The sequence below is a fragment of the Haematobia irritans genome, chromosome 3 (genome assembly GCF_050003625.1).
Source record: "Haematobia irritans isolate KBUSLIRL chromosome 3, ASM5000362v1, whole genome shotgun sequence".
NCBI lineage: Eukaryota > Metazoa > Arthropoda > Insecta > Diptera > Muscidae > Haematobia > Haematobia irritans.
In genome coordinates, this window is record NC_134399.1 from 230867592 (window position 1) to 230995099 (window position 127508).

General features: G+C 34.2%; 11 protein-coding genes and 4 long non-coding RNA genes across 27 annotated transcripts; 8 read left to right on the top strand and 7 right to left on the bottom strand.

Annotated features, from left to right (window-relative positions):
• Positions 1 to 7529: 7529 nt before the first annotated feature.
• Positions 7530 to 23385, top strand: Atx-1 (Ataxin 1). 5 transcript variants are annotated; one of them, XM_075298430.1, is made up of 4 exons: positions 7530 to 7686; positions 19235 to 20121; positions 21785 to 22001; positions 22062 to 23385. In XM_075298430.1, exons 2-4 carry the CDS (start codon positions 19373 to 19375, stop codon positions 22815 to 22817), a joined length of 1722 nt encoding a protein of 573 aa, XP_075154545.1. In that variant the 5' UTR covers positions 7530 to 7686; positions 19235 to 19372; the 3' UTR covers positions 22818 to 23385. The 5 variants fall into 5 exon arrangements, with proteins under 5 accessions (XP_075154545.1, XP_075154547.1, XP_075154546.1 ...); XM_075298432.1 differs by having other exon boundaries at positions 7603 to 7728; XM_075298431.1 differs by lacking the exon at positions 7530 to 7686 and adding an exon at positions 7702 to 7821.
• A 7661-nt stretch (positions 23386 to 31046) lies between these two features.
• nonC (serine/threonine-protein kinase Smg1) lies at positions 31047 to 48779 on the top strand. Its single transcript, XM_075298436.1, has 13 exons — positions 31047 to 31135; positions 31299 to 31557; positions 31612 to 32011; positions 32063 to 34325; positions 35268 to 37127; positions 37609 to 39228; positions 44753 to 45063; positions 45122 to 45875; positions 45936 to 46457; positions 46516 to 47523; positions 47582 to 47936; positions 48012 to 48364; positions 48426 to 48779. The coding sequence occupies exons 2-12, from the start codon at positions 31389 to 31391 to the stop codon at positions 48218 to 48220; spliced, it is 9471 nt and encodes a 3156-aa protein (XP_075154551.1). The 5' UTR covers positions 31047 to 31135; positions 31299 to 31388; the 3' UTR covers positions 48221 to 48364; positions 48426 to 48779.
• Positions 39214 to 68766, bottom strand: mAChR-C (muscarinic Acetylcholine Receptor, C-type). Of its 2 annotated transcripts, none has more exons than XM_075298437.1 (3): positions 68112 to 68766; positions 39698 to 40001; positions 39214 to 39636 (listed from the first exon to the last, which is right to left on the bottom strand). In XM_075298437.1, the coding sequence occupies exons 1-3, from the start codon at positions 68708 to 68710 to the stop codon at positions 39253 to 39255; spliced, it is 1287 nt and encodes a 428-aa protein (XP_075154552.1). In that variant the 5' UTR covers positions 68711 to 68766; the 3' UTR covers positions 39214 to 39252. The 2 variants fall into 2 exon arrangements, with proteins under 2 accessions (XP_075154552.1, XP_075154553.1); XM_075298438.1 differs by lacking the exon at positions 68112 to 68766 and adding an exon at positions 42815 to 43736.
• LOC142230378 (uncharacterized) lies at positions 53061 to 54262 on the bottom strand. The gene is made up of 3 exons (XR_012720670.1): positions 54054 to 54262; positions 53625 to 53988; positions 53061 to 53560 (listed from the first exon to the last, which is right to left on the bottom strand). It is a non-coding gene; the product is annotated as an uncharacterized LOC142230378 (long non-coding RNA).
• LOC142230380 (uncharacterized) lies at positions 57033 to 57446 on the top strand. The gene is made up of 2 exons (XR_012720671.1): positions 57033 to 57175; positions 57233 to 57446. It is a non-coding gene; the product is annotated as an uncharacterized LOC142230380 (long non-coding RNA).
• On the bottom strand, positions 61552 to 64169 carry LOC142230381 (uncharacterized). The gene is made up of 3 exons (XM_075301028.1): positions 62496 to 64169; positions 62326 to 62431; positions 61552 to 62260 (listed from the first exon to the last, which is right to left on the bottom strand). Exon 1 carries the CDS (start codon positions 63303 to 63305, stop codon positions 62952 to 62954), a length of 354 nt encoding a protein of 117 aa, XP_075157143.1. The 5' UTR covers positions 63306 to 64169; the 3' UTR covers positions 61552 to 62260; positions 62326 to 62431; positions 62496 to 62951.
• Positions 68767 to 70695: 1929 nt separating the features above from the next.
• On the top strand, positions 70696 to 74643 carry Tmf (TATA element modulatory factor). The gene is made up of 6 exons (XM_075298441.1): positions 70696 to 70736; positions 70804 to 71240; positions 71787 to 73392; positions 73695 to 73965; positions 74034 to 74255; positions 74306 to 74643. The coding sequence occupies exons 2-6, from the start codon at positions 70853 to 70855 to the stop codon at positions 74495 to 74497; spliced, it is 2679 nt and encodes an 892-aa protein (XP_075154556.1). The 5' UTR covers positions 70696 to 70736; positions 70804 to 70852; the 3' UTR covers positions 74498 to 74643.
• On the bottom strand, positions 74644 to 76583 carry LOC142228120 (putative Golgi apparatus membrane protein-like protein CG5021). 2 transcript variants are annotated; one of them, XM_075298443.1, is made up of 4 exons: positions 76434 to 76583; positions 76213 to 76295; positions 75085 to 75319; positions 74644 to 75034 (listed from the first exon to the last, which is right to left on the bottom strand). In XM_075298443.1, exons 1-4 carry the CDS (start codon positions 76446 to 76448, stop codon positions 74726 to 74728), a joined length of 642 nt encoding a protein of 213 aa, XP_075154558.1. In that variant the 5' UTR covers positions 76449 to 76583; the 3' UTR covers positions 74644 to 74725. The 2 variants fall into 2 exon arrangements, with proteins under 2 accessions (XP_075154558.1, XP_075154557.1); XM_075298442.1 differs by having other exon boundaries at positions 76425 to 76577.
• A 3038-nt stretch (positions 76584 to 79621) lies between these two features.
• On the top strand, positions 79622 to 80767 carry LOC142228122 (protein FAM32A). 2 transcript variants are annotated; one of them, XR_012720072.1, is made up of 3 exons: positions 79622 to 79989; positions 80055 to 80309; positions 80502 to 80767. XR_012720072.1 is itself a non-coding variant. In XM_075298447.1 (2 exons), exons 1-2 carry the CDS (start codon positions 79789 to 79791, stop codon positions 80175 to 80177), a joined length of 324 nt encoding a protein of 107 aa, XP_075154562.1. In that variant the 5' UTR covers positions 79622 to 79788; the 3' UTR covers positions 80178 to 80767. The 2 variants fall into 2 exon arrangements, 1 of the variants encoding a protein (XP_075154562.1); XM_075298447.1 differs by having other exon boundaries at positions 80055 to 80767.
• Positions 80768 to 81225: 458 nt separating this feature from the next.
• Positions 81226 to 84358, bottom strand: Cht11 (chitinase-3-like protein). 2 transcript variants are annotated; one of them, XM_075298445.1, is made up of 4 exons: positions 84076 to 84358; positions 83188 to 84020; positions 82971 to 83118; positions 81226 to 82905 (listed from the first exon to the last, which is right to left on the bottom strand). In XM_075298445.1, the coding sequence occupies exons 1-4, from the start codon at positions 84114 to 84116 to the stop codon at positions 82560 to 82562; spliced, it is 1368 nt and encodes a 455-aa protein (XP_075154560.1). In that variant the 5' UTR covers positions 84117 to 84358; the 3' UTR covers positions 81226 to 82559. The 2 variants fall into 2 exon arrangements, with proteins under 2 accessions (XP_075154560.1, XP_075154559.1); XM_075298444.1 differs by having other exon boundaries at positions 83173 to 84020; positions 84076 to 84352.
• Positions 84359 to 88081: 3723 nt separating this feature from the next.
• Positions 88082 to 103691, bottom strand: egh (beta-1,4-mannosyltransferase egh). The gene is made up of 3 exons (XM_075298450.1): positions 103275 to 103691; positions 89952 to 90895; positions 88082 to 89883 (listed from the first exon to the last, which is right to left on the bottom strand). The coding sequence occupies exons 2-3, from the start codon at positions 90750 to 90752 to the stop codon at positions 89302 to 89304; spliced, it is 1383 nt and encodes a 460-aa protein (XP_075154565.1). The 5' UTR covers positions 90753 to 90895; positions 103275 to 103691; the 3' UTR covers positions 88082 to 89301.
• Positions 103692 to 105611: 1920 nt separating this feature from the next.
• On the bottom strand, positions 105612 to 106116 carry LOC142228126 (uncharacterized). The gene is made up of 2 exons (XR_012720073.1): positions 105883 to 106116; positions 105612 to 105825 (listed from the first exon to the last, which is right to left on the bottom strand). It is a non-coding gene; the product is annotated as an uncharacterized LOC142228126 (long non-coding RNA).
• A 1202-nt stretch (positions 106117 to 107318) lies between these two features.
• Positions 107319 to 110326, top strand: LOC142228127 (uncharacterized protein CG5902). Of its 2 annotated transcripts, none has more exons than XM_075298451.1 (4): positions 107319 to 107572; positions 108415 to 108832; positions 108895 to 109211; positions 109275 to 110326. In XM_075298451.1, the coding sequence occupies exons 2-4, from the start codon at positions 108561 to 108563 to the stop codon at positions 109460 to 109462; spliced, it is 777 nt and encodes a 258-aa protein (XP_075154566.1). In that variant the 5' UTR covers positions 107319 to 107572; positions 108415 to 108560; the 3' UTR covers positions 109463 to 110326. The 2 variants fall into 2 exon arrangements, with proteins under 2 accessions (XP_075154566.1, XP_075154567.1); XM_075298452.1 differs by having other exon boundaries at positions 108464 to 108832.
• An 8703-nt stretch (positions 110327 to 119029) lies between these two features.
• LOC142231660 (uncharacterized) lies at positions 119030 to 119611 on the top strand. The gene is made up of 2 exons (XR_012720851.1): positions 119030 to 119340; positions 119398 to 119611. It is a non-coding gene; the product is annotated as an uncharacterized LOC142231660 (long non-coding RNA).
• A 1485-nt stretch (positions 119612 to 121096) lies between these two features.
• LOC142228129 (uncharacterized) lies at positions 121097 to 125985 on the top strand. 4 transcript variants are annotated; one of them, XM_075298454.1, is made up of 6 exons: positions 121097 to 122056; positions 122122 to 122257; positions 124381 to 124476; positions 124542 to 124647; positions 124703 to 124774; positions 124856 to 125985. In XM_075298454.1, exons 1-5 carry the CDS (start codon positions 121763 to 121765, stop codon positions 124758 to 124760), a joined length of 690 nt encoding a protein of 229 aa, XP_075154569.1. In that variant the 5' UTR covers positions 121097 to 121762; the 3' UTR covers positions 124761 to 124774; positions 124856 to 125985. The 4 variants fall into 4 exon arrangements, 3 of the variants coding, with proteins under 3 accessions (XP_075154569.1, XP_075154570.1, XP_075154568.1); XM_075298455.1 differs by having other exon boundaries at positions 125208 to 125985; XR_012720074.1 differs by having other exon boundaries at positions 121099 to 122056; positions 124703 to 125133; positions 125208 to 125985.
• Positions 125986 to 127508: the final 1523 nt, after the last annotated feature.

The window sequence follows — 127508 nt, forward strand, 5'->3', positions numbered from 1 at the left end:
TTGATTGGTTGAAATCGGTTCAGATTTAGATATATCTCCCATATATAGCTTTCGCCCGATTTACACTCATATGACCACAGAGGCCAATTTTTAACTCCGATTTAGTTGAAATTTTGCACAGGGAGTAGAATTAGCATTGTTGCTATACGTGCCAAATTTGGTTTACATCGGTTCAGATTTAGATTTAGCTCCCATATATATGTTTTTCTGATTTCGACCAACATTTTCCTTGTAAAATCGCCACTGCTTAGTCGAAAAGTTGTAAAAATTACTCTAATTTTCCTAAACTTCTAATACATATATATCGGGCGATAAATCATGAATAAACTTTTGCGAAGTTTCCTTAAATTTGCTTCAGATTTAAATGTTTCCCATATTTTTTTACTAAAATTGTGTTCCACCTTAGTGCATTAGCCAACTTAAATTTTGTAGAAGTCTATCAAATTCTGTCCAAATCGAGTGATATTTAAATGTATGTATTTGGGACAAACCTTTATATATAGCCCCCAACACATTTGACGGATGTGATATGGTATCGAAAATTTAGATCTACAAAGCGGTGCAAGGTATAATATAGTCGGCCCCGCCCGACTTTAGACTTTCCTTACTAGTTTTAACTGAATTAGTCTTCCGAATTTGATTAAAAAGTTAATTGTATCAATTAATTTTTTAATTAAAAATTTTAAAATTTTCTATCATTGACTTAATTAACTTAATGTTTCTATCATGATTAAAAAGTTAATTGTATCAATTAATTTATTAATTGAAAAAAATTTCAACTTCAATTAACTTTTTAATTGGAAATATTTTGGTGACATTTTTTTCTGTGGTTTCACAGAAATTGCTCTCTTTTCATTCTCTCGCTGTGTTATGTTGATATCTTTCGTCAACCCTCCCAGTTTCCATCTCTATCAGTGCTGCCGCTAGTGAAAAATTGAGTGAAGTAGATTTTGGAAAAAAGTGGAGTAGATTGAATAAAATTGAAGTAGCATACATTTTTGAAAACAAAACAATAGAATTCATTTTATTATACCTTCCATATATTAACTTTGTCATTCCGTTTGTAACACATCGAAATATTGCTCTAAGACACCATAAAGTATATATATTCTGGGTCGTGGTGAAATTCTGAGTCGATCTGCACATGTCCGTCCGTCTGTTGAAATCACGCAAACTTCCGAACGAAAGAAGCTATCGACTTGAAACTTGGCACACGTAGTTGTTATTGATGTAGATCGAATGGTATTGCAAATGGGCCATATCGGTCCACTTTTACGTATAGCCCCCATATAAACGGACTCTAAGAGAAGCAAATTTCATTCGATCCAGCTGAAATTTGGTACATGGTTTCAGCATATGATCTCTAACAACCATGCAAAAATTGGTCCACATCGGTCCATAATTATATATAGCCCCCATATAAACTGATCCCCCGATTTGGCTTGCAGAGCCTCTAAGAGAACCAAATTTCATCCGATCCGGCTGAAATTTGGTACATAGTGTAAGTATATGGTCTCTAACAACTATGCAAAAATTGGTCCACATCGGTTAATAATTCAATGATTAAAATCGCTATGTTCATCGTAATTAAAGGAATAGGAAAAACAATTAGGTAATATGGGGAAAATTTTAAAAAATTGAAGCAGAACAAAAAGTGAAGCAGATTTTTGGAAGAAGGAGTGACGAAGAAAATGTTGTGAAAATGAAGCAAAATACTTCGATTGAAGTAGTAGCGGCAGCACTGATCTCTATATCTTTCTCTATACTCTCTCTCTCTCTCTCTCTGTTGCTCTCTGAATAAAATATCACAACATAACATATATATGTTTACTCGAAATTTTTAAATTTATATATGTTTACATTCACATATATCATTTTTATGAAACATTCATGCCCCAAACATAATATATTCTAACATATTAACATATGTGTCCCAAACATATAGTGTTAGTTTAGGAACATTACATGTTTGCACTTAAATATATTGTGTTTAAAAATTGTGCCCGAAACACATTTTTTTTATATCGGAACATATGAAAAACATATTTTTCTAACAGAGATGGGAGAAGTTCAACACTGTGGTATCACAATGGACTGAATAGTCTAAGTGAGCCTGATACATCGGGCTGCCACATAACCTAACCTAACCTAACAGTGTTAATAATTTAAAAATCGATTCATAATTCACACCATACCACATCTCCAAGCACTGCTTCATTTATATGTATCACCAAATTTTCTTCTTCGTCTCTATAGGGGAATTTTATTTTGAGAAGTTTTTAACACATTGAACAACAATCAGTCATTGCATATAACCCTTAAATGCGCACTGTGTCTTTAAAGATCTAACCAGAAAAAAATCGTACGTCTTAAAATTTTGACTGAATCCTACGAAATCAAGTCTGTTGCATTCAAATCATCATAACGCAGTTTCAAAAAATATGTTTCTTTTGGAAAAGGTATAGTACCTCTGTGTACACCGAAAACAAAATTGAATGAAAATTCAAATAAAATTTTGCCCGAAAATTCAAAAACCTACAAATTTTTACCAGATATAAAAGGAATGTTGGTAAAACATTTTGTAGTGTAAAAATATCTCTATTCTCTATGCTATACTACAATCAAATTGTTTATTTGTAAACAAAAATTTAGTTTAATGCGCACCGTATCTTTTAAGATACAGTTACCATTTTTGCCAAAAAAATGCACATAATTAAAAAAAGATGTGCTATGCAGATTTTCTTTTTTACCATTTTGCATATTATATTTTTTGTAGGAATCGGTGTTCTTGTGCATTTAAAGGTTAAAGGGAAATGTGTGGGAAATGCCTTCTAGAAAAGCGTTTTTGAAGCTTCTTAACATAATTCGATAAAATCATAATAAGAGTCCCAAGTAACAGAACCATATGCCAAATGAGATCATACGACAATTTAAAATATTCGTTTCAAAAATCGAAATAAGAAATTCGCCTCCGAGCCAATGAAATCAATGTGGGATTGAAATGTCAGAACGCCACTCACACCCAAATCAATCACCATCATTTGTTCTTTTGGAAAAAAAACAAAACGAAATGTGCGAAAATCTATCTTTGAAACTCACATCATTTCTTTGCTGAGACAAACGTATTATCTCTGTATGTTAGTTGATCGTCTATGGTCTACCGATTACTGAATTGAGCTTTTTTATAGCACATCCAAGGTTTTTGTCACGGCTCAGTCAACAGCTTTCAGGTAGCCTTAAGAAAAGCTTAACGCTAACGCTGTGATTACAGTGACAAATAAAAGTATTGACACATTGAAGAACTATTGCGTCCTAAACACAGCTAAACATAGAGGTTTGGATTATACGAGTATGACCCAAACTACAAGTGGATAGTGATTAACCAAACTAATACCACGAAAACTCGCTGCAGAGCCATCGAAGGGTATCGAGTCTCAATGCACATGTTCTCATTCGATGCCAAGGTAGAAACCATAGCCATGGCGCTTCTTAGTCTGGCATGGATTTTATGACCGATCAGTTTCATTGTTTAGTTTCACTTTAAATGCGCCGAGCGCATTGCTTTTCGTTCATTGTTTAAAGTGCTGTATTTCCCTGGCCAAGAATGATGGATAGGATCGAGGGACCATTTCACGGAGGACCATCCGTGAAATGTGTGCAAGTGTTTGTGAGTGTGTATTCTCTGATCTTTTGATAGGGCAAGTGTTCTTCTGGATTTAGTCTTGGCACTATCAGACCAATTTACCTGGCTAAATGGTCCCCCCATAACTGTTGTTGCTATTATCATTGGCCAGCATAGAACGTTTATCTTAAGGACTTTACAACCTATTCAGGCTTACAGAAACATTGAAAACACTCACAGGTAGACAATCATTCATTCCTATTCGAGTCCTTGGAATTTTCACAGAAACTTCGCACCTAGGTCATTGTTTGGCCAAGCGGCAGTGCTGTATTCTGTTCATCAATTACTTCTCTTCCCGCAGCGATTTCGAGTGTTGTTTATTGTTCGACGTCATAGAGATTTTTACGCCTTCAAGAATTGGTGCCGTCATAAAAATTTCAAGTGGTTATTAAGTAAAATCCATTGTAAGCCAGGTTCAACGATGATTCTTGTGTGCCTGCATTTGGGTTTTGTTGTTGTCCTCCTAACAACCATCCGTTCGTACATCAGTCCATCCGTCCGTCCATTCTCTTGCGCTTGCATGGACAATGGCCATATAACCATTTTATTATGTTGTCGCCCTGAATCTTTTGTCTTCTCAAGTGGTTCTTTATATCGCCTCCCATCCCAGACTCTAAGTTAGATTTGAATTGCTGCTGCTTACGATTGCACCTCACCGTAGCCAATGCCAGGCAGAAAACAATAGAAGGATCGTAAAACAATAGCACATTGCTGAGGATTCCGGTGTAGTTGTTGTTGCCTGACAGTTTTATTGGAATGGTGTTATACCTAGAAATCTAGAATCAACACCAGATTGTGAGTGTAAGATGCTGTGTGTGCTGGGATGCACGATCATTTGTAACCACTTGAGATTTTGCGTGTCACTCACAGCATGAAGAGGTGTGCAAATTGAGCGCAAAGGTGGGAATTCTAACTATTTTGGAAATCCTTGATTTTGCATTAATGAAAACCGAACATCATTGATATCCAATTGAAAATATCCACTTATGAAATATCTTCCCAAAGGAAGTCAAGTGGCAACCTATCGGAATTCCCCATATACAAGAATGTCTCGTGGGCATTTTGGATTTTCCATTCCGCCTTACCGCCGCTATCCAAAAGTGACAAACGTGTTTACACACAAACCAATGGAAGTCCCTAGTATTAGTGGTTAGATAGTGGAAGTACTATAAAATAAGCGCCTAAAGCGGCGCTTGGAAATATCCACTAAATCCTCAATGTCCTAAATAAAATACTCTTTGTATGAGGTATAACCTACCTATGTAAATTGTTTTGATTATTTATTAATATAATATTTCGAAAATAGATATAAGTTACAAAAGATGTGTTGATATGGGTGCGGCAATTTTTTTAATAAGAAGAATATATTTTAAATGTGGGGTAAGGGTGTAAATGTGTGGAACTCCTATTTCCAAAATTTGTATGTATGTTACAATTTTCTTAAAAAAATACATTAGTAGATTCTTCACTTCATCAAATTGTGAATAGCCCCAAACTTACGAAACTTTGTATTGGTCTGCATATTGCAAAAAATAATTTCAATTTTGCCTTCACAGAACTGTTAGAGAGAAATAAAAAAAAATAATAAAATAAAAAAAAAAAAAAAACAAAAAAGACATTAAATAATACAAAACAACAAAGTAAGTAAATAGGTTAGGTGGCAGCCCGATGTATCAGGCTCACTTAGACTATTCAGTCCATTGTGATACTACAGTGGTGAACTTCTCTCTTATCACTGAGTGCTGCCCGATTCCATGTTAAGCTCAATGTCAATGGGCCTCTTTTTTTATAGCCAAGTCCGTATAATGAATTTAAATTAAATAAACTAAACTGTACGAATAAATCTTGAGACCGTCGATGTTCTCCTTATATTTTTAATTGAATAAACCATTGAATAAATCTATAAAAATTTATAAATTAAATGGGAACAAGTAAGGAAAGTCTTAAGTCGGGCGGGGCCGACTATATTATACCCTGCACCATATCGATACCATATCACATCCGTCAAATGTGTTGGGGGCTATATATAAAGGTTTGTCCCAAATACATACATTTTAATATCAATCGATCTGGACAGAATTGATAGACTTCTACAAAATCTATAGACTCAAAATTTAAGTCGGCTAATGCACTAGGATGGAACACAATGTTACAAAAAAAATATGGGAAAAATTGAAATCTGAAGCAATTTTAAGGAAACTTCGCAAAAGTTTATTTATGATTTATCGCTCGATATATATGTATTAGAAGTTTAGGAAAATTAGAGTCATTTTTACAACTTTTCGACTAAGCAGTGGCGATTTTACAAGGATGTTGGTACTTTGACCATTTTTGTCGAAATCAGAAAAACATATATATGGGACCTATATCTAAATCTGAACCGATTTCAACCAAATTTGGCACGCATAGCTACAATGCTTATTCTACTCCCTGTGTAAAATTTCAACTAAATCGGAGCAAAAAATTGGCCTCTGTGGTCATATGAGTGTAAATCGGACTAAAGCTATATATGGGAGCTATATCTAAATCTGAACCGATTTCAACCAAATTTGGCACGCATAGCTACAATGCTAATTCTACTCCCTGTGCAAAATTTCAATTAAATCGAAGTAAAATATAGGCCACTGTGGTCATATGAGTGTAAATCGGGCGAACGATATATATGGGAGCTATTATATCTATCCTGTGCAAAATTTCAATTAAATCGAAGTAAACTATTGGCTACTGTGGTCATATGAGTGTAAATCGGGCGAACGATATATATGGGAGCTATGTATATCTAAATCTGAACCGATTTAAATAAAATTTGGCACACTTGACTACACTATTAATTGTACTCCTAGTCCAAAATTTCAACCAAATTGGGGTAAAACTCTGGCTTCTGGGACCGTATTAGTCCATATCGGGCGAAAGATATATATGGGAGCTATATCTAAATCTGAACCGATTTCAATAAAATTTGGCACACTTGACTATAATACAATTGTTCTTCTTGGGCACAATTTTAAGCAAATTAGGGTAAAACTCTCACTTCTGGGGCCATATAAGTCCATACCGGGCGAAATATATATGGTAGCTATATCTAAATCTGAACCGATTTCTTCCAAAATCAATAGGGTTCTATTCTGAGCCAAAACACATACTTGTGCCAATTTGAAGTCGATTGGACTAAAACTGCGACCTAGACTTTGATTACAAAAATTTGTTCACGGTCATGGCTATATCGATTCAGGAGCCCACCCTGAGCATTTTTGCCAAAGACACCATGTGTCTATCTCGTCTCCTTCTGGTTGTTGCAAACATATGCACTAACTTATAATACCCTGTTCCACAGTGTGGCGCAGGGTATAAAAATTAAAACTGATTACAAAATGAAATGATAGAATAGTCATAAATTATGCATATTAATCAGCCAATACTAATTTTTTTTATGTTTTCATTCTTTATCAGGTGTCTTGTTAATTCGAATTAAAGTCTGGGATGGGCCCTTCACACTGGCGCAACACATGTCGACAATGTACTGCTGGAGAGCAATACTGATTTTTCTCTTGCAGTTAGGGAATAACAACACCAACATATTTTTCTCAAAAAGTTACTTGAAAAACACTGGCCACTCTATGTACTGATCAGTGCTCTCCATTCTTTTTTGAGGAGAAGAGATTTTTCAATCTCCCCCAAACACACACACATATGTATGTGGCCCAGACTGGTTGAGATTGCTGATTTCGATTTTTTGTGGGCGACGACGGCAACAGAGCACCTCCATAGCAAACATTTTGTTTTCTATCCCCCCAAAGAGTAAACGGATAAGCCATATTACCAACAGACAGACAGACAGATTGGCTGGTCGTCTCACTGAATTGACCGTAAATAAAAATAGTTCTCGATAAACGAATTCATCTATAGGCTCTCAGTTTGCTCTAAAGCTTCGTAGAATAATGTCGTGACTGATTTTAAATAATTCAACTCGCCCGTCGTTCTTTTCGTTCACAACCGATTTAGTAGTGAGTTTTCAAAAAAGAAGAAGAAAAAACAGAGTAATAAGAGTAATGAGAAAAGAAACCGAATGTAGAATGTAAAAAAAACGCCGCATTAAAGAAAAAACAATCAAAAAATATATGCATTTACATGGCACAAAAGTATAATTTATAAACAAAAAAGAAATAAATAAAGAATATTAAGAATTATGTCCATTACTATATACGCTCGCTATGTGTATGGGTGTCTTTGATATTTGTTGTTGTTTGTGGTCGTATTAAAAGCTTAGCATAAGTAACCAAAGCAGAACCGTCTATGCCTATATATAGGCATATTCCACTATAGTGGAATATTATTCTCAACGATGCATTTTGTAAATCTTGTGTACGACAATAAACATAATCGCTGCAATACGAATACAAATGTATATATTTTTATAAGGGCATACATATTGATTACTTGCATCTATAGCTACGTAAAAAAACTATTAAAAAACGAATCCGAAAAAAAGCAATGTCACTAAAAATGCCCTACTCAGCATTTTGGATGCATAGCCAATAGCAACAGCATGCACATTTATGATATATATATTTACACATTATATATACATACATATATATTTTTTGATATTTCGTAAAAATCATGACATTTCTGTTTATCTTGAATTTCTTACACCGATACAAAACAACTACAAAAGACACGACTCAACAACAACAACAGTTCGACGAATAAAGTGTATGCCGAGCAAAAAACAACAAGCCAAACATATGCGATACGATACTCACTGCTGGAGCTATTGCTCCATGTCGACGAAATCGTATCTTAGCCAGACAGACGAACGGCAATGGCAGACGTTTAAAAAACAACATTCTTTTTACGAACACACACATACTCAAAAAATATCTAAATGCATATTTGTGCACGTGTGTAAGTGCTTTTGGCAGACTACATATTAACACACATGCTCATTAATAACTGATCGCTCATACGTACGTATGTACATGACAATGTTGTATGATACGGATGAAATGGAATTCAAGATTTACTCGCAGATTGTTCCGTAGTGAGCTTTTCCAAGTTGTATTGATTCTTGTTACTATCGAAGTGCTGCCATACTTCTTTAAAAAAGGGGGCTGAGTTGTGTTGCCAGTTGCGCTTAAACAAAAATCGCCAAAAAAAATGGGTTATTATATCGTCAAATAACTATCGAAAATCGTAAAAAACCGTGCATTTTTTTCCGCTCATAAAAAGGTTCAATTGAATAATTGAGCTGGTAAAAAATAAATAATGCGAACAAAACATTTCATTTTTTGGTCAAAATAACAATAATTGGAATACATTGTGACTGAGGTAACCTTATTTTCAACGGTAGCTTTGATTTGATTATATCTAGATCTGCTTTCAACGTTTTAAATCTGTCTGCACTTCCACGCAACTTCCAATCGTACACACAAAAAAATTTCACGAAAATTTTTCCAATTAAAATTTTAATTGAGTTTTAAAAAATATTCAATTAAAAATTTAATTGATTCAACAAATTTTTTAATTGAAACAAAAATCAATCACGAAAATAATAGTATCAATTAATTTTTTAATTGGATCAATTAACTTTTTAATTGCCCTTCAATTAATTTTTTAATTGATACTATCATTTCTGTGATTGAAGACATTTCAATTAAAAATTAATTGGATCAATTAATTTCGTGATTGAATCAGAAAAAATTTTTTTTGTGTGTAGGGATAGTGTTACTATCGAGTCTATAAGACATGCTACTTTGTTTTATAGACAAATCATTTTACATTGAGGATTTCGTATAATTTTCACTTTAAATGAAATCTTTCACATTTCAAATAAAACCTTTTTCGCCCCAAATGAATCCTTTTTCAAATCAAATGAAAATTTTTAAATCAATTGCAAGCTTAAGACCCTAACCGTCAAAGCTTACAATTATATTTATAATTTTATTGTAAATGTAATAAATAAATAGTATAACGGTTAATTCGTTTTTTTCATATTTTAATGGGTAATTTTAACTTATTTTGCTTCAAATAGATTAAAAACAGGATAAGAATTAATAAAATGGAACAAATTATTCAAATTTGGTCGATACAAAGCTAAATCCATTCTATAAAAATTGCGAGTTTTTGAAAATATTTGGGGTCAAACGTTTCAGACGAGCGTTAAAATGCATTAAAAACCAAAAAAAATTATAAAAATTATTTATTTGAAAAAATATCACAAAATTATTCAAACCCCATCCAAAAAACACTGAATTCGGATCACACATTAAGAAGTGATGCAAATTCATTGCAACAGCTGTTGAAATGGTGGACATCCATTCTATGACAAGCCCATGTTGAATTATCGCTTCTGCACCAATTTTGCCCCACTTCCGGATCCAAAGAACATTTTTACTCCTTTTTTGGCGACGCTTTTTTGCTGGGTTGTTCCACTTTCTATGGCAAGCCCAAGTAAAATTCATTGACGATGATCCACCACGTTCTTGGAAACTCTTTTTCTCGGTTTAAATGTATGTAAGAGATTATTATGTTCTTGAGCAGAGAATGAAGCCGCCGAGTCGCGCCGCCGATTTTAGCCGCCGCCGACCAGTTTCTTCCAGCCGAAGCCGCCGCCGAATATATCGACTCATCTCGACTCATAATTAGCCGCCAAGTAATCAAAAATATTGATTTAAATCAGAAAAATTTATTAATAATTGTTGTATTTTTTGTTAAAATGTTTAACTTTCAACCCAAAATCCATCAGTATCATGTTTCTATAATAGCTTTGCAACCATTTAGCTCAGAAAATGTAAATGAAATGAAAATTTGATTGTAAGTTTGGTTGTACAACTAATCTCATTACCATTCGGATTACCTCAAATCGATTTTATAATGGATAATTGTCCGCCGCCGAATAGACGAATTTATATCGGCTTAGCCATCAAGCCGCCGCCGCCGGAGGCAAAAAATTAGTGTCAGCCGCCGCCGGCAAAAATGGGTCGGCTTCATTCTCTGTTCTTGAGTTGGGGTTTCTTCCGAGCACGTGGTCATAATCCAACATCAAAATAATTTTAGCTGACACTGTTTTCCCTCATATTGTCTGTGAAAATACCACCTCTACACATATGGATAAACTGCTTGGCCGTATGTCGTGACTTCTTGTTCAACCGTTGTAGTAGTGTGGCTATGTTTGATGTTTGGCCTTGTCACGATAAATGTAAACATTTAGCGCGATACAATGCTGTCAGAGGAAAGAAGTCAAATGCGGCCAGAGTTAAAAAACAAAAACCAAAACTTGAAGAAAATGATGATGAAGATGAAGAACGACTAACATCACAAAACTTGATGCGTACAACGTTGAATTTTACGATTACCACATCGTTGATGAAAATGGTCGTCGACAAATGGTCACGTTGGATGGAATGGGGCTTGGGTTCATTTTTGTGGTTGAATTCAAATGAAATACAAGCACGTCGTTCATTGCCTATCTTGTAAGTTATGTATCTCTCATCTTGTCCATTGTGTCACATTATTCAGTTTTTAGAGTTAAAACAGAACTAACCGTAAGAACGGTAAAAAACCGGAGAAATTGCTCATAAAAACAAATATCTACCAATTATTGAATATAAATCCCACAAACAAAAAATTAAATAAGGACATGAATCGGGAATGTCATATTAATGTGTACCCCACCCTCAAGGTCGAAAGGAAATAGATCGAGCTTCTATCTTGGGTAGTCTAAAAAATTGTTTCGTTTGATAGAATTCGAATTTGTGAATTTCGCAAATGTGGTGTACCTTTTTCCCCTAAGCTAACGAAGCATCAAAACAATAAATAAATAAATAAAATTTACTATTTTTAAAAATATTATTATTATTTTTTTTTTTTTGTAATACGTCAATTTTGAATTTGTAATAAATATCTCAATATCTAAAAAATTTACCTAATTGTATAGGATTGGTTAAAATAAAGAACAGTAGTAAAATATGATATAACCGGTTAACCGGTTTCAGAAATCTTCAATTCACTTCCATGCGTGCGTGTCAACGAGATGTGCCATGATTTAAAAAGAGTCTGAAATTGACGATGAAGATTGATTCCGCACACATTCATCTTTGTACAATGAATCTTGTTTGAAATTCAGACTCTATTCAAATAAGTATACACATACATACATATTCCCCACAGGGATTTGTTCGAATTCAAATACATTTACATCCACATAAATGACGCACTATCCACAGAATGGATATACGATCGTGGAGATGCTACTTTGAATACGATCGAGACTGGTTGCTAGTGTGGCGTCAAATACTCGTAAACAAAGATGAAATAATGGAGCAATTTAGCTGAATGCGGAGTAAAATAGAATGTCTCGTCTCGTCGATCCGGTCTCTGTCTCAAGTCATATCATTAATCTTAAAATAGCCAGCCACCACATATATTTGGCTGCCAGACATTTCAGCAGACCGGGTCGAAAAGTCTGTAGTATTTTTACGCAAATTCAACGAATGTACATCGTATGGAATGCCATACTATAATTAGTCCTCATTGAAAGCATGTGGACCTACACACCAGACATGAAACCATATGCACTCGAAAAAAAAAGTTTTCTACTATTTTCCCTCACAGTGAGAGAAGTTAATTAAATTTGCCTTCCATCTAATCAACAGTTCTGGGCATTCCCACTAGAAACAAAATTAAAACCAGCTTTTCAAAATGTTTCATCATTAACTTGTTAACATATTTTGAAGTAGATCATTGCGATCATAGTAACGACAAATTAGCAACATGTTCTAATTGTTGGATACAGCCTTGGGAATCAACTCTGACAAAGATCAAAAATCGATTAATTTATTTAATCCTTGGGCAACTTTGAAAATCAACCTAAAAATTTAATGTCATTGCATGACATTAAATCTATAGTAAATCGAACCGAATGGTGTACTTGGAAAGTAAACTTGTTTGTAATAATTTTTTTTCCATTTTGGGATTTTAAATAAGTTCTCAATAAATGAGACAACGCTTTATAAATATTTAAACGAATAGTTCAAATGCGTAGATCATCCATTAAAGGGAACTAATGAGGATGTGGAAATCGGAAACGGTTGTCTTACAAACCACACTGAAAAAAAGCATGCCCTCTTCCAAGAATTTTGTTTTTCACTGATGATTTTAGTATTGATTCCGAACGAAAGAAGCGGAGAATTTAAGTTTTGGGTTATCATAATCCTTTAAAAACGTGTTAATGACAACATAAATTTTCAAATTTAGTCTAGACTCTAAGTAGAAATTACACTATGTTTCAAGTAAAAACTTCCTTAAAAGTAAAGTTTTGAAAAACACGTATAAATTCTAAACGAATTTTGCGTTGTACTCAAGATGCAAAAAGTCAACAAATTTAAAATCTATTTCATTAATTTTAGAGATTTTTTTTTGAATTATTAAAGTCATGTTATCCATAGCAAAACAAAATTTTCTTTCATGTTAAGACACACATATTTATATCGAATCACTAAGCAATAAGGACCAAATTGGAAAGTTTAATAACTTTTGGACAAGGAAAAAAGCTTTAAGTCAGAGAAATGCGTCTTCTGCTCTAAGCAAAATTCGCATTTTAAGGACCTGATATCTTTGGCCTCACGACAATGCTTTTTGGACAACATTATCTTTCCATAATACCATAAAAACATGTAATGGTAGGCTAATAATGAAGCCATTGCACCATTGAATATACTAAACTACTTACACTCCAAAAAAGAGTGTGAGGGCACTTTCTGTTTTAGTTAGTTGCAATTATTTTGTTTTGGTTAATATTACTAAATTCGTGTTTCCGACAATATAATGCAAACCTGGTAAATTTTATCACATGAACTCACCTCTCGGTAGACATTTTTTTCTTCATATTACGAAAAAATTGTTTATGTCTACGAAATTTTGTTAATTTTGTCCAAAAACGTTTACTTATTTTCCTTTTTCGCCTTTTTAGTTTAGTCAAAGTTTTCTAAAATTAAGATCCATTTTATTCATAGTGTGTTTACGGGGTTTTAGTGTACAACATAGTCTTGATCCTATATAGAAAATAAATGCATTAAAAAAAAAAAACTAAAAAATAAAAACAGTTTAAATTACTTTTAAAAATATTCTATTAAAATTGTAATTGATGCGACAAATGAAATCAGCCACAAAAGTGTATTGTCTTTAAATTTTAAATTGAATTAATTAATTTTTAATTGACGTTGGATCGGATCAATAATTCCTTGATTGAAGACTACAACTATTTTTTCTACTATCATTTATAATATACTATAAAACGCATAAGGACAATGAACTTTACATTGGCCTAACATCCCTCTCCTCTCTATTTCCCTCTGTTGCTATGCCAGCCAACTTTTCTATCTCGGGAACAAAAACTGACATTGCAAATCCAGAGCTCTTTACTGGCGATAGAAACCTGCGTGAGAACTTCAATCAATCTCACTCATCACATTTATTGGGCCAATGTTGATAACAAAAACAAATAATCACACCGATCATGATCACCCTCAGAGATGGCATATTATGGTGTGGGTGTATTCGTTCGCATTGTTCATGTTTAGTGGGTATGTGTATGTGTGAGGTTATTAATCTACAGGAGTAGAGAAGCAAGAAAAAACTTCTAAAGCAAATCAATCGTAACGAAATTGGTTTGGACGCGCTATTCTGTTGTAGTACAATATCTAGAAGTGGAATGTTCGTGATTGGGGTATGGTGTCTGCCTTATGGACAATCGGTCGAAACATATATGTGTAGAAACAAAAAAAAAACCTGTATAACAAGAACTGGTACCTGTTTCTGTGGTATGCATGAAAGGTTTATGTAATGCGTGCAGATGATGGTTGTGCCCATCCAGCAACAAGATACTCTGGGATGAATGGACAGACACGGTCGACGTAAAGAGGAATACAAAATAAAAAAAAATATAACATTCCAAACCCACGATGGGTTGGAGTTTGTGGGATTTATTGATTTGTAAAAATGAAAGAAAACAATGTCAAACATCCGTATGTTTTGGATCAAAACTTTAGAACAAAATATTATTGAACATTGTGTAGCCTTAGTAGTAGCAATAAACTGTAATAAGTACATATCTTCAATTATTGTCTCTTTTTCAACAAATACTTCCAACGGAGACGAATAAAACCTATACAGATAAATCACATGTATGAGGAGGGACAGCAGCACCCTTTCCCAACAGAAGTCTTGGCTTTTGTTCTCGAACATGTATGATGGATATTTAGTTTGTGTCCAGTACTAAAGAAAACGCAGCTCTTATTATTAGTTGGTAACGTTTGAATTCAACTCGCATTGGATTCTATAAAATCCAATTGAAATTAAATTTTTCATTTATATCAAGTGTTCCGTCCAATGGAGAATGTATAAGAATACATGTATCCAAGTCCAATTAAAAATTCTGACGCCCGAAAGGAATATATTTATTTTTATTGTATACATGGGAGATCATAAAGATTGCCTAACTGGCAATGTCATGTTATCTTCCATCAAGCCTTATGACATCTAGTCATACCATGTTGTTCTCCTTCGAATATTTGGTTTTGCGCAAAATGTTTCTCCCATATTTAGGATTTAAACATTTATCTGGATGGGTTAACAAGAGTTGAATACCTATTGTTAATGCTGGTCCTCATCTCATACAAGTCGTATACGACAAAACATCATTGGGATGTTGGCAGACAAATTTCATTTGTTTTTTTTATACCCAGCAGGAGAAAAATGGCCAGGGGAATACAACAATATCTTAAGACTTTATTACACTCAAAAAAACATTGAACCCACCAAAGAATATTTTGGTTAATTTTAGAAAAATTAGTTTATTTTACAAAATTTGTAACTAAACTGTATTACAAAGGCAGATGTCACTCTAACACTAAAGCCAATTTAACTTTATTTTAGTTCTTGGAATTATTATGTTTGGAGAAAGTGTTATTTTCTCTAATAATATTTTTGCGTACGTTAGTTAAATGAACTAAAAACGGAATAAATATACACAAATGAAGCATAAACATAATTCGTACTTCTCACAAAGTGGTTCATTACTTCTTTAAATTTGTAAATTTTACTAAAAATGCGCCCATCTTGAACTTCATATGGCGTTAAAGACATTTTTGCAATTTTCTTTAACAAGTGAAAAAATTAAAAATGTCTACTAAATTTTCTTGAATTTCTCGAAAAACATTTACATAATTTTGTGATATCGGCGTGATGTCAGCGTTTGTAATACTGTTTACTTAAAAATTTCTAAAAAATCTAAATATTGTAAAATTAACTAAAATTTTTCTTTCTGGTGGGTTCACTGTTTTTTTCAGTGTCTAATTAAACAGCAATATGAATGGGATATAAAAAATTTAGAAAAAGTATAGAATATATAAATACCAATTAAGTAAGCAAACAATTAGACGTAATTAATTTTTCTCACTTGTTAATGAAAAGTTCGTAGTTTCATAAGAAACAATTGGAGTTCAAAATTTCAACTTTTTGTTAATATTTACAAGTTTTAAGAAACTAATTTGGGGAGACACGAATTTAGAAAATCTTTATTCTTCAGTTGTGTATAATTTTCCCCCTTTTTTATTGCATTTAACCGGCGTATGCAAAAAATTATTAAAGTCAATGAAACTAATAATTCCATAAAATAAAATGGAATTAAATTGGCTTTAGTGCCATATATGGTAAACTTTTTTTTTTGGAGTGTAGCTCTAATTTTTGGAAGTTTTATTTACAATATTTTTTTTATTGGTTTTAAAGGATCATCGTAAATGACAAATTTAAATTATATTAATGCAGCTTTATGCATTTTTGTTCAGTACTCGTTTATCCAGAACATCCCACCACGAATGAAAATGTAGGTTAATATTAGAAAATCATAACAAAAACATATTTTTCGACAAAAATTAGTCGACATAATTATTTTTTTTTTTTTTTTGTTTTCAATTTTTAAAGAAAATTTTGAGTTTTATGGTCATTAGAAAAATTACAAAACTACAAAAATGTAAGAACCCTGCCAACATTTTTTGAATTGGGGGGCACTTCTGAGAATCCCCACTACGTCGAAAACAGTCGTATACGATATCCAAAACTCCTCGGAAAAGCGCCGTCACTATTGAGAAGTTGTACCACGCCAAGTTACTACAAAAAAGTATCGCATGAGTGCAATTATTAGGTGCCCTTCTGGATACATTTAGAAGGACGCCAATAAGAGCCCCTTCAAACAATCAGAGAAAGTGCATTTTAAGATAGTTGTAAAGGAATCATTGTGGTCAAGTAAAACACGAATGTTTAGATGTTTATTAATTTTATTAAACATTTATAAATTCTCATAAATATAACATTTATACGACTACCACATCACATTTAACATATTTTTATGCATTAATAAAAGATTGTTGTTGAGTTACAAGTTGCAAGTTACACGTTGTAGCGTCTATCAGCCAGTGCTTTTATTCCCAATGGAGGCAGCGTGTCTGGAAAAATATTTGAAAAGCTATCACTTTATTCCATTTGGAAAATCAAAAATTGTTTACCAATATACCTTTCACAATTTTAAGTGAAATAACTATGTTTTCAGCACTTCATTATCGTTTTTTGGTGTTTCACAAAATATAAAATGGCTTGGTGTTTCACAAAATATCAAATGGCTCTTGTAACAATAGTGATGGCAAAATACTTTCATGCTAATAGTGATGGCAAAATACTATCACAGTTGGCGATTGTTGCAGTGTCACTTACGAGTCTGTGGTAGCGATGAGGATGAAATGGAACTTTGAAATGCTGGCAGGGAAATTCTGAACTAATTTGACATACAATTCTGTATGCTTCATTCACTAAATTATAACAACTTTCAGGAATTAAAATGGAATTAAATTGACTGTATTGTCCTGGATGTTTTGGTTTGTACAAACAAAAATGATCACTTTGCATTGTTAAAATGTTTGGTTTTATGCTAGGAATTGGGATTTTTATTCTAAATCTCATAAATCATATAGTGAGCGCTGATGAGTTGATTTCAACCGGCAAACTCTTTATAGATTTACTGACAAGTCTGCAAGGCCCTTACATAAATGCGAGGCCCAGTCAGACAATCTAACATATAAAATACAATCTTATATACCATCAGAAGAAAGTCAACGAAGAATTCTATAGCCTAATATTATGTGAGAAAGTTTTCCTTTATAACTTTTTGCTTACACTGAAAAAACAGTGAACCCACCAGGAAGAAAACATTTAGTTAATTTTAGAAAATTGTTAATATTTTTAGAAAATTTAACTAAAGAGTATTACAAACGCTGTTTGTAGTAAAATTTTACAAATTTAAAGAAATAATGAACTATTTGGTGAGAAGTACGAATTTAGTAAATCTTTTTACTTCATTTGTGTATAATTTTTTCCCGTTTTTGAGCTCATTTAACTAACGTACGCAAAAAATTATTAGAGCAAACGAAATTTTCTCCATATATAATAATTCCATGAACTAAAACAAAGTTAAATTGGCTTTAGTGAAATACAGAGTTCACTTTTTTTGAGTGTACACAATATTATATAGTTCGAAAGTCGCACAAAGTTCCTGCTATTCTAAAATGAGTGAATGAAAATTCTTGGTTGATAGCGTTTCAAATAGGATCGATATCTACTAAAAGTCGATTTGAAATCCTTTTTTATAAGGAAAATGACAGTTGAAATCTACTCGTAGTCAAGTGGATTTTATATGTATGTACATTGGTACATTGGTAATAGGTATAAGCATTTTAGAAAGTCCGGTAGGCCTTATCGACATTCTTGTTGTCCTACCGAACTCTCAAATCTGACACTGGAACACTGACACTGTATGTTTAAGTGTGTTTGTTTTATATCTATGTGTGGACTATCGTTACAATGGTTAAGAGATGTGCGGTAGCGGTAGAACAGAACGGTGTGTTGTTGTATAGACTAGATCGACAAGAACATGTGAATGTAGTATAATGAAAGAGAATTCAGTTTGAGTGTGTGTTGTATTCTGGCATACGTGAAGGCCGATCGATTTGCTCACTATCATGTCTGCCGCAAGTCGTCCACTTAGTCTCGTTAGTACGAATTCAATAATCGGAGTGAGAACAAGTCGTTGTCGTAGTTAAAGAGTAGGCAAATAAGTGCGGCACCGATGAGTGAGCGACGGGTTAGACGATGGTGATCACCGATCTAATGAACAACAATAGATGGCCGGTGCACTCTGACGTGCGAGAATATATTTAAAAAAATAATTGATCACAACTATTTTTGGATTGAATACGAATCAAGTGAATAAGTGCTATAATAATAATAACAACAACAACGACAAAGCAGAAAAGTGCCAAACATACACATAGCTTGTATGCTTAAAAATTTAGAAAAATTTAATGCGAAAAAATCTAACCATTCATGATTTTAAAAAATATAAACAATTGACACAAGAACAAAAAAGTGTTAGGAAATAATAAAAAAAAAACACTCTGTTAGTAATAACCACCTTACGATCTATTGTTGATTTTTTCCAAAAAGGAGAGTACAACGACCAAGAATTTAATCAATCATTCGGCAAAAGAAGCTTTTACTCAATACCCAGAATCAAGAGATTACATCCTCAATCCCACAAATTGGATCAATCGGATAGGCGAGTAGGATTGTGGTGACAATAGCATGTCACCAGTAAGCATTCCAGCACATCAACGAAAACTCATACACTCAGATCAACAAGCCATTATCGGATCAACAGTACCATCTCATCATCAACAATTACCGCAAACTCACGCAATGGAATTGACGACGGCCAGTGTGCCTTCGGGATTTCCGCTGAACTACCAGCAATTATATGCAAATAATGCTGCCATCTATGGAACGCCGGTCATGTTTTCGGGGGCTATACATGCGGCCCATGCTTCCTATATGGCTGGATTGCCAATGCATGCAGCCCTTTCGCCCAACGATAATTATTTAAAGGCCATACAAGCTGCTGCATGTGGCATATACAGTCCCACTGCACTAGCCCCGCCCCTTAACCCCGCCAACCTAATGTCCTGCAAAGCTACAAGCATTCACAATTCTACGGGTCCTTTGATGGCGCTGGCGCCTTCAACCCCAATAGCCATTCCGTCTAAGTCACCGCAATATTTACCATCAAACGACATGATTAACAAATCGGAAGTAGAACAAACCGTCCAGGATTATCATGCATCGTCGCCCTTAAATGCTATAGCATCAACAAGATTGAGTCAAGGGGGATCCGGAACCGGAACCTATCTTAATGACAAAGTGAGTGACAACAATAATGATGCATCAAATGATTCTCATTTCAAAGTACCCAATGGCAAAGAAGGGTCCCTGAAACACCGTATACTAAGACCGCCTAGTAGTGACGGTCTTGAAACCAGCAAAACTCCCGTTATGAGGTAAGTGATCTGAAGTTTAATATGTGTCCTAACCTACAGGCAAAATTTTTTTTTTGTTCTGAAATACAAAAATACTTTTAGGCAGTTCATTTATTCAGAAATGAATGAAAATCTCGTAATAATTATTATTTTGAACCATTTTGAAATTCATGCAACTACTTAAAATGCTCACTTATAGCAGACTGCCCTGGAAAAATTGGTTACGTTACTCAGTTAATTTTACGCACAAAAAAAGAAACGGTTTATCCAAAACTAAGTTTTAGCAAAGAAAGTCTCTCCTTGTCTCTACACTCACGAAATTTTAAACACACGGAGATTTCTTTCGACGCCTTAACAATGTTCTATAAAGTATATGAAAAGAGTTAGGGACAATCGTTCCATTGCTAGTCATAAATTTGGGATTATTTGTTCTCGAAGAAAATATTCGTTACGGAGGAAAGTATTTTTCTTTTCCAGAACTACTTAATGAACATTCGATAAATATTTTGTACCAAAATTCGTGAAAGGGCCTACATTTGTACTTCAGGGTCTAGCGAACAAGAAATTGTATGATATTTAGGGTTTAAAATGTAACCTAAACCATTTTGTGTTGTTAAATTGATAAATATTCAGATTTTTTTTTGCTTTTAATGTGTTACGGTAGCCCTTAATTTTTTTTTTTTTTTTCAATTAACATTTACTGTTTCAGCAAACAGTAACTGATTTCCCGCTTTCCAACAGACTTTGCGCTGTTTACCATACTCTTCTATTGTGTCAATAACAACTTTCTTAGGATTCTGAAATACTTACAAATGTCAAGCTTTACTTTCTAGGATGGGAGCCACCGTGGTGCAATGGTGAGCATGCCCGCCTTGCATACACAACGTCGTGGGTTCGATTCCTGCTACGACCAAACACCAAAAAGTTTTTCAGCGGTGGATTATCCCACCTCAGTAATGCTGGTGACATTTCTGAGGGTTTCAAAGCTTCTCTAAGTGGTTTCACTGCAATGTGGAACGCCGTTCGGACTCGGCTATAAAAAGGAGGTCCCTTGTCATTGAGCTTAACATGGAATCGGGCAGCACTCAGTGATAAGAGAGAAGTTCACCACTGTGGTATCACAATGGACTGAATAGTCTAAGTGAGCCTGATACATCGGGCTGCCACATAACCTAACCATAACCTAACCTACTTTCTAGGATTGTTCATCTCCAGTCAACAATTTTTTTTATAGACATGGTCCATATAAAATAACAACAATTAAGCTGAAAACTGTGATACTCTTTTCTGTTGTGGACAATCAAAGGGGTAACAGTTTAATGCTTAAATATGCCATTAATTATAATTCATTAATCAAAAACTGGCAATTATGTAATAGAAGATACCGACGGCTGAGATTCCTAGGAATTGCCCTATGACCAAAAAATTCAAAAAATGCCCAAATATGTATGAGCGTACATCAGCCCATTAATTCAATTTTTATTCATGCAGAATTATGTTTAATTAAATTATGTTTTAAGATATATTTACAATTGTGTTTTGAGTTTAGGGATATTCTTATGCCTATAAAATTTAGTACGTTGTGACAGTTATGCTAGTAAATATGGTCAACTCACTGAATGCCCTAAACTTTTTTATCAAATTTTAATTTCATAAACGTATTTTACATGTTTTTATTTTTCAGGGCTTACACTACAACGTCGAATTTCAAGAAGGGCACTTACATTGAACTTGCAAATGGTTCTCTTCGGCGCGTAGAAGATATGCGTACTGAAGATTTTATCCAGTGTGCAGAGCGAAGTCCACAACATCAGCTTGCAGAGTCCACGGTGGTAAAAATAAATACATCGCAATCCACAATGGCAGTTATTACCTTCAGTTACGATCGCAATCGTTCTAAGGTGAGTAGCATTATTACACAAAGATCCGATCCAAAAACTAATAGATTTCATCTTTCTTAGGTTGATATGGAGGTATCTGTAGACCATCCTTTTTTTGTCTATGGCCAAGGCTGGGCTTCGTGCAATCCGGAAACATCTATGCAAGTTTTTGGTCTCAAGTGTCAACGGCTGCAGGTGGGCGATATATGTATATCACTAACGAAGCGCACATCTAGCAGTATAAGCAATGGCAGCGAAACCACCAACTCACAGCGGAGACATTCCTTGTCGTCTATTACAAGTCAAAGTGCGAATATTAATAGTCCTTCAACCCAGCCAAATGCAATGAACTCAACCGCCGATATCCCTTATCCACATGCATTTGCCATGCCCGTCCATACAAACCTGCCCCATCATCTACCCGCATATGCAGAAATGGCAAAACTCATGTCATCCTATGCTTATGCAAAAGGACTTCCACAAATATCACATGAACAATTAAAAGCGGTTAATGCTGCATTTTATCAAAGTCAAATTTACCAACAACAGCAACAACAACATCACCACCATCAGCAACAAGATCTTCTGAGACGCCATGAGCTCAAATATAATCAGGAGCGAACACCGCCTTTAATATCAAATCCCGGTGTTGATCCTGATCTATTGGCACAAACCTCGCAAACTCATCCTTTAGATGCATCAATATCCCGCAAACGTCGCTGGTCAGCTCCCGAAAATATGTTTGATGATGACGATGCGGATACCCAACCACCTCGCAATCCCCCTATACCCGCATCATCTAAAGCATTATCGCCATCAACCACTGCCCATGTATAATAAATGAAAAAAGCAGATCGAACCCTGTTCTTCACTTCCTCTCAGTGAGCTAATCACATAGCTCCCATTATTGATCTCAAATAAAAACGCGCATGCGATGTAATCAGGCGTATCTAAACATGAGCCAAATTCGACAAAAGCAACCAGGCCATGGAACGAGGTGCAACAAATATTACCAGCATATGTTCAAGCCAAACACAAAAGAGACATAAACGCAACAACGACTTCAAACAGCCATATTTAAAACGCAAACATCGATATTCCTAAGTTTAGTTAGTCTAAAGTAACAACAACTAAGAACTACTTTAACAAATACAAATACAACAACATTTTTAGTCATTTTAGCTATGGAGCAAAGGAAACAAACAACACAAATTTTACTACCATACAACTCTCATAATACCAATACGAAAATCCCATCATGTAGTCAAACATTTTCAAATCAGGGTGCATATGTTAAATACACTATGTAAATATGTAAACATAATTATTTTGTACATATACTAATATTGTTCGCAAATAAACCATAGATGTTAATAATTTTTTATACAAAACAAATTAAAAATAACCTCGCATTATTTTATCTATGATCGGCGTTCAGCACTGTCATCTACAAAATACATACGGTATTACGATATATATCGTATATAATAATACCTAAGCGCTATTAATATTTATACCCTAAAGGTATTAATGTACACTATCAGTGCGGTATTAGTGTCAATACTAGGGATGTCACCCGGGATTTTTTATTTTTAATCCCGGTATTTTTCGGGATCCCGAAAAAACAATTCCAATTTGTTAAAATTGTGGCCTTTTATGATCAGTGTAAACGGCCCTTAGATTTCATACCCGACAAATTGAGTTAATAAACATTTATGGTACACCCTGAGTAAGAATTTATTATACATGAGGTATACTAAACAGCACAATTTCATCAAAAATCGAAGATAACGATAAGATCCTTTGAATAATGAATTCATGTGAAATTGAATTTGTGCCACATAAAATAAAAAGCAATGATAAAAGGTCCGTCGAAAATATAACAAGATCGCGTTTACCTGATAAAATGTTAATGTCTTGATACTTACGTCTTATTTATTTTTGTTTTTCTTTTCTTCACAATGCACAGTGGTCGATCCCATTGGCCAAAAATAAAAAAATCAAACTTAGAAGTTTGTCAAAAAGAATGGCAACATTGTTTCTTATGCAAACACGGTTTTAAAATTTATATTTGTTTTTATTTTATTCCTTCTGTAATCTTTAAGAACGGCTTCAAAAGAGAGAGCACGTAAGCAGTTGAATTTTGCAGTGTTAAAAAGTATAAACTTAGGTGCAACTTAAAATAGATAAATAAACAAAAGAAGAAAAACTTCTATCGAAATAAATCGAAATCAATATGGTGTTAACTATATTTTAAAATAATAACAATGTGTAAAACTTGTTTTAAATTTGTTATAAAATTAATATTTTTCAGTCTCATTGTTACGTGTTCGTTCGTCCATATATGTAAATTTTAACTACACTGTTAGAAAAATATGTTTTTCATATGTTCCGATATGAACAAAATGTGTTTCGGGCACAATTTTAAAACACAATATATTTAAGTGCACACATGTAATGTTCCTAAACTAACACTAAATGTTTGGGACATCTATGTTAATATGTTAGAATATATTATGTTTGGGGCATGAATGTTTCATAAAAATCATATGTGTGAATGTAAACATATATAAATTTACAAATTTCGACTAAACATACATACGTTGTGATATTTTATTCAAAACGACAGAGAGAGTATAGAGAAAGAAATAGAGATGGAAACCGGGAGAGTTGACGAAAGATATCAACATAACACAGCGAATGAATAAAAAGAGAAAAATTTCTGTGAAACCGCTTGTATGTTGTTTCGGAAAACTGTTTTATGATAAGACCAAAAATTTGATATGCTTAAGTCTAAATATTATTTAATTTGAATAAAGTGAATAGACATTCGGAACCAAGAGAATAGACATTTGAAAAACAAACAGGATATGTTTTCGCCTTTAGTGCAGCTTTTTATGTATGTGTGGACGGACATGTGTTTTGTTTATCATTTTGGCATTATGGGCACAAATTTTTTCTTGGTTCGTTAAAAGAAATCAGGGGTCTTCATAAAAGTAACGAAAGGGCACTATACTCTTTTTAGAGTTGGGACAGTAAAATGAAATAAGCAGGAAATAGTGAAAAATTACTCAGTAAAATGTATAAAAACAAAGTTTAGTTCCTCTTTATTAATAGGTAGTCCACGAGGAGTTGACGGACACCTTCAAATATAAAAGCGGGAATTAAGTTCGAGTTTTGCAGCTAAAACAATTTAAAAAGTTTGTTTTCTTTAAAATGAATTATTAAAGAAAAATAAAAGGCATTTTAGAGCGATTGTGTTAAATGCTAGTAAAAAACTGTTCACGCCTAAATAAATTTATGTTTATATTCTAAAATTATTTATGTATGTTTATACTCGACTCCACGTTCTTCTTTTGTTAGAGTTTTTGAATTCCTTCCAAATTTTTGTTGTACCAAACACAGTTTTTTGTTACAAAATTGTTACTTTTGCAGTAAAAAAATAATATTTCATCCAAAAAGCAGTCAATTTCGTTTATATCAAGCACTATTACTGACTATAAATCTTTAATAACCCACATTTCGAAGTTTCATTATAAAAATTTAATATAGTATAAATGTGTAAATTAAAAAATGTGTAAATTAAAAAAATGTCCGGTCGGAGCAGGGATTGAACCCAGACCCTTTGCATGCAAGGCAGACATGCTAACCACTGCTCCACGTGGCAAACAAATGCATGGGCTCGTGGGCGCTGCAAACTATGCTATATAAATGTAACTTATAACGATAATTATCTACTGGTGACTATAACAGCTACGTAGTCCAGCACAAAAAAAAATTCACGAAAATTTTTCCAATTAAAATTTTAATTGAGTTTTAAAAAATATTCAATTAAAAATTTAATTGATTCAACAAATTTTTTAATTGATACTATCATTTCTGTGATTGAAGACATTTCAATTAAAAATTAATTGGATCAATTAATTTCGTGATTGAATCAGAAAAAAAAATTGTGTGAGTGGATAGTGTGTTGGCTTACAAACTGTATGGTCCTCGGTTCGATTCTCCGTGCAGGCGAAAGGTAAAATTTAAAAAAATTATAAAAGTGAATAATTTCTTCAACATTATTTGTATTACAGAAAAAGGTGCCAAGAACTAAAATATTTCGTGGAAGTGAAAATTACGAGTATGGTAGGCAATGAGCACAATCGTCTTTGGGAAAAATTCTTCCAACCATATAATATTTTTGGGCTCAAAATGTTTCCAAATATATAATATGTTCACATATTAACATATTAATGTTTCGGCAGTATCCAATAATATATGTGCTTCCTGCAAAATATGTTTGGAACATATGTTAAAGAAGCGATTTTTTGAGGGTGTAGAGTTTTAGTTGTGTTCCCCCTGATCGCAAATCGCGATGATAAACAAAATACGACGGCCAAAGCGCGATCCCGGAGGCTGTACACGAAGATGCTGACGAAGTTTGACTGCGTGATAATGGACGACGAAACCTACGTCAAAGCCGACTACAAGCAGCTTCCGGGACAGGAGTTTTATACGGCAAAAGGAAGGGGAAAGGTAGCAGATATTTTCAAGCACATAAAACTGTCAAAGTTCGCAAAGAAATATCTGGTTTGGCAAGCCATCTGTACCTGTGGCTTGAAAAGCGGCATTTTCATAGCTTTCGGGACTGTCAACCAAGAAATTTACGTGAAAGAGTGCTTGAATAAACGTCTGCTGCCTTTCCTGAAGAAACACGGTTGTTCCGTACTGTTTTGGCCGGATTTGGCATCTTGCCATTACGGTAAAAAGGCCATGGAGTGGTACGCCGCCAACAACGTGCAGGTGGTTCCCAAGGACAAGAACCCTCCCAACACGCCAGAGCTCCGCCCAATTGAGAAATACTGGGCTATTGTCAAGCGGAACCTAAAGAAGACAAAAAAAAAACTGCTAAGGACGAGCAGCAGTTCAAGGCAAACTGGCTTTCTGCGGCGAAGAAGGTGGACAAGGTGGCTGTACACAATCTGATGGCAGGTGTCAAGCCCGGCAATTCGGATTTGGAAAAGCGAAAGCCTAACTGAATATTTTTCCTGAATTTTATACTAATTTAACTTGAAAAAGAAATTTAATTTGATTTTTTAAATAAACGATTTCACCGATTTACACACGTTTTCCCTTGACCAAATTTTGACCGTATCACCCTTTAGTTTACACTGAAAATGTACATTTGATGACTTTTCTTATGTAATTTGATCTGCTGAATTCGAAAATGAAGGTTAAATTTTTTTTATGGAACCGTATTTGAGATATCCCGTTTTTCTGACTTATTTCATTAAACAAATTATAACTCAAGCTAGAAATGTCCGATTATATCGTTGTTTGTACTTGAATGCAAGGTATTGATATGACGAATAAACGTGTATAATTGGATCTGTGATAAGTTAAGTGGTTCAAAATATATCGATGAAAATCGGATAAAAACTACTGCCCTTGAAGTAAAATCAGGAGATCGGTCTATATGTGGGCTATACCAACACATGGGCTGATTCATCTCATTTCCGTAAACCTATTTGTGATCTTAAAATACTTCTAGATTTTAAATTTTAGGCAAATCGGATAGAAAATACGTTTTCTAGAAGCCCATAAAATAAAATCGGAAGATCGGTCTATATGGGGGCTATACCAACACAAGAACCGATAACCATTATTTTCTTCACACCTATTTGTGGTCCTAAAATACCTCTGTATTTGAAGTTTAAGGCAAATAGGATAGAAAATACGTTTTCTAGAAGCCCACAAAATAAATTCGGGATATCTATATGGGGGCTATATAAATACATGGACCGATAGGCACCATTTTCGGCACTCCTATTTGTGGTCCTAAAATATCTCTAGATTTCCAATTTCAGGGAAATCGGATAGAAACTATGGTTTCTAGAAGCCCAATAAGTAAAATCGGGGGATCTAAATAGTCATCAATCAATTCCATTTTATCATTTAATAGTTCTGAAATAGTTATAAAGCTGTGGCCGAAGTTTCACAATGATACCTATACTGGAAGAATTTTTGGCCGCTAACTCCATACAGCACCGACCACTATGCAATGTTGAGTTGGACTATGTTACGTATGATAGCAATTTAAAATTCCCTTTTAATATACTCTTATTATCTATTTTTCTTATTCTTATCTATTTTTTTGTTTTTTGATAAAATTGAATTAAATTAAACTAATTTTGCATTATAAATTCGCCAAAATCAGTTTAATAAATAAATTATTTCTTAATTCACATTGCAAATGGCACCATGTTATGAAAATACTGACTGATCGATTTACGTCAGTTTTTCAACTCGAAAAAAACAAAGTATCACAAATGGAAAACATTTCGCTAGTTTTTCGCATTTTGTGGTTTTGTATGGAGTTTCAACGCGAAAACCGAACAGAGTACCGGCCTTTAGAAGTTGAAAATTTGAGTTTGCAAATAGTTACTGGATGACGTTCTAGTATTTTTCAGCAATTTTAAGCAAAGAGAGTAAAATACACTCTCACTCTCTTGCTAGTTTCTACTGGATATTTTTTACTGGAAAAGTACGCGAACAGACCTATTGTAGCGACAGTCGGTACCATTGTGAATACCCTGCCAACATTTTTTGAATTTGGGGGCGCTTCTGAGAATCCCCACTACGTCGAAAACAATCATATACGACATCAAAAACTCGTCGGAAAAGCGCCGTCACTATTGAGAAGTTGTACCACGCCAAGTTACTACGAACAAGTTTCTCATCAGTGCAATTATTAGGTGCCTATTTAGATCAATTTCGAAGGACGCCAATAAGAACCCCTGCAAACTATCAGAAAAAGTGCATTTTAAGGTAATTGTAGAAGAATCATTGTGGTCAAGTAAAACACGGTTGTGTAGATGTTTATTGATTTGATTAAACATTTTTAATTTCTTATAAATATAACATTTTTCTGTTTATCTTATCACATTTAACATAATTTTTTGCATTAATAAAAGAATGATGTTGAGTTTTAACCCTGCCAGCATTTCAAAGTTCTATTTCATCCTCATCGCTACCACAGACTCGTAAATGTCACCACAACCATCGCGAACTGTGATGGGGAAGCATATCAAAAAGTGCAAAATGTACATGAAAGTATTTTGCCATCACTACTGTTAGAAGAGCCATTTTATTTTTTGTGAAACGCCAAGCGCAACCAGCTTGTTACATTTTATTTAAATAAAAACGAAAATAAAGTTCTGAAAACATAGATATTACGCTTAAAATTGTGAAAGGTATATGGTGAACAATTTTCGACTTTCCAAATAGAATAAAGTGATCGTTTTTCAAATATTTTTCCAGGCACGCTGTCTCCATCGAAAATAAACAAACTGGCTGATAGACGCTGCAATATGTAACTTGCTACTTAAAACTCAACATCATTCTTTTATTAATGCAAAAGATTATGTTAAATGTGATGAGATAAACCGAAAAATTTTATATTTATAAGAAATTATAAATGTTTAATCAAATCAATAAACATCTACACAATCGTGTTTTACTTGACCACAATGATTCTTCTACAATTACCTTAAAATTCACTTTTTCTGATAGTTTGCAGGGGTTCTTATTGGCGTCCTTCGAAATTGATCTAAATAGGCACCTAATAATTGCACTGATGAGAAACTTTTTCGTAGTAACTTGGCGTGGTACAACTTCTCAATAGTGACGGCGCTTTTCCGACGAGTTTTTGATGTCGTATATGATTGTTTTCAACGTAGTGGGGATTCTCAGAAGCGCCCCAAAATTCAAAAAATGTTGGCAGGGAAGTAGCAAGTTACATATTGCAGCGTCTATCAGCCAGTTTGTTTATTTTCGATGGAGACAGCGTGCCTGGAAAAATATTTGAAAAACGATCACTTTATTCTATTTGGAAAGTCGAAAATTGTTCACCATATACCTTTCACAATTTTAAGCGTAATATCTATGTTTTCAGAACTTTATTTTCGTTTTTATTTAAATAAAATATAACAAGCTGGTTGCGCTTGGCGTTTCACAAAAAATAAAATGGCTCTTCTAACAGTAGTGATGGCAAAATACTTTCATGTACATTTTGTACTTTTTGATATGCTTCCCCCATCACAGTTCGCGATGGTTGTGGTGACATTTACGAGTCTGTGGTAGCGATGAGGATGAAATGGAACTTTGAAATGCTGGCAGGGTACGCACTTATATTGTGGATGCCAAGTCTACCCAATAAACACAAGCATTGGAGAAATGTTTATATTGAATACTTTCTTTCAAACATTTTTTCAAAGAATTAGCTTAGAATTCAATTTAAAAAATTTTTTAGAAAATCGTGTTCTCAACAAAAAACATACATTACCCTCAACAGTAGAATTCAACACGTTAGCAACAATTTCTCAACATATTAGTAAAAACTTTTCGAACTAAATTTCATTTTAATGCATCAAACCTATTGGAAAATTTGTTGAAGGCAAACAATTTGCAAGGCTCTTTGAAATAATGTTGAAGATGGGATTCACTATCAAATTGATATGGCGTTACCTATGAAAAATGTCCATCGTTGTGTTTGTTGGGTATTGTAAACGTCGCCTGCCTTTCTTAACGTCTTAATTTAGGTAGTACCAATATGACAGGTGCCTGATGGTTGTAGATTCAGAGAGAATAAAAATACCAGAGGACGAAACTGTGAAGCGAAACTGCGTCAGTAGGTGGCAGTCATGAGGAAAATGTGTCTAATATCATGCAGTTTTTGTCGACGCTTCTCTCAAATATTATACAGTTTGCGTCGGCGTCACCCAGTTCAGTTATCTGCCGGCTTTACAAAACGTAAGGAAAATAGGATTTAGAACCTACTTTGTAATAACAAATGTTCTTTTATAGAAATCTTTTCATTCTATTAAATTTTTTTGGCAAACAATTTTAAATTACAACTGCCGATGCCTTTATAAACAATTTATCAAAACAGCGCTTCGACAGCAACGTCGGTAATACCAACGCTACAGGTATTGTGCGACATCTATACGGTTGACATTTGTTGTTTTTGTTACAAGAGAATTTTTCGTCCTCTTGTGTTTTTATTCTCTCTGTTAGAATCGCCACACACGATTCGCTTGTCTTCGTTGTAGATTATTGTTGCAACTGAATTTAAGAAAAAAATACAGATTTCTTGTTTTATATTAAACTAGGTAAGTGATAGACCCTTTGGACGTTGTCCTCAGCATCTTGCCTTAGAGAATTGATGGAACAAATCGCTAGCCATGAGGTCGAGCTTGTAGTGTTTCTTAGAAGTTCCCAAACGAAAGCATTTAATAGTAGTTACGATACCATTGTGCTCCTTTTAACTTGCAGTCTTTTAAAGTGGTCAGCAGCCGGTATAAACAAAAGATTTTTCGCCACCATCATAAATGAGGCATGTCACAAGGCCTTATTCCCACCTAAATGAGTACTAATTCCATTGATTTGGTGTCTGCGATGGACGATGACGTTTGTCCGGTGAATTTACAAGTTGACTCTGAGGATGAAGTAATAGGTGAAACTTGGCATGTTTTGGCACCACCATTTTGCAGTGGAAATGACGTCCTACATGTGAATAGGAATCCGCCAGAAGGTAAGTAATCACGTAAGTGAAAATTATTGTTCATTTACTGCATCATATTTGTAGGATTGCACATTTCTGGAAGTAGCCCAGCTCAATTCAACAGGTTTAATCAATTACCTGTATTATCGGAAGACTTGCGTATATCGAAGATATTGAGAAGATTGATGATAGAAACAAATCGAAAAACATCCGTTGAACTTTGCAGAAAACTCGATGCTGCTGTTCGAAATCAAGCAAATGCTACATACATTTGTCGCTCATTTGATATTTTGTTCGACAACATGATAACTGTCCTGAGGCAATGTCCTCCGGAGTGTTTGGAGAGTGCAAGTGCCATTCTGGGCGTTATGGGATATATTAATCGTTATGATTTTGTAGCCTACCAAAATAATTTAAAAAACTGGTACACGAACAACAAAACTCTCCGCCAATATCTTATGATGGCTCTTCGAACAACAATAAGGTAATATTCAAATGATTCTTTCCGCATTGCTTAATAATGGTTCTTTTGTAGTTGCGACGCTGTAAATTTAGATTTAAAAGCATACATCGATCGTTTACTGAGTGTTTTGAAAGAATATTTGGAAAATGCCGAAGTAGCAGAAAATTTCATTGCCATTAGTGAAACTATTTCTGAAATTTCTAAGCACTATAAGCAGTCATTTCTACGACATTTCACAGATATAGTGGACATAATAATTGGATGGCATATAGAAATCGATCAACCAGCCGCTCTTAAGCGACACTGTGGGAAGATACTGCAACAATTTTCAGAATATTTCTTAGGCGAACTGGATTTTACACTTGGCCTATTGGGACAATTCATTGAGGACATTGAGGCTTGTGGAGAAGAAATTATAGTAGACGACTCATCAATCAAATCAAAACAACAAACTGAGGCAAGAGTTGGTGCATTTATAGGAGCTTTTACCTCGATTATTAAAGCAATGGTTTCGAAGGGGGTTTTTCTTAACAACTATACCGCACCGGCAAGTATAGTTCAGGACGCTAAACGCGTCGTCAACAATGTGACTAAGCAATGTTTCAAATTCGTGCCGTTACTTGGTGATGAAACAGTCATCAATCTCAATGAATTTTACTGTGTTGTTACCTACGACAAGAGTGTTGAAAACCTTTGTGATTTAGAAAGCATTATTGAACTTCAATTAAATCACCTATCGGGATTCAATGAGAACCAAGTTACCAGCTTTTTGTATATGATACTGCATATTGTGCGCCAATATCGTACACAGCTACCATTAAGTTTTGTATCATTAGTTATGAATAAGGAAAACACTTGTCTCCAAGAGCTTAAGCTAAACTGTGGACTTAAATCGTATAAGCTATTCCTGAAAATTTATCATGAGATTTTAATTATAAAGAATGTACCATTGTTGCAAGAAGCTTACCGTCACATTTTGAAAGACATCAATGAAACAATTGCATATGTAAGAAATACAGAGTACTCAACACATTCTATGTCTAGGTGTGAACTGGTATTGAGCTTTTATTTGGCAGCACTTTCAGCAATGGCATGTCAGACATCTTCCATTATCGGAATGTATGCCCTCAACCCATCCATATTGGAATTATTAATAACAAATTGTCAAGCTGCTAATGAGTCATTGTGGCGCAAATATCCTACGTTACACAAAGCCTTGTTGTCACTCATAAAGGAGCATTCATCGAAAAATTACAATTTTCGCCAATCTTCTAAACTGTTGGTGCACAACCAAGACTCTCCAACATCGGAAAATTTCAGTACCATACTGAAGTTTTTGTCTGCCGTTCTTAGATGGTACGTGTCTCAAGATATACTAAACTGGATAGAACAGTTGCTTGTCGAATGCAAAGACGATTTCGAACTTTTGACCCAAGAAGAAGATTTCCTCGAAATTTGTTGCAATATAACACTTTTAGCCAAGCATCACCCCCACCTATGCTCCAGAGTTCTACGGTCCATACTTAAATATCCAAAAATCCCTGATTATATTCTTTGCAATATAAAAGATATAGTGCTGCATGCATTTGAGGGAACGAATACTCAACTATTGCCAGCATATGCGGAACTATTAGCATTGGTGCCATTGGAAATTAGTCTTTCTGGTGATAATGAAAATAACATGTTTAATGAGGATAAACTCAGATTAGCTGAATTACAATATTGGCACAAGTCTACGGTATACCACAATTCTCTACGGCCAAAATATTTTAAAACATTTATCGAATCATTGGAGCCCAATTCAAAATTATATGCAGACGATACCTTATACCAGGCATTTATTGAAAAGAGTTTTGTCCATTTGCATAGAGAACATTTAAATGATTATTTGGAAACATTGCAATGCAATAAACGTTTAATGCAATTCCACGTACAGTACGAGGCGGCTCGCTATTGTGTCCAGCAGAAATTGCGTACAACTTTGGGAAAGCCTCAAGAAACGTTTTTAGCCATAGAAGCTATCATTATGAAATATGCTCGTTATCTGGCTGAAAAGGGCACAATTGCAAAAGAGGGAGTTAGCGACTTCAATGATGTGTTGAAAATGCAAGTACGTTGCCGAACTTTGTTGGGGTTTTTGGAGAATTTGGAGAAACATATATATAATGCTGCAGAGGGTACAGCTTTTGCTATGCTACCCGCAGAAAAACCTGCTAAAACATTTTTCCGTGTCAATGCATCAACATGCAATGAGTGGTTCAAACGAATACGAACTGCTGTCAACCTTATAGGGATTCATTGTATGGAGCCAGAAATGGTTATTAGATACTCTGAGGTAAGTTTTCATTCAATATTATATTTTTCGATTCCATAATGTGTAGTGCCTTGGATTTAAGATCAATATTGATATGAATACTTCCTCGATGTTTTTGTTGTTCGGTTTTTACGTTTAAGTTTAAAAAACATGATATCTAAGCTGCAGGCTGCCCAAAATGACAAAAATTACATTTTCCTATAGAATTCATGCATTTCTATCAAATTCATGCTTTTTCCATACTACTGAGCTCAAAACGTACGGGAATTTTCAATTTAGACTACCATTTTTATATATTGTTTCGGCTAAAACATTTTATTTGAACTTTTTGCGTTGTTTGTTTGAAGCAATTGGTCTAAAAAGACCAGAATTGTGGGCTCCAACTCTTCGCTTTCTGCATCACAATAAAGCCCCCGTCTCACACTGAACTCGTCCTTCGAGACCAAAAATTGAAACACTATAGTTCCGCAAGCGCCATATGGGACTGATTTGACTCCTTATGACTACTGGCTTTCCACAAAACTCAGCTGTATTTTATCGGGAGAGGATTACCCTGCAGGGGCAGGAAATTATTTAGAATAAATAAATATTTTTTATTTTACAAACAAATTCACCTTACTTTTCGCCCAAAGTAATAATCCCAAGTTTCGGCCAACGCCACTTCAAATCTATCGTAAGTTGTTCAATGGCTCTGAGGCTGGCTCTATACCTAACTTAAGTATTGCAGTTGGAAAAACTCTGAGCTTATAAGTGTCACGACGAAAATTCGTTCACCAATATATTTTATTTTATTTCCATTTATTTAAGCAATTCAAAGCCTTTAAAAGGCCAATTTAACGATTTACAATGTACTACTCTAACGGAAATTACAATATTATATGAAAATATAAAGCATAAATTAATAAAAAAAAAACAATTTGCAAGACTATTCATATATTTCAATTCTATTACGTTTATTTACAGAGTATTTTGCAAAGTGATACTGTGTTTTCAAATCGAGGGCTATTGGATCGAACAATTACATCTATGGCATGGGCTTTATTCACATGCGGAGAAGCAGAGACACTTTACGGTCTTCAATCTTGGTTAAAATTGAAAAATTGTAAAAGTTATGAATGGATTCAGCATGTTGCCGAACATGCTTCCGGCCATTTTGAAAAAGCTGCATGTGGCTATGAAGAGATTTTGGGTGACGATAATATCAACAGTATGGATTTGTTCACGAAGGAATTTTTACAACAACAACTAATAGAGTGTATGTGCCACACTGTCAGATGGCCTGAAATAAAAACTATAGGCTTCAACACAACATTCTCCCAACGATACTTGGAATGTTTGGAAACAATTTATGACAGTGCTATGAAAATATCCAATAAAGAAACCATTCAAGCGGTATTGAAAATGACTGAATGGTCACAAGAATCGAATCGTAATAAACGTCTCGATAATGTTCAAACATTTTCATGTTATGACACACTGAGTGCATTGAAAGAATCATGTTTGTTACAAGGAGTCACTAATATGAAAGCAGACACTCCATTTGTGGAGAACAGTAAAGTTTACATTCGTCAAGGAATGCACGAATACATATTGTGTTCAAATGAAAACCTCTTCAATGAACTTATACTCCTTAATCATGTTACACATAACCTACAGCATGGCGCATATGGCACACGTATTCATGAAAATACTATTGCCCCAGTGTCATTAAACAGTATTCTATTGTGGACATTGATTAGCGAAAATAAATCAAAGACAAATCATCACGTTCCATTATTGCTAACAATGGCGACTGCGGCCAGAAACCAGAACAACTTGTCCTACTCCCAACACCTACTAGAACATTTCTTTAGACTAAAAGGTTTCGAAAAAAGTTTCACACAACTAGTCAATGAACTAAAATTGAATGAGTTTGATATGGATTGCTCTGATTTGGTTATTGTCAAAGGTGCCGAGGAATTAGTAAAGTGTATTTACGCCACAAACAATTCATCAATAGATGCCATAGAAGTGGCATCATCTTTCTGTATTCAACTCATTGAAAAAAATAGGAACGGATCGGAAAATAATACAATGCCTAATACTGCATTGAATTTTCTATTGACAATGTCAGATTCATTAGTTACAAATCGTTCGTCCATTTACATTAACAATATCTCACAATGTCAACAATTCGAACAATTACAAAGTCTTCTACCGAACATAAGTTTCTGTCCTTATTCAGACAGCAATAACAAATCATTTGCATTACCTCCTATTGAATATGCTGTGGGTAAGCTTCTAAATGCCAGCATACTATGTGATGAAAATTCAGGAGATGCATGGTTTTCCTTTGGAAATTGGTGCTATCGATGGGGAAAGAAACTGATGGAGTCCTCTAGCGAGCAGCCAGATGGAAAAGAAGTGGCAATGTCCAACCGCAATATCGCTTCCGTTCAGGAAATTTTGGGATCTAAATTTGATGATACACTTACAGTACAAGTTGTTAACCTACTAAATAAGCACATGGTCAACGCTATTAAGGACGATAATGTTGATGACAACGAATATTCCCACAATGCACGTGAGGCCCTAGAAAATGAATTGAAAAAGATCGGGAACATTTCGTCAGAACAATTAAATTCGATTATAAGTGTATGGTGTCAAGCTCACAAAGGCGTTTATGGATTTTACGAGCAAGCTACAATAGCTTATTTTCGATACCTTGCTATTGAAAGCGGTGTTGTGTCCACGAAAAAATTTACATCCAATACTGAAATTGAAAATACTTTTGTTGCGTTACGTTTATTGAGGCTAATTGTGAAACATGCAACAGGTTTGCAGGTAAGAAAAAAATGCAATCACCAATATAACCATAATTACAATACATTTAAAATCTCTTAACTTTACCAACTTAACCCTTTGATTACCGAAAACAACACCAAACTATTTATTTATTTATTCAAAAATTCCCCACTCAGCTTCGATTTATTTCTCTATGTTATTTTAAAAGCTTTAATCTAAATAAGCTTTTCCATATTAATAAATACACACACAAAAGTATAAAATTACAAGTTTTCTTCTACATGTTGTTGGTACAAGTAAAAACAGAAGAAAAATTAAAGTTTTTAACATTAGGTTTATTTCGGTAGTGAAAGGGTTAACCATTACTGACTAATCAATCACAAAAGCCAATAAGAAAAATGTACACTCAGGAAGAAAGGGAACATTATACAGTTTGATGTATACAGTTTGATCTTATATTTGTGTTAATTTACAGAATACTCTACTGATATTCTCTGTTTATTACCATTTTAAATTTCAGGATGCTTTAGAGGAGGGCTTGAGAAACACTCCATTAAAGCCATGGAAAGTTATTATACCACAATTGTTTAGTCGACTTAATCATCATGAAAGCTATGTACGGCGGAGCGTTTCAGATTTGCTTTGTCGTCTCTCAATTAATCAGCCACAACTAATCATATTCCCAGCTGTTGTTGGAGCTCAGCAAGAACTCAAACATTGTGATACTGCCGAAAGTCAAAAACAACTGAGCAATTGCTTTTTGACATTACTTAATTCCATTTCTTCCCAGTCTCCTGACATGGTTTTGCAGGTACAAATGCTGGTTTGTGAACTGCGACGAATAACGTTGCTTTGGGAGGAACATTGGATACACAGTTTGGCTCAACTATATTCTGAATATTCCCATTTGCTAAACGCTTTGGAAGCAGAATCGAAAAAGGCATTGAATAAAGACGTTATTCTAGTCAAGTATGATATTTTCAGGCAGCATTTATCAAATGATTTCGAAAAAATTGCTTCGGTCACCGAAAAAGATCCTGAAACAAGCTATGAACGTAACTTCCAAGAACGATTTCGACCACACATTGAAGCAGTGCGAAATGAGCTACAAAGACCAATCGATCCAATGAAACCATCTGATTATTGGCCGAAAATAAAACAATTGTACACAATATTTCAACAAAGACCATTGAGAGGAAGTTCATCAACAATTCGAATTGCAGATGTAAGTCCTGTGTTGGCGAACATGAAAAACACGACAATTTCTATGCCCGGCGTGGATACCTATGGAAAGACCGCAGTTTATATAAAATCGGTTGAAAGTACAATATATATACTACCCACTAAGACAAAACCGAAGAAATTGTCTCTTTGTGGAAGCAATGGCCAAAATTACACGTACCTTTTCAAAGGGCAGGAAGATCTGCATTTGGATGAACGTATTATGCAATTTCTCGCAATTTCAAATTCTATGATGAGTCGATCCTATGGTTCAAAATCCAAAACGGACTGCTTCAAAGCTCATCATTACTCTGTAATACCTTTAGGACCACGGTCAGGACTAATCAGTTGGGTGGATAATTGCACTGCACTTTTTGCAATTTACAAGAAATGGCAGCAAAGGGAAGCATTTTTAAAACAGCAGCAAAAAGAGCGGCAACCATCTAAACAATACGAACAAGATGTAGACATTCCTGCGATAACTGCAACTTCACGGCCCTCCGAATTGTTCTACAATAAACTGACACCATTATTGGCTGAACGTAATCTGAAAGTTTCAGATCCACGAAAGCAATGGCCGATTGCAATATTAAAACGAGTTCTACGTGAACTAAGCTCCGAAACTCCTGGAGATTTATTGGCAAAGGAAATTTGGTGTTTTTCAACAAATTCTATGGAATGGCGTAAATCTGTACGTCGCTATACTATGTCTATGGCAGTTATGTCAATTATTGGATATGTAATTGGTCTTGGCGATCGACACTTGGACAATATCTTAATCAAATTGGGAACAGGAGAAATAGTGCATATCGATTACAATGTTTGCTTTGAAAAGGGAAAATCTCTAAGAGTTCCCGAGAAGGTACCATTTCGCATGTCTCAAAATCTAAAGTGTGCACTCGGATTAGTGGGTACTGAGGTAAGTAAGAAGGGGCGATATCATTTATTGTATTGCTGGCATTCTATCAGTAACTGTATATATAGTCTGTAATCTTAGCTGACTGCATGGGAAAATCTGGAATCGTTCCCTAGGAACATTGTTTGAACTTCGTTTCTCGCATGTAGACGATTTCTCCAAACAATCCAATGACGTTTTCTGGTAACAATTCGGTGACTTGCAACGTATTATTTGTACAAAAGCTTGTCTAAAGTTTGAGTTTTTCCACGAATAAATTACTGGATTTAAAGCAGAGTTGGCCATTGCCAAAGAAAATGATATTTTGTAAAGCATTGCTGATATTTTGTAGATCTCAAATAATTGGGCGCAGGCCACAATAAAGTACGGCAGCCAGCACAACGAAAAGCAGCCCATTATTAATATTACTACCTGAAAGTAGTTAGATTCAGTTTATCCAATCTATATACAGACCGTTTTATCTACGACTTACTTGTACAGATTTCCATTCGGGATGAATCAGGGGAGAAGTCTTTTTTCGCATGGTTTTCTTCATTTGGCTTGCTTGTTTCGAAGCCTCGTTTACAATTCTCCAATACATTAAAAGCATTAAAATCCAAAGAACTATGAATGATGGAGTTATCATGCCAGCCATATACCAAGGTGGTAGAACTTCGTCAAATTCACATTCATATGCGTTATTCCAATTATTCCAAAACATAGGAATGGTTGCTACAGTGGCGCCAAGAATCCAATTGAATATTATGATGATAACAGCCACCTTGCGTGTCATATATCTAACATAAGATAGAAAATTGTATAAATTATAGAAAATATTTACAATAAGTAATTTACATTAGCTATAATTCAATCGACGAAGTCTCGTTTATCCGATAAAGTTTCTGCAATCTTTATCCTAAATACCTTATCCATAAAAATTGACTCCGAAAATTGTGTTGCAAAAATTGAATTTATTTGTTTATTATAAAAGAATGAAATTCACAATCGATTGTACTTCTTGAGCTTATGCTAGGTGGTAAGATGATGCCTGTCAAAGACACACTAAGGGCTGGTTGTGTCGATAAAACAGTTCCGGTTAACTATTAATCAAAGGTTTATGAAAATACTTTAAGAGCATAACAAATTTTCCTTAATAACTCCCGTGTATGGAACTCTACTTAGCAAAAACTCTCATTACCCGGTAATCTTGTAGATAAGCCTATTTAAAAATTAATAACCACTTATTAATTGGCATCGCTCAGGATTACATTTACATACGCATGTCCTGGGAGGAAAGTACTTCTCCCCAGGCATATCTTTGGCCATGAAATAAGTAGTGCTTTTAAAGCATATCATGATCTAATAAAGGGTGATACGGTCAAAATTTGGTGAAGGCAAAACGCGTGTAAATCGGTGAAATCGTTTATTTAAAAAATCAAATTAAATTTCTTTTTCAAGTTCAATTAGTATAAAATTCAGGAAAAATATTTAGTTAGGCTTTCGCTTTTCCAAATCCGAACTGCCGCCCCACGCTTGACACCTGCCATCAGATTTTGTACAGCCACCTTGTCCACCTTCTTCGCCGCAGAAAGCCAGTTTGCCTTGAACTGCTGCTCGTCCTTAGCAGTTTTTTTGGTCTTCTTTTGGTTCCGCTTGACAATAGCCCAGTATTTCTCAATTGGGCGGAGTTCTGGCACGTTGGGAGGGTTCTTGTCCTTGGGAACCACCTGCACGTTGTTGGCGGCGTACCACTCCATGGCCTTTTTACCGTAATGGCAAGATGCCAAATCCGGCCAAAACAGTACGGAACAACCGTGTTTCTTCAGGAAAGGCAGCAGATGTTTATACAAACACTCTTTCACGTAAATTTCTTGGTTGACAGTCCCTGAAGCTATGAAAATGCTGCTTTTCAAGCCACAGGTACAGATGGCTTACCAAACCAGATATTTCTTTGCGAACTTTGACAGTTTTATGTGCTTGAAAATATCTGCTACCTTTCCCCTTCCTTTTGCCGTATAAAACTCCTGTCCCGGAAGCTGCTTGTAGTCGGTTTTGACGTAGGTTTCGTCGTCCATTACCACGCAGTCAAACTTCGTCAGCATCGTCGTGTACAGCCTCCGGGATCGCGCTTTGGCCGTCGTATTTTGTTTATCATCGCGATTTGGAGTCACTACCTTCTTTTAAGTCGATAGTCCGGCTCGTTTTTTGGCTCGATGCACGGTTGTAGACGATACACCCAGCTTATTTGCGGCATCTCGGAGAGAGAGGTTAGGGTTTCGCTTGAAACTACCGGCAACTCTCTTTGTCGTCTCAGCGGCTTCCGGTTTTCGATTCCCCCCCGATCCAGACTTCCTGGCAGTCGACAAACGTTCCCCAAACACTTTAATTACATTTGTAACGGTTGATTTGGCAACTTTTAGCGATTTTGCCAGCTTTGCGTGCGAGTAGCTCGGATTTTCGCGATGCGCGAGCAAAATTTTGATATGCTGCTCTTCTTGCTTGGACGGCATTTTGACAACTGAAGAGTGGATTCCAAAATCAAAATAGGAGCAACATTCTACACACACACACCTTCAAAATGAGGGGTGTTCAGGTTTTTTAAATGCAAAATTGAAAGAAATACGTCAAGTTTACATTGACCAAATTTTGACCGTATCACCCTTTATGTAATCACTTATTCGTTGATATACCAAAGTTTGCAAAATATTGACATCTCTAGCCGATCACAATGTATCAAAATATGGCGAGTAATGCTGTAATATGAAAACTACTTGAATAGAACGAAATATTGTAGAAATAAGCAAAAAATTAACAAATCGTCTAAACAAGATTACACGCAAATTAATTACACACTTAAAATATAAATAAAAGTAGGATGTTAAAGGGAGTTTGATTCGTGTTTTACGTTCTAATAAACCTAAAAGACCATATTAGGTTCGAAATCTACTAAAGATGGATTTTAAATCCCTTTTTTATAAGGCAAATGGCAGTTGAAATCTAGTTAAAGTCTATTTTGAAAGTGTAATGTGAATGAGGTATAATAAGCATTTATTTAAAACATAATATGGTAATGTCAATAACTTAAAACACAGTTATTATGAAATATTCGTGAAGCATATTCCTTAACGAAAAAATCTTCAGAATTACCGTTGCATTAGATATTCTCTTTGAGTTTTTTTTTTATTATACGTTAGGCACCATCATTTATTATATTTTATTACGTCATTAACAGCCAAATGCATTACATTTTGAGAATAACAATTGGAAAATTACCAAGAAGTATTTATTATTGTTATTACATGTTAGTCATTATAGCTCACTGCAATGCACTGCAATGTGTAAGGACAGCTTTACTCCCGGTAATGCAAATTGTAATGAGATGTGGTTACCTAGTTTTTTTCTGGGTACTCTTAAAACATAATATTGTTAAATTAAAACATAAATATTGTTAAATTATTTATGTTTTAATTTTTTATTATGTTTTTGTTTTTCTTTCCTTGTATGGCTTATTATAAGTTATTTTTCCATATTTCGCTTTATAGTTTCTTATGTATTTTGTTTAATCTTGATATTTTAAAAAAACGTCAGTAATCCCACTTAGAACACTTACCTCCTGTAGTGCAAAGCATATACAATCGCTATGTATCTATCCACCGATATAGATATCAGAGTCAAAATAGAAACACAACAGGCGAATATAATAAAGAAGAAACGGGTCATGCATAAACCATGTTTATTTCCCATAGTCGATCCGAGATAAAATGACATGTTATACGGTAATGTTAGACCAACTATGAAATCCGATACCGCTAAGGAGAGTATAAATAAATTTGAGATCAAACTACGTAAACGACGACATGTTCGAATAGCGATTATTGTAAAGGCGTTTCCAGCTAATATAGCAATAAATAAAATTCCATTAACAAATGCCCACGAAATGGTGGCCCAACTCAAATCTATGCCCGTCGAAATATTAGAGTAAAGAGCAAATTCTGTTTCTGTATATGATGCATCTGCGTTATAGGATTTGTTATAGTTATCCATTGTACTGTATAATCGCTGACATTGCCACTAGCGATCCCCGGCAATAGGACATGAGATTCTTGTTATCAAATAAAAAAACGCGATGTTTATGAAAAGCATGGAAAATCGTTTGCTCCATTCAGCGGTTTAACCAAAATGATTTTCTTTGCAGATGTCAATGAATGAGTTATACCAACACCGAATGCACAAATACACTAAGTGGGTGGGTGGATATTGATAATAGACTTTAATAGAACCTTTGAAAGGCACACTATTCTTAAAAGTCATGAATTATATCATATTGCAGATGAAAGACTGTTAGTTTTAACTAGCGGTCAAAAATGGTGCATGGCTCAGGGATGATAAAGTTGACACTTTTGTGCTTTTTTTATACATTTCGACTGCCAAAAGCACCGTGGCACGACAGCGAGCCATTTGGTATTTTTCATCGCAATTACTCTATATAGATTTATTCTGCCCTAATTGTGAACGTTTCTCTCTTGAATTTAAAAGAAGATACGGACAATATAAGCTGTAGCTACCGAGTTGCAATAAAATAAGCTGTGATATTTAAAATTAAGTTGTTCGTTAAATAAATTTATGTCACGTGTTTGAATGTTTATACAAATGTAATCAAAAACACTTGAATTTCTACGGAAGAAACGTCGGGAGAATATGACATAAAAGAGTTTTATTTCAAAACTAAGTTAGGCATAAATAGCTAAAATTAAATAATAATAAAATCATACAGAGTTGGCCAAAAAAACAACAAAAAGATAAAATAAAATTTGTTTTACTTCATTGGTCATCCCACTCTCATATACACGCATATTTGTATCGATAAACAAAATAAGATAAACTTCACTTGAGATAGTTATTCAAATGTGCTCCTAAATTGATAACAGAAAAAATTCAAATGTTTGTGTTCTAATACACACACACACACCACAGTTGTTAAACAGAGTCAAGTCTAAGTCAATAATAAAATTAATTGTACAATATTTACCTTATAATACAATGTATTTAATTTTTCTGGCATGGAATTGGCAGAAAGAAAACTCCTTTTTATACTTGTAAGACATTTTTAGACATGAAGTCGTTTTATTCCTTAAATTTCCTCATGGATGATTTACTTTTCAATTAATTCTTACCCTCTTGCGTATATTAATCGATTTCTGTCTTATGTATATTAATCTTTTACGTTATTGATCATCGCTATGTACATCTTCACTTCGTTTCTTTCATGTGGAGGCCAATTGCATATGTTATTTTCCTAGTTTAATTGAGTTTGAATTTAATTACATGATACTCGACTACTTACAATTTATTATAAATCTTAAAAATAAATATACAATCTTTATTACTATTAAAAAAACAAATTCTCTATATTAGAGAGGTCATCGCAATGCCATCTGCAGTGTCAAGACATAGTCAAGATCTAAAAATTTTCCACGATGATTAACCCAATATGTTAAAAAAGTTCTTCCTTATATAAATGGCTAAATTTTTCCCTTTTCATACTTAGGGTTCATATCGTATGGCCTGTTCACATGTTCTCAAAGTATTACGTAAAGAGAGGGAAACTTTATTGACGTTACTGGAAGCTTTCGTATATGACCCGCTAGTGGACTGGACGTTAAGCGATGATGGCAATGCAACACACAGCACTTCCGCAAGTACTGCAGCAATTATGATTACATCATTGGAGTTACCAAGAGAATATCATCTTAGCCCACGAAATGCCCTCAAATCAAATAATAAACTAGATGTAGATTTGACTCGTCAGACACTAACCATTAAAATCAATGACATAAAGCCAATATGGTTACAATACAAGTAAGTATCAATTTCTCTTGGGTAATTCGTCAATAAGTATATCATGAATAAATTACAGATGTGACTTGGCCACTTTTTTGCAAATGGTAAAAGACCATCTGCAAAAAATTATCGCAACTCGTCAGAACATTGTACAGTGCGAAGAAGAACGAGATAATTTTACAAAACAACTTGCCATGATTAGAGAACTGGAAGCGTTAGGATCAGCACGAGGAAGCCATGCATTGAATACAGTTACTCAACGTTATAAGGCCTATAAAAGAGATTTAAACTCATTCGAGAAAATTAAAAGTTTGGTTGAACAAACAATTAAAGATCTCGATATAGTTTTGACAACCTATTTTGAAATTTTACTCCGACCAAATGAAATTAAAAAAATTGAAATCAATAACAACATAGATCCATCACCAATCAATGAGTGTAGCATATTTAAGGATCTACTCATGAGTGAAAATGATTACTATAAATCACTCGAATATGACAAGAATGAACTTAATAACAGTTTCATACAAATCCAAGGAAGCGCCACCGAATGTCGAGATCTAATTTTATTCTATAGTCGAGTGTTACGTTTCCATCCCCGGTCTCAGCTACAGCAAAACCACTTAATGAAATATAAAAAAGCTTTCACAGATCTAGTTGGTATGCCACATGATGGGAAATATTCAGAATCATCATCCTCCACACATCATGAAATTCACGATTTTACACTATGCCAAAACTACTTTGAGAAAATAGTTTTTCTCTACAACGACCTGCAAACTCAAATGGTTCAGAGTCAGCTCATACTGCAGGAACGACAACAAGAACAGGTATTATATTGTGGTTCTATTTGGTCAAACATTACATTATATTACATATATTGAACATAGGTTAGAGATAAAGATGCTATATGGCTATCGATCAAAGAATTAAATCTGAACAACGATCACTACGGGCAACATGTTCGAAAATTTCTGCTTAATCGTATCGAAATGGTACATAAATCATTTGTGCTGAAGGAAACAGAGTTATTTTCTTCAAAAGATTACTTATTATTGAGCCACCAAATAAGCTTTCTATCTTTAATTGAAAAACTGATGAATACTTTATGTCCAATACAGACGTCAGAACTCTTAAGCACATTGCTTCAAACATTTATTGGCTTACGAAACCTAATGAGTTCCTTAGAAAATGTGTGCGAATCGTTATTGGCTTACATGTTAAATAGCAGCACACCAATCTTGCAAGAATTTGATGCAAGATTATACCTTAAATCTAATACCGAAATTAATGTGATATTTGAAGAAACGGATAATATATTCGAAGATACAGTGTTGATATTGGAAAAGTTAAAGGATAACTTCATTCATGCGAACGAAACCAACCCAAGTGAATCAATACAACTTACATTGGTAAGTTTTGCTCGTAATATTTGTGATGAAATATATATTTATCGTTTATCTATTGCAGACTCAGTGGAATATCAATATCAAAGAATACATTAAAAGTATTCGAACCGAAACCGTGTTAGCATTGATTTCAGAAGTGAAATGTTCAATCCTAGCTGTGAGAAACATTGATGTGGACAACATAGTAGACCTGCATCAATTAAGACGTCCAATCAATGATCTAATAATGAACCTACAATCGAAATTGTTCTCGGGCTTAATATCGTATGCTCTCATGCTATTGCACGATAGCATTTCCCAAAGCATGAAAGCTGATGTTCTAAGAAACGATAATAATGACTGCGACAAAGTCAATGATTTGTTGGAAAATCTATTTATGGTCCTAGAACATGAAAATCGTTTAATATTGGACGAAGAGCTAGTGATGTACTTTTCAAAAATGAAAGACCAATACCATGTTTTTGCAACATCATATTACTGGTTGCACGCTCATCATTTTCCAGATAATAGAAATACGCCAGCAAACTTGAAATCGAAAAAAGAAATCCTCTCCAACTTGCATAGCGTTAGCCAAGTTCTATCGACATGGAAATCTACCACGATCAAAATACAAGCAGTTATTGAGGTACATAGGAGTGCACTCAAGCAATTGTTGTCATGTTGCTCCATGTTGCCATCCTCTGATGACTTCCATAAACTAAATGAAGCCATTGCTGCTGCGAATCAGAATTATAGATTCTTTGTAAGTCTTGCAACCAGCTTAATGGAGTACTCTGCCGTTATTTTGCAATTCGAGATATCAGACGGCGATGAACCTTTTGACTCACTTATAAAACAATTCAATGAAGAGAAGCACAAATTGCAAAACTGTGAAATTTCCATAAGTTCTGTGGAGCGTAGTCTGGTTCAGCTTTTAGATCCAGAGGATAATATTGACAATTATTGGATAGCGAATATATCAGATCTCTTAGACGAGATGATTTTTACTGTCCAAAAGAAAATATGCGATTTTGAAAGAGCAGAAGCAACAATGCAAGACACACTACAAGAATATGGACACAAATTACAGGTTTAAATTTAATGTAGATCTTTTCTAGCAAAACCTTATACATGTATTACCCTTTCAGATGCTCATTGACTCTCCTATCCGCGGAGATCTACGACAGCTGCTAAGAATTTTTACAAAATCGCACAAGCTTAGCAAAGCGGATAATGGCGACCTTTTCCAAGCAATTCGTGACATTCAGAACACTGTAAAAATTTTACAAAATAAATTGAGTGAACTGCAGATTCAGCTACTCTCGGGTGAATTCGAGGCCAGTATACTTGTGCTATTGCATTCCAAAGTTGATGAACTGTACTCACTTTGCAACAACAACAATTACACATTTAATTCATTAATCGATCGTATGAATAAGTTATACTGCGATGACGGCCAATATAGTACGGAATCTCAGACGAAAAATTTTGTTTCCAGAGAGGGTAAGAGATGAAACTGTAATCCTTGATGTTATACCATCAGTACCTATTTTTTTTTTACATTTATTGATTCTTCAGCTGGTGGAATTAATAGCCAGATAGGCGAACAAAAGCGTAATGCTTATGCTGTTTCGGTTTGGAAACGAATTCGCATGAAGCTGGAAGGGAGAGACCCGGATCCAAATCGCCGTAGTTCCGTGGCGGAACAAGTGGAGTATGTTATTGCGGAAGCTACAAGCGAGGATAATCTAGCCTCCCTGTACGAAGGTTGGACACCTTGGGTGTAGCTTTTTAATCTGCAATTGCTCCATAAGCGAGGAGCATGGCATAGGCTTTCGTAAACAAATATTATAGAAATTAATACCAGTGAAGTAATAGAACCACAACAGTATGAACAACAACGTATAAGATCGGTTCTACAACGAATAGAGGTAATAGCGTCTGGTCATTCAACGGATTTTCTTTATATAATTTTGTTATTAACATTCACAGATCGATCTGTCCAGATGAGACATCCATTAGTTTTTCTTAGAATGTCATCCTTCGCTTGGGTTCGCGACACGCGGATAGCTTTGTGTTGCGGATAGTGGGATGATATATGCAGACGATGGTTTTGGTGGACTTTTAGTGTGGTGGGACGAAGAAACATATATCCTTTTTTACAGCCGGAATAGCAAGAATGAATAAACTTCTCGCTCGAAGTTGTTTCTTTTTTTTTCAAATATCAGTTGACTTTGATGAAAACATACATTGGTATCTAATTTTCAGCTTCTTTTTAATTTTAACAACCTTTACTGTACATTTTATTATTTAACTTTAATAAATTTGAACTTTATATTTATATAACCCTTTTTCTACCACTCATTCATTATAAAAATGTCATGATTTCGTTAATGAAATTATTGATTCGAAAAATAACCTCAAAAACATTTTACTGTTTGGATCGAAAACCGAACACTAATATCTAGGCATATTAAGTGAGGTACTTTCACTATTACAGAAATAACAATGTCATGGCGGCTGATATTACAATTTTGATTGTCAATCAAATTGAAACATTGTTCAATAACGGCCATTTTCATGTAGCTCCGTTAGGATTTAACTGCCAGTTAACAAAAAGTAAACTGTAAATATCTTTTCTCCGGTCAACTATAACTAAAAATATTTCAGCAGTTAAATTCCTAACGGGCATAAGATAAGATAACAGATATGTACATATGTAAAGGGTGATTCTTTTGAGGTTAGGATTTTCATGCATTAGTATTTGACAGATCACGTGGGATTTCAGACATGGTGTCAAAGAGAAAGATGCTCAGTATGCTTTGACATTTCATCATGAATAGACTTACTAACGAGCAACGCTTGCAAATCATTGAATTTTATTACCAAAATCAGTGTTCGGTTCGAAATGTGTTTATCGACAAATTTTGTTCAGCGATGAGGCTCATTTCTGGTTGAATGGCTACGTAAATAAGCAAAATTGCCGCATTTGGAGTGAAGAGCAACCAGAAGCCGTTCAAGAACTGCCCATGCATCCCGAAAAATGCACTGTTTGGCGTGGTTTGTACTAGAGGTCTGCACAATTCCATTTGTAAATGCAGAGTACACGTGTACTTGCTAAATGAGTACATCTATTTGAGAGAGTTGCAAAACAATTGGTACACATTTTAATGAACACCAAAAGCCACGAGTAACTTCTTGTCGCTACTCTGATGTCTTCACTACCAACAAACACATATTCCTCTTTCTCTCTTATTGAAGTGTACTCAGAGTGATCACGTCGAGTATGTTGCGAGAACAAAACTTCATAGAGTACTCCAAGTACCACGTGCAGTTTCACAAATACAAGAAAACAGTTACTCTCCATAATATATGTTTTCGGATTGATATAAAGAACGGCAAACGTTAAGGTAAACGTGTGACATACATAAATATATGAAATATGTGACATACATACATATCTATGATTAATAATAATGGAACGTTTTGCTTCACACATAACTGAGAAATACTTGTGGTACCACGTGAAGTGAAGAGAATCCATGTTGTACTTTTTCTCAAGTACTTACATTTTTATTGTTCCTTTTTTTCGGAACACATATTGTTTCGGATAAGTACTTGGTGGTATTTGACTAGCAAGTGTTCTCTTCACTTCACTACTTGCGCTCTGAGAGAAAGACAGTGTATGTACTATATTCGACAGCGAATTGCATGCATGTAGTGAAAAGTTATTCGATGCAGACCTCTAGTTTGTACGCTGGTGGAATCATTGGACCGTATTTTTTCAAAGATGCTGTTGGTCGCAACGTTACGGTGAATGGCGATCGCTATCGTTCGATGCTAACAAACTTTTTGTTGCCAAAAATGGAAGAACTGAACTTGGTTGACATGTGGTTTCAACAAGATGGCGCTACATGCCACACAGCTCGCGATTCTATGGCCATTTTGAGGGAAAACTTCGGAGAACAATTCATCTCAAGAAATGGACCGGTAAGTTGGCCACCAAGATCATGCGATTTGACGCCTATAGACTATTTTTTGTGGGGCTACGTCAAGTCTAAAGTCTACAGCAAACCTCTGCAACGAATACACAAGCGAATACTTCAAGCACACGCCACACAATTCGAGTAGTAACTTCAGTGTCCATTTCTCAAACGAGTGAAATAGAAACCTTGCACATTGTGAACCAAAACAAATAGAACCCAGTAAAGCAAGCACCCAACAATGTTTTGAAGTATTCGAATGTAATCGGAATTCCAAATGCATTCGTTTTATAATTTCCATTTCTGTGTAGATGAAGTTATTTCGTTTTCTCAACTATAATAGTATGCTACACACACATACACACCATTCCTATTTTGTTTATTGTTGGCACATACAATAAAAAGCACAGACCCGCTCACAGCCTGCATTCATTGACTTCTGCCAATCAACTGATCGACGATTGTGTTTGGCTTTTGTTCAGTGCTGCCGCTAGTGAAAAATTGAGTGAAGTAGATTTTGGAAAGAAGTGGAGTAGATTGAATAAAATTGAAGTAGCATTCATTTTTGAAAACAAAGCAATAGAATTCATTTTATTATACCCTCCACCATAGGATGGGGGTATATTAACTTTGTCATTCCGTTTGTAACACGTCGAAATATTGCTCTAAGACCCCATAAAGTATATATATTCTGGGTCGTGGTGAAATTCTTAGTCGATCTGAGCATGTCCGTCCGTCTGCTGAAATCACGCTAACTTCCGAACGAAAGAAGCTATCGACTTGAAACTTGGCACAAGTAGTTGTTATTGATGTAGGTCGGATGGTATTGCAAATGGGCCATATCGGTCCACTTTTACGTATAGCCCCCATATAAACGGACCCCCAAATTTGGCTTGCTGATCCTCTGGGAGAAACAAATTTCATCCGATCAGGCCGAAATTTGGTACATGGTGTTAGTATATGGTCTCTAATAACCATGCAAAAATTGGTCCACATCGGTCCATAATTATATGTAGCCCCCATATAAACTGATCCCCCGATTTGGCTTGCGGAGCCTCTAAGAGAACCAAATTTCATCCGATCCGGCTGAAATTTGGTACATGGTGTAAGTATGTGGTCTCTAACAACTAGGCAAAAATTGGTCCACATCGGTTAATAATTCAATGATTAAAACCGATATGTTAATCGTAATTAAAGGAATAGGAAAAACAATTAGGTAATATGGGGAAAAATTTAAAAATTTGAAGCAGAACAAAAAGTGAAGCAGATTTTTGGAAGAAGGAGTGACGAAGTAAATTTTGTGAAAATGAAGCAAAATACTTCGATTGAAGTAGTAGCGGCAGCACTGCTTTTGTTTGATAGTTACTTCGTGTCTCATACGAAGTTTCGTCGTTGCTAATGCAAAGTATTCTATCTTCACTAAAAATGTTTTGATTTACTCGTATCGTGACGATTACTTCAAAACCAAAATATTGAAAAGAACTGTAAAACGATTCCTTTTGAATGTTATGGCTCTGCAATGCTTGACACTGTAATCGCTTTACAGTGGTTTTGTTTTATTCATTAATCGAAGTATTCGAAGTATTCGTGGAGTGTATTGCCTTCACTAGAACATCGATTACTTCGAATAGGCTTGTGCAGGCCTTTGGTCTACAGAAATAAGCCAGCAACTATTCCAGCTTTGGAAGACAACATTTCCGAAGAAATTCGGGCTATTCCGGCCGAAATGCTCGAAAAAGTTGCCTAAAATTGGACTTTCCGAATGGACCACCTAAGACGCAGCCGCGGTCAACATTTAAATGAAATTATCTTCAAAAAGTAAATGGCATGGACCAATCTAACGTTTCAAATAAAGAACCGATGAGATTTTGCAAATTTTATGCGTTTTTTTTTTAAAAAGTTATCAAGCTCTTAACAAATCACCCTTTAGTACGGTTTAAAAGTTCGTTGGCTAACGTAGCACTAACGGAACTTCATGAACATGGGGGTAAGTGAGAAATTTAAAACGGGGGAAATCTGAAAATTTATCCATGTTTGCATTGAAATACGAGGAAATATGTTACGGTTCCCAATAACAATTGAAGCAATTTTTCTGTCATCCTTTTAAAGCATATTGAATATTGCAAAATTTTTTATTTCACACAATTGTCAGTTAAATTAATCACAATATTTTGGTATTGTGAATTGAGAAAACATCATTGTATCAAAACGCAATCTGGCAACACAAAAGCGATTTGAACCTGAGAGAATAAAAATACAAGAGGTCGAAACTGCGTCAGTAGGTGGCAGTCATGAGGAAAATTTCTCTAATATCCCAACCCAATAAACACAAACGTTTGAAAAATACTAAAATTCAATAATTTTTCAAACATTTTTTCAAAGGATTAGGGTAATATTCAAGTTGAGAAATTGTTGAGAAAATCGCGTTCTCAACAAAAAACAGACATTACCCTCAACAGTAAAATTCAACACAATAGCAATAATTTCTCAATTGTAATCCTCAAATTGAAATGCACCGCTACTCAATAATTTCTCAAACAGTTTTCAACGTGAGAAAAATAAAAAATTAGCATTGTTGCGAATACTTTCAAACCACAATTTGTATGAAAGTCAATCCAAGTTCTAACTGAAAGTCAATACTAAATTTCTAGGGATTTTGTAAATTTTATTGTTTTTTTCGTTAACAAATATAATAATCTTAAAAATAACATTAATAATATATAAAAATGATAATCAAAATGTAATTATCTTATTAAACGTATTAATAAATAAAACTATGAATACAACTTTAAATATCGTAAACATTTTTACACGTATAATTCCATTTCCTCTATAATGTTGGTGTCAAATAACTATTAATTAATATGCTGGCAATTTGAAATAATTACTATCGAGGAACTTGCTGGCTTGTGTGTTAGAATAGATTCCAGCAAGAGGAAATCACAAAATATCAACCTGATGACGGGATGTAAATTGATGTAATGCACATTTTCATCCAGAAGTTCTTGATATAGGAATTGTTGCACTTTGTTTTAATTGGTTGCACTTTATAAGTTTTCTGAAAACTTTTCTTTGTTGTTTCCTTCATTGGTTTTTCATCGGCCAACATCTTCCAAGAATATACCATCCAATGATTTTAGTTTTCTGCATAACAATCGAGTTTTGTGATTTCCATTATGTTTTCATTTCACTTTTTATTTTGACTTACCAATTTGTATTTCTTCCAACTGACCACGTACTTCGTGATTTCCTCAAGAACGTTGGTGTTACAAAATTGTTGTTATTAAAATACTGGCAATTTTCAGGAACTTGATGACCAGATAATTGGAATAAATTTCCAGCAATTTCAATTCACAAAATAACAAATTAAACCGATGATGCGATGTAAATTAAACTATCGATGTGATGCGAATTATCATCCAGTAGTTGTTGATATGGAAAAGCATAAATACCAAGTTTTTTTGGTTGCACTTTGATTTATGGAAACTTTCTCTTCTCGATAAGCCACTACCATTGTTCATCGGCCAGCCTCTTAATGTGTCCAAGAATCAGCATCCAAATATTTTAGTCTTCTGCAAAGAGATTTGAGTTTAGTGACTTCCTTAAAGTTTTCATTTCGTGTTTTAATTTTACTTACCAATTATTATAAGCAATTTCAATTGATTATTAAAAAATTTCCACATTTTTGTATTTCTTCCACGAACTTTGTTGTCCAAAGTAGTATTAAAAACCATGTGGTTTTTTCGTTGCATTTCAGGGTAGTGTTTTGTCAACGTTTTCTCCAATTATCTACAACACATTTTCAAAGTTTTCGTCAACATTTTGCCAAATTGGTTTTAATTCGCAAACAACTTGAAGATGTATTGAAGATGAGCTTTTTCAAGTCAAGTTGAATTTATGTTGAAAATTATATTTACCCTCAAACTGAAGAGGTGTTGCATTTGAAAAACGCTCATCCTGTGTTTATTGGGAATAAACACAGGATGAGCGTTTTTCAAATGCAACAACTTTTCAGTTTGATGATAAATATAATTTTCAACATAAATTCAACTTGACTTGAAATAACTCATCTTCAAATTGTGAATTACTTCCAATTTGCCTAAATGTTGACGAAATCTTTGAAAATGTGTTGAAGATAATATGAGAAAACTTTGACAAAACACTACCCTAAAATGCAACGAATAAACCATGTGGTTTTCAATACTTATTTGTGCAACGAAGTTCGTGGTCAATTGCAAGAAATAAAAAAATGGAAAATTTTAGACAAATAACCAAATAGTTTATAAAAATAGGTAAGTGATAATAAAAAATAAAATAAAACTTTAAGGAAGTCACTAAATGCATATCTCTTTGCAGAAAACTAAAATTATGGATTCTACGTTCTTGAAAACATTAAAAAGCTGACCGATGAAAAAATGGTGGACAATTAACTGGAACTGCTTCAAATAGTTTATAATAATTGGTACGTCAATATGAAAAATTAAATCAACACTTTAGAGAAGTCACTAAATTTAAATCTCTTTGCAGAAAACTAAAATCTGTGGATGCTACATTCTTGCAAACATTAAGAAGCTGACCAATGAACAATGAGTGGCTTATCGACAAGAAAACGTTTCCAGAAACATTACAAGTGCAACCAATTAAAATTGGTAAAAACAACAAATTGTTGAAATCAACAACTTCTGGATGAAAATGTGCATCACATCGTCAGTTTAATTCATATGCTATTATCAGTTTAAAATGGATATTTTGTGAATTCCTCTGCTGAAAATCAATTCTAACACGCGGTCCAGTACGTTCCTAATTTCAAATTGCCCGCATGTTAATAAATTTTAATGCTGTTTTATAACAAAAGGAAGGAAATCGAATTATCAATGCAAAAGTGTTTACTAATAATGTTTAAGATATTTAAAGTTTTATTGTTTGTTTTTTTTTTTTTTATTTGTTGATATGTTTAATAATCACTTGGTATTGTAGTGTATTATGTAGTGTAGTGTATTATTATATATTTTATTTTGATGAAAATGAATAAATTATACAAAATTCATAGAATTTTGGCTTTGACTTTCAATTTGAAGTGAGGATATCATTCATACAAATTTAGGTTGAAAAGTATTTGCAACGATGTTAATTTTAATTTGACTCGCATCGAAAATTGATTGACAAATTATTGAGTAGCGATGCATTTCAATTTGAGGATAACATTTGAGATATTATTGCTAATGTGTTGAATTTCACTGTTGAGGGTAATGTCTGTTTTTTGTTGAGAACGCGATTTTCTCAACTTGAATATTACCCTAATCCTTTGAAAAATTTTTTAAAAATTGTTGAAATTTTGCATTTTTCAAACGTTGGTGTTGATTGGGATCATGCAGTTCTTGTCGGCGCTTCTCTCAAATATTATACTGTTACGTTTTTATATTTAGGCGTTTTTAATTACCCGACAATTAAAACACAGTTCTTTTAAATAACGACAATCTACAATTTATTTACTATGACTTCACTCTTTACAATTCGTTCACACTGAAGTTATTCGTTTGACGCTTTAATTAAGACTGACTAGTTAGCAGCATGCGAGCGCTTTTATATATGACGGTGTGGCAATACGAGAACATTCTGGTAGCACTACAATATTCTGGCAACGCCAGAACATTCTTAGACAATGCTAGAAGGATCTACGACCATTAAGTTGTTTACCTGGTGGCTGCCAAACACATACACACTCACATAGTTATATGCTCGCATTACTACAACAACAACAATAATGACAATAGACAATGAGATGAAATGAGAATGCAGAATAACAAAGCAAAGGGGTTGCTATTCTATGAGAGAGTAAGAACTAACATTTCGGTAAGCAAACAAAAGAACATAAAAGAAATTCAGGAAAATACTAGAAAATGAATAGATGATTCCAACAAAGGATTGCGAAATTTTATCGTTACAATTTGAAATTTTAAATTAACGGAAACTAATTTAAATAAACTTATATCTATAATTATCAAATTCGTAACAATACGTACACGTACAAGTATACTTAAACAAAACAATCGTATATGACATCCAAAACTCGTCGGAAAAGCGCCGTCGCTATTGAGAAGTTGTACCACGCCAAGTAACTACAAAAAAAAGAAAAAGTATCGCATGAGTATAATTGCACTCAAGTGCATTTTTTAATAAATTTAGAACGACGCCAATAAGAGCCCCTTCAAACAAACAGAAAAAGTGCATTTTAAGATAGTTGTAAATGAATCATTGTGGTCAAGTAAAACACGAATGATTAGATGTTTATTAATTTGATTAAACATTTACAAATTCTTATAAATATAACATTTATACCACAATCACAACAAATTTAACATCATTTTTTCATTAATAATAGAAGGATGTTGATTTACAAGTGGAGTGGTAAGTTACATGTTGCAGCGTCTATCAGCCAGTGTTTATATTCTCGATGGAGGCAGCGGCTCTGTAAAATATCTGAAAACCAATCACTTTATTCCATTTATAAAGTCAAAAATTGTCACTAATATAGCTTTTACAATTTTAAGCAAACTAACTACCCTGCCAGCATTTCAAAGTTCCATTTCAACCTCATCGTACATCAAAATGTACATGCAAGTAATTTGCCATCCCTACTGTAAAAAAAGCCATTTTTTTTTGTGAAACGCCAAGCGCAACCAGCTTGTTATATTTTAATTAAATAAAAACGAAAATAAAGTTCTGAAAACATAGATTATACGCTTAAAATTGTGAAAGGTATATTGGTGAACAATTTGGTGATTTTCCAAATGGAATAAAGTGATTGTTTTTCAGATATTTTACAGACACGCTGCCTCCATGGAAAAAAAACACTGGTTGATAGACGCAGCAACATGTAACTCGCTACTTGTAACTCAACATCATCATTAATGCCAAAAATTATGTTAAATGTAATGTGATAGTGGTATAAATGTTATATTTTTAAGAATTTGTAAATGTTTAATCAAATTAATAAATATCTAAACAAACGTGTTTTACTCGACCACAATGATTCTTTTACAACTATCTTAAAATGCACTTTTTCTGATTGTTTGGAGGGTCCCTTATTGGCGTCGTTCTAAATTGATCTATAAAGGCACCTAATAATTGCACTCATGCGAAACATTTTTGTAGTAACTTGGCGTGGTACAACTTCTCAATAGTGACGGCGCTTTTCCGACGTGTTTTTGATGTCGTATATGATTGTTTTCAACGTAGTAGGGATTCTCAAAAGAGTCCCCAAATTCAAAAAATGTTGGCAGGGTATGTTTTCAGCACTTCATTATCGATTTTATTTAAATAAATTATAAGAAGCTAGTTGCGCTTGGTGTTTCATAAAATATAAAATGGCTCATGTGACAGTAGTGATGGCAAAATACCACTATGTACATTTTGTACTTTTTGATATGTTTACCCCATCACAGTTGGCGATTGTTGCAGTGTCACTTACGAGTCTGTGGTAGCGATGAGGATGAAATGGAACTTTGAAATGCTGGCAGAGGTAAACGAGCCACTTTGTATCTCAATGTATTGTTACGTTTTTATATTTAGGCGTTTTTAATTACCCGTCAATTAAAATACTGTTCATTTCAATAACGTTAATCTACAATTTACTATGACTTTACACTAATTCGCTTTACAATTCGTTCACACTGATGTTCGTCACGAACAGGCACAGAAACTGTTCCGTAAGGAGCCAATCGTTCCACATGTACATGATCTAGGGCTGTCATCCTTCTGAATCCGGTATACAACATCATTGATCTTCTTGATGACTTTGTATGGGCCTTCCCACTGTGTTTGCAGTTTAGGACACAATCCTTTCTTTCGTTGCGGGTTAAATAGCAGAACCAATTCTTCTTCTTGGAAGCCCTCAGTATATACAGCACGATCGTATCTCGCCTTCATTCTGTTGCTGACCATTTTTATTTTGTTGCGCACTGATTCGTGAACTTCACCGAAAGTGTTTGGGATGTCGTTTCTGTTTTCTTCCATGGCGAGCTCATTAGGTTTAGCGCCGAATATAAGATCTCCAGGCAACTTAACTCAGTTCCGAATAGAACATTGGCCGGTGTTCGAGAGGTGGAATCATGAGTGGCAGATCTATAGGACAGCAAAAACTTTGGTATATGCTCGTCCCAGTCTCTCTGGCCGTTGTCCACCACTTTTCGAAGATGTTCCTCCAGAGTGCGATTAAACCTTTCTACCATGCCATCGGATTGTGGATGTAATAGCGTAGTCCTCGTTTTCTTGATACCAAGGGATTCACACATCTCTTCGAATATGGCCGATTCAAAATTTCTTCCCTGGTCTGAGTGAATCTCGGACGGCACACCGTAGCGACATATCCAGTTTTTGTTGACCACATCCACAATCGTTTTTGCCTCTTGGTTTGGAATTGCACACACCTCCGGCCATTTGCTGAAGTAATCCATGACCACAAGGACACAGCGGTCTCCAGAATCACTTACTGGGAAAGCGCCTGCCACGTCAATTGCTATTCTTTCAAACAGGACTCCTGGTCTATACTCTTGCATAGGACCTCGATTTTTCCTTGTTGGACCTTTCGCCTTCATGCACTTCTCGCAATTGGCTACCCATTCAGCAATTGATTTCTGGCATCCAACCCAGTAGTATCGTTGCTTCACTTTTTGGCTGTTTTGGTTATTCCCAGATAACCTCCACTGGGACCATTATGGAACTCCGCCAAAACGTCTCTTATTTGGAATCCGGTACGATGATCAAATTTCGGCTGCTCTTGCCATCTTCGCTTTCCCATTTACGTTGCAGGGATCCATTGACTAGAACTAAACTATCCCATTGAGCCCAGTATGATTTCATTAGTGGACTTTCGGCTTTCTTGCTGAGTTTCCTATTTTCTTCTTTTGCCGAAATAATTTTTCTCAGAATGGGATCTTTACGTTGCTCTATTGACCAGTCTGTGCCAGATTCGATGTGTAAGTGCCTGACATTTACAACTGTCTCCTTTGGTTCAGCTTTCGAGTAGTGTGTTCTTTGTAGATTGCAATGCCGTCGTGTCCAGGCTTGGTCAATAACTTGTATGCCAACTTTTCTATTATCTGCAAAATTTAAATTTGAGTCGCTTGGCTTTGTGGTCGCCTTCTTATGATTATGGTTTAATGAGGATGGCGAGACTAACCCCGAAGGTTTACGCCACGCTTTATATTCCCGGGAAAGATGTCCAGTCTTATCACAGTTATAGCATTTTATTCTAGATTTATTTGCCTGCTGCTTCATTTCTTGCATTATCTGCCTCAGAGCCTCTTTTATCAACTCAATCACGGATTTCGATTCTTCACAATCGGTCTCCACCTTACATACACTCTGCATTTGTGGCTGCGCCAGCACTCTCGCCGTCTCTGGTACAAGTGCAAATCCCTGCCAGCATTTCAAAGTTCCATTTCATCCTCATCGCTACCACAGACTCGTAAATATCACCACAACCATCGCGAACTGTGATGGGGTAAGCATATCAAAAAGTACAAAATGTACATGAAAGTATTTTGCCATCACTACTGTTAGAAGAGCCATTTTATGTTTTGTGAAACGCCAAGCGCAACCAGCTTGTTATATCCCTGTCAGCATTTCAAAGTTCCATTTCATCCTCATCGCTACCACAGACTCGTAAATGTCACCACAGCCATCACGAACTGTGATGGGGGAAGTATATCAAAAAGTACAAAATGTACATGAAAGTATTTTGCCATCACTACTGTTAGAAGAGCCATTTTATTTTTTGTGAAACGCCAAGCGCAACCAGCTTGTTATATTTTATTTAAATAAAAACGAAAATAAAGTTCTGAAAACATAGATATTACGCTTAAAATTGTGAAAGGTATATGGTGAACAATTTTTGACTTTCCAAATGGAATAAAGTGATAGTTTTTCAAATATTTTTCCGGACACGCTGCCTCCATTGGGAATAATAGTATTGGCTGATAGACGCTACAACATTTAACTTACAACTTGTAACTCAACATCAATCTCTTATTAATGCATAAAAATGTGTTAAATGTGATGTGATAGTCGTATAAATGTTATATTTATGAGAATTTATAAATGTTTCATAAAATTAATAAACATATAAACAATCGTGTTTTACTTGACCACAATGATTCTTTTACAACTATCTTAAAATGCACTTGGTCTGATTGTTTGAAGGGGCTCTTATTGGCGTCCTTCTAAATGTATCCAGAAGGGCTCCTAATAATTGCACTCATGCGATACTTTTTTGTAGTAACTTGGCGTGGTACAACTTCTCAATAGTGACGGCGCTTTTCCGAGGAGTTTTGGATATCGTATACGACTGTTTTCGACGTAGTGGGGATTCTCAGAAGCGCCCCCAAATTCAAAAAATGTTGGCAGGGATTTTATTTAAATAAAAACGAAAATAAAGTTCTGAATTACGCTTAAAATTGATATTGATAGATATTACGCTTAAAATTGTGAAAGGTATATGGTGAACAATTTTCGACTTTCCAAATAGAATAAAGTGATCGTTTTTCAAATATTTTTCCAGGCACGCTGTCTCCATCGAAAATAAACAAACTGGCTGATAGACGCTGCAATATGTAACTTGGTACTTAAAACTCAACATCATTCTTTTATTAATGCAAAAAATTATGTTAAATGTGATGAGATAAACCGAAAAATTTTATATTTATAAGAAATTATAAATGTTTAATCAAATCAATAAATATCTACACAATCGTGTTTTACTTGACCACAATGATTCTTCTACAATTACCTTAAAATGCACTTTTTCTGATAGTTTGCAGGGGTTCTATTGGCGTCCTTCGAAATTGATCTAAATAGGCACCTAATAATTGCACTGATGAGAAACTTTTTCGTAGTAACTTGGCGTGGTACAACTTCTCAATAGTGACGGCGCTTTTCCGACGAGTTTTTGATGTCGTATATGATTGTTTTCGACGTAGTGGGGATTCTCAGAAGCGCCCCCAAATTCAAAAAATGTTGGAAGGAATGTTACTGTTTCTGTGAATGTAGCTTTTTCAAGTTGAGAAATTGTTGAGAAAATCGCTTTCTCAACAAAAAACAGACTTACCCTCAACAGTGAAATTCAACACATTAGCAATAATATCTCAAGTGTTATCCTCAAATTGAAATGCATCGCTACTCAATAATTTGTCAAACAATTTTCGATGCGAGTCAAATTCAACATTAACATCGTTGCAAATACTTTTCAACCTAAATTTGTATGAATGATATCCCCACTTCAAATTGAAAGTCAAAGCCAAAATTCTATGAATTTTGTATAATTTATTCATTTTTATCAAAATAAAATATATAATAATACACTACACTACATAATACACTACAATACCAATTGATAAATAATAATCTTATTAAACATATCAACAAATAAGAACAAAAAAAAACAAACAACAAAACTTTAAATATCTTAAACATTATTAGTAAACACTTTTGCATTGATAATTCGATTTCCTTCCTTTTGGTGTCATAAAACAGCATTAAAATTTATTAACATGCGGGCAATTTGAAATTAGGAACGTACTGGACCGCGTGTTAGAATTGATTTCCAGCAGAAGGAATTCACAAAATATCCACTTTAAACTGATAATAGCATATGAATTAAACTGACGATGTGATGCACATTTTCATCCAGAAGTTGTTGATTTCAACAATTTATTGTTTTTAACAATTTTAATTGGTTACACTTGTAATGTTTCTGGAAACTTTTTCTTGTCGATAAGCCACTCATTTGTCATTGGTCAGCTTCTTAATGTTTGCAAGAATGTAGCATCCAAAGATTTTAGTTTTCTGCAAAGAGATTTAAATTTAGTGACTTCTCTAAAGTGATGATTTAATTTTTCATATTGACGTACCAATTATTATAAACTATTTGAAGCAGTTCCAGTTAATTGTCCACCATTTTTTCATCGGTCAGCTTTTTAATGTTTTCAAAAACGTAGAATCCATAATTTTAGTTTTCTGCAAAGAGATATACATTTAGTGACTTCCTTAAAGTTTTATTTCATTTATTATTTTCACTTACCTATTTTTATAAACTATTTGTTTATTTGTCTAAAATTTTCCATTTTTTTATTTCTTGCAATTGGCCACGAACTTCGTTGCACAAATAAGTATTGAAAACCACATGGTTTTTTCGTTGCATTTTAGGGTAGTGTTTTGTCAAAGTTTTCTCATATTATCTTCAACACCTTTTCAAAGATTTCGTCAACATTTTGGCAAATTGGAAGTAATTCGCAAACAATTTGAAGATGTATTGAAGATGAGCTATTTCAAGTCAAGTTGAATTTATGTTGAAAACTATATTTACCCTTAAACTGAAAAGTTGTTGCATTTGAAAAACGCTCATCCTGTGTTTATTGGGATGTTGCACATTTTATCTCAGGGTCTCGAATGCCATTCACAGAAGTCTCAATCTTGATACGATCTATAAGAGGATGATTCTCTCCAGGGTATGCCAAAAGCACCAACCGCTCAACCTCTATGCAAAGTCTTGTAGAGTCGCATTTGACTTCTGGACTCTTCCTCTTAATTCCATTTTGAAGACGTCTTGCTTATGTTCTCCACCGTACTTGCGTTGTAGTGCAGCTATTACTTCATTATAGTTATTTCTGGAAGCAGCGGGAATGCTTTGTATCACATCAGCAGCATTGCCCTTTAATGCCAATAGAAGTTCAATTGCTTTATCATCGTCATTCCACAAATTTCTAGAAGCAACCATTTCGTATTGGAATTTGAAGACATCAAATGACGTTGATCCATCGAAAACAGGAGTTTTGATTTTTGAGCCGTATATGACGCGCACTGGGCCACCTTTAATTTCCAGCTCTGACATTTTTTCTCGATGTGTAGAAGCTTCTCATCATGAACCATAATTTTCTCATCCACGGAAAGAACTTACTTATCCAATTCCACAATTTGATTTTCTATATGGTCCACACGTTTCTCCATGCCTTCAGAAATTTGTTGTAGTTTTTCATTGAGAATTCTAGAATTTTCGTCGAATTTTTCTTCCAATTTTCTAGAACTTGCTTCCATTTGTAGGACATTTTCTTTCAGCAATTTTCTAGATTTTTCTTCCATTTTTCTAGAGTTTTCTTCCATCATTTTGCTCAAAACATTGAGCATTGATGTGTAATCCACAACACTCGAAGCCATAGTCGTAGTTTCTACACTAAAACTCAGGCTGAATCCATATAAGTGCATATCGTACGAAAGATATATATGCGACCTAGACTTTGATTACAAAAATGTGTTCACGGACAGACGGACATGGCTATATCGACTCAGGAGCCCACCCTAAGCATTTTTGCCAAAGACACCATGTGTCTATCTCGTCTCCTTCTGGGTGTTGCAAACATATGCACTAACTTATAATACCCTGTTCAACAGTGTGGCGCAGGGTATAAAAATTTTATAAATTGTTGTTCATTAGGCCGTGAAGTACAAAAATATAACAGCAGACATCTACTGCTGTTTTTAGCAGACTTTTTCTATGAGTATACTGGATCGAGTCTGAATTTGGAAAATAAAGTTGTTAACTCGTTTTAAAGGATTTTAATAGCATATGGAGAACAAAAGCTGAAAAAATGAAAACTTAAAATTCGCTTCCTAGAAAGAAGTACACAAAACCGAAATTTAAAAAAAAAATGTGTCTTAAAAATATCCTTACTAGTATTCTCCGCTTCTTTGGCTCGGATTTAAAAAAAAGGAAAAAAAGGGAAGGGAAAAAGTAAATTTTTAAAGTAAAGACAAAATCTTTGTAACAGGACATGCCTTTTTTTGAGTGTATACTGCTTAATTTTCATAAATAAGGAAATTCGGTTCATCTCCCAAACCTATACCAATGATACCCTTGCTTATGGTTACTAATTCGCATGGGGTGGTTTAGGGTATGATATAGTCGGCCCCGCCCAATACCGATATGGACCAATTTTTGTATGGTTGTTAGAAACCACATACTAACATCACGTACCAAATTTCAACCGGATCGGATGAATTTTGCCCCTCCAAGAGTCTCCGAAGGTCAAATCTGGGGATCGGTTTATATGGGGGCTATACGTAAAGTAATGCGATATGGCCCTTTTCCAATAAGATACGACCTATATCAATAACAACTTCTTGTGCCAAGTTTCAAGTCGATAGCTTGTTTCGAACGGAAGTTGGCGTGATTTCAACAGACGGACCGACCATCATCGGGTCGTATTTTTTCCAAAATAAGGCCGGTCAGGCAGTTACTGTGAATGGTGTTCGCTATCGTAAGATGATAACGAACTTTGTATGGCCCGAATTTGCCCCACAGCTAACGAAACAATGGCTCTTTTGCGCAACAAATTTAATGTCCTTGTTATCTCACGTAATGGCAATGTCAATTGACCGCCAAGATCATGTGATTTGACACCGTTGGACTTTTTTCTTTGTGGTTATTTGAAAGAAAAGGTGTACGTCGATAAGCCAGCAACAATTCAATAGCTAAAGGACGAGATAATTCGGCACATTAACGGCATAGAACCTCAATTATGCCCCAGCGTCATCGAAAATTTGGACCATCGGATGGAGGTGTGCCACCGAGGTCGCGGTGGCCTATAGTTTGTTCCATACATAATGAGTAATACGAATATATCATAATAAAATAAAATTACAATAATGTCCTAAATAGTTTGTGTTTTATTCAAAATCAACATCGGCCCTTGAAAATTTAACCACCCTATTCTTTATGGGGTCTTAGAGCAATTTTTCGATCTGTTACAAACGGAATGACAAACTTAAAAAACCACCATCTTATGGTGGAGGGTATAAAAATAGCATTTGGAATAGTATATAATAATAAAATTGCCTTCTTCATCATTATTTAGAAAATATTCACCAAGACAGTATGATTTTGGTTTGGATTTTGCGGTAAAATTTAAAATTTTCATGAATTTTTTAGATATTTACGCTTCATTTTTCTATTCTTTAAGGTGGGTATTAAGTTCGAGTTTAGCCGCTAAAATCCTAATTTTTTCACGATTACTTTTCTTTAGTAATCCATTTTAATGAATACAAACTTTGTGCAAATTTACTTTGGGATATTTCCCATCAAGTTATAATGAAATCTGCAACAAATATGTATAATTTTATGACTTTTTTACTGATTTAGTTTTCACTTTAGTGAAAATTAGCGGCTAAACTCGAACTTAATACTCACCTTTAGTTAACCCTCTAATGCCCAATCCCGCCTTTAGGCGGGCTTCAATAAATAAGGAAGCTTTTAGTAAAACACACCTTAACACAATAAAAATGGGTAAAATAAAAAGAAAACAGTTGGAACTGTTCAAGAGGCTTTGCAGCATATACTGAATTTTACCTATAAAATTTTCTTGTTTAGTTTTCTTGCTTTTGTGTCGTTAACATTAAATATTTATTCAGATGGCCAAAAAATTGGGGCATTAGAGGGCTAATTATACAAACATAATCCAAAAATGAATAAAGTTAAGTTAATTTGCTGAAGAAATAATAATTCCGATAACTAAAATAAACCTAATTTTTTTAATGGTTACATTTTCTTAATACATTTTAAAATAATAAAAACTTTTGTCTTACACTTTTCGACATTTTTTATTTTCACGGCGAAAGCTTAGGGAAACCTTGAAAATAAAAAATGTAAAAACAAGTGTAATGAAACTTAGTTTTTATTGATGGAACCATGAACGCCTAAATGTTTTTTAACATATTTAAAAATTTTGAAAGAAAATCTTCACTCCAGCGCCTCTAAAATGGGATTTCGTGATAAAGACTCCTTGTTCCAACAAGCAAACACCTCAAACACACGGCCTGGGATGTGAAAATATGGCTCATTCACAACACTAAATATCTCAAAACGCAACCACAAAGCCCAGGTAGCAACCCCATTGAAAACTAGGATCTCATTTGGAACCGTGGATCGGACAAAACCAAATTTCATCTTGGACAGCCCTTAAAAAAAGTGTTACAAGAAGAATGGGGCAAAATCTCTCAAGAAACGTGTCGATGCCAAGACGACTGGAAGCCATTTGCGCTAACAAAGGGTACTATTCCAAATACTAAGTGGACCAAAATAATGTCTCATACAATGTGATTACTGATACGACGAATACTTTTGTGAGCTTTTTTTGTAGTTGTTTGATTTAATGATTAAAAATAATACAATAAAATTAATTTCACGATTTTTGTTTACGTTTTGCTGTTATGTATATCCATGGAAACATTTTAATAAAACTTTTTCATATAAATGTTAAGCGGTTTGCGATTTCAAGATATAAAAAAGAATATTTTTGTGAGTCACTGTATATGTTTTGTTTTTGTTTTTTGTATGACTTGTTTTATGGTCTAAAACAGCAAGAAATCCCTTTCTCAACTAAATATACAAATAAACTTGCGATATTTGTTTGTGGCTGGTGGTGGTGATGTTTTTCTCTGCCTACAATTATTGGTATTTCGTTCCAAAGAAAAACTTATAAACCAAGGTGGCTATTACACCCAAGACAAAAGGCATCAGCCATGACTTCATTACGATTCCTCGTTCTTTTGCTCAGTATTCCATGTGGGTTCGGATTTTTCTGGAACATTTGTACGCTCTTCAGCAACTAGTTAACCGATTTTGTATTGTTGCATCATTTCACGGGCATATGAACTGTGCTATCAGGGGTTTCCATAGAAATGTCAGTTTCGGGTACGTACTCCTGGGCGTTTTCATTAAAAGACTCCATGGGACCTTTAAAATTATACAATTACATTTTGAGTCTTACTTGGAAAACCACCAGCTTCAAATTCATTAACCACAAAATTCGATTGAACGGTCGAAATTCGATCGCTCGTCTACGAGTCCCGCAGCTTCGGCTGGGAAGTTGGGCCTCACTTGGGCAATTTGACCAGCGGGTATGAAGCGAGCGGCTGCTGCGTTGATGATGTCCCGGAACGCCCTCTGGGCAACACGAACATGAGAAGGAGCGGGAGTTCACTGAAGCGGCGAATGGTGTATTCTCTGAAGCCTTCCCAGTTGGCTTTCTTTTGATTGATATACGTCCGGCAATCAGAGGTTATGAAATCGGAGGGTCGGTTAATGGTGAGAATTATGGGGAGGTGGTCCGATCCCAGTGAAATGACGGGTTGCTGCAGTCACCCATAATTCTCGTGGGGGCCTCTTCGTTTACCGTGCAAAATGTGGAGTCATCTATCCGCTCTGCCAAAGCTATGCCTCTCTGGTCATTACCTAGGAGTGAATGCCAAAGTTCATGGTGGGCATTAAAGTCTCCTAGAACCAATCGGTTATGACCGCACAACAGCCACCCAATGTTTGGGCTATAACCTGGAGCACAGCTACCAACCGGCGGTATATACACATTGTATAGCTCTATCTCGGCAGCCCCAGACTTGACTGCTACCCCCATACATTCCATATACGGGTCACTAGTGTCTGGTACAAGCGTGATGGGTCTATACTGCACGGAACGGTGTATTATGAAAGCCAGGCCACCACCTCCACTTCTTGTGCGATTCTTTCGAAGCACATTGTATCCATCACAATGGCGTAGGCTGCAGTTGGAATTCAGCTTAGTCTCCTGGATCGCTGCGACCCTTATCCTCTTTCGATTCATAAAGTCTACGATTTCGTTAATCTTACCTTAATTGCAACGGGCTCCGAGCAATTAAATTGCAAAAACTATCCGGAACTGGAACAACAATATTGGGTGTAAGATGCTGCGGCGGAGAATATTGTTGTACGGGAGATGTCGGGGGGGTCGCATAGTCAGACGACCCACTGCTGCTATCGCTGGCACAGCATCCTGCAACGTAGTCAGTATGACTATACTCCCGCAGTGATGTTAAGCCGGAGCTGTTCCGGTAATGCACCCACTCAAAGCACCGGTTACACCGAACGGTGGTAGGTTTCGGCAGACTGAACAATACCATGTTCCGGAGTTCTCCTCTATCCCGGCTCGGACCAACAGTAAACGGAGAAAGCTCCCCGGGATGCACCTTCTCCAACACAAAAAGACGGACGAAACAACACGTACACTGATGTGGCAGCCGCTGGCCAATGAATGGGGTCCATCGGGTCAATCCGGTACACAGAACCCGCCGCCGTGCATGTTTGTTGTGGATTCTATTGGGATCCAATCCCAGTACACTACACCATTGCTCTTTATTGTGTGGACGAATTAAAAAAATGGTTGCCCGTCCACCAGTAATAGCTTTACAAACCACACAAAATTTCCGCATGTAAATTTAAATTGATCGATTCAACAACTCAAAACACTTGTAAGTGACGCCCCGCTCCGAAGGGGGGGGGGGGGGGGGGGGGGTTGTAGTTGTGCGATTGGAGCGCTTTTATTCTACGGCGTAAGTAATGACGGCGTTCAAAATAAAAGCCGAATGAAAAATTTGGGGGCGTCTTTAAGCAATTGTTGTTCTCCAGTGATACCAGATTGATTTGTTCTAATCTGTGCGTAGCGTTAAAACTATCGTCTTTCTCCCTATAGGTAAGTACTATGTTCGTTTTTCGCGTTGAAATTTTCGCGGATCCCGGAAAATTCCGGGTTATTATATTTTGAAATCCCGGGATTTACAAAAATCAATCCCGAATGACAGCCCTAGTGCATACTGGGCTAAAATGAACATCTCTTGAACAATATCCCAACAAACACAAGGATGAGTATATTTCACAAGTAACACCATATCAGTTTAATAGTGAATCCCATATTCAACATTAATTCAAATGGCCTTGCAAATTGCTTGCCTTCAACAAAATTTCCAATAGGTTTGAAGCATTAAAATGAAATTTTGTTTGAAAAGTTATTACTAATATGTTGAGAAATTGTGGCTAACGTGTTGAATTATACTGTTGAGGGTAATGACTGAACACGATTTTCTCAAACAATATCTCAAATTGAATTTTAAGGTAATTCTTTGAAAAAATGTTTGAAAGCGTATTGAATATACACATTTCTCCGATGCTTGTGTTTCAAATTCAAAGTAAGTTTAATTTATTAGTTTAATTTTAAAAGGAATAAATTACCTTTTAATTGTATAATAACACATCAAATAATAATATGAAAATGTCAATTGAAATTGTTACAAGTATTGCAAATATGACATCGTATGGAGAAGCAAATTTCAAATACGTGATGTAGTTATGGCCTCTAAAAACCATATCCACCGATCCCAGGTTAGTCATATGTTTGCAACACCCAGAAGGGGACGAGATAGACACATGGCGCTGAGTCCTTTTGTCCACCTTTTTGAAATCAATCACTAATTCAATCGACATCAAATTGGGCATAGGTATGTGTTGATTTTGGAAGAAATCGGTTCAGTTTTAGATATAGATCCCATATATATCTTTCGCTCAATATCTACTAATACGGCCCCAGAAGCCAGAATTTCAGCCAGATTTGCTTTGAATTTTGCAGAAGGAGTGCAATTTATAGTTTCGTAAAGTATGCCGAATTGAAATCATTTCAGATAAATATGTTTTTCGATTTCAAATATGACCAAAATATCCGCATTTTTCTTGTAAAATCGAAGACGTATAAAACTGACTTAAATTTTCCTATACTTCTAATACATATATATCGGTCGATAAATCTTATATACACTTTCGTGAAGTTGCCTAAAAATTGCTTCAGGTTTAAATGTTTGACATTTTTTTCACTAACATTGTGTTGCACCCCAGTGCATTAGTCTACTAAAATTTTAAGTATGTAGATTTTGTAGGAGCCTAATAAATTGTGTCCAGATCGAGTCAGATTTAGATGTATGTACTTGGGACACATTTTCCGGATTTGATATGGTATCGAAAATGTAGATCTACAAAGCGGTGCAGGATATAATATAGTCGGCCCCGCCAGAATTTCCTTACTTGTTTTTTTGTCTACTACATATACCACGTATTGAATAACTTACAAATTAGAAGATGATGTTAGGAAGTTGATACATTGCCATCGGTAAGTATTACCACAACCCAAGTAGTACGATTGTGAATGACAGTCTTTTGTAGAAGTTGCTACGCAATCCATGATGGAGGGTACATAAGATTCGGCCTGGCCGAAATTACGGCCGTATATATTTGTTTACTGATTATATTTTCAGTTTCAATCAATTTTTTAATTGGATTGTATTGAAGATATTGAGTACTCATATAAATGTAACGAGTACTCTAAAAATTAGTCAGTAACGAGTACTTGTAATCAAATACTCGTTACTTTGCCAACACTATCTCCAAGGTGGAACTGTCATCTAATGATACGTAAATATAGATGTTTTTTGCGAAAAAGAGTTAAAAGCAATGATATTCTGCAATGTTTACTCCATAGAATTCACACGTTTGTACCATTGTTATGTCTATGGACTGTAGCCTAGATAATGAGTTGGTTCGATACGAAAAACTTTGCCAATTTGGCCACCAAAGCTCTTAAGGAAGCGCAAAAAAAAATTGATAAAGTTCTCGATATACAAGAAGACGAAGATGCCATTGAAGAAGATGGGACAGCGAAATGTAGCGGTATCAAAAGTTCGAGCCCCTCCAAGTTAGGAATCGGGACATCTCCGGTTGATCCCCCGCTGGAGGATATGGTTTCAAATAATGTAGAGATATCACAGACTTCGGCAACCAAGAAAATGTTGGAAGAAGTAGCTCCTCAAGAGACGTCCGATCTCGTGGAAACTGAAGCTGCTCCATCATCTGAAAGTATTGTCATTATAGATGCGAGTATTAGCAAAGCAAGCGAATTGGAAGATAAATCACCAGGCGGTAAGGATACGTATTTTAATCACATATAGCATACATAGACTATGTTTTATGACCTCTTCCAATATTAAATGACTTATTTCGAAGATGACTCATAACCAAAGGCGATTAAAAGCTCCCTAATATTTTGAAAATATTTCACTAACAATTTCTACATTTCCCAAACGAATTATTTTTTATAAAATTATTTCAAAATTGCATTTTATTGAAGAACGTAGTGTATGTTAGGTCCGTAAATTTGCCACCATATCCAAGCGATGATAGTTTTGTGCCACTAAATGACATACTTTTTAAATTTGTGTGCTACAATTTTTCCATTTTCAGTTAATTCCCTTAGTACTGTAATATTTTTTTCTCTATTATCGATATGGTTTAGTCTGCCCAACTATCAATCATTGGTTATGAATGAAACGACTATTAGGTTTAACGTGTATTTCATTATAAAAAAACTGAATATTTTCTTTATGAAATTACAAATTCTAAAAAAAAAAATCTAAAAAAACTGTAAGACTGCAGTAGGTAATATTACAGCACTTTAATATCTTTCAGATGAAACACTAAAGAGCTCAATTGAAGAAGTTGATAAAAATACAGTGCAATCTTGCGATGATATCCCATATGAACTTCAAACTATTGATTCGGACTCTACACAAAGTTTTGAGGATGTACAATTACAATCGAAATTTGGTGCTGACACTAATAGCGACAAATGCATCACAATACGACAAAATTGTGAAAACTTTACAAATACTTCCAATGATGAGATGGAAACAGCTACGTCGTCTGATATCGAAATAATTTCAAATCCGAATGGTGATGGGTCGAGTACAGCTAGTAATACAACAAGAACCAGTCCGTCGAAAATTGAAAAAACATCAACTGAATCAAAAAACAAAACCGTGGTTTCCAAAGTTGGACATTGCCGAGAACCGTCAGAGATTTCAATCCTCTCCATAGATTCTCCCTCAGAGGATGAGGTGGAGAAATTACTAAAGCGTATATCTGACCTCAACAGCATTATTGAGGCAAGAGAATTGCGTTTGCTTCAGTCAGAGCAAACTAATTCGGAATTGCAAGAACGAAATAATGAATTGTTATCCTTAGTTGGAATGCAGCCGTCAGAAGAATACACAAAACGATTGTCAGCCTTGGAAAAGAAATTTCAAAATTGCATAAGGGAACGGGATAGTTTAAGATCCGAAGTGAAGGAATTGCAAACGAAGATTCCAAAAAGTGATATAACGAATGCTTTGGCTGAAAGTCAAAGTATGGTAGCGGAACTACGACAAGAAGGAGAAAAACTTTCTAAGGAAATTTTGCAACAGTCAAATATTATAAAAAAGTTACGGTCTAAAGATAAAACCCTGGAGACCCAATTGAAATCTGTCAAAGAAGAATTGACATCAGCGAGCGATGAAGTGGAACGCTTAAAGAAAACACTTTCAGCAAAAGAAGAAGTCGAGCGAACACAGATTGAAGCTGTCCACAAAATGTCTTCCGAGAATCAAAAATTGGACAAAGAAAATAGTGCACTTCGAAGCAAACTAGATGACGTCCAACAGAAACTAAATACATTGCAAAACAGTTTTCACGCAGTAAAAGGTGAACTGCAACAACGATCCAAACAGGAATCGGATATTTCTATTTCAAGGACAACTCTTCAAACAGCTGAAAGAGAAAAGCAAAAGTTGTTGGCAGAAAAGGAGGAACTTGAAAGACAAATAAAAGATTTTGCAGACAAGTTGCGATCTACAGAAATATCTGCAATGAAAAGAGAAAAGCAATTAAGGGATGAAAACCGCAATATTATGGACAGATTGGAAGCTGCTGAATTTAGAGCCGAAACTTCCACCCAGGAAATAAGCCAATCAACCATTCCATTAATGCGACATTTAGAATCTCTACAACAAACTTTAAATCAACGAACCACTAAGTGGAATAAAGATGAAAAGTGTCTTTTGGAGAAAATAGATGATTACGAAGGAAGACTGCAAAGTTTACAACACGTTGAAGAGAAATATAAGCGCAAAATTGCTTCCCTGAAAGAACGTTGTCAAGAAACGGAAGATAAGTTAGCACAAGCTATAATGCGGGAAGAAAATGCCAAAATTGCATTGCAATTGGAGTTGAATCAAAAGCAAACTGAGTACAACAGGTAATGGCATAGCAGAAATAACTAAACGATTTCTATCAACATACACAAAAATTTTTCTGGTTCAATCACGCAATTAATTTTTTAATTGAAATGCCTTCAATCACAGAAATGATAGCATCAATTATTTAAATTAATTAAATTTAATTGATCCAATTAAAAAATTAATTGATACTATTAATTTTTGTGATTGATTTTTGTTTCAATTAAACAATTTGTGGAATCAATTAAATTTTTAATTGAATATTTTTTAAAACTCAATTAAGACTTTAATTGGAAAAATTCGTGTAATTTTTTCTGTGCAGGAAAATTGCTGAAGTTTCTCAGGAATTGGAACAATGCAAATCAAAAATCAAGCTATTAGAAGATACGCAAATGCAACAATATATGGACGATACTGAGAGCAAGGTCTCAGTTGAACGCTTGCAAAGAGAACAAGAACAATGTTCGAACTCATTGGACGAATTTAATCATCAGTCCGTACCAGATGTCAACAGAAACTCTCCAATCAGTACTACAGGTTATTCTCTAGAAGATGGCATGTGTGGTGGAAGTATTGATTGGCAACAACAAGAGGTTTGCTTTGTTTATAGCAATGAATACAAACGTAATTCTAAAATTAAACTTCTATAACTATTATATAGGATGACTTAGATTGTTTAAATAACGGTCGTTCAATACCAGGACAAAGCCTAGGATTTCATTATGTGGGAAACAATACAGCCAACAATTTCGAGTATTTGCAATCAATGGTGAAGCAGCGAGAAGGAGAGCTGGCGCAAGCACAATGGGAACTTTCTCGTGTCCAGGCCGAGAAGGGAGTTCTGCAAGAAGAGCTGTCACAGCTATCCCTTGAAATCGAACAGGTACCTTTAATGAAAAAAAATGGTCGGTTATTTATTATATTCTGATCTAGGTAAAGGAGAAGTTACTCTCATACGAATTAATGGAACAGAATTTTAATGAACTTCAAATTCGTTACGATGCTCTATTACAAATGTATGGAGAAAAAGTAGAGCGCTGTGAGGAACTGCAATTAGATCTGAAAGAATGTAAAGAAGCATATAAAATTCAAATACAAGAACTTCTGACAAAATCGAAAACATGATGCAATTTTGTATATTTACCTAATAATGTGTTAAAATGTGATGTAGATGTTTTTTCTTTCCTTTTTTGTAAAGTTATTTTCCATAAAAATGTATATACCATAAGAATGTTATATATTTTAGTCAAATAAAATAATACACACAATAATTAGTATTGGATATTTTTCTATATTAGACGCATAGTCCTTGGAGAAAAGTTTTATATTTGATTTGTATTATTTTATAATTTATTATATTACTCCTGTTGGTCGAGCTGTTGTCGGTTGTGCTGTTGGTTTTGTCATCATGTCCATTGCATTTCTGAAGATTTGTGTCTTGACAAAATCTGTTGCAGCAGAATTCAAATCTTTGCTTGCACCAAAATTACACTTTACGTAACCATACAAGTTTGCCCCATTTAAGGCTAGGGCTATCATCACGAGTAATAACCACTTAAATTTCATACCAAATAGGGCTACAATGAAGAAAAGACTCCAGAATACTGGGCACAGTATTAACCCCAACCAGAAAATACGTGCTTCATTGTTGTTAACTCTGCCCTAGAAATTGAACACATTAAAAAGAATAATAATGGTAACACCGAGCGTACCTTTTTAGACTCGTATACCCAGTGGGAGACCCCTTCGTCATCAACATAGTTCCACCAACGCAATCCCACAAGCAATCTACCAGTAATATTTTTTACAGTCCAAAAATCAGCGGACAAGAATAATACTACAAACACAAAACTGCTGATGAAGGAATCACTAAACCAACCGCAGAACATATATATAACTATGGCGGCTCCTCTGAAGAATAGGTGAAAGAATGTTACGTACGGATGTCTGAAAAAGTACAATTTAATTGCATTAGTCGTCCAATCATTAACTAGATAATGTTTTGTATTAAAAAGCCCATTACTCTAACACACATCAATTTTTTAAAATCAAATATTTAAAAATTTGATTTTTCAAAATTCAACATATTCTCTTTCTATGACTTTTTATCCCGACTTTAACGATTTCTAAAATTGATTTTTTATGTTCACCAAAATTTACCAAGATATTTTTGATGTTGGCCAAAATGGGAATATGAGGCCCATTTTGATAGTGTTGTTCGTACTATCAAAAAATAGGCACACAGTGTTTTTGAAATCAACCATCAGAGAATTATTTGCCAAGGTTTTATAAAAATATAATGTTAAGAGTTCTGGTAGAGAAAACGAGAATAAATAAAATCGAGTGAAATTTTCGATTGCCACTGGGAGATGTGATTACCAGGCATGTATAAACATTAAAAACTTTTTCGGAATATTTTTACACCTACTAATTTTAGATATTTTGGGACTGGTTGTTTCTGCTCGGCTATTAGGTCCATTGTGTGGTGAGTAAATAATGTAACGTGGAAATATATTTCATCCGTATTTTAAATACGTGGAATCCTTATATTTATAATTTAACGGTATGAATGGATCCTTTAATTTTAGATATTTTGGGAACGGTTACTTCTGCTCGGCTATTAGGTCCATTGTGTGGTGAGTAAATAATGTAACGTGGAAATATATTTAATCTGTATTTTAAATACGTGGAATCCTTAGCTTTATAATTTAACGGTATGAGTGGATCCTTTTAATAAAATTCCTATATTTAATAAATATTTTCAATACTACATACATATGTGCAATCCAATCGTTGTGAAAGAACTAAACATTAAATAGTAAGCAAAGATATTTACGTACGCATATTTTTTAACAGACGAATTCGGATCTTGCATTTCATCCTCTTCGCCGAAAGGAATAGTGTCGTCGTCTAATAGCGGTACCTGAAACGTGGAATAAAAGTTACATTATTACCTACATTGTGTTTACAACAAATAACCAGGACAAAACATTACAAACGAAATTTTCTATAGGCATACACACGTAAAGGAAACTAATTGAAAACTTCTTACATTTCTTACCGTGGCCGAGCTCATGATTAACTCAGTTAGTGTTTAACACAATTAAATACGGTATACGCAATTTATATCGGTCTCGTAGATGGAAATCACTTATTAATGCAATGGGAATGAACACACAGCTGTTCATTTTGAGATAGCGATAACAAATGGTTGCCAGATTTCACGACTAATCGACAATTGATCATAAAGCCCAGTAGGCACCATTAATGAAATGTTTGCTACCGCGAATCGTGAATATTATGCGCTTTACAGACTATCAGTTATTCCGGACGACAGTGCTCGTGTCGAACATATCCCATATATATTGTGCACATTATAAGTTAAGTCCGAAGGCATAATCGATACTGCTGCATGTTTATGGGATCGATACCACATTTACCGATTATTTAGTCATCGCCGACAAGTCGTATCGATCCGACACACTGTAAAGGCCGACACCACTTAATTCTTCGCTATATTATTTGCTTTGAAAAAAGTTGAAGCACACGTAATTATATGAGCCTGCACACAACAAAAGTAAGCTTGGCACCGAAGCTTCAAAAAAAGTTTAAAATATTTTAACTTTTTGGGCTTTGGTAGGCTTTTTTGTTTGTGACGTTAAAAACATTTGTTGCTTCCAGGTTTGTAATTGAAAATATAAATCTGTTTATGTGTTGAAAAAATAAAGCCGCTTTATAGCAAAGAAAAAAGCTAATGCACTTTACAGACTATCAGTTATTCCGGACGACAGTGCTCGTGTCGAACATATCCCATATATTGTGCACATTATAAGTTAAGTCCGATACTGCTACATGTTTATGGGATCAATAACACATTTACCGCTTATTTAGTCATCGCCGACATGTCGTATCGATCCGACACACTGTGAGATTCTTTACAAACACCGACATTCCGTCCGGAATAAGGCCGGTACTCTGTTCGGTTTTCGCGTTGAAACTCCATACAAAACCAAAAAATGCGAAAAATTTGCGAAATTTTTTCCATTTGTGATACTTTGTTTTTTCGTGTTGAAAAACTGACGTTTATAGCACGGCGCCATTTGCAATGTGAATTAAGAAATTATTTATTTATTAAAAACTATTTGTGCGGGTTTATAAATCAAACACGGGCCATATTTTTGTTCCGAAACTATACAAAGGATCAAAGGAATAGCAGATCAATTGCCCAAGGAAAAATAAAATGTTATTTTGTAAAAACAAGCAACAACCACCAACTTATCCCAATATCGCTCCCTGTAAAATAGCGCTCCAAGCTACCTAAAAAAACGCCGCTTTCTATGTGCGAAATAATGGTTTCTATAAAAATTTTTCGCAAGAATGAACATAGTACCGGCCTATAACTGATAATCTGTAAAGCGCATAAAGCATACGCCTGCTTGTTTTCATTGTGTTTCGGCCTTAAGGCCGGTACTATGTTCATTCTTGCGAAAAATTTTTATGGAAACCATTATTTCGCACATAGAAAGCGGCGTTTTTTTAGGTAGCTTGGAGCGCTATTTGACAGGGAGCGATATTGGATTAAGTTGGTGGTTGTTGCTTGTTTTTACAAAATAACATTTTATTTTTCCTTAGGCAATTGATCTGCTACTCCTTTGATCCTTTGTATAGTTTTGGAACAAAAATATGGTCCGTGTTTGATTTATAAACCCGCACAAATAGTTTTTAAAAAAATTAATTATTTCTTAATTCACATTGCAAATGGCGCCGTGCTATAAACGTCAGTTTTTCAACACGAAAAAACAAAGTATCACAAATGGAAAAAATTTCGCAAATTTTTCGCATTTTTTGGTTTTGTATGGAGTTTCAACGCGAAAACCGAACAGAGTACCGGCCTTTACGATTCTTTATAAACACCGACATTCCGTTCGAAATAACTGATTGTGTGTAAATATAACCATAGCGATAGGCGGTAGGCGAAACATTTTTGCCGCAACGGCAAATACAATAAGCTCTACGGCGAATAATTCCCTTTTTCACGTTTCCTAGCGTTTTTGTTGTCAATACAGCACGCTTTGACAATATTAAAAAATGAAGTTGAATAAAAACATACAATGGCTTGTTATTTGTTGAGTTGTTTCAAGAAAAAATAATCTACACGTCTCCAGGCAACAGCAATTCCTAGTGGTGAGTTAAAAAATTGATAAGCGATGGCAACACTATACCAGTTTTCGCCAAGGAGTTAGAATAAGTTTTAATTTAGCGACACGCCACAGGTGTTCGCCTACCGCCTATCGCTATGGTTATATTTACACACATAGTCTGCAAAGCGCATTACTCAGAATGTGCAATAGAAACTTTTACTAATTATGATAAAATTCTAGTACAGTATAAAAAATAACCACATATAGGCATTGGAAAACACGGGACTTTTTCTTTAGTTTCAAAATATTTAATTTTTAAATAAAAATGTTACTCAATTTATAACAATATTTTAGAAAAATAGAGTTTTTATACAAAAATTACGATTTTTTTTGTTTTTGCAGAAAATGATTTGCATGGTATTGTTATTTGTATACAAAACTGATTTTTTTATATACTTTTTTATTGAAATGCTTGGTTGTGCACATTAATTTTCTATTTTGTATATGAAATAAATACTTTTGTTTTGTATTTACCCAAAAAAAAATTTTTATATTATTTATACTGCCGATTTTTAAAATGCAAGTGCCGATTGTGACGATTTTTCTTGAAATTTATTGGCAGCCCTGGGTGAAAGCCAAATATAGATTGTTTTGTGAGAGCTGTCATAGACCTTTTAATACCATAGACCTTATAATACATAGATGATCCACTATTCTCTTAAAAAAATGTGTCTGTTCCAAAAATTAATTTTCTGACATTTCGTTTTGATTTTTTCGTAAAGAAACGCGCATTTGCTTTTGTGTTGTTCGTAAAGAGCAATGCTGCTCAAAATTAAATTTCGTACTTTCGCGGTTTTCATCACAATTTTTTGTTCAAATATGAACTTTTAATATATTAATTTATTTATAAATCCTCTGGTGCATCATAAACGGTCTAATTTTGTGTAAAATTGGCAAACTACAAAAAGGAAAACGAAAGAGATTGTAAGCGTGCTCTTATTTTTCTCGTTTATTCTTAATCTTCGGAACTGTCAGACATAGTTTGACTCCCATGGCTCATCTATGTATTATAAGGTCTATGTCTTAATCTTCGGAACTGTCAAACATAGTTTGGCACCCATGGCTCATCTATGTATTATAAGTTCTAACATCTATTGTCTATGTACACAACGCAATGAATACAAGAGTAAATTGGATCCATTTAATTCCAGCCACGAAATAGTCCCATTGACCTAGTTCGCACCGGAAATTTTGAACCCTTTGAACACTGCTACAATGTCCGATGAATATGCTTGTGTTTCAAAAAGTAAATTAAAGCTAAAAAATGATTCTGGAATTAAAAAGAAAAAGAAGAAAAGCAAGGACAAAGATCGGGAAGTTGCCCAACAAACCCTATCAGAAGAGAGGGTACCAAAACCATCTGAGCGTTCTTTGACGAAGGCCGAAGCAGCCTTCAAGCAACAACAGGAAAAGATGGTAGAAGCAGTATACCTTGTAACCTAACTGATTTTTTGTTAATACATTTATTTCATGGATTACAGCGTAACAAACGTATACTGGAAAAGGCATCAACAACTCACAAAGAGAGAGTGGAGAAGTTTAATGAACATCTCGATACATTGACGGAACACTTTGATATTCCCAAAGTCTCATGGACAAAGTGAATAACTTTTATGATTATTTTATAAATATCGAAGCAAAAAAAAAATAAGTCTTATGTTGATATATTTGGAAGCACGTATGTCAGACCTAACAAAAACCAAATCTGTTTTTCATCGAAAATGCGCACTAAAAAGGTAAATATTACTACATCCAATCCAAAAGCTATATAATGAGTGTTGAACTTGTCTCATATTGTTGCAAAATCAAAACATAATTTATATATTTTTGGATGAGTGCTGGTTTCCACGTATACCCAACCACTACCTTAAAAAACAATCGCCAAAAACAAATATTAAAAAAATTATACTTGATCTTTATATGAACAGAATATCGGAATGTGACAACATTACCTTTGTCTAGATGTAGGACCCCACACTGTAGGCTATATGCACGAGGAGGATACTTTATAAATGATATGAAATCAGAAAATTTAGATTAAATGTAGTTAGTATTACTATCAACATTCAAGTCAATGCTATATTTGTTTGAACCACCCAAATAAGTCGACGTTTGGTAATCTTAGAGTGTGTGTATTCTAGGATTCATATGTATTGATGTTTAAAATAAAGTCCACTTTTCGATTTAAATAAAATTTGAAAATCTGCTTTTCGATTTTCCGACCGAGCTGTGGTTAAACTGCATAATTCACCATATGTCTGTGTGGAACAAATCTACTTTAGCAAAAGTTGTTAAAAACATACAATTTTTTTTTAGTGAAACTGTAAAGTATAAAATTTGTCGGAAGAGCCTAGTTTTCGATATGCCGACATCTGAAAATCGATATTTTCCCTTATCTGTTTGTTATTTCGGACAGCAATTTTTCATATATAGCGTTTTTGGTAAAACTAGTACATTTTAAAGAGAAAATATTAAGTAAAATTTTTTTTTGTGTTTAGAATCGAAAAGTCTACACGCTGACCAAAAATTGATCCAATCAGACCACTTGTACTAAAGTAGATTTAAGCCGCCTGTGAATCTCTTTTTAAAATAAATGATAACGTCTACTGATATTCTCAGATTTACCATAAAAATATTTGCATTATATTCACCTTTTAATTTTGGCCAACAACAAGAGTCGGTTAGCCGATTTTATTTATTTATTTAATCAACCAGCGCTCTTCTGGACAACATGTTTATAGAATTCAATCAATAGAGCTCTAGTATTCCAAATAAAAACTTAACCTTATAATTAAAACGAAACTAAAAAAAAAAAAACTTAAAATTAAAATCCTAACGCACAACCCTTTATACATAGTAAACAAGAAATTAAAACATTGAGTTTGAAATTGTCGGTGAGATGGTAAATATTTGCATTATAGAGTAGATAAATAATTTAACAAATTCTTTTTAAATGTAAAATGAGTAATAGAGAAATTTTCAAAAATATCTAAAGTAGAATTTTAAGATTCTAAAAAGTCGCTTCGACTTTTGTATATCTACCCCATTGTTTGACCAAGAAGTTTGAGTCTCATCAATATATTTATTTATCTGTAACTCTTAAAATATTAATAAATTTTTTCTCTATTATATTGGAATCTAGGACATTATTTAAAATAAATAAGCTGATGGCTATAGTAGCCGATGTTTTAACTTTACTGCGTACTTATATATTACTTCATAATTGGTATTACTTTTACGTGATTAAACAAAAATTTAATACATACACAAATTTTTCTTCGACCTATTCAAGATATATTTAGGAAGGTAGTTTCAAGCTCTCAGGTGATTACAATTTTTTCATTTGAGCAGAACTTTGTCGGTGTTTGCTTAATGGCATAGGCGTAGCTAAAGTGGGTTTATGGGTTTGTCATCTTCCCCTACCAAATACCATCCAGTATTTCTGCAAACAGTGATTATATATCATTGATTTAAATATTCTGGTTTCTTCCCATCTATAAGACTTTTTTTCTTCTCTTTTTGAGGTATCTTCACAATGAGCACACATTGTAGCTGTTACCCCCTACGAAAATGTTGCTAGCTACGCCAATGTTTAATTGACAATTGTGACAAATAAAAATAAAAATTTTAAATAAAATTATTTTATACCAAAAATGTTTTCAATTGCTTTAAATTTATGACAGAAAAGTATCGAAATAAATTGTCCTCATAATTGATGATAAGAATTACTTCAATTATTCTTGCGAATCATAACACATTTCGAAGCCTACATCGATACATTTCCAGATCTCTATTTTAAATTTCCAACAATATGTTCAACAAGTGGACAATTTAATTCAATTTGACTGACAATCAAAGTTTCAATATGGCGACTGACATTTTTGTTTTTGTAATACTAAAACTACCTTACTAAATCTGCCTTGGACCTATTGAAAAAATAAAATCAATACATTTGTTAGTTTTATAGAAGAGTGCAAAATAATACATTATTTTTGAAGTACATTATATATTGTTCGCAATAAAGGAAATTTCCCTTTGTTACAAAAACCACAAAAGTCATCTGTATTTAATGAAAATATCATTACACCACCCAATCCCATGGCTTGGACATAATTAGCTTTACATGTCATACTTAGTTCATTTTCGAATGATATCCATTCCGATCCACTGCTAACATATGGTGAACATGTGACATTGTCATATTTTAAGGAACTTAAAATGTTGTTTTGAAGAAACCAGCACGTTTCTCCTGCGGCTACAAAGCCTTGTACACCCGTATCTCCTACGTCCAGAGCAGGAGCACCTATTTTAGTATTGAAAGGATTGACCAATCTGTGTCAAAAAAAAAAAAAACATAGTAAACAGTGAAACAAAATAAAGAAACAATAAACTCATACCTAAATGAATGCCCGTAAGTTGGCAATCCCACCGCTATTTTGTTTGGAGAGAGTCCATTTTCTATCCACCAGGTTACGGAATAGTTTATGTTCAGTGTGGCCAATATAGACTGTTCATTTTTTCTTGCATAAAGTGGCGCATTTATGCCTTTAAATACAAAATTATAATATACCTACCGTGATATGAATTGACAAATCATACCTGTGAATGGTGTACCTTTTGTAAAGAAATGGTAGTCGTATGTCATTAAATTTACATAGTCTGCGTACTTATTTATTTCGGTGACATCGTATGCAAACAACGCTATCCCCTCCGGGGCTGCTACAGCCAAGGACAACAAATAGGGCTTATTTTCTCTTCTATATTCCTGGCGAATTTCATAGAGCAGCTGGGAGAAATGCATCCGCTCATGATTGTAAGCGCTCGGGAACTCCCAATCTAAGTCACACCCATCTAATTTATGTGTGTTCAGAATAGATTTTAACGAATTAATAAAAAGTTTACGGTTCTTATGATTTTTAACCATTTCTGAGAAACCATCACTAGCAGTAATGCCACCTCCAATCCATAACAATATTTTAAGAGAGGGATTCTTTTCCTTCAGGAGGGGCACATCATGATCAAGTATTTTTGTGATATTTTCGGTTAGTGCTATGGTATTATTAAAAACATATGACATTCCTACATTAATGTGCGTACATAGGGACACATCGGCTTCCGTTAAATTTAGATTAACGTAGACTTCATTAGAATCTGGAGTTGAATAGTAACAAATAATCAATTTCCTTGTTTTATTGTCCTTAGCGGAATGTTTGTTGTATATTTGTAAATTGGAATCTTTCTGTTTTAAACGAATGGGCGATTTCGTATTTTGAATGTGGAATGCTTCACTGTATGAAATAGCTCTATTGACAAAAAATGGGTTTACATGATGGATCGGTAAGCATTTTGGAAAACCATGACTACTTTGCTCCAACGAGATGACTAGATATACCACTCCGCAAAAAATAATAAATAACACAGACAAAAGTATTTGCCAACTATATGGGCTGTAATAGATAAGTAAAACGTTAAAAAATTACAAGTAAATTATAGTTTTGCTACCTTTTGTTTTTAGTCTCTTCTATCAACACGTACGAAGCCATTCATATTTTATTATCACGAACAGGTAGGTGCAATAGGGTTTTGTTTTATGTGTGTGGTTTTTTATTCATTTCAATTTTTCGAACTGTTATCATAAAATAAATTCCATATATACATTTCCAATCTACAAGCTGCAGCAGAGGAGTTTCCTTAAATTGCGAAAAGAACATGAAAGTCATTCACATTAAGTACTTGAAATGGACAATGAACAAACTCTTTTTGTCTTTAGAGGTTTATAACAACCAAGTGTTGACAGCTGATTACTAAAATTGCACTAGTATGTCAAATTGGCGTAAGCTGAGATGCCAGATTTTTTGTTTTCTCGTACCTTGTTAGTACTACAAAAAAAAACATTTTCTATTCTCTCTCTGAATGTCAAAAACAAGTGAAATATTATCAAACAAGTGGTTAATCCAATAGCAATTAAAAAGAGTTTTTTATTTATATCATTCAATACCTAGAAATGTAATTCTTGTTCTACATTAATATTGTAATTCCCCTTCTAACATTTCTTGAAACTGACGGCGTCGAAAACAATCGTATACGACGTTCAAAACTCGTCGGAAAAGCGCCGTCACTATTGAGAAGTTGTACCACGCCAATTGTACTCCAATATACCTTTCACAATTTTAAGCGTAATTATGTTTTCAGCACTTCATTTCCGTTTTTATTTAAATAAATTATAATAAGATAGTTGCGCAAAATATAAAATGGCTTTTGCAACAATAGTGATGGCAAAATGCTTTCATGTACATTTTGTACTTTCCCTGCCAACATTTTTTGAATTTGACGGCGCTTCTGAGAATCCCCACCACGTCGAAAACAATCATATTCGATATCCAAAACTCGTCGGAAAAGCGGCGTCGCGTACCATGCCAAGTTACTACAAAAAAATATCGCATGAGTGCAAATATTAGGTGCCTTTTTTAATAAATTTAGAACGACGCCAATAAGAGCCCCTTCAAACTATCAGAAAAAGTGAATTTCAAGGTAGTTGTAAAAGAATCATTGTGGTCAAGTACAAACAATTGTTTAGATATTTATTTGATTAAACATTTATAAATTCTTATAAATATAACATTTATACGACTATCACATCACATTTAATTTTTTGCATTAATAAAAGAATGATGTTGAGTTACAAGTTATATGTAGCAGCGTCTATCAGGTAGTGCTTTTATTCTCGATGGAGGCAGCGTGTCTGGAAAAATATTTGAAAAACTATCACTTTATTCCATTTGGAAAGTCGAAAATTGTTGACCAATTTCAGCACTTCATTATCGTTTTTATTTAAATAAATTATAAGAAGCTAGTTGTGCTTGGTGTTTCACAAAATATAAAATGGCTCGCGTAACGATAGTGAGGGAGCCACCGCGGTGCAATGGTTAGCATGCCCGCCTTGCATATACAAGGTCGTGGGTTCGATTCCTGCTTCGACCGAACACCAAAAAGTTTTTCAGCGGTGGATTATCCCACCTCAGTAATGCTGGTGACATTTCTGAGTGTTTCAAAGCTTCTCTAAGTGGTTTCACTGCAATGTGGAACGCCGTTCGGATTCGGCTATAAAAAGGAGGTCCCATGTCATTGAGCTTAACATGGAATCGGGCAGCACTCAGTGATAAGAGAGAAGTTGACCAATGTGGTATCACAATGGACTGAATAGTCTAAGTGAGCCTGACACATCAGGCTACCACCTAACCTAACCTAACATTTCATACTTTTTCATACGCTTCCCCCATCACAGTTGGCAATTGTTGCAGTGTCACTTACGAGTCTGAGATAGCGATGAGGATGAAATGGAACTTTGAAGTGCTGGCAGGGTTCTGATACGCTTCCCCCATCACAGTTGGCGATTGTTGTAGTGTCACTTACGAGTCTGTGGTAGCGATGAGGATGAAATAAAACTTTGAAATGCTGGCAGGGTCATTCCGCAATGTTCCAATATTCGGAATCGCAAATAGAATTTAGTTTTCTTATTAAAAAAATGAGATACTATCGGACTTAAATTCAATTTGTATTCGAACTTCTTATTGTTGCCAAAATTTTAATTTGTATGCTTTAATATCGCCAAACGAAAATCGGAACATGGAAAATTGTTTGAGAAATTATTGAGTAGCGATGCATTTACTTTATTATTATTATTATTATTTTATTTATTCATTCACACACTACAATATATACAAAGATCATTGCAGTATGTGATTAATGTTGGTAGGATAGTAAATGTAATCTGCGACTTAATTTATAAATTATAATTAATTAATAAATTAATAATTTTCAAAATTTTTAAAACAAGCAATAAAATTCTAACAATAATGAGGGAAATTTTAATAACCAGTAATTTAGCAATAAAGGGTGAATTGATAAGTGTGTATATATATTAGCATTAAGCAGAAAAATGTTCATATAAAGCATTTTTGAATGTAGTAGCATTGCCAATGAATTGAATGGTCGCAGGTAAAGAGTTCCACTGGCAAACGGCGTTGAAAAAGTAGTGCCATTCAGATATCAGGAGCTGGTGTTGTTTTGGAATTATTAAAATTCTTCTGTTTGATCTCCCAAAACGTAATTTGTCATAAAGATATGTTGGTTCTTTGGTGTAGATAATCTTTTGCAGCAAAATTAACGCTCTGATGTTTAACAGTTGCGCAAATTCTACACCATAAAGATATTTAGTGTTCGCAGCACAACTATCAAAGCGTTTGATACCGTACACATATCTAACGATTGCATTGTACAGTAATCCCTCGATTTACGTCGCCTCGGTTTACGTTGTTTCGATTTACGTCGTAAAAATGTTTGTTCCATTAAACTTCGATTTACGTCGCCATTCGATTTACGTCTTCGATTTTTTTGCCCACTTTATCAGAAACGCCTTCCATAAGTAAAATTAGTATCAAAGATGATGACATCGTAACATTTTATTTTCTGAAATTCTTACCGAAATTACTGAATTACCTTTATTTTTGAACTTTTTTATTATGCACATAACCAGCGCTGTGATACAACTGTGTTTTGGCCTGAAGCCCGATTGTTTGTCGTGCAGTTGATTATGGGTTTCAATATACTCAGATGTTTGGTTGTGAATAATTCTTTCAAATGCCTTAGAAAGATAAGGCACAATAGAAATAGGACGATGTTCTGTACCATCTACATTCTTGGGTATAGGTAGAATTTTAGCTTGTTACCAGAAGTTCAATATGAGGATACCACTTGAGAAATTATTGCTAATGTGTTGAATTTTACCGTTGAGGGTAATGTCTGTTTTTTGTTGAGAACGCGATTTTCTCAACAATTTCTTAACTTGTATATTACACTAATCACTTAAAAAAATGTTTGAAAAATTGTTGAAATTTAGTCAAACGTTTGTGTTTATTGGGATTACACGCCAAGATCATTTGAAACAAAAAAAAATTAAATTCATTTATACATTTACAATTATCTTCAGTTAAAAAATATAAAAAACAAAAGTAAACGTTGCCAAATTTCATTTATAAACAAAGTTTTACGAGATTAAATGTTCCAATTTGCTGTACTCAAGCGAGTACAATGGCAGGGAATGGGTTAAGAACACCCAAATTTTTTTGCTGGGAAAAAGTGTGAAGCTTTTAGTTGCTTTTTTATAAATTAAATGTTTAGTTATGTTGAAGTCTGATTTTTATTCATTTTTATAAAATAAAACATTAATTGAACCTATAACTTCATTCTATTAATTTTTTGGAAAATTGTCTAGCTACGCTAATGGTCCCAAATAACCTTAAAAACGATATTCAGTTCTTAATCAACAGAACCACTGTTCCCCTGTGTTATCAAACAAAGGGAATCCATTAAATTTCGCGATTATATATTTAAATACTTAAAAATAAATACACCAAACTCACAAAAAGTCATCGACTGTGAAGAATTGCTTATCTTTTTAATTCATTATTTTAGAAAAGTAGGTTTATAAATAAAAAAAATTAACTCATTGAATCTTTTGTAATTGTCTTTATTATTTTGAATTACTTTGACATTATATCGATAAAGCGATAAATAATTTATTTGTGATTTCGTTAAGATATTTTTTTATCGTTTATTTCTTTTTCCAGAAATTTAATTTCAAATACTGTTTTTTCCATAGTTCGACTTATTGCATTAATAATAGGGTAATTCGGCTATCGAACATCGAAAAATAATATCTATATCGTAAATATACAAACTAACACTCATAAGTTATTTTATACATTTGGATTGCACAGTCCAATAGGTAAGAATTTGTCATTAAGAACCAAGTTCATCACAATGCCCAACTTGTCTTTCGGTATTCTGCGATATTAGGGATATGACTTATGAAGTATACGAATTTTCCGTGAAATTAGATTTAAAAGTATAGATTTAAATATGCTAATTTATCTCTTTTTTGTCGTTCGCTTAATATAATTATTACGCATAAAAAATTTTCAAAGACGTGCAATCATGAATTGTTACCCTTTTTATACAATGTTATTTGGTCTGGGCTTGTGTGTACAAATAATAGGTTGTTTTCATGTAAGTACTTAAACATTCGTGTATTCGTCTTTGTAATAGTTCGAATTTTGTATATCAAATATCCCTGTTACAGCAAGAAACAGAACACATTTCTTCCGAATGTTGCATTTTCGAATGAATGCAGCATTTTAGAGTAATAGACGCAAGTACGAATACGACAAGGACAAATAGTATGCAATATATATTTTTTAACTTAAACCATCAATAGGTGAGGACATAATTTATTTTAATACACCTATGTTACAATGTACAAAGCCATTAAACGCGAAAGGAATTAATGGGATGAGAACATTAATAATAAATACCTAAAGAAATCAACTTAAAACTAAATAGTGTACAATAACATAAAAATATACGATACAATATATGGATGTGATCCTTTTTTAAGGAGGGAGGTGAACATATGACCTTGTGTGTTGTATGTGCATGTGCGTGAATGTTTGTTCAGTGATAAATTTAAAATATTTGTGATAGCAGAAGAATATCTTCCAAACTGCATCACTTTTTGGTTCAATGATTCTTGATTTGTTCAAGATAGCTATTATAATATAATTATAATATTTGGATTGTTTTTCCAAACCTTTGCAAAGTTAAGCAATAATTTTAGACCATATCACAAAAATTACCAAAATGGATAGCTTGAAATAACTAAGCCTGTCATTATGCTACAACGACGGAATCTAGAGCACGTATGTCTTTTTGAACTACATAAAATTTATGTTTTTTACCTATTAAACCCCATATAACTGCAACATTTTCAATCACCACATTAACTGGTATTGTACAAACAGCTCCCAAAACACATGCCAAAAATTTCACAAGTCCGAAACGGTATAACGAAAATGATTTTATGACGCCAAACACATACATGTAGATATTGACTGCAGCTATGAAGGCACAAACGAAATCTACTATATTGGGACAGGGTATCGGATATAAACCAGCGAAAACAATATTTGAAGTGGACAAAGGCATGGTTACCCACGAGTAAACACTTATTCCCAACAGCAATTTGTGTCGCAGAGGAATCATTTTTGAATGTACCACTAATAATATTCCCTGAAGCCAACGTTTACGTTGTTGTAAGAAATCCAATAGGGTAAAAGGAGATTTCTCGTACATTTCGCCTTCAATAAAATTAAAAGTGAATCCTTGGGCAAAAGCACGCATGGCAAAGAAGCAATCTTCAGCAACAGATCCGTCAATACCATTGTCAAATGACACTTGTCGTTCCGCACCAACCTGGGTTTGAGAAAATATAGATTTATTGAGAATTCCAACAGTAGTTCAAAATAAGGATATAAACTCACCTGTGTCACAACATAACTTCCTTTCCAGCTGAATAAGGGTTTGTGGAACAACTTGAATTGTAAACGCAATTTTCCCATATCATCTGAAACTCGGAAACTATCCGCCAGAGTAGTTAACCAATTTACAACATTTTCGTTGGCATATGTAATAAGGCCCTGTCCAAAGGGGTGTTTTCCGTCTAGGACGAAATTTATAATACCTCGTACGGAATTTTCCGTTAGTAACGTCTCTTCATCCAAATGTACTATCCAATCATTATCATTTAATACATTTATATTATCTTCTAGGCAATACTGCAATGCTCTTGACTTAAACAAAGCTCCTGTTCGAGTTTTATACTCTTTTGGAACAACAATCTCTCGAATACGTCGATGGGATGCCAAATGAACGGCTTTGTCAGTGACTACTTCAACGAGAAAATTCTCCAAGCCGGTGTCCAAGCATGTATTCATGTTTCGTAAAACATTTGTCTTTACTAACTCCGGAAAGTCCCCTCTTGTTACCACACGTATGCATATAAAAGGTGCCAACAAAGGACTTCCTTTAAGCACGACTTTTTCGGGAAAAGCATTGTAAAAAACTAGCCCGCAGAAATTAAATAGTACTTGCGGTAGTGTAAGTAGCGTTAAAAACCTCAGTAAATACAGCAAAACAGTAGCTATTTGACCATATTCAGCCCAGGGATCTAAGACAGTGAAAGAATTCTCATCGATCTTGATACCGCCCGAAAAAATCTCGAATGCGATAATAACTACGATAAGTAAAGTACAGTGTAATAAATGTTTTGTATTCGAATTCATGTCTTCAAAACAGTGCCGGACAATATTCTGACATACACGAACGTATCGGATCTAACGATTTTATAATATATTGTCTCTCGGCCGTTTCTTCAAATCATGAACAACACACGATCTCCATATATTGACGACGTGATCGCTTTTGCCTAAAATAAAAAAATAAAACAAAATATTAGAATATACACACAGAAAAAGAATAAAGTTGAATAAAGTTTGATATCGTGTAGTTGCCGTATCCTTTCCAAATCGTTAGTAGCGAATTCAAACAATTCTTTAGAATAAATATTTTTTTGAATAATTGAAAAATAACTTATATTAATTTTTTAGCATAAGATGTTAGTTTATTTGTTTCAAAGTATATATAAGTCAGTTGAAAAATGGGTAAATGAATGTAGCAGATGTATCAATGACGGTCACGCTTCCGTCCAAATACGCCTAGAAGTTTTCTTTCATCGATTAAAAACAAATAATTGTATTGTTTAATTATTGGTTGATGCGATTTTACAATATTATTTGGTGTAAACCCGGTAGGCCCATATGTAAGTCACTTAGAAACCGACACAGAGTACGTGCCTCGTTGCTAAGACTAACACTTCTCTGGGACAAAAGTAAGAAAGTAACTGCACTGACTTTTTACTCCTACTAAGCGCACAACAGACTGACTAATATTGTAAAGTATCACAAGCCTTTTATACAAAATAAGATCATTCTCAATGAGAGAAAGCTGTTTCCACCCACCGTCGTTATTCTCCACCCTCTTTACTTACAACAAAGACAACATACCTCTGTAAAATAAATATATGTGCAAAAATTGTTTCATTTCTCTTTTGGACGAAAATAACGGTACTTAAAATTTTTCTTTTTAACGATGTTTAGGTGACTCTATGCTATGATTATCATTAGCGATTTTGTCGCTAGACACCAATTCGATGTACCGTTATATGAAATTTGTAATGAAAGTTAGAAGTTCAATAGAAAATAGTTATATGTGCAATGTACATCAATTGCATTTTTTTCACTAAAGAATGCACAGGCTCATTACAGTTTCGTTGTGAATAATAAATATAGATTGTGGGTAAGTTACATTTATGTTCTTTTTATGTATTCCGAAGAAATTTAGTGCAAATTTTTAATCCTTAGTGAAAAATGCCTCGAGGAAGTGAACTTTCAGAGGAAGAACGAGAAAAAATTATCGGAATGGACCTAGCTGGCAAAAAAAAATTGAGAAATTGCATCAGTGACAAATCGACACCGCAATACGATTAGCAATTTTTTTAAAAAATCCCACAAACTATGGTTGTGCTAAACGCAGTGGGTGCATTCCAAGGACAAAGCGACATATTCGCCAACTTTCTGCCAATGAAAATATGAGCTGCAGAGAATAAAAGTAGAATTGGGTCTGAATGTCACTAGACAACGAATTCAGCAAATTATCAAGCACGATATAGTACTAAAATACGAAAATAAAATTCCTAAACCGCGGTTAACACCATAAAAATGCTCGTATTTCTTTTACAGAAAAATACAAGTTTTGGGACGAAGAGTTCGAAACATTTATATTTTGCGACGAAAAGAAATTCAATTTGGATGGTCCTGATGCGTCACAAACATTGGCGAGAATCTCGGCACCCTCGTCAAACTTGCTATAAACGCACCCACAGGGATGGATCTCTTATGGTATGGGCAGCTTTAGGAGCACGAGGAAAATCTAGAATATCCCAGTCAGAAATTTACGATGGTTATAAATATTGAGCGTTGTAACAGCGTTGGAAGCCAACGTTGAAACAACGCTTGCTAAACAAATTAATTGACGGTTTTTAAATAGTAAATTTTCCATAAAATTGTCGTTGAAAATGCATGTTCCATCAATGTCCAATGGTTTTTAATGAGTAATGGATGTATTATTGTTGATATGAATTGATTTATAATAGGATAATGTTCCTTTATCATATAAAGTGAATATGTACATTAACAGTGAAACAACTAGGAACAACAATTTTGGTTAATTTTACAAATGAGGCAATTGTAGAAAGTTTTAACTAAACTAAACGCTGACATCACGGCAAAACCCAAATATAAGTACTTATTTATCGACTAATTGAAGAAATTTTGTTAGACATAACTACTTTTTTTCACAAAAATTTTGTCAAAATCCTATCTCTATAGAAAATTTTGTCCAAATTTTATTTCTATAGAAAATTTTGTCAAGATTTTATTTCTATAGACAATTTTGTCAACATTTTATTTCTATGGAAAATTTTATTTCTATTTATAAATTACCTCTTAGAGAGGTTTTAGACGATGCAATTGGTTGCGTGCAATTTTTTGTATTCTCTTTTAAAGTTGCTTCTTAAAAACTTCAGCATTTATACGTTGAAATTTTTCATGCAATCGCTTGAAATTTCAAGTTTCAGAAATGTCAAAAAATTGCAAGAGGAACGGAAAACATGAAATTTTTTCTACCCCCTTTGCTTCTCTACCCCGTTTGCCTACAAACAAGAATTGCGTGCAATTATTGCATGCAATTATTGCATCGTCTAAAACCCTTCTTAGTTGGAGAGGAATATTTTGCAAAATCTACCAAAACATTGAACATCCTACAAGTCTATCAAGCAGTCAAAAATTTACCATTTTTGCTAGAATTCTACCAATTGTGGCAACCGTGTTCCAAATACACCAGTGTGAGACAGGGAGACGGACATTGCAAAATCGATTCAATCTAATTCTAGGTTAGGTTATCTTAGGTGGCAGCCCGATGTATCAGGCTCACTTAGACTACACACAAAAAATTTTTTTTCTGATTCAATCACCAAATTAATTGATCCAATTAATTTTTTAATTGAAATGTCTTCAATCACGAAAATGATAGTATCAATCACAGTTTTAATTGGGCATAGAACAAATTCTTGATTAAAAAATTGATTTTTTCAGCAAATTTCAATTAATTTTTTAATTGATTCAATTAAAAATTTAATTGATGTTGATTGCAAAACTCAGTTAATTTATTAATTAAAAAAGGTAACTATTTTTAATTACTTTCTGAATTGACTTAGAGTTTTTATTTGGATTAACAATTGATTGTTTGAAATACATTTTTAATTAAAAATTTAAAAAAAAATCAGCACTTTTTTAACTGAATTAGTCTTCCGAATTTGATTAAAAAGTTAATTGTATCAATTATTTTTTTAATTAAAAATTTTAAAATTTTCAATCATTGACTTAATTAACTTAATGTTTCTACTATGATTAAAAAGTTAATTGTATCAATTAATTTATTAATTGAAAACATTTTCAACTTCAATTAACTTTTTAATTGGAAATATGATGGTGATATTTTTTTCTGTGTATTCAGTCCATTGTGTTACCACAGTGGGGAACTTCTCTCTTATCACTGAGTGCTGCTCAATTCTATGTTAGGCTCAACGACAAGGGACCTCCTTTTTATAGCGGAGTCCGAACGGCGTTACACATTGCAGTGAAACCACTTAGAGAAGTTTTGAAACACTCAGAAATGTCACCAGCATTACCGAGTTGGGATTATCCAACGCTGAAAAAACAAAACATTTTGGTGTTTGGTCGAATCTGGTTTGGAACCCAAGACCCTGTGTATGCAAGGCGGGCAGAAATAACATTTTGACAATATTTTCTATAGAAATAACATTTTGGCAAAATTTTCTATAGAAATAAAATTTTGACAAAATCTTCTAGAAACAATTGGAAAGACGTATGAAATTTTGTTTTTCAGTGCTTTTTAATGATTGTAAAAACCATCGATACACCGTATAACGATGTTATCATTTTGGGGTTGTCAAAACGTTCGTTAAACCATCGGAAAAGCGTATAAAATATTGTTTTCATGACGCTTTGAAAACGTTGTTAAATACAATCGATACACCGTGGAATGATGTTATCATTTTGGGGTTGTAACAACGCTTTTTCCCACCGTGTATCAACGCTTTTCCGATGGTTTTTTTCTGACTGGGATGTTTTGTCCCCACTAAAATGAACGCAGAGGTATATGTCGATTTATTGGGGAACAATTTAATAGATTTTTCATATGAGTTTGGACTTTCCAACAAGATAATGCTCCCATCCATGTTGTGTGCTTCACAACGGTTTTTTTGGAACCGTTTTTTGGTGTGGGTTTTGTTTTGGAACCGTTTTTTAGTATGCGGTAGGGAGCCACCGTGGTGCAATGGTTAGCATGCCCGCCTTGCATACACAAGTTCGTGGGTTCGATTCCTGCTTCGACCGAACACCAAAAAGTTTTTTAGCGGTGGATTATCCCACCTCTGTAATGCTGGTGACATTTCTGAGGGTTTCAAAACTTCTCTAAGTGGTTCACTGCAATGTGGAACGCCGGATTCGGCTATAAAAAGGAGGTCCTTTGTAATTGAGCTTAACATGTAATTATTTGCGGTGCCAAGTTGTTTCGTTTGGTAACGAAATGAGAATAAAACATGCAAACGTTTTATACCCATATCGTTAGTGAACGAAACAACGTTTGCTAAGCGAAACGATCATAACGATGGGACATAACCAAACCTATTCTTATTTGGAAATATATAAATTGAACAAATAATGCAAAAAAATAATAACACTTGATTTTTTTCTTATTGTAATGACTTAATGAATAAACAAACGTTTGCATTGAATTTTTACTGATTTTTTTCTATGTTTTAGGAAGCACCGCAATACTTTTCAGTTTTGGTTGAGTTTGTACTCACGAACAAAAACAATACCTTTTGATTGCACGTGGTATTATGTTAAGGAAAGTTTTTCAGACGGCTACATACGGTACATGCGAATCATTGTTTGTGGATATATTTTGTGGGCAAATTTCAGTACTTGTGGGAGTAGTATATCTTCCACATGGAAATTGGGAATCTGTACAGCAGCAACTTGGTGATGTTATTGTGAGACATGTGCGTCTAACAATAGGCGATTTTAATGTGAATCTCTTCAATTGTCGTAATTCGGCCTTGGACGTTTGGACAGTTTGGGACTTTCTCCGTAGCACAATTCACTTCCCACGCATTGGGATAATTTTCACAATACCACTTCACGGATTGGCTTTTTTCTGGTTAGGGACATTAATGAAGTAAAATTTTCAGGCCAATTATCGGTTTGGGACTTTCTCCGTAGCACAATTCACTTCCCACGCATTGGGATAATTTTCACAATACTTCACTGATTGGCTTTTTTTCTGGTTAGGGACATTAATGAAGTAAAATTTTCAGGTCCTTTCTTTATCGCATCATGCGTTAATCTAAGCATATCTTCCATTTATCGTTCATATACAGAATATGTATATTGAAAGGGTGTGAAAAAGGATGTGAAGATTCATGTGTTAAATTCGTTGTTTGTGTTTCGGCTAAGCAAAATTCAAATTTGTGGAACGGATTCCAGAACACAATTTTTTCTTAAAAAGTGGCGGAAAAAATGGCAAACACCATAAATTATTTTATATATAAGAATGCCAATCATTCGTAGTTTTACATCGTCGAAAAATTGAGCTATAAGAGATAACTCAACAGTCGTATAAAACACTCAGTATATCCTGAAGTAATAGATATAACATAGTAAACTGAAAACATACAAACATATACTGGGTACGAAAATAAGATTCTTAAATTCAGTTGTCTCATGTACAGTATTTGAGATATATCGTCACCATATATCGACTATATATAACCTCAATATTCGATCGTCCATATCTGGGAAAATACTCTTGGTGAATTGAGCAGACAAAATAGATATTGACGGGACAAAAAATCAAAATTTAGGTTCAGCGGCTTAGAAACCAGTCGTATATGGAGTTTCGCAATGATCCTTGCCCATTAAATAAGAATAATTATGGCAGACAGAGGGACAAATTTGTTTACTGGAGCTGATCAAGGAAAGATATGGAATATATTGAATAGAGAGGGTATAGATGTGTATGCTGTTAATAATTTGTTTTGTTTTGAATAGTACTTCCAATGGTGAAATGATCCTTGTCCATTAAATAGGAATAATTATGGCAGACATAGGGACAAATTGAAATCACTCATAAGGAAATATCGTAAACTTCACTATAATAATTTATTTATATATTTATTGAAAATATATTTTACAAATTAAATCTATAAAATACAAAAAACAGAAAAGCGCAGGGTAGAGTAGACCATAAACGAGCAAAAGTAGAAAAAGTAAAATGGTAATACGACTCAAGTGTAAAATATATTTTACGGTATTCGATCTAGAATATTATGAAGAAAAAGATCTTAAAGAAATAATAAAAAAATTGTACATAAATTTTGTTATAAATATCAAAAATTGCATATGCAATCAGAGCTTGATGTGTACGGCGAAGATGGTCTGATAACGAACAATCTCAAATAACGGCTAATGGTTCTTCTAAACATGATATGGGACATTCAGCAAGAAGATGCTTTACATCCATGTTACAATAGCAAGTGGAGCATTGCAAAGGCTCTGAGTCATCGTAGTAGTGCTTTGTATTAGATAACGACTTTCGAACCCTTAATCATGCTAGCTGTATGCATTCGTTTCTGGTATATTTGTGATTGTATCTTGGTCTGTGATAATTTGAGCAATGCGAACTCAAAAAAGTTTTTGAATTAGTCCATTTGATGACATTTTCCATTTTTTTAGATGAAGTGTAGGCTGTCACCATTAGTTGAGGAAAACATTGAACTTCGAATACCATTGGTAACTTTATCGCCTCTTTTCCAGTTATATCAGCAAACTTACATTTCACAATGGAATTATAAATCTCATTTTTATTGTGTAGGTAAGCATTAACTACGCTTAAAATATCTGTAAATATAGATGCACTTGATTTGTTCTCCCCAGTATATCTCACTGCCCTATCAATTGCTGCCAGCTCCGCACAAAAAATTTCAGAAAAAGTTGGAAGCATACCATGTTTGAGGACAATATGATGGGATTCGTCGGTGAAAAGTCAGGAGATAGGGTATCTTTTCCAGCTGTTTAAGGAACTCCACATTAATGTTTGACTTGTTGTAAGTAGCTAATTCTATGTCGATATCAACCATGTTGTTGTAGCTATCATTGTATAATGGCCCAGCTGGAATCGGCAAGCCCCTTTCTGTTATTTTGAGTAAAATGTGATGTATAGCGCATAAAACCTTCGCTGATTTGTTTTCAGATATCTTCCAAAACAACTCATGCAGGCCTTCCCCTGTATCCGTAAATGCCCTTGCTACGAGTGCTAGAGATCTATCTAGTAGAATTGTTCCAAAGTTCCTCATCCCACATTCACGTTCCAATGATTAAATTGGAGTAGCTTTTAATCCAGATGCTGTTCTATAGCAGTTGTGAAGTGAAGTATTTATGTTATTAACATTATGTTTACTCGTTCAGCCATAAATGGTTATGCCATGTTGTATTAAACCATTAACCAGTGATGCACAAATGCCGATGGCAATATCAATGTGGGGACATTGTTTCTCTGAACAAATTAGTTTTAAAAGATTATTAATCTTGTTTAAGCGTTCCTCCAGATACATAATTTGATCATTCCATATCATTGCTTTTGAAAAAGTATTCTTATTTTACATTTGAGAGGAAACGTTGAGTTAGCCAGTCGAATAGATGTTACATTACATGACCTTCGTCTACACACATGAAGAAATTCGCATTTGTTTTCGGTTATAACAGCTCCAGAAGTGTGTTCGATTGATTTGGCCAGTGAGTTCACATAAATCGTGAATAGAACTACCGACAATGGTGATCCTTGCGGAACTCCATTGTCTAAAGGGTGCTTTTGGGATAGGTAACCATCAATCCTTACAATGATTTTCCGGTTGGAAATAAATGAAAATATGAATTTAATTATCGATGTACATACACCCCATATTTTTAAATCAACAATTACTGAACTGGACACAACTCGATCGAAGGCCTTTTCTATATCGTCTGAAAGAACAACACTATGTCTTCTTTTTCTTGTGTTGTCTAGGTTTGGACTCTAGTTCATGGCATAATGTGTGAACCCCATGTTTTGGCAAAAAACATGATGTATAATTGAAACCTGTTTCTATAATACTTCCAAAATCGTGCAGCTAAAACCTTTTCTAAAACTTTTGACAACACTGGTATTAATGAGATTGGGCGATATACATCAGTTTTATTTGGAGGTTTTCCTGGTTTTTTGTATGGGCGTTGAAAGTGCAAACTTCCATTCATGAGGGAACGGAAAGTGAACAGGGTTTTAATATTTGGTTGGGTATCCCTTTTGACGAATGACTGATTTAAGGCGATCTGGAATAGATTCCACAAGTTTTTTTGTATATTTTGGACTTATTCGATCCCACTCTTCCAGGAGAGCTTTTTTTGTCTCGTTTGTTTGAAATATCATGTTTTCGTATTTCAATTTCCAATTTTTGCCATAAATGTTCTATGATATTCAAATCTGGCGATTGTGGAGGAGTTTTGATTACTTTGGGGCAATGATACAAGTCATTTTTTAACAATTCCGGCCGTATGTTTCGGATCATTATCCTGATAAAAATTAAATATGTCCTTTATGCCAAGTCTAGTGTCGACCAGGACAAATAGGGGATAATGTCAGGGCTTCTCATTGTCACATCTATAGATGTAAAAGTACCTCTTGTACTTAAGAGTTGGGGATCCATCGTTCATAAATACAAAACCGATATTATTGGCAAAATCTTCCCATAAAGCACCGTAAGGAGTCCCACAATATCAAATGGTGTTCATTACCGAAACCATGTATAGCAGATATGAGATTCATTGAAAGTTTGATATCGCATTCCTGATACACATTCGTCAAATAGAATTTTACATTCCCTTAAATTGTAATGGTTTGAAAAAGTAGATCTCCAGTAGATACAAAATGTTTATTGACCTTGACATTATTGCGAACGAGAAACATAATTCCAGCTTTGGCATATTGATAGTCCTTGTTGTGGTGATATATTTTATAACCAGAAAGATGTAATAGATGAGTAGTTCTATCAACGACGCAACTTTCCCAACCAACTTTAACTTTTTCGGGTTTAGTGAAACAGTTGAAAGTTACTATGGCTGATCCAGTTGGGACAAAATTATCCCCATCTCTTTTCATTACATACCGAAAATCAGTAACGTTAGGATTTTTTTTTTCGAATCAAGTACACCTTTGCTTTGTTCCTCTGGTGACATTTTTTATAATTTTACGCGAAAAAATTCTACCCAAAGTGGAATTAAGGCTGCTGTGAAGCGTTATTTTAACTGACACAATATCAATATACTTCGCTTTTAAAAATGTTTGCGCAGTCGCCAAATCCTTAGCCTTAATCATTAGATCTGCATTACACATTTCGGTAATATCCAAATATTCTGTGGAAATTCAGGTTTTTCTGGCAGGGCAGTAGCTACAAGGAAACGTGGGAGGTGTTTATTATCAATTTCGATATTGTTAATTATTACTTCTGCTTCCTCTAGACGCTTACGTTTGTTCTTAACCTTTCTGATACGCCCCTCAAGGTCCAGGTCCTTAAACCTGTTCCTATACGGGGAATCATCCCCGTTCATTTCTAATTAATCCCTCTTCTAAATTATCGTAATAAGACACTTAAATCAGACAATTAAATGTCAGATATCAATAATAATTCCCAAAACAATGTGGGAAAAACGCGATAACGGTTATTCACTAAAATTGCAAAATTCAAAACTCTGCTATCAGCAAAATACGATGTTAACGTGGCGCTTGCCCGACAAGGACTGCTGTATAATAATTTGTTTACTGGAGCTGGTCAAGAAAAGATTTGGAATATTTTGAATACAGATTGCGGGCTCAGAGGGTATAGATGTGGATGCTGTGAATAATTTGTTTTGTTTTGAATAGTACTTCCAATGGTGATACCCTTGAAGAACTTGATGATCGGTCTGGATTTTCCTTCGGGAATATACGATGATTGATGCTGTTGGTACTGACGGTATTCCTATTAGATTTTTTAAGATAATATTTCCATATATTCCTGTATAGTCTTCATCTTTTCAATACGATCATAACCACGTCTATATATCCGGTGGGTTGGAAATTTGCACGAGTGGTGCCAGTTCCGAAAAAGGGTAGATCATATGAATGTAAGAACCTTTGTCCAATAAGTATACTTCCTGCTCTTTCTAAAGTTATGGAGCATATAATTAAAGATAAGACACGAATTTATTGAATAGTAATCATTGATAATAATTTGATTATTAATGCAAATAAGACTACGGCGATTATGTTTCAGGCGGAGTAGCGCATTATAACATATCCGCAAATCAGAATGTGTGATGATGTGAATTTGGATTTTTGACAACATATATCCTCCCACTCAGTGAGGGTGCCTTTGGGACTAAGAAAGTTATATAATTGTGGTATATACTTGACTGAGCGTGTCGAACGTACAGTGGCCCTGGATTTGCTGATGTACGTTTCAATATAATAGGCATAAGATGGCTCTGATTCTGAACAGGGCAGTGCGTTATGTTTTTGGGTTGCGTATTTTTGAACATATGGCATATAGGTAATTGATTTGTTCGGTTGTTCATTTGAATCTTACGTTTTGTCACGAAGATTAATGTTTCTCCATAGGTTGAAAATAGTTTGTTACATGAACTTATTCAAAGATTTGTTTTTTGCAGATCGGTAAGAAATCCACAGATAATTATACCTCGTATAAATTGTGTCCTTTTTCAAAGGGGCTTTATTGTTACTACTGCAATGGTTTCGAACAATCTTACTGTAGCAGTAAGCGATCTTGAGAATCAGTTCAAGAATTTGCTCTCAGCTGTGGTTTATTAATATTAGTTTTACTATGGAACTTTGGCCAAAGTGAGGAAGTTAGGTTTACGTTTTAATGATTAGTATTGCTAATTTTATAATTACTATTAGTGTATTACTATTTTTAAGAGCAATACGATTTATAGGCCACGAAGGAATACAGGGGCTAATCACGGTATTCGATATCGAATTCATAATCGTATCGAAAAAATTGTCGATACGATTAAAAGTTTGGATCACGGCATTCGATCGAAATTTGATGCAATTTTTCTGGCATTGCCAACAGCAAAAAACGAAGCAGAACAAAATGAAATGACAAAATTAAGTTAGCGGCACAAAATAGAATGAAGATTTCAAAGTAAAAAGTAAATTGTATTGCATTATATCTTATGGACCCATATCTCTTTTTACATTCCTCCGAATTCCTTCCTAATTGGAGGATGAGATAAATATAAAATAAATCGGCGACAAATAAGGAATAAAAGTGCGCATTGTTATTGGTGTAAGTACATTTGTTTGAAATGGTGTGCACTGTTAGAAAGTCACCTTTGGAGGCTCAATGGACGATTTCGGCTGACGAAGGAGGCGTTCAAATGGAAAATTATTTTTGGTGGCACGTCAACGAAAATTATATCGCTTTACAATTGTCTGCATTCTTAAAACTTGTTGCCAGTGGAATCCTTCATCATTCACTATTCTTACAAGGTGGTCCAGAAGCGTTATGTTGTCACGGAATGGTACGGTAATTGGTTGATCACAATCTCTTGGATATCGATCTAGCATGTGCACTTTATATATGGTTCTTTGCCAAGCTAGGATGCTCGCTCCCGAACTCGAATATGACCAATTTTTGTTTAACTTTTATTGGAGTTGCATTAGTCCTAAATATTCAAAATATGTTCATTATATGTAAATTTACTACAAATTACCAATAATTCGAACTAAAACTAATATATTTTACTATTCCTATATGGCAAAAACAATGTAAAAAACAAGTGAAAAATTTTTTACGATTGCAATTTACCAATCGAAAAAATTGTCGATCAAAAAAACTCGATATCGACTCCCGTGATCCGAAAAATTTAGATTTCGATCAAAAGTTCTCGATATCGAATGCCGTGATTAGCCCCCAGTATTGTTAAATAAAATGAAGTGAAGCGTTTTATATTTAGTCAAAGGGGAAATGAGTCCACCCAAAGACCACTATATAAGCATATATATATATGATATATCAGCCAAGACTTCATTACTCAAATAAGGGAATGATTAATGCCAACAGGAAATAAAAATGAATAATATAATGTTGAGAAAACTAAAGTCAGTGAATCACATAAGATTACCATATATCAATGTTTTTCTGATGTTGATAACGCTTGCATGAAATCTCTAGGTATAATACAACGGAATTACAATACAAGAAGAGAATAACGATAAAGAGCAAAATTATCAACCATGTTGATAATGAAGAGATAAACTTCATTTCGACAAAATAATTACATAAGATTATCAAGAATTAACTGCTTTTCAGTAGAGGAGTTTACGTCTAATTATTTTAAGTATACAACCTAATAACAATACGATGGTGCTACACTAAGTATAACTCAATGTCGATATAGTTTATTTCCTATATAATACTGGAGCCATCATTCGAACTTTATATTTTGGACTATAATGTGAATATTCAATATTCTTATATTATATATGATAAAAAAATGTTGACTCACTTTTTGAATAAATATATACACATATATGTTTTATATGTATATCGAACCGCAATGTATCCTTTTCCTGCTTCAGTCAATAGACAGCAACGCCCAACAGAAGAGGGCAGGACGAATGGCTTACTTCTCCAAACCTTAACCCTTACTCAGTGTTTTGATTTTGTTAAATATGAGTAATCTTTCCAGCGTACTTTTTTTAAATTTATTTAATTTTTTTCTCTTGGCACAAACAACACTTGATAATGGGGATGTTACAAATATGTACTTTTCAACGTTTGGATTTCGTAGCCATAATGTAATGGTTTAGCGCTGTTAGAACTTGGATTTCCTTAAAATTCAACCTTCGTTTGCTTATGTAAATATTCCAAAAATTATTATAATAAAAAATTGACACTCCCAGCGTGAATATTGTCATAAACATAAAATAGTGTTGGGAAAGTAACGAGTATTTGATTACAAGTACTCGTTAATAATATAATTTTTTGAGTACTCGTTACTAGTAAAAGAGTATTTGGTGGTGAAAATTTAAAATCACCTTTCTGTACGCCAAAATTTGGCGTACAAGAGAAAGGTGAATTTGGTTTTTTTCATTTCTCACTTCGTAAGTGTATTGTATTATTATAAATTTATTTCTTAAAATTAAATTTTAACTTAGATATAAACAAAACAATCTATTGTACAATCTGTTGATATTGCCGCATTAACAAAACCTAAGTAAATATGCAAGTATTTGGAGTATGGTTCTATGTTTTAATACCATAATAATACTAAGAAACATTTTACAATTTCATTTTTTCTTAGTATTATTATAAATTTATTTATTCATATTATTATTCATCTATATTTAATCAAACCGAGCCCATGCGGACTATATGTTGATAGATAATAATTCATTACAGGTATTTGCTTGAAATGATAAAACTAACTAAAACATATTTAAAAAACATATTAAAAAAACGCACACTTTCTTAAAATCAATCTATCTTTAAATGTATGGAAATTGAAAAATCCTTAACAAATAGCCTTGCTATGCGAATTGCAAACTATTTCTCAAAAATTTCTATAGAAATTTTGTTGCGAGCTATATAAAGGTTTTGTTTTGTTTGTTTCTACAAAATCTATGTACTTAAAACTTAAATCTAACACAATTTTATTAAAAAATAAAAATCCTAGGAAAGTGTAAAGTCGGACGGGCCTTTGTATTTAGATCTACATTTTGATAAAATCTCAAATCAGAAAATATAAAATCGATTGTTCGAAATATTTCAAATTAATTTTAGAAAAATTTAAATATTTATAGAAATTTGTAATCCCAACCCCAAAAAAACTTCAAGGCAAGAAGGTGGACAAGGACTTGGACTTGTTGCTGTATCAAGGTGGGCAGGTGTTAAGCGTGAAGCCCTAACTGAATATTTTTCCTAAATTTTTACTAATTGAACTTGAAAAAGAAATTTAATTTGATATTTTAAATAAACGCTTTTTCCCTTATTCAACGCTGAAATAAGTATTGTACCAATGTATGAAATAAGTATTGTACCAAATTTTGAGATTCCCTATCCCAACCACATCTTTGTCCTTATACTAGAGACACCTTCAATTTCCATCTTCAAAAAAAATTTAAAAATTTAAAGAAATTTGAAGAAATTGGATGACACGAATTTGAGTATGTTTTTTTTCCTCGGGTTATTAGAGTAATGGAAACTTTCTCCAAACATAATAATTCCATGAACTAAAATAAAGCTAAACTGGCTTTAGTGAAATAGAGAGTTCACTTTTTTTGAGTGTAGTGCGAGTGTAAAGAGTCACACTCACGAAAACAAAATCACGCTCACGATTTTAATCACACTCCAAATTTCTGAAAATAGGGCAATAGTTTTTTTCTTCTAACGGTAAGTAAGTTGGCGGTTTGGAAGTAAAATTCTTGACTTCTTGGAAAATATTAATTGAAGTTTTCGAAAATCGTTTTATCAGTTAAAATAACACGAAAAGGATATATGACTTCACCTTTGAAGAAAGTGAAAAATTTATCTGATTTCTTAAAAACGTTTGCATTTGAAAAAATTTGCATTGGGTGTCATGCGAATACCCTGCCAACATTTTTTGAATTTGGGGACTCTTTTGAGAATCCCCACTACGTCGAAAACAATCATATACGACATCAAAAACTCGTCGGAAAAGCGCCGCCACTATTGAGAAGTTGTACCACGCCAAGTTACTACAAAAATGTTTCGCATGAGTGCAATTATTAGGTGCCTTTATAGATCAATTTAGAACGACGCCAATAAGGGACCCTCCAAACAATCAGAAAAAGTGCATTTTAAGATAGTTGTAAAAGAATCATTGTGGTCGAGTAAAACACGTTTGTTTAGATATTTATTAATTTGATTAAACATTTACAAATTCTTAAAAATATAACATTTATACCACTATCACATTACATTTAACATAATTTTTGGCATTAATGATGATGTTGAGTTACAAGTAGCGAGTTACATGTTGCTGCGTCTATCAACCAGTGTTTTTATTCCATGGAGGCAGCGTGTCTGTAAAATATCTGAAAAACAATCACTTTATTCCATTTGGAAAATCACCAAATTGTTCACCAATATACCTTTCACAATTTTAAGCGTATAATCTATGTTTTCAGAACTTTATTTTCGTTTTTATTTAATTAAAATATAACAAGCTGGTTGCGCTTGGCGTTTCACAAAAAAAATGCCTTTTTTAACAGTAGGGATGGCAAATTACTTGCATGTACTTTTTGATGTACATTTTCATGATGGTTGAAGTGACATTTACGAGTCTGTGGTAACGATGAGGTTGAAATGGAACTTTGAAATGCTGGCAGGGTAGTATGACAGGGTTTTTGAATAAGCTTATTCAAAAACCCTTGGAAAATTTCAACATTGGGTCTCACGATACAAATGATCACTAAATATTTTCATCCACTGTCAACGGTGGAAAATGATGGATTTAAAAAGTTTGCAAATTGCAAGCATCAGTAATACACAATGTTATTTAGATATACCCTGACGAAAAATACCAAATAGTGAATACGAAATTGGCTCTAAAAATTTGAATGATTGGTGAAAATCTTTTTCTAACGAGACCCATATATCTACAACACCACATTTTATAACACTAGAATAAAAGTGGCTAATGTAATTTGCTTTTCTATACTGTTTTTAAAAAAGAGGAAGATATTATTAAAAAGTGTCCACAATGTCTTTTTTTTTATTTTTTTTATAAAAGTAACGAGTACTCAATTCAAAAGTAACGAGTAGTCAAAAGTAATCAAAATTTACAAAAATTTTAGTATTAGTTGCGTTCCTTCCCTGTAAATACAAGCACAAGGCATATTAATTAAAGGTAAAGTCACGAGCAAAAAAAGAAAACAGCCCTACTGTACCACTTTGAATTTCATGTTTTTTGATAAATTAGTCACAATAAGTTGCTATTGTGAATCACTTTATCAAAATACAATCCGGCAGCATCTGCGCGACTGATGAGTTGTTCTGGATTCTCATATAATTATGAACGTTTCAACTTTTTTCGAAGCAAAGAAAAAAACGAAGAATAAAGCTGCTGGATTAACCCCGGGATTCGGAATTAATCCCGTCCCGAAAATCCCGGGATTTCGGGACGGGATTTATCCCGAGTGACAGCCCTACTTAAAAAGGAATTATGATGATTTATAAGTTGCAATTCTGCTATATTCGGCTGATTCTATCAGAGTTTATTATTGATGAAGGCAGCGAGTGCGGCCAATCGCAAGAACTTGTCGGCGATGACTACCTAATAGAAAAATGTGTTATCGATCACAATAACAAGCAGCAGTATCGATTACGTCATCGGACATAACTTATAGTGTGGCCAATATCTGGGATATGTTCGACACGAGCACTGTCATCCGGATAAACTTATAGTCTGGACGGCGCATTACCCACGTTAACATTTGAATTTTCCTGGAATTCAAGAGCTTCGAAACCGCCATCTACAATGGACATGTAAATTGTTTAAAATGACAGATGTATTTAATCGTCTGCACTTTATGTAGTCTTTGTCAAACAAAGAACTGAAATCTTCACAAATTTGTTCGATCTGTTAAAAGAAAATCATTAAATTAGTTATTAATTTTTGTGAATTAAAACTGAATGAGCTGATCCGTACGAGGATGATGCAAGTAGTTTTCTCAGCAGTAATAAGTAAAGATAATATTAAACAAAGAAAAAAATTGTCTAGTGTTTGACCGAAAAACGTAACGCAAGGAAGGTCAAAGGGAAGAGGAAAAATTAATGAAGGTATATATCATAAACATTTTTAACTGTTTGGTTTTAGTATCAAATGCTTTCTGACATCTTATCAAAACCATATCCCAGCCTTGTTTATTTAACTGCAATATTCATTGTAACTCACAATTCGATAGTCATTAATAGCGTTTGTGACCAACGCATATTTTCTGTAAATGCAATGCTACAAATGTTCGTAATGGTTAGGAGAAAAAAATATATTATCTACACTTTTTACTTTTTTTTCAAAACTTTGAGAGTAGCAATGATAAAACAGATAAAAACAATAGTTGTCCAACATTGCTGGCCAACAATAGTTATCCAGCAAAAAACGAAGATTCACTAATGGCCAAGCTTTGACTTTTGAGCCTAGGTTTGTCATATAAATATGTGGGTAGGAATTGCAAATAACACAACAGTTTATTCATCCGTCAGTTAATTGACATTTCCACTTTACTTGACTATTTTTTCATAAAGAGTCTGTCATTTTGCAATTCATTTCAACCTATTATCCTCCACTTGGCCTTAGAATTATAACGTACTTCATCCCGTATCTACGGTCGACAAGTCTACATTCCGCAATCAAGACATAGTGTAGTAAGCCATCAAGCCTTTTCAACTTGAGGTAGTTGTCTATTCCGTTCTCTTAGTGCACTTTCGCTTAGCCGTCAGAGTTCCGATCATTATTTGATATAGATTTAAAATTAATAGCTAGGCAAGCTTCCAGCAAATATCATTGTATTGTTATATCAATAATAAAGGAGGATAAGCATACTTTATGTACTTCGCAAAATATTCCTCTAAATTTGGTGTATTGTTTAGAACAATTGTATATTAACAATTTTGTATTATAGGTACGACTAAATTTTAATTATAATTATCTACACTGCCACAAATATATAGTTAGATTACGTTAATGAAAAAAACGTAGGGACGAATTGCAAATACGAAAGCTTGAAAAAAATTGTCCATACTGCGAGGAAAACAAAAATAATTGAAGATGTCGAACAATCATTACCATAACCACAATTCGTACAATAACATGGGGACTTCTAGTAATGGTTCTAGCCAACGTTATAGTAATGGCGAAAGTAAATCCCAATATAATAACCACCACAACCCGGGAGTTGTTCGACTTACAAACGGACACAGTTTAAAACCACTAGAGAATGTTGCTGTACCAGATATGTGTCTATTTTGTTTCGAAGTTTTAGATTGCGAACTTAATAACGTCGAGGGACCAGGTACACCACCATTTACTAATGACGCTTAGTAAGTACTTTACAATTTTTGTTTAGTAAAAATTTCGTAAAAATGTTTGCATTCTATCATAGCCCCTTATTTGTAACATGGAAGATAGGACGTGATAAACGACTTCGTGGCTGTATTGGTACTTTTAGTGCAATGCATCTGCACTCAGGTTTGAGAGAGTACGCATTGACAAGTGCTTTGAAAGACTCAAGGTTTGCCCCGATCTCTCGCGAAGAGCTTCCTAGTTTGCACGTTTCAGTTTCAATTTTGCAAAATTTTGAAGAAGCAAATGGGCATTTGGATTGGTCCTTGGGAGTACATGGAATACGTATTGAATTCATTAATGAACGTGGATGCAAGCGGACCGCTACTTATCTTCCCCAAGTGGCAACTGAGCAAGGTTATAACTCTTGTTTTACTCATCTAATCAATATCTAACAAAGTTTCTCGCTACTCGCTCCAGGTTGGGATCAAATTCAAACTATTGATTCTCTTTTGCGGAAAGGAGGTTATCGCGCTGCCATTACGCCAGAAACTCGTAAATCAATTAAATTAACCCGCTATCGTTCTCAGGAAATCCAAATGAATTACAAAGAATATCGTGAAGTTTTGGAACAACGCCGTGGTCAATACTGCAAAGTGCAATGCTAACAACTACCACTTATTTAATGACTAAAGTGGACACATCTTACGAATATAGCTCGATTTCAATATATTTTTCTCGCTTAAGAAACAAGATATGCAAACAAATCCGATAAATACATACTACTAATTTAGATATAGGAACATATATGTATTAGATAGCCTCATAACGAAAGTTCAATTTCAATAGTTCTGATTTAAAAGCTTTTTTGATCAATATTTCAGAATTTTACAATCAAATTGACAATGTTTGACAAGAACTTCGTTTTTAAACTTCTTTGAATTCTACACGATGTTTATTACTGCCAACATATCGACGTACTTTAACATGTCAAACCTTGTTTTTGATGGCAACCATTACCATATTCAATTGCTTTATCATAGTGTCAGTTGTATGAAACAAAAACTGATCCACTAGCTTGCCACGCTAAAAGATAAAAGAAACTATCTTAAAAGATATGGTATCGAAACATTCAAGGTATACTCTTCAAACAAAAAGAAAAACGGCAAGTAACAGTTAGTTATGAAAAGAAACTTGTGAACAGCTGTAACAAAACGATAAAATTGTTGAATCGGGCTGCATTTACTCTTTGTGGTCCGAAGTAAGTTGAAGAAATCTAATTAATTATATACTCGTGTTAACACACACATTTTTTTTTAAATAACAGAACAGCATAAATGAACTCGATAGATTTCAATCCCTTTCCAAATAACATACAAATGGATATTGTACTATTATAAGTGTGAATTCATCCAAGTAGTGAATTATTAAATGTACTTTAACAAGGACATTTTATTTACGCGTATATTGTTGTCTTTGAAAAATTCTGGTTTAGTAAATAAAATGAATAAAGAGTAATAAAACCCGCAAAATTATTACAAAGTTTTTCCATGGTTTTACCATAGCTCCATAAGGGCTGGTTGAGTGAAATGAAAGAAGTAAGTGAAATATCATTCTCCTCAGATAAAAATTGTAGATGTCTCAGCTGTTTTTGTCTCCCTCAAAAAGGGAGATCGAGTTTTTAAAAAAAGCAAACCTGTTTTCAGCAGACTCGGCTGTTTTAGTAGTTTTTTTCTGCTATATTTTACCAATTAATCCAATTCAAACATTTATTTAATCAACTAAGCCCTCTTGGACCCTACAATTACTTGTTTAACCTTGGTAATTGTTGGCTGCGCTATCAATACCCCAAAAGCCAGGTTAGTACTCATCCTACCAAATACTATGCAGTTTGAGGAAATCCTCAAACTATGATTATATATCATTGAATTAAATATTCTGGTTTCTTCCCATGTACAAGAATTTATTTTTTCTCTTTTTGAGGTATCTTCACAATGCTTAATTAACAATTACGACGAATAAAAACTCAAAATAAAATTATTTTACCCCAAAAATTTTGAAATATTCAATTTGTTTTAAATTTATGACAGAAAAGTATCGAAATAATTTATGGTAAGAATTACTTCAATTATTCTTGCGAATCGTAACACATTTCCTCATATTTCGAAGCATACATCGATACATTTCCAGATTTTCTCGATTTTCAATTTTGAACAATGTATTGGGAAATTTAAATCAAGTGGGAAATTTAAATCAATTTGACTGACAATATGGCGATTGACATTTTTGTTTTTGTAATACTAAAACTACCTTAATAAATATGGCTTGAATAAAACTGATACTACACAAAATATCAATTGAGCTTTTTAGAAGCTGTAAAAACTGTGCATTTACGCATTATTAGATATACCTTAACCCTTCGTTACCAAAACCATGTTTCCGTTCAATTCTGTCAAAACATCTTACAAAAGAATATCCCTAACGTGAAAGAATGAGAAAGACAAAAAAGTAACGGTAAACCGTCCAAAAGAATAGCGTCATATAGGCAAAAAAGTAACATATCATGACATTGCATATCATGCAACGAAGAGTCAGAATGGAGAACTATTGATTGTTTCAATTCCGTTGTAGGTTGAGTGTTTGTATCTATTCTAATATTCATATGAGAAATAATTGGGATATCTATCTACTACGTTTGCTGCATGGCTGAACAAGAAGGTTAAATCATGGGCCCATATGATTACAATTTTTTTATTTCGACAAAATTTTAAGATGTCAAAATCATATGTTTATGGGGATTGCATCTCTCCAAATGACACTGCATAGCAAATGCATCTCAAACAAACTCGCGCATTCATAGCTGGAGAATTGTTCAAAGATGACTTGAGTATCTTGATAACATATTCCAGACCCAAAATACCACGCACATCAGTTTTTAAACTGCATCATAAACTGTTTTTGTTAATAGATGGCGAAGATCCATTTGACTGACTTCCATTCTTAACTTTGGTGGGTACTATAGTCTTATTTGTCTCATATCGGCGTTCCTCGGATGAATTATCCACTTCACAATCACTCATAGGTGACGCAATTAAATTTGAAACTTTATTTTTCTCTGGAATTGAATTATTTTTTCAGGACAATTGAAAGAATAAATAATTGCCACTTTTACCAATGCCATACGATTCTTTTATCAGCTGATTTTGAAATTTAAAATTGTAAACAACATATTGAAATTTGTTGTTTTTGTTATCGTGATTCAACCTCCTTATTCAGCCATGGTTTGCTGGGTGGACGAGAAATCAATCATATGACTGTAAAAAATAGACATATAGTTAAATTACAGAGATATTTGAATCAACCGTGGATAAAACAAATGTCGCTTGTTAATGATGCCATGTGTATGAAATACTACGTTCACACTAAGTACAAAATCTCGATTCCTAAGGTGGGTATTAATATCGAGTTTGAGGCCGGTGGTAAGATGACATTAGGGCTGTTTTGGTTTAGCACTGGGGGCTAATCACGGCATTCGATATCGAATTCATAATCGTATCGAAAAAATTGTCGATACGATTAAAAGTTTGGATCACGGGATTCGATCGAAATTTGATGCAATTTCTCAAGCGTTGGCAACAGCAAAAAACGAAGCAGAACAAAATGAAATGACAAAATTAAGTTAGCGTCACAAAATAGAATGTAGAAAAAAACATATTTTTGGAGGTTTCAAAATAAATGGTAGGAGATGAAAATAAAAAATTCCTTCCTAATTGGATGATGAGATGAATATAAAATAATTCGGCGAAAAATAAGGAATAAAAGTGCACATTGTTATTGGTGTAAGTACATGGGTTTGAAATGGTGTGCACTGTTATAAAGTCACCTTTTGCATGTCAACGTCAATTCTATCACTTTACAATTGTCTGCCGTCTTAAAACTTTTTGCGAGTGGAAGCCTTCAATATTCACTATTCTTACAAGATGGTCCAGAAGCGTTATGTTGTCACAGAATGGTACGGTATTTGCTTGAGCACAATCTCTTGGATATCGATCTAGCATGTTCACTTTATATATAGTTCTTTGCCATATATAGTTCGCTGCCAATTACCAATTTCTGTTTAACTTTTATTGGAGTTGCATTAGTCCTAAATATTCAAAATATGTTCATTATATGTAAATTTACTACAAACTAGCAACAATTCGAACTAAAACTAATATATTTACTATTCCTATATGGCGAAAACAATGCAAAACAAGTAAGGAAAGTCTAAAGTCGGGCGGGGCCGACTATATTATACCCTTCACCACTTTGTAGATCTAAATTTTCGTTACCATATCACATCCGTCAAATGTGTTGGTGGCTATATATGAAGGTTTGTCCCAAATACATACATTTAAATATCACTCGATCTGGACAGAATTTGATAGACTTCTACAAAATCTATAGCCTTAAAATTTGTCAGAACCGATTTCAACCAAATTTGGCACGCATAGCAACAATGCTAATTCTACTCCCTGTGCAAAATTTCAACTAAATCGGAGCAAAAAATTGGCCTCTGTGGTCATATGAGTGTAAATCGGGCGAAAGCTATATATGGGAACTATATCTAAATCTGAACCGATTTCAGTCAAATTTTGCACACTTAACTGCACTACTAATTGTACTCCTAGTGCAAAATTTCAAACAAATTGGGCCAAAACTCTGGCTTCTAGGACCATATTAGTTCATATCGGGCGAAAGATATATATGGGATCTAAATCTGAACCGATTTCAATCAAAATTTGCATACTTGACTATACTACTAATTGTACCCCTAGTGCAAACTTCCAAGAAAAATCTGGCTTTTGAGGCCATATAAGCCCATATCGGGCAAAAGATATATATGGGAGCTATATCTAAATCTGAACCGATTTCAATCAAATTTTGCACTCTTGACTACACGACTAAGTGTTATGTTTGTACAAAATTTCAAGCAAATCAGTATAAAACTCTTGCTGCTGGGTCCATATTAGTCCATATCGGGCGAAAAATATATATGGGAGCTATATCTATATCTGAACCGATTTCTTCCAAAATCAATAGGGTTCTATTCCGACCCAAATTAGGAACATGTGCCAAATTTGAAGGCGATTGGACTTATTGCGACCTAGACACAAAAATGTGTTCACAGACGGACATGGTTATATCGACCCAGGGACCCACCCTGAGCATTATTGCCAAAGACACCATGTGTCTATCTCGTCTCCTTCTGGGCGTTACAAACATATGCACTAACTTATAATACCCTGTTCCACAGTGTGGCGCAGGGTATAAAAACAAGTGAAAAATGTTTTACGATTGCAATTTACCAATCGAAAAAATTGTCGATCAAATGACTCCCGTGATGCGAAAAATTTAGATTTCAATCAAAAGTTCTCCATATCGAATGCCGTGATTAGCCCCCTGGATGCAACATTTATATGGGCTATCCTGGACATTTTATCCAGAACATCTCATCAGTGCAATCAGAGAGTATAAAAATACAAGAGGACGAACATTTCTCTCCTACAAAAAAAACAAATGTCAACCGTATAGATGTCGCACAATGCCTGCAGCCGACGTTGCGGTCGAAGCGCTCTTTTGATAAATTGTTTATATAGGCATCTGCAGTTATAATTTTAAATTGTCTGCCAAAAAATTTAATAGAATGAAAGTATTTACATAAATGAACATTTGTTATTACAAAGTAGGTTCTAAATCCTATTTTCCTTACGTTTCTTAAAGTCGGCAGGGAACTGAACTGGGTGACGCCGACGCAAACTGTATGATATTTGAGAGAAGCGTCGACAATAACTGCATGATATTAGATAAATTTTCCTCATGACTGCCACCTACCGACGCAGTTTCGCTTGACAGTTTCGTTCTCTTGTTTTTTTTTATACTCTTTGGTGCAATCAAAGATAATTGAGAAGAAGATGCAGTCTTGTCATAGCAAAACTGAAGCACCAGAGGACTCTGCCAAAAAAATATCATAAAGTTTGCGTCGACGTGTCTCTCAAATGTACTGCCGTTTGCGTCGGAAAATATCATAACATTTGTGTTTTTCATAAATTTCTGAATAAAAACCTACAAAAGCAACACCAAAACGATTGTAGAAAATTAAAATAAAACGCATGTGTATTTTAAAGCGAATATAATGAATATTTTATGTGAATATTGGCGTTTTGAATTTATTCCTGGGCAGAGCTGCTTTGGAAAAAATTGACAAATAAAACAATTTTTTCTCATAGCCCTCTACACCTTGACATTTGTTTTCTCTTTGTAAGAGCACAATGCTTAATCTTGTTATACTCAATTATCTTTGGTGCAACATAGATTAACTAGACTATAAGATATAGCTTTGTGCTGTGGAAATGAGAGAACAGCTGTCAAACTTGTTGGGGGCGCTAGTGTACACCATTAAACTCTCTTTGCGCAATTTTAAAGCCAGCGCAGAACAGCGCGGCGTAGATAAATACCATAGCGTACATGGACGTAACATTCGAATCAATGGGTGTACATACAAAATGAATATTCAAAAAATGTTCACTTCAGTTTGGAAGCTATATCTAAATCTGAACCGATTTCAACCAAATTTGGCACGCATAGCTACAATGCTAATTTTACCCCCTGTGCAAAAATTCAACTAAATTGGAGTAAAAAATTTTCCTCTATGGTCATATGACTGTAAATCGGACGAATGATATATATGGGAGCTATATCTAAATCTGAACCGATTTCAATAAAATTTGGCACACTTGACTTTACTACTAATTGTACTTCTAGTGCAAAATTTCAATCAAATTGGGGTAAAACTCTGGCTTTTGGGCCCATATAAGTACATATCGGGCGAAAGATATATATGGCAGCTATATCTAAATCTGAACCGTTTTTTTCAAAATAAATAGCGATTGTCTTTGTCCCAAAAAACGACCCCAAGCCAAATTTGAGGACGATTGGATTTGAACTGCGACCTGTACTTTGCACACAAAAATACATGAACAGACAGACAGACAGACGGGCATCGTTAAATCGACTCAGAATTTAATTCTAAGACGATCGGTATACTAAACGATGGGTCTCAGACTTTTCCTTCTTGGCGTTACATGCAAATGCACAAACTTATTATACCCTGTACCACAGTAGTGGTGAAGGGTATAAAAAATATTTAATAGTATACTCCCACATTGAGGCAAATTGGTCTAATATTGAGGCTTTTCAATATTCTGTGAATGAAGGAAAATGTAATTTCCCAATATCTAGCAACACATCAAGGATTCTACCAAACAGTAAAACATCCAACAGTAGAATTCTACTAACTTTGACAACCGTGTGCGCCAGCTCAATCTGGTGGGTGGGTTATACGCAAAAGTGGTCCAATATGGTCCATTGACATAGCATCTGACTTACATCAATAGCAACTACTTATAGAATGTTTCAAGTCCGTAGATTTTTTCCTTCGGAAGAAGCATGATTTAAACACATGGACGGAAGGGCTTTGCTAGATTGACTTTGTGTTTCACCACGATCTAAAATATCTATACTTTATGGGCTGTGAGACCACAATTTTGTTGTGTTAATCCATCCATCCTATGGTAATGATCGAAGGTACTCTAGAAAAGTGAGACAACGAAAAATTTAACTGTTAGTTCCATATATTAAAAAAATATTTAATAGTATACTCCCACATTGAGGCAAATTGGTCTAATATTGAGGCTTTTCAATATTCTGTGAATGAAGGAAAATGTAATTCTTGAATATCGAATATGAAAAAATTAGATTAGTTGACAAGACAACATTTGCCTCTTGTGTCAAATAAAAATGAAATTCGAGAGAGGCAGCAGAGACTCGAAGCTGATAAACAAACAAAAGCGGCAAGACATTTTAGATAAAAAATGAAGCAAACGGCATGATTTTAGATAATTTAAATTTATCTCAGCTCCTCAATGCCCTCTGTTATGAAAGTTCTGAAAACCAACTTCGCCATCTTATTATCTAATTTATCTATGGGTGCAATTTGCGTCGGTGTTGCCAGATTGCATTTTGATAAAGTTATTCACAATAGCAATTTATTGTGACTAATTTATCGAATGTCTGTCTTTGTAACGTCTTATGCGCTTTACAGTTATCAGTTATTCCGGACGACAGTGCTCGTGTCGAACATATCCCATATATTGTGCACATTATAAGTTAAATCCGAAGGCATAATCGATACTGCTGCATGTTTATGGGATCGATAACACATTTACCGATTATTTAGTCATCGCCGACAAGTCGTATCGATCCGACACTCTGCAAGATTCTTTACGAACACTGACATTACGTCCGGAATAACTGATATTCTGTAAAGCGCATTAGACGTTCGGATAAACACTCCGACAGAGGTTCGTCTATTGGTTGTGTGTTCGTTCAAGTTTTGCCCTTACACTGCACGAACAAATGTGATGACAACATGAAAAAATAAGAAGAAGCATAAACAAACAATAGGGCTGTTTTCTTTTAGCACTGGATACCCTAAGCCGTGAAGGACTAAAAGAAAACAGAGTACTCGCTTATCCAGAACATCTCCAAAAATATGCAACACTGTCATCAGCTGTTTAAAAACAATCACAGAAAAGAAGTTAAATCTTACATTTTTAATATATGAAATGCTCCAATTTGTAATAAATATTTACTGCTGCGATTATTTATAACACTGTACCACTTTGAATTTCATGTTTTTTTGATAAATTAGTCACAATAAGTTGCTATTGTGAATCACTTTATCAAAATACAATCCGGCAGCATCGGCGCGACTTGCACTGATGAGTTGTTCTGGATAGAACACCAGTGCAACAACGATGTTCTGGATAGCCCATACAAATGTTGCATCCAGTGATAAAAGAAAACAACCCTAATGAAGTTGTATGAAGATTTATGGGTGGAACCATTTTTTACTGAAAAAATGGAAGAAAATAATAAAGAAAAATCCGGGTATATGTGTCAAAACAATGATTCCTGAAGTAATCCACATTTAATATATTACAAATTACTTGATGAATTTAAAAGTACTTGTCGCCTGGTTTCCAATTGATTGGAAGTGGAACTTTTCCACGTTTTCGCTACAATACTGGTTTAGATTTATATATTCTTTAATTTTCAACCAGAATTGGCGATCCATCTTTATGCTATCGGATTTGTCGCCGCAACGTGTTGTGTCGCAGGGTTTATCCGACCGTATAAGGTGCCATTTACAATGTGTCCAATCGATACGACAATTCATTGATGACTAAATAATCGGTAAATGTGTTATCGATCCCATAAACATGCAGCAGTATCGACTATGCCTTCGGACTTAACTTATGATGTGGCCAATATATGGGATATGTTCGACACGACCACTGTCGTCCGGATAAACTTATAGTCTACAGCCCAGCCATACCATACGTCTGATGGTAAAATGTGTCACTTTCAGAGAATGAAGCCGCCGAGTCGCGCCGCCGATTCAGTCATCTCATCTCGACTCAAATTTAGCCGCCCATTAATCAATAATATTAGTTTAAATCAAAAACTTTATTAATAATTGTAGTAATTTTAGTCAAAATGTTGACCCTTTCACCCCCAATCAATCTATTTCAAAGTGTTATAATAATTTTGCAAAAATTTACCTCAGAAAATTTTAATGAAATGTAAATTTGATTGTAAGATTGGTTGTACAACTAAACTCATTACCATTCGAATAACTTCAAATTGATTTTATAATGGATAATTGTCCGCCGCCGAAGATACTTATTTATATCGGCTCAACCGTCAAGCCGCCGGATGCAAAAATTTAATGTCAGCCGCCGTCGACAAAAATGGGTCGGCTTCATTCTCTGGCCACTTTATTCCATTTGGAAAGTCAACAATTGTTCACCAATATACCTTTTACAATTTTAAGGCCGATATGCACCTCTAGCGAAAAATTTCATTCCCATAAGAAATGCATTGTTATTTATGCTAACGAAATTTTCGGTAGCGTTCAATTTCGTAAGCTGGTACGCACCTCTAATGAAAATAACAGGGTTGTCAAAAGCATATTTTGGCAGCAAACATTTAATTTATTACAATCATTGTGTGCGTAAAAGTCTGTAAATAATAAACAATTTATTTGAGGAATATTTGGAACATATATTAACAATTTTTAAAAGCGATTAGCTGGTTTAAAATTTGTGTACACAGCCCTGTTTTTGTTGTTGCAGACTTCAATAAATTTTTGCTACCGAAAATTTCGCTAGAGGTGCATACCGGCCTTTAAGCGAAATAACTACCCTGCCAGCATTTCAAAGTTCTATTTCAACCTCATCGTTACCACAGACTCGTAAATGTCACTTCAACCATCATGAAAAGGTACATCAAAAAGTACATGCAAGTAATTTGCCATCCCTACTGTTAAAAAAGGCATTTTTTTTTGTGAAACGCCAAGCGCAACCAGCTTGTTATATTTTAATTAAATAAAAACGAAAATAAAGTTCTGAAAACATAGATTATACGCTTAAAATTGTGAAAGGTATATTGGTGAACAATTTGGTGATTTTCCAAATGGAATAAAGTGATTGTTTTTCAGATATTTTACAGACACGCTGCCTCCATGGAATAAAAACACTGGTTGATAGACGCAGCAACATGTAACTCGCTACTTGTAATTCAACATCATCATTAATGCCAAAAATTATGTTAAATGTAATGTGATAGTGGTATAAATGTTATATTTTTAAGAATTTGTAAATGTTTAATCAAATTAATAAATATCTAAACAAACGTGTTTTACTCGACCACAATGATTCTTTTACAACTATCTTAAAATGCACTTTTTCTGATTGTTTGGAGGGTCCCTTATTGGGGTCGTTCTAAATTGATCTATAAAGGCACCTAATAATTGCATTCATGCGAAACATTTTTGTAGTAACTTGGCGTGGTACAACTTCTCAATAGTGACGGCGCTTTTCCGACGAGTTTTTGATGTCGTATATGATTGTTTTCGACGTAGTGGGGATTCTCAAAAGAGTCCCCAAATTCAAAAAATGTTGGCAGGGTATGCACTTCATTATCGATTTTATTTAAATAAATTATAAGAAGCTAGTTACGCTTGGTGTTTCACAAAATATAAAATGGCTCTTGTAACAATAGTGATTGGAAAATTCTTTCATGTAAATTTTATACTTTTCTAACGCCTTCCCCATCACATTTGGCGATTGTTGCAATGTCACTTACGAGTGATTGTACTCATGCGATGCTTTTTTGTAGTAACTTGGTGTGGTACAACTTCTCAATAATAAGGGCGCTTTTCCGACAAGTTTTGGATATCGTATACGACTGTTTTCGATGTGGTGGTGATTCTCAGAATCGCCGTCTAATTCAAAAAATATTGGCAGGGTATAGACTGTTTCAAGTACTACTATAATCACTGCCAACATTTTTTGAATTTGACGGCGCTTCTGAGAATCCCCACGTCGAAAACAGTCGTATCCCAATAAACACAAGCATTGGAGAAATGCTTATATTCAATACGCATTCAAACATTGTTTGAATGCGTATTGAATATAGAATTAGATTAGAATTCAATTTGAGAAATTGTTGAGAAAATCGCGTTCTCAACAAACACCCGACATTACCCTCAACAGCTTTTCAAAATTCATATACATACACATTTAACATAATTTTTTGCATTAATAAAAGAATGATGTTGAGTTACAAGTAGCAAGTTACATGTTGCAGCGTCTATCAGCCAGTGTTTTTATTCTCGTTGGAGGCAGCGTGTCTGGAAATATATCTGAAAAACTATCACTTCATTCCATTTGAAAAGTCGAAAATTGTTCACTTTGCATAATTTTAAATATAACAATGTTTTCAGCGCTTCATTTTCGTTTTTATTTCAATAAATTATAATAAGCTACTTGCGCTTGGTATTTCACAAAATATAAAATGGCTCTTGTAACAATAGTGATGGCAAAATACTTGCATGTACTTTTTGATGCGCTTCCCCCATCACAGTTGGCGATTGTTGTAGAGTCACGAGTCTGTGGTAGCGATGAGGATGAAGTGGAACTTTGAAATGCTGGCAGGGATAATTGTCAATTTTGATTCTGAGGAGAAAATGTACCAAACAAAGTTAAAAAAATCAGAAGTTTAAAATGTCAATTTGACATTTGGAGAACACTTCTTGGGAAAAGTTGTGTTGTAGTCATCGATTTTTGCGATGCCACCTTTTTATTGTATTAGTGTTAAGAAATTTTGTAACGAAATGCCATAGGGAGAAAGAGGATAGTTTTAACGCTACGCAAAGAGTATAACAAATCAATCTGGTATCACTGGAGAACAACAATTGCATAAAGAAAGATTCCCGATTCGGATTCCAAAATTTGATCCGAAGGACTAGGACTCAGACTCAAGGACTAGATCTAGAGTTCCCAAAAGTAAATTATATGTGCTAAAGTCCTCGGTACCGGGATGTCCGTTCCAAACGTAGAAGAAAAATCATTGTGAAAGAAATACTACAAATTAAAAAAAATCACCCACATACATACACAGACAAAAAGAAGGCAAATAAAAAACATTCATCAGACAATAAATCTTTTCGTCTTGAAAAATAGGGGTCGTCGTCGTATTCGTATTCCTTGAGCTAGGTGGGGAGGGGAGTAGACTCTAAATAGAATAAAGAAGCTGCTGGGAAAAAGGAGGATAGTCGATAAACAAAGTTCCCACTGCAGGCGGCAGCGAAACAAAGAAAACAGAATTTGACAAATAGACGGGTACGAAAGCTGTATCATCTAATTAGGAGATGGTGGAATATGAATGTCTGAATTCGAAGTGTCGAGTACAATAAGAGTTGTTGAAGTATACCGCCATTACCAAAATCCATTAGTTGTTAGCTAATCGGGACAAATAGCAAAGGATATATAATTTATACGGCTCCCTATCCCCAACAACGAATGGGCGCAAAGGCTAGTACACCCGCCAATAGCGGTCACAAGAGCCCTCGTTCCCGCACGTTTTCGAGTAGCTCTACTGGTGCCGAGCATCAAAATTCGTCGGTAGACAGACAGAGAGCACGTAGTTTAAGCTCTGTGCCTGACATGCACGGCCAGACTGCCGCCTCTTCAGGGGATCCACAACATACACAAGGCATTAATGCTTCTGCCAGCAATACCAACTATGCTAGTTCATCAACGTCTCAACAAGGTCACAATCACATGCAACGTCACACATTAGGGGATAACTTAAGAGTAAGTCCGTGAAGTGAATCCTAGTGTCATATATGTTAATTCTAGTGTCATATATGTAATTTCAGAATGTTTCAATGGCCGGAGCAAGTTTTGTAGAAAGTATAGCGCTTGCAGCTCAGTCTGCTTCAAATGGTGCAGCTAACAGCATTGGTCGAGTCTATACAGCCACATCACTTCCATCACAAATATGGTCATTCAATGGTAAGTTTATGTTTCGATTTATTTTACTTACTCATGATAGATTAGCAATTTTTATTTTTCGTTTTTGCTGGAACACCTGTGGAAAATTTAAATATAACATTTACTCTAAGAACCCAATATCGTTCGATGTATTATCCTATAATAATTAAAAATGGCACGACCTTTCTGGGGATAAATTCCAAGGCATACATAGCGCCCAAAAATGGGTAAAATTCGTAGGAATTTAGTTTACAATTTCATAATATTTAGCAGTAGTAAATTGTACAACTTTTCTCTTATACACATTTTACATAATATAATGGTTAAATATTGATCGGAGCCAGTATGCCTTGGAGCCACCGTGGTGCAATGGTGAGCATGCCCGCCTTACATACACAAGGTCGCGGGTTCGATTCCTGCTACGACCGAACACCAAAAAGTCTTTCAGCGGTGGATTATCTCACCTCAGTAATGCTGGTGACATTTCTGAGGGTTTCAAAGCTTCTCTAAGTGGTTTCACTGGAATGTGGAACGCCGTTCGGACTCGACTATAAAAAGGAGGTCCCTTGTCATTGAGCTTAACATGGAATCGGGCAGCATTCAGTGATAAGAGAGAAGTTCACCACTGTGGTATCACAATGGACTGAATAGTCTAAGTGAGCCTGATACATCGGGCTGCCACATAACCTAACCTAACCATGCCTTCTAAAATAAAATTCGGAGAAATAATTAACTGATTTACTTAAAATTTTTGCAAAAAAATTTAAATTTACTAGGCAGAAGGCTAACATTATTTGAAAAAATAGCTTTTTTTTGTATTTAATTTCCAACTTTATTAGTAACATTCCCTCAAATGAATAAAATGATGTTTAACCTTTTCGTAAACGAAAATACACCATAAATATTTAATTGCATTACACCATAATATTTAATTGTATCAGTTTGTTAGGAGCCTCATAATAATTATTGGATATTGTGTTTTATGTTCTGTTCCTCTGCATTACCAGGGGCGTCAGTCACAATACACTTTACCCTTTTAAGTTCTACGATATGTTTTAAATTGAGCCTTAGCCAGCTTTGATGCAGGTTTTACAGAAAACTTCATAAGATTTCTCGAAGGAACTGTAAACCGGAAACTTGTCTATGAGGGTGATATTTTAATTGGATACGCCGATGTCGATTGGAGTATTAAAATAAATAATGGCAAAATGGTACGATTACATTACCCAAGAATGTGTATCACTTAAGAGTCTATGGTAGCGATGGAGATAAAATCAATCTTTAAAATGCTGGCAGAGAACAGATCAACTCAAGCAAATTGATACTAAACATTTTGTCCATATTTTAATTAAAGTATAAATACTTGGCATTAAGTCAAAATAAAATTTAAATCTCTAGATATAAACTATATCTCTCTTTACAACTGGGTTGGCTTATTGAATAGGAAAATTTAAAACATTTTCAATATCAGAAAATATGTTGGTGTCAAATTTGTTCAAATTCACACCATTTTTATAAAGCTACGTTAGATTAAGGCTAGCTAACCACCTTGTAAATAGTAAAACGCTTATGTATGTAATGTAGCCTATATACTCATATGTCAATTTGGAACATAACTTGGTTGGCTTCATTCTCTGACGGCTAATATTGTGATTCGTGAGGAGTTTAGATTATAATGGCTATCACTTATTCCAAATTCACTTAAACTATTCAGTTCATTGTGATGCGTGCTTCCCGCTTCTATGTCAATGACAAGAACCTTATTTTCTAAAGCCGAATCCGAACGGTGTGTCTCATTACTTTGAAACAGTCAGAAATGTCACTACTAATAGTAATTATTATTTTTATTTATGCAAAATCGAAAATTTCACCATAAATCCTCAGATCGATATTAAAAAAAATTATTTTCTTAAGCGTCCTAGAGCGAAAAGAGGGTTAACAATTTTGAATTTGTATATGAAAGACTCTCCTAAACAAAGCCCCCTAGAGCGAAAAGAAGGTTAATTCATGATCAATCCCAACAAATCGAAATTTTCCATTCAAATCCTGAAAATCGAAATTTTTATGTGAAAAACTGCTTTTGCTTCCCCTTTAAAGTCTTACTCTAACTGCTCAATATATTATGTTTATGTCATTTTACATAGGTATAAAATGTCCCGTGTGCAATAAATTTGTACTACCAGATGATATTGAGTGCCATTTGGTCATGTGCCTGACAAAACCACGACTATCTTACAATGGTATGACAAAAACAAAGCAATAATTGCCTAAAATCTAATTGAACGACCATGTTTTGTACTTACAGAGGATGTCTTAGCAGATGCCAAAGGCGAATGTGTGATTTGTTTAGAAGATTTAAATCCTGGTGATATAATTGCGCGCTTGCCATGTCTTTGTATTTATCATAAATGGTATGTGTAATAATCACTTTTTAATTTTTTATACACTAATTTTGATCATCTAAAGCTGCATAGATCGGTGGTTCGAGGTAAATCGCTCCTGTCCAGAACATCCTGGTGACTAGTTAAAACTCAATATGTAATTATAACAACTTTTCTATTTTAGTATAAAATAATTATATAAACTGCAAAAATACCGATATAATAAACGATTAATTAGTTTTAGATTTATATGAACATAAAAAAGGTTTTTAAAACAACAGAAATAAATACAATGACCAGATGGTGAAGGGGCGTAAAACCATTATGACTCTACCATATATATACATATATATAGAGAGAGATCCATTAGCAAACATATTTCAAAAACAATAACTGAAATCCTACCAAAAACTCTTTGATAAGCATAAGCTCATATTTAAATTGTTGACTAGATATTTCAAAAATGTCATATTTATGAATTCTTCATTCCCAAATTACAAAATCACCTTACAAAAGGTACTTTGCTGTTGTATATTTAATGTATAACTATTGCATAAATGTATTACAGATCTTTTTTAAATTTGTTTTAGTTTTAATTCTACAAATGTGCTAATTTAGTTCGAGGCCTTTTCATTTAAAACGCCGAGTTTGCTGCTACTTCCAGAGAACAGTCCTTTCAAAATGCAAAGAAGATCAACCAACTAGACCTCGAGCTTTGATATGAAAATGATTAAATTATATAAACTCATACTATTCGTCATCTAAATCAGATAACCAGCAGAGAAATATTGATATACTATATTGATAGTAAAATTAAGAGATTAGTTGTTAATGCATTTTGTACTGTGACATAAAAATAAGAAAACAAAACCTAAATATGATGTTGTAATCTTGTGTATTTATCTGTATCTGTTTTTATTTCTTTCATTGTGATTTTAATTAAATTAAAAATATAACAAAAACCAAAAAACCCAGTGAGTGCATGAACTAACAAATAATATGTATAAACATTACATAATGAAAGTAAATAAAAAATAAAAAAAAACATGCAGCTATAAAGTTCTTTATTTTAGTCTTAAGGGAGTGTTACACCAATCCCTTGCCGTATGTTTTTTATCAGGTATATATTAATGATGCGCATCCTCACTCCAAATTAAAAAAAAATAATTGTTCGAATTAAGTAAAAAAAAATAATTTATGGGTCGAACATAAAATTGTAAACAAAGCTGCAATAATTCCTTAAGCTAGAACATTGCAATTAATCACAGAAAATTTTCATAATATATATTTCATATTGTACATATAAATATCAAAGTAAATTATTAAAGGAGAAAAAATTAAGGTTCCATGCCGGAGATCAAAACGAAATTTGATTTTTTTTATAATTTATTTGGCATAACCAGCGGGCAAAGAACATAAAATTGTAATATTGCATGAATCTAAGTATTTTGCCATCTATACCAGCTTTGGTCCACTTGTCATGTTTTATTTAAAACTGTTACTAACAAGTTTATGCGGATGTTAGAAGTAATTTTATGAACATTCTACCTAAATACCAATTTCAGGCGGCTTTATATAAAAAACATTATTTAAAAAATCAAATCCTAAACTATGAACGTATCCATTTCGTATTTAACTTTTCCAATTCACATTGTATAAATCCCGAAGAAGCTTTCTGGGACCTATCGTTTAATATACTAATCATAGCAGAATCAAATTCTGCGTCGATAGGTGATGTCCTTCCATGTGTCCATGTATTTGTACCGTTTCATTTATTCAGAATTGTAATACAGAAGCCTTCGCGGCCAAATAATATACAGGACAAAGAAACCTAAGTATATAAAACATTGAGAATGTATATACATCAGTAAGTGTTAGAGGTGAAGGTAGTTGGTTAGGTTAGGTTAGGTGGCAGCCCGTGATATTGTGATACCACACTGGTGAACTTTTCTCTTATCACTGAGTGCTGCCCGATTCCATGTTAAGCTCAATGAGAATGGACCTCCTTTTTATAGCCGAGTCCGTACGGCGTTCCACATTGCAGTGAAACCACTTAGAGAAACTTTTAAGCTTTAGGTGGGATAATCCACCGCTGAAAAACTTTTTGGTGTTCGGTCGAGCAGGAATCGAACCCACGACCCTGTGTATGCAAGGCGGGCATGCTAACCATTGCACCACGGTGGCTCCTATCTATAGTAGTCAAATATATGTACTAGGCTCTACTCATTATACTGAAAATCAACATTTTTCGAGATTAGAAATCTATTTTTGAAAGCCAAATAAAAATTGAAATCTAGTTTAAGTGGATTTTGGAAGTGTAATGTGTATGGTGTATAAAAGGGAGACACAATTAACAACATAGTACAAGAAATCATCAATGGACCAAAGGAGACAAACTGCAAAGAGACTATATCCCAAAGCTAACAGACGGCTCAATACAAAACTCAATAGCAGCAGATCTTTCATTCGATCTCAGTAGAATATTTACAAAAAGCACAATAAAGAATACAACATTGAAAATAAATAACGTTGTATGTGAAATTACATGTGATGGAAACCAACACGAACAATGCAACAAAATGTATGTGGGAAAACAAAACATGCACTTGGCACTAGGCTAGCAGAACATGAAGCCGACATTAGAAAAGAGAAAGAAACAACAGCAGAAAAGAAAGTGGACAAAAAGTTAACTTCAAAACAGAGTACTTGACAGAGAGAAAATACACACAAAAAATTGTTTTTCAAATTCAATCACGAAATTATTTTTTTAATTGAAGTGACAGTCAATTGAAAAATTAATTGATCCAATTAAAAAATTAATTGATACTATTTATTTATACTACGATTTTTGTTTCAATTAAAAAATTTGTTGAAACAATTAAATTTTTAAT

Bases quoted from the DNA above. Each gene is read 5' to 3' on its own strand.
- Atx-1 (XM_075298430.1), top strand. From the start codon at position 19,373: ATGTCACCAGTAAGCATTCCAGCACATCAACGAAAACTCATACACTCA. The intron at 20,122-21,784 runs GTAAGTGATCTG...TTTATTTTTCAG, and splicing joins AGCAAAACTCCCGTTATGAG to GGCTTACACTACAACGTCGA. The intron at 22,002-22,061 runs GTGAGTAGCATT...CATCTTTCTTAG, and splicing joins ACGATCGCAATCGTTCTAAG to GTTGATATGGAGGTATCTGT.
- nonC (XM_075298436.1), top strand. From the start codon at position 31,389: ATGAGTACTAATTCCATTGATTTGGTGTCTGCGATGGACGATGACGTT. The intron at 37,128-37,608 runs GTAAGAAAAAAA...TTTAAATTTCAG, and splicing joins AACATGCAACAGGTTTGCAG to GATGCTTTAGAGGAGGGCTT. The intron at 45,876-45,935 runs GTATTATATTGT...TATTGAACATAG, and splicing joins AGGAACGACAACAAGAACAG to GTTAGAGATAAAGATGCTAT.
- LOC142230381 (XM_075301028.1), bottom strand. From the start codon at position 63,305: ATGTCAGAGCTGGAAATTAAAGGTGGCCCAGTGCGCGTCATATACGGC.
- mAChR-C (XM_075298437.1), bottom strand. From the start codon at position 68,710: ATGCGGAAATTTTGTGTGGTTTGTAAAGCTATTACTGGTGGACGGGCA. The intron at 40,002-68,111 runs GTAAGATTAACG...ATCTTATGTTAG, and splicing joins CGGAGCCCGTTGCAATTAAG to ATATATGACACGCAAGGTGG. The intron at 39,637-39,697 runs GTAAGTCGTAGA...AACTACTTTCAG, and splicing joins CCGAATGGAAATCTGTACAA to GTAGTAATATTAATAATGGG.
- Tmf (XM_075298441.1), top strand. From the start codon at position 70,853: ATGAGTTGGTTCGATACGAAAAACTTTGCCAATTTGGCCACCAAAGCT. The intron at 71,241-71,786 runs GTAAGGATACGT...AATATCTTTCAG, and splicing joins GGAAGATAAATCACCAGGCG to ATGAAACACTAAAGAGCTCA. The intron at 74,256-74,305 runs GTACCTTTAATG...ATTCTGATCTAG, and splicing joins TATCCCTTGAAATCGAACAG to GTAAAGGAGAAGTTACTCTC.
- LOC142228120 (XM_075298442.1), bottom strand. From the start codon at position 76,448: ATGAGCTCGGCCACGGTAAGAAAT. The intron at 76,296-76,424 runs GTAAGAAGTTTT...TCCACGTTTCAG, and splicing joins GCTCGGCCACGGTAAGAAAT to GTACCGCTATTAGACGACGA. The intron at 75,320-76,212 runs GTACGTAAATAT...GTACTTTTTCAG, and splicing joins TCGTCTGTTAAAAAATATGC to ACATCCGTACGTAACATTCT.
- LOC142228122 (XM_075298447.1), top strand. From the start codon at position 79,789: ATGTCCGATGAATATGCTTGTGTTTCAAAAAGTAAATTAAAGCTAAAA. The intron at 79,990-80,054 runs GTAGAAGCAGTA...CATGGATTACAG, and splicing joins AGCAACAACAGGAAAAGATG to CGTAACAAACGTATACTGGA.
- Cht11 (XM_075298444.1), bottom strand. From the start codon at position 84,116: ATGGCTTCGTACGTGTTGATAGAAGAGACTAAAAACAAAAG. The intron at 83,119-83,172 runs GTATGATTTGTC...TTGTATTTAAAG, and splicing joins AAAAGGTACACCATTCACAG to GCATAAATGCGCCACTTTAT. The intron at 82,906-82,970 runs GTATGAGTTTAT...TTTTTGACACAG, and splicing joins ACTTACGGGCATTCATTTAG to ATTGGTCAATCCTTTCAATA.
- egh (XM_075298450.1), bottom strand. From the start codon at position 90,752: ATGAATTCGAATACAAAACATTTATTACACTGTACTTTACTTATCGTA. The intron at 89,884-89,951 runs GTGAGTTTATAT...TCTCAAACCCAG, and splicing joins GAAGTTATGTTGTGACACAG to GTTGGTGCGGAACGACAAGT.
- LOC142228127 (XM_075298451.1), top strand. From the start codon at position 108,561: ATGTCGAACAATCATTACCATAACCACAATTCGTACAATAACATGGGG. The intron at 108,833-108,894 runs GTAAGTACTTTA...ATTCTATCATAG, and splicing joins CCATTTACTAATGACGCTTA to CCCCTTATTTGTAACATGGA. The intron at 109,212-109,274 runs GTTATAACTCTT...TACTCGCTCCAG, and splicing joins CCAAGTGGCAACTGAGCAAG to GTTGGGATCAAATTCAAACT.
- LOC142228129 (XM_075298454.1), top strand. From the start codon at position 121,763: ATGGGCGCAAAGGCTAGTACACCCGCCAATAGCGGTCACAAGAGCCCT. The intron at 122,258-124,380 runs GTAAGTTTATGT...CATTTTACATAG, and splicing joins ACAAATATGGTCATTCAATG to GTATAAAATGTCCCGTGTGC. The intron at 124,477-124,541 runs GTATGACAAAAA...TTGTACTTACAG, and splicing joins ACCACGACTATCTTACAATG to AGGATGTCTTAGCAGATGCC.